General features: G+C 52.6%; 1 protein-coding gene across 1 annotated transcript; it reads right to left on the bottom strand.

The window, feature by feature from the left end:
- Positions 1-4979: 4979 nt before the first annotated feature.
- IGF2R (insulin like growth factor 2 receptor) lies at positions 4980-108055 on the bottom strand. The gene is made up of 48 exons (XM_027972632.2): positions 107702-108055; positions 88904-89043; positions 79315-79433; positions 77670-77768; positions 71870-72002; positions 71296-71425; positions 69359-69464; positions 65851-66013; positions 65525-65693; positions 64561-64664; positions 58349-58513; positions 55737-55877; positions 54032-54175; positions 52827-52964; positions 51901-52048; positions 51264-51441; positions 50507-50622; positions 49918-50086; positions 48230-48409; positions 45036-45137; positions 43799-43900; positions 41047-41242; positions 38009-38179; positions 37098-37241; positions 36839-37014; positions 36499-36586; positions 35756-35971; positions 34898-35028; positions 34562-34659; positions 31147-31283; positions 29897-30087; positions 28197-28323; positions 27260-27379; positions 26740-26996; positions 26246-26464; positions 23106-23255; positions 20492-20653; positions 19136-19343; positions 18712-18858; positions 17338-17572; positions 16330-16466; positions 13996-14110; positions 12955-13101; positions 12375-12562; positions 9029-9215; positions 8418-8573; positions 7404-7473; positions 4980-6784 (listed from the first exon to the last, which is right to left on the bottom strand). The coding sequence occupies exons 1-48, from the start codon at positions 107872-107874 to the stop codon at positions 6377-6379; spliced, it is 7500 nt and encodes a 2499-aa protein (XP_027828433.1). The 5' UTR covers positions 107875-108055; the 3' UTR covers positions 4980-6376.
- Between the last annotated feature and the right edge of the window lie 6023 nt (positions 108056-114078).

Genomic DNA, 114078 nt, shown 5'->3' with positions numbered 1-114078 from the left:
GCCTGATGTTCTGCCAATTTTTCTCGGCAGAAGTCTTCTACTTCCACTTCCTCCAGGGACTGGGATGGTCCTCCCAGTGTTCTGTGTCTGCCTCACCTGCTGTGACAGTCCTCTTTATCCCGCCTGTCCCGGGACCTGGACACAGAAGCATCACTACATCCTGACTTACCCACCCTGCCCCCAGAGCGCCAGGGCCCAGTGCCTACAGATGCCACCCCTGGGGCTGGGGGTCTCTGGGGGTTGGGGGCTGGCCCAGCAACATCGGCAGAGGCCAGGGAGGACACGGGCATCACCTGGGTCTTCAGCTCTTTTCCAGATGAGGTGAGAACATTCCAGGACCAGCCTCCAGACACTGTTCTGAAACCTTGTCCAAGAGATCCTGGCTTGGGCCTCAGCTACCCACCACCCTGTCCCACTAAGGAACCCACCCACCCACTCACTCTCTGCAAAGTAGAGCTCCTGCAATCTACCAGGCCCTGCTCTTGGCAGGGAGAACAGAGCCTTGAACAGAGGAACCAGCATCTTAGGGTAGAAATCCGAGCTCAGTGAGGGAAGTAGGGAGACGGTGTCTTCGCAGGTAGGAAGTGCTACGGAAATCTCGAGCAGGAAGGGGTGGGGGGCTGCAGCCTTAAGAACCAGCGGTCGGGGGGGGGGCCTCTGGGATGCTGAGCCTCGAGGGAGACAGGAGAATGAGCTCTGGGGGTGGGAACTGGAGGACAAACGTTCCAGAGAGAGGAAAAAGCGGGGGCTGGGCAGACTGAGCAAGGAGGCCTGTGGGGCAGCCACAGAGGCAAGCCAAGGGAGCAGGACTGAGGCCAGAGGGGCCTCGGGCCTGGACACAGGGCCCCGCAGGACCGGGGCTTCACCCAGGGGCGAGGGCAGCCCCTCAAGGCCGTCTGAGCCAAGCACGGGGAAGCTGCCACTGCCCAGCTGGGCCCGGGGGGCTGGACCAGCTGGCACCAGCAGGGCTGGAGAGAAACGCATTCAGGGTGTGATTGCAGGTGGAGGTAGCAGGATGTGCTGATGGGCTGGATGTGGGGTGCGAGAGCCAGCGAGAGGTCCAGAGGTGCCAGGCGTTTGGCCCGAGCCTCTGGAAGGACAGCCTTCCCTTGACCGAGGGGACGGGAGACGCCCACAGAGCGTGCGGACAGCACACAGGCAGGGAGGGGCTTTAGAGTCATTTAGATCCCACCTCCATCAGTACACCACACATCTGCTAAGCCTTAACGTTCACACCTGTAAAATGGGCCAACACTCACCCTCCCTCCTGCCCCAGGTGCAGCCGAGAGGATCAGGAAAGCCTGGGGCGGTGGGTGAGCTTATCCGCAGAGGCCCCGGTGGTCAGTGCCTGGGTGGAGAGGCCCTTCTGGACCGTCTAGTCTCTGCAGAGGGTTCCCTTCAGTCCAAACGCTAACACCGCCCTGGATGAGACCGAAATGAAGGCACGTGCCTTCTGGCTCCCCGGAGAGTTTCATTTAGGGACACAGAAATTTTTAGTTTCATCTCATTGTCCTGTGTCGTGTGATATCCTTATTTTTGTCAACCATTTTTTCAGTACCATGCTATTTACTGAAAAAAAAATCTGCGTCTAGGTGGATCTGTGCAGTTCAAACCTGTGCTGCTCAAGGGTCAACTGCGCTTCAGCATCAGGGCTGAGGGTCGGTTTCCTGGAGACTGACCCCAAGGAGAGTGGTGTTGGGGGGACACAAATGGTGGGGGCAGGGAGCAAAGCCTTCCTCTGAGGAAGGCAGGTGAGAGGCAGACGGGGCCCACCTGGCCATCGTCATTGTTAATCATCTGTGTGCCCTCGCAGAGTCCACCACAATCCTGCTCCATGGGACCTGCCAGGGAACCACAGAGCCCCGCCCACCGTGACAGCATCCCCGGTGGGCGGTCCACACACCCCCGGGTCCCAGGGACCACCGTGTGCCGCTCCTCTTCTAGGAGACTCGCTGGCCACGCGCCCTAGTCTGACTTCACGTGCACTCAGCCATCTCTCCTTCAAAAGACCTTCTGCCTTGTACCAAGAAAGGTCATTTCCCTTTAAATTCAGGCTTTTCCAAACATTCTTAAACCTAAGTCCTCTCCAGTGTTTGCAGAACCTCTGTCAAAAGCCACACAGAACAAGTGTTCCGTGCGGGGGTTCCTGTGGGGAGTGTGGCTGTATGAGATAACCCAGCAGTCAAAACGCGCTCAAGCATGCCTTCTTTCATCCTGAGCCCCTTCCCTGGTGCTTGCGGCAGGAGTCGGAAAGCCACAAGGTGGGCAGAGCGGGACAGCGGTGGGCTGGGCAAGGCCAGCCCTGAGGGGAGGGCGCTCGTCAGGGGTGGCAGAGGGTGATCGTGGGTGAGGAGGGCGACCTCACGTCAGGGTCACGAAAGTCAAAGGCCAACTTCCCCGATGGAGGGAAACTCAAGACAGGGCAACTGAATGGGGAAGGGTTCTGAGTGGGGTCCTCCTAGTGAAAAGTGTTCCCATGACAACCAGCAGGCCGGAGGCACCACAGCTCGAGGGTCCATGCATGTTGAGGGGGCGGCAGGGGTGGTGACATCCCAAGGCATCATGGAAGCAGCTCATGTTCATGTGACTCAGGGAATAAAGTTCTTTGCCTGGTACATTTCATCAATTTCATTTCTTTAATCTGAAGCCAAGGGTCACAGGGCCTGCCTGGGACCCGCCCCTCATGGCACCCGCTACCTCCCCTCCCCGCCCCACAGTGACTCAGCGCTGCTCTGGGGGAGTGAGGTCTGCTCTCGGGATGCTTCCCCTAAGGGGGTCCCCAGAGCTGCCACCAGGTGACCCCTGACACTCTCATCCTGTCCAGGGGTGACGGGACCATTTGTTCAGTTCTGTTTTCCTCTAACTCTGTATCAAAATAACAGTGTAAGTAAACTTCATTGAACCTGATTCACTAATTGCCCAAAATACCATAAGAAGTAAAGAGAGTGAAAGACACTCAGTCGTGTCCAACTCTTCATGACCCCATGGACTGTACAGTCCATGGAATTCTCCAGGCCAGAATACTGCAGTGGGTAGTCTTTCCCTTCCCCAGGGGATCTTCCCAACCCAGGGACCGAACCCAGGTCTCCCACATTGCAGGCAGATTCTTTACCAGCTGAGCCACCAGGGAAGCCCAAGAATACTGGAGTAGGTAGCCTTTCCCTTCTCCAGGGGATATTCCTGACCTGGGAATCAAACTGGGGTCTTCTGCATTGCAGGTAGATTCTTTACCAACTGAGCTGTCAGGGAAGCCCATAGCTCACTACCAGGAGGAAGCAAAGAAATGTGAATAATAACTCACAGCCTGACTTTGGCCTTCCCCTGCATCTTTAGGGAAAACAGTTCACTTCCCCCAGAATGGGAACGACAGTGACTGTCACGGGGCTCTTCAAGCTCCATGACAACACTCCAGCCTTACCTCCCCAGCACCTCTGGCCACTCTGTTCCCAAACACCCAGCTCCCTGCCTCGGGGTCCGTGCAGCCTGGAGAGGAGCTGCAGGACCGCTCTGCCCGGGATTCATGCAGTGACCCACCCTCCCGGGAGGCACAACACTCTCAGCCACCCTTGAGCTGCCAACTCCCCATCGGCCAAGTTCATCTGGAGAAGTAGGAAGTCATGTCCCTCTGGGTCGTGGGGATTCTCCAAAGCTGGTGAAGGGGTTTCTAATCAATCTAACCTGACCTCCACCCCAAGGCACACTACCCGCTGGTGACCTGACTCCGGAAGAAAGGTAAGACCTCCATGTCCTCCATGCCTACCTCTTGAACTGGTGCAAAGGGACGGAAGAATTCTTTCTAGATGACCCCCTGGAGTGGCCATCAACCTCCCTGAAGGTGGTCGTGGCCAGTGTGTGTCACAGGTTGGTGGAAAGCAGGCAGCTGCATCTAGAAAGCTCTTGGTGGGAGCCGGGTCTCCACTCTCGCGTGGATTTTCCTGGGCACAGGGTTTGCCTACAGTGTCCTGACCTTCTACTTATCCCAGCCCCTTGCCATTCAATACACAGTCTCTACAAAGGTGGGGCTTAAAATCTTGGTTAAAAGGAAACTAAATTAGACTCATGAAAGATTTACTTGCTGTTGGGGAGCGTTTTCCTAAGCTTCCTACGACCACAATTGGCACAGACTGTTAGTCTATTTGCAGGGGCTCAGGGGAAGAGATTACTGAGGTGCTGGAGAAAAGAGCGTGAGCAAACACCTCACACATGTGTTCACTTCCCTGTTGCCCTGTGCCCTGCACATCTGGCCACCAGGGTAGACGGCCGAGGTGCCAATGAAGAGTCATCAAGTTCACCCACAGGGCCCGCGAGTACCCCTCTGGACAGAGAGGACTCCTGTGTCTTAGTGAAAAGGGAGTGGCTTGGACAACAGTTTCGTGGACACAGCATCTGAGAACCAGCAACCGTGGGCTCACAACATAAACCTTTATATAAAACCCCAGAGTGTCCGTCTTGAGAGAGATGCTTTAAAGTCCTCAAGAGGAAAACAGTCTCTCAGGTTGGAAATAATCAGAATATGAGCAGAAAGGATGGACGCTGACTCCAATAAGTCTATAGTCAGACACCATACTCCCTGCTCGGTCTGTCTTCATAGTAACATCCGGAAAGCTCTAGTTACTAGTCGGTCATTTCAGATGGAAACCAGATTCATGCAAGAGAAGCCCCTTCCCAGCTCCATGTAAGCCTGGGCTGTATACCAGGATTGTGGGATCTGCACTCATGGTGGCTGTTTTGGTAAAAAACAAATAAATATCCTGAGATCTGCTTTCTCAGAAGGAGGAAAAACCAGGTGTGGGTGAAGCTGACAGAGGCCCCCCGTGGGCCTCGAGTGAGCATCTACACTCGGGGAGACTTGGGGACACTTGTGAAGGGTCGGCCGACACCCGGACAAGACCGTTTCTGGAATGCAACGGGAGATGCAGAGAGGGTATCGGGCAAACTCAGGGGCTTTTCACTACAGGGCAGAAAGCAGGACCACCCAGTTAATAATTTATCTTTTATTCAAATCGTTGAATACTTTATATTACAGTAAATTTGATTGAAAAAAAATGAGGAAAGAAATCAATTTTTAAAAATACACTCATGTTGAAATCAAATAAGCTAGCCAAACGAGAGTACAAACCCAGGAACCCTGCGGGTTGGTTGGCTTTCCAGGATATGAATACCACTGAGTCTATATACAGCTCTATAAATGCCAGAAAAGTCATTCGTTAAACACTTCAGAGAAAGGCGCCAACAGCCGGGGAAGGACGCGGTCCCCGCTCCCGTCCTGCGGACCGGGCGGCCGTTCTCGGCCGTGCCGGGGCGGGAATCCAAGTGCAAGGCTAGGGGCGAGAGCCTGGCCCACTGGCTTTCATGCAACTTCCATGAGTCACGCACTGTGCAAATTAAGGCTTCTTATAGGTCGAATGGTCGATAGACACTTTTTTTTTCTTAAAAAAATAAGCACAGTAAAGGTGGTATCATGAGAACCTGAAGAGGTGAGACCTACACCCCAAGTCTGGAAAAAAGTCTGACATCTCAACTCCATTCTCTCGGACACACGTGAGCACATAGGCACACGCGTGCACACACACGCGCGCGCGCACACACACACACACACATCAATCTTTGGGTGGGTTGTTTGACTTCACCAGCTGGCGAGAGAAATACTGATAAGTGTGCTCTGTGCACCTGGGATCGAAGACATCATGCAAAAAAAAAAGAAAGGCTACAGCTGTTACTGACTCGAGAGGCAGAGAGCAGGCGGCCCCCCCTCAGCCCAGGCAACTGCGACCCACGCGTGTGCGCACGCACACACCCGTGTGCCCTGACGCCACAGAAGCAAAAGGGAAAAGAGACAGAGCGGTGGAGTCTAACTGAGAGGATACATCGTGGACCAGTTCAAAGCATCTGAGCGCGCCCACAGCCTCCCCCTGCTTAAAGGATGGACAGGAAAGATTACCCCCTGCCGGCAGGAAAAAACTGTTGGTGGTTTTTTTTTTTTTTTTTTTTTTTCTTTTTTGCAAACCTGAGTAATTGTCAAAAGTCAATAAATAGGAGGAGAGAATTAAATGCTAAAATATATGATCAAATACCCTACAGGGCCTAAAGCAGCAAGGGTCTTCCTCAAACGCAGCCCTCGGTCCCAAGACGCGTCCAGCCGCGGCGCCTTTAAGAAGCGCACGGTGGCCACGCTCAAGACGAGGGCTGGGGACAAACCCGGGGCGCGCACCGCCATCAGCGGCCGCGCCTCCCCGACCCCCGCGCCCACAGAGGGGAGCCCCCCTCCTCCCCCACCACCAACACTCTTCCCTTTTTTGGACAGTTTTCGTTAAAGGCCAAGGACAGAAGCATCACGGAGTCCGGTCGGATTTGGTCGGAGGCGGCGCGCGTAAGCCTAGACGTGCAGGAGGTCCTCGTCGCTGTCGTCGTGGAAGGCGCTGATGGGAGTGGCCGCCACGCGGGGCCGCCCCCGGCGCGCCGGCTCCCCGCGCACCAGCCCCACCCGGTCATCCGCCCGAGGTGGCAGGGGTGCCTTGCGCGGCAGTGGCCGCAGCGGGGGGCCACCTTCGGCGCCGGGTGCCCGGCCCGGTGGGCGCACCTTCACCTCGGGCAGCGTCAGGACCTCGTCCTCGCTGTCCTGCTCGTCTCCGTGCAGGGCGCTGAGCGCGTCGGCGGCTCTCACTGACTTGGCGGCCACATGCCCGTTCTCCTGGCTCTCCTTCCCGGGCCGTGGCGCCGGCGGCTGGACCTCCTCCATCAGCCACTCGGTCTCATTCTCGTCCGCCTCCTCCTCCTTGTTCACCTGCCGGGACACCACAGGGACTGTGGGCCCACCTGAGACCTCATCTAACCACCCCCAAAACCCCAGCAGGGAGAGGAAGGGGAAGGCTGGCAAGCGCCAGCTCCTGCTGAAACCCGACCAAGGCAGACAGGGTCGGGGACTCGGGGACGGCCGAAGGTGAGAGGAGCCCCGTGGACACCACCACGTGGACATGTGCAGTTGAGGGAGACCTTCTAGAAAGCAGCTGGCAGGAGAATCAAGAGCCAGGAGTGCATTTATGCCACCTGGGCACAACTGCTAGAAACTCAACCGGAGGAAACCATCCAAATGCCAGAGGCGCAACATTTCCACTGCCACGCTTTCTGCAGAAGAGCCAAAAGAGTAGAAATGACCGGAATATTAAATGCATAAGAATTTAGCTGCCATCACAGTTGGAAAACCTTGAAGAAGAACGGACAAAGAATGAGTTCAGGTTGAGAGCTACGAGAGACAGTTTCCCCTTTGGCGGTTTCCAACGGCCCGGGATGACGGTTTCCTTGCAGCCACTGGCCAACATGGCAACAACACGTGGACCGTGTGTGTGTGTATAGGGGGGTCGGGGAGGGGTCGGGGAGCCACTGGAGGCCTTGGCAGGCCTTACCTTCGAGTACTTGTACGACACGTTCGCGCTCCGGCGGCAGCAGTTGGTAAGCCTGCTCATTACCATCTCCCTGCAAAGGGGGTTCCAGTTACTCCAGCCTGGAGCCGCCCCACCCCAGAACCTCCCCTACTGTGCCCCCCGACAGGAAGCTGTGCCCACCCAAGCACACGCTCCCTCAACCCACAACAGCAGGGCTGGGAGCCAAGTCAGAGGAAGGAAGGCTATGGAATTAGGAGAAGCAGATTCAAACCCTGTATGCAAAGACACACCCCGTCTTTGCGGTGCTAACAGAGACCACAGTGAGTTACCCTGCACCTCTGCGCCTGCTTTTCCCCACACAGATGGAACGAGCCCACACCTCCCCGCCACCCCAGGGCTGTGCTGAGATTACCAGGCTGAGTGGCGAACCCAGGGCCAGCTCCAACCCAGACCTCCTGCCCGACTCCTGCATCGGGCTGATGGCCTCTGGGGTCGGGGTGATGGCAGTCAGCACTTCCTGCCTCTGGATCGGTGGGCAGGTGAGGGGGGAGACAGGAAGCCCCAGAGCTGGCCCATCCCTGCCCTTGGGACATGGCTGACCATACACAGAGCCCTGGGCCTCGTTCACGGGTGACGTGAAACCTGCTGGACAGTCACGCTGGCCTGCCTCTGAGTGACAAGACCTTTCACCCCCCAAAGAAGAGACTATGGATGGGGGTGAGGTCACAGCCTGCACCTCGTAAATGCTCCCCTCTTAAGGGCAGGGGTCAGTCGATCAGAAGGCAGTCAGCTCACGTGGGGACATGTACAGTGAGCCATGTCCTGGGAACAGGGCAGGCTCGGGCTGAGGCCCATGGGGCATCTGGCCATGTGACCTGACAGCTCAGACGCAGGGACAGTCATTGTAGGAAGCTTTACACGACACAGCATTGAGAGTCTTAAGAGCTCTAGCTGCTGCTGCTCAAGACGAGGAAGCCAGGGCTTGACTCTGGGCCTCCGGCCTGGGCCCCCGCCTGGACCCTCCTCTCTCCTTACCGGCGCTCCTTCTTGTACAGGAGCAGGGTGAGCAGGCAGCCAGTGAGCGCCACCAGCAGCAGGCTGAGCACCGCCCCGACCGCCTGGCTGCGCTCTGAGAGCCCCTTGTGCTCCTGGGTATCGTCGTCCCCCGCAATCTCCTCGTCGAAGCCCGCCCTACAGGGAGACCACAGCACTCAGCCCCACTGCCCGGCGAGGCCCGGGCCCTGACTGTGCACACCCACACCCGAGAAGACACGAGCCACCAGCTGGGAGAACCCCCGCGGGCAAACCCCTCTGATGCCAAGACTGAGGCAGAGGATCGGGAAAGACACTGCCTCGACCACTTGAGCCTCCATCACTAAGGGGACGAGGAGAGCTGCTCTGGAGAACATGCCTCGCCCCCCTGCAGCCTTGCTGACCATGCTGTCGGGCCCCAAGGGCACAGGGGTGCTTCTGGAGCAGAGACTTAGGGGGACACACCAGCTGCCTGGGTCTTCCAGGACCACGACTCTGCTCCGGGAAGACATGGGGTCACAACCCAGGTAACGATTTCTCCCTCACAACAACTCTTGGGGGCCAGCCTTGGCACTCTGGGGCTGGGGGACGCTGTGAGCCAGCGCCCCACTTACCCCAGCGGGCACACCGCAGAGGTGTGCCAGGAGAAGAGGTACTGGCAGTCGGCGGTCTCATGGCTGAACTCGGGGATCCCGTCCTTCACCAGGGGGTCACAGTGGAAGAAGATGGTGGAGGACACAGACTTTGTCTTATCTTTTCCACACTTGGAGGACGAGGCAAACACCACATCCAGGTCGCCATCTATCAAAAAGGCACAGCAGCATGAACACGGTGCTTCGACAGCGGGCTGAGTTTACTTCTCCATCATCTGCGAAAGGTCTGCAGAGGCTTAAAGTCAGACGAAAGGGTCCTTCGTCTCATGTCCCGGAGGAGCTCTTCACAGACTGCTCACACACAATATAGAGCCCCTGCCCTAAGTCAGGAAGCGGGAGAGACTTGAACCTTGCCCTAAGACAGGTCTGGCCTTTGTCCTCAGCAAACAACACGATGTGGAGTGGGGGCTGCCCACGTCTCAGTCTGCCTGGACACCCAGGTTGACCATGTAGGCAACCAATCAACCAGCAAATCAACCAACCAACCAGCCCACTAACCAACCAGTCAACTAGTCAACCAGCCAACCAACCCACTAACCAAAGAGTCAACCAACCAACTAACCAACCAGCCAGTCAACCAACCAACCAACCAGTCAGCAAACCAACTAAAAAACTGACTAATCACTCAAGCATACACAATGAAGAGCCACTAAAGCCCTGGACACGGAGGTGCGGGCGGGCTCCCCTGGTCAGCTCCCGAGCTTCCGTGCGTGCTGTACACACTCACGCTGCCACACACTTGCACGTTCGTGAGTGCTGTACACATTCACGCTGTCACACACTTGCACGTTAACACCTCCTGACTCCACAGGGAGAGGACACCAGAAGTGTCTGGCTCCCTCCTGGACTTTACCTACAGTGCTGCTCCCACTGGCTGGTTTTAATTTATATCCTTTCACTGAAATAAACTGTAAGCATGACTAAGACAGCTTTTCGTAGTACCTTTCTAATGAGCTATCACACCTAAGGAGCGCCCCCTGGACCTGCAGCTGGTGTGAGATGCAAGGGGTCCCTGTGTAGACCCTGCCTTGTGAGGACAGCTTGGCGGCCAGTTCGCAGTTGGCCCCCGCTAGAGGGCCAGGGTGTGCAGTGTGTGCGGCAGACTGAGCGGAGGCCAGCCCTGAGGGCGGCCATGTGGGCTGGGCTCAGGGGACCCCCGGGGTCCTCACTGGTATGTACCCGGCTGAGCTGTGACCTGAGAGGGCTGCCCCACAGCCTGGACTGTGGACACAAACCCATGAGGTTGGTGAGGAACCAAGGTGGCAACACCGAACCTCAGCCAGAGATGGGCCTGGCGGCCTCCCGCCCTCTGGAAGGAACGCAGACGCGTGGCAGGGTGGGGTTAAACTGCACTTCTTCCTGGTACGTGGACAAAGGTCTTAAAACCAAACCTATTTCCTACTGGTGGTGAGTGAATGGAGTGAACAGGTAAGAAAGGGATTTAACTAACCAAGAATAAATAAATGCACACACACAGATGTACGCATGTACACACACACACACACACACACACACACACGCTCTCTAAGCCTGGGGACTGCAAGAGGCCAACTAGACTAGACATAGGCCTTACAGACATAAGGTTCTCAGCCTGGTACCTGGGCCCCTGCTCAGGGCTGCAGCGTGGAGCCGGGCCACTGCTGCAGACCCACCAGCGGCAGTGCTGCTGGGAGAGAGAAGGGAGCCCCGAGCTGGGTGTGGCAGGGGGGAAGTGGGGTGGGGGTGAGCAGGCCGAGGTGCGCCAGCGGGAAGGCCCAAGGAGAAGTGGCAGGGTGCCTGCAGGTGCTCTTGATGGGGAGGCGTGGACGCGAGCCAGGCTGACCTGGCAGGACTCTGCCCAGCTCCAGTGGGCACTGCCAAGCACAGAGACTGGCTTATTTACCACCTGTGCACGGAAACCTCTCTGAGACTCCACCTACTCAGGGAGCAGCTACCCACCCCCACCTCCTCTCGGGGAGGTCAAAAGTCAGCTGGTTTTGTAAACACATTTAACTGTTTTTAAAAAAAAGCAAGTTCATTCACCTAGTTCAAAAATCAAACCATGAAATGGTTTACAGAGGAAGACTAGTTGTTGAAAACAAAAACACACAAGCTGCCTCCTGGAAATATTCTTTCCAGGTCAAGAAGGAATTAGGAAAGACAAGGGTGAGGGGGATGAGGAGGCACAAACGTCCAGCTGCATGATAAAAGAGCGCACATATGAAGTGCAGAGTATGGAAATACAGTCAATAATTATGTCACTTCTTTGCGTGGTGACAGATGACAACCAGACCTAGCGTGGTAATGATTTTGAAGTGTACGGAAATGTTTAAAACGCTATGTCATGCAACAGGAACTAATATGGCACGGCAGGTCAATTACGTCTCAGAAACAAACCAACAAACTCACAGAAAAAGAGAGAAGCTTTGCGGTTACCAGGGGTGTAATACTCAGGATGCCACACACCACATGCTAAATATAACGAACCCTGCTATATGTCAAGAGAATAAATCCTAAGAGTTCTCACTACAAGAGAAATATATATTTTTTCCTACTTCTTTAATTTTGTACCTATAGGACATGATGGACAGTCACCAAGTTTACTGTGATAATCATTTCGTGATGTATATAACTCAGATTGTTATTTGGACACCTTAAACTTATACAGTGTCCGACTCTTTAAGACCCCATGGACGGCAGCCCCCCAGGCTCCTCTGTCCATGGAATTCTCCAGGCAAGAATACTGGAGTGAGTTGCCATTTCCTTCTCCAAGGGATCTTCCCCACCCAGGGAGCGAACCCAGGTCTCCTGCATTACAGGCAGATTCTTAACCATCTGAGCTATGGCTCTATGTCAATTTTATCTCAACAAAAAGGAAGGAAAGAAAGAAACACAGGACGAAGCTGCATCCATGTAGCGGAAGGCCTTCCTCCATACCCAGTGTGGACACTTGGGCCAGGCCTCCCTCTTTTCATCCTTTTGACAAATACAAAATCTCTTACCCTCCCCTAGTAGCATCTGAAGTTTCAAAGAAGCATCATGATGAAAACCAAACCAACCAAAAGTAATTCTGGCTGTGGTCCTCCACACCCACCTCACCACCTCTGGTTTAGACCAGGCTTTGCTCATCTGTTTAGGATATAAGTCTTCCCGACAGTGAACCATTGGGACTCTGACATGTGCTGCTCAGTCCACAAGACACAAGACTGGACCTGGGCCTTTCATGTTAAAACCGATCTGACGTTTTAACCGAAGGGAGTGTATGTTCATGAAAAGGTTAATGTGCCTCCGAGGAAGCTAAACGTGGCACGCGGGTGGAGAGAATTACCTTGGACGTAGTATCTGGTTTGGTTGGAGGTTCCGACTTTGCGACTGAAGTGCTGGTCGTTGGCCTTCCTCTGACAGATGCTGGCCCCAGAGCAGGCGGGGTTGCTGGAGCCCGTGATGGATGACAGCTGGATCTCGTACACATACTTGTCCCCGTTGGTCCTCATGTCCCCAGAGGCGCTGAATCGTCTGAAGAGACAGAAAAGGGCTTGGGGACAGCCCTAGATCCCGGGACCCACCTAGTGACGCTGCTAAGAAACTTAAAAAAGAGAAACTAGTAAAGCCAGAAGGTTCCTCATCAAAAATCAGACCAGAAGGTTCCAGCTCCGACCTCTGGGCTTATCACAAATGCTAAGAGGAGGAGTGACGTTATTTTCACATTCAAGAGACCTCACCATCTTTGGGGTTCGACTCGAACAGCTAAGCAATGTCTGCCCTCTGTTTGAGCCAGACGTGACAAGGGTACCTGGAAATGGCAACTAAAACACGCAAACACAACGGACGTCTTCATCTCACAGCCTTCAGCCGGGCAAAGACGGGGGGATTATGGGGTGGCGCTGCCACAAAATGGCCCCACTTACTTGAAGTAAATATCCCCGAGGCTGAAGCTCCGGCCGTTGGCGGGATTGATGATGGTCCCATTCACCATCTGCACTTCCTGAGGCTTCACGGCACAGGCCGCTCGCGAGTCCCAGCTGAAGTGGTAGGTGCAGCTGTCGATGTCGAACCTGCAGAGGCACATGGACCGCGGTCACGGCCGCCCTTCCACCCGCCTGCCAGGGCCCCAGGAGCCCCCCACTGCCCAGCTGCCCTTCCGCCTGGGGAGCCCCCCACCGCCCAGCTGCCCTTCCGACCCGGGAGCCGCCCACCGCCTAGCCCTCCCCGCCCCCAGCCAGGGACCAGCCGCTCTAGGCTGGGAGAGCGACTTCATCTCCCTTCCCCAACACCATCCAGCTCAACCAGTACGTGAAAAAAAAAAAAGCAGGCAAGCACTTCAACATGTAACTTTTTTACATTTAGACACTGGGCAACATCTAACAGCTGGGAAAATCTGCTCCCATATTTTTTAAAGCCTGCTTTACAAGCATTGATTTCGACCCTTTGACATTTCCTGGATCTCCCCTTTCCCAAGCCCCACTTCTATAATGAAATTGTGTCTGTTCACCAAGCACAGCTCACACGCTCCCTCTGCTGGCCAAATGCCCTCCTAGCACCGGAGGCGGAGATTTCCAGCAAAATAAAAGGGCATTCCAGGTGGTGCCGCCCCACCTGCCAGGGGTCCCAGACTGGCCGCCTGAACAGCTGGCTATGAGCAGCACCGATCAGTGAAGCCTTAGTTACACTGCGACCTTGAAGATGAGCCCGGTGAAATCCCACTTTATCAGTCTCGTGCACGGGTGCCAGCCTCCATCCAGGACTCCTCCCTTGCGGAGTGGCCCTGGCCTCATCAGGCTAGGGGTCTCAGGGGCCGGTCCCCCCCTCGCTACTGTGACAGCCCCAGTATCCTCTCTGCAGCACGCACACTAAGCTGCCAAGCAGAAACCGTGGGGAGGAGCTCTGACGGGGGCCCAGCCCGCCCAGCACCCAGCTCCCCCCTGGGCGGGGGGACCCCGCACCCTCACCTCGTGAACGAAGGCCGCCCCACTGTCTTGGCACAGGTCAGCTCAATGACAGCAGACGCCGTCTTATTGTCCCCACAATGGTGGCCTTTAGAGTAAGTTACGATGACTTTGTCATCTGAAACACAGACCATTGAACTGACGTTATCTCTAGGGCATCCTAGGAGCCTCAGGTCACAAGTGGCTCTGGAGACTCATCGCCCTGGCGGTCAGCACTGCCAGCCTGGTGACTCGCACCTGGCCCGTGTCACTACCTGCGTGGCCAGAGGAGACCGCGGGTCACACCTCAGCCCCTACCTGTGAGCACACACCTGTGTGACAGGGAGACCCCAGGGCGTGCAGCTCAGGGCCGAGCGGGGAGCCCCTGCACGGCGTGCGTGCAGGGCTAGACCGCAGGTCACGGCGGCAGCCTGAGGTCCCCAGCGACCTCTGTGCCAGCCCGGCGCTTCCCCCACGTGCCCCGGGATGAACAGGGCAGGGGCGAGACCTCCACCCCGCAGAGAGACGGCCCACACAGGACCGCCCTGGTCTGCTCGGTCTCCCGGCTCCACACAGGGCTCTTCCTGCTTCTGAAGAGAGCGTGGCTGAGGAACCAGCAGAGGCCTAGTCCGCAGGGACCAAGGGAAGCGGGGACACGCTTTCAGCGGCCGGCTCCCAGGGGCCAGAGGTTCTGAGAGCTGCCCTGGGGACACCCGAGCCCAGCCCTGCTCAGCAGATGGACGGTGGCTCCAGGGGCCGGGACACAGCGGTCTCAGGCCTGGCTCTTGGCACAGGGCGGTCCTCGGACCTGGCACTCACACCCAACCCACATCCTTAGGGGCAGTGGGCCCAGAATGGGCAGTGCCAGCTGCCAGGGGTCCTCCAGGCACGGCCGAGGCACAGGGGCCACTCAAGGGGAGCTGAGGGGTGAGACCCAGGCTCCCGGCCCCCGTCACGGTCAAAGCTACCCTGGGTGAATTTGTTATAAATAATTGGGCTTCTCTGTAAAATTCTGGAAGTTTCACAGCTTTGAAGAGAAATGCTTAAACTTCTAGAATATGGGAACAACAGGTGGAGGTCTTATTCAAGTGCTCCCCCCACCGCAGACGAGATGGGCAGCACTCTTGACCTTCCAGGCCTCGGCACTCAGCCTGAGAAGTGGACTAAGACGCTGACCTGGAAAAGTGCTGAAGGTTACACGTGCACACACACATATATGACACGCACACATATATGACACGCACACATATATGACACACACACATATGAAGCACAGTTTCTGAGGACTGTTGGTTTCTGTGATAAGAGTCCATCTCTTCACCCCATAAGGTGATGTCCCCTAAGTGAACGTGGGGTCAGTGACAGGCCTTAGACGGTTGTCCTATTGGGGCCTGAGAGGCAAGATCCCACCTGGCATGTCAGAGAACAGGAGGTCTCACTATGCTTTTCAGGAGGCTTCAACCTCCTAGTCTTTGCACTTGGCTGTGGGAAGACCCGGGTCACACGTCCACACGATGACGAGGCACAGGAAGAGAACCACCCTCAGCCCCCGGTGCCCTTCACGGCAGCCAACAACCAAGGTCTCCAAGGTCACGGGCTGGGAGGTCTGGACACTTCTGCTGGGGCCCAGGCGGAGGGTGACTTCACCCCCACTTCCAACCTGCAGAGTCGGGGGTTTCTCTCCAGGGTGACAGCTGTCCTCCAGAATTTCCTTTCTCCATTTCAACAGCTCGAGTGGACTGTTTCCCTGTGCTTTCATCAGGACAGCTTGGGGACCGCCCCCCCCCCCCCCCCCCCACCCCGCAGCTGAACAGGCACAGTGATGGTTTTCTTTCTTGTCCCTTCCACCAGCCCTGACTGTCCCTAAAAGAAAGCCCAACCTTCTCCCTTCGCGTGACGAAAGAGTCTTTCACTCAACAACCAACTGCAAAAGAAATTCTCCATCAGAACTATTAACAAAGAGCTTCATTTTCTGATGTCAAATTATTAAGACATTTACGAGGATGCATCTGGATGGTCCTGACCACGTTTTCGTGTTTGTCGTCCAGCTTCTCCCGAATAAACCCATGCCAGTGTACGGGGAGACTCAGGCACTCGGCCCACAGTTGGAGCAGGGACTCGGAGGAACCCTGGACATCCCAAGACCACCCAGCCCTCTAGACACAGACCGGGACCTGCCGTTTCAGAACAGGAGCGTGCTTATCTAACGCTTCAGGAGGCCCCAGGCTGCCTGAGAAACGGTTACTGAGAATAACACTCCTGCAGGTTCCGACGGAAGCCAGCGCTGACCCTCCAGTCCCAGGACGACACCCTCATCTTCCCAACTCAGAGGCGACACGTGTGACCGCAGGGCCTTACCTACAACATCCAGCTTCTGCGTGTGAACGAGCCCGAGGACCTGCACCTCGCCAGAGGCACTCCTTTTGCACACGCTGGCTCTCTCCGAGCAGTCCTGGGGTCCCTTGTATATTTTCTGACACAGGTTGATGTAGTACCTGCAGAACGACACGCGGGAGGCGAGCAAGGTCGGCGTCTGTCCCGACACGCTTGGGGGCAGCTCTTGCCACCCTTTCAGAAGAGGCTACCGTCCTAGCGTCTCCCAGCTCCTCTGGACACAGCCCTGACACAGGTCTCTGGGTAAACAAAGGCCAGAGAGTGGGTGGACGCTGAAAACACGCGCAGGGGACACACGGGGTGAGTCCCGAGACTCAGGCGGCTCCGAGTCAGGACAGGCAGCAGCTGAAACCTTAGCAAGGCGTCCCCCGTCTTCAGGTTCCCAAGGCTTCCGGGTCCACACTCCCCACTGCTCTAAGCATGGAGCGGTCGGGCCAGCATGGCCGAGGTAGTCGGGGAAGCAAACCGGGGCAAGTTAACACCCCCATCAACTCAACACACACGGGTGGTTTAGTCAAAGTCTTGTCCGACTGTTGCGACCCCATGGACTGTAGCCCGCCAGGCTCCTCCGTCCATGGGATTCTCCAGGCCAGGATACTGGAGTGGGTTGCCATCTCCTTCTCCAGGGGATCTTCCTGACCCAGGGATGGAGCCTGGGTCACCCACACTGCAGGCAGATTCTTTACCAACTGAGCTACCAGGAAAGCCCAACACGGACAGCGTCCCAGACAAGAAGCAAACCACGCCTGATTCCATCGGGCCTGCAGCTGCTCACCAGCTACTTTGGGATCTCAAGGCTGGCTTTAGCTGCCTCTGCTTCCAAACCCCCCGGAATACACCAGGCCTGCCCAAGCAGAGGCCCAAGGCCATCCCACCTTCAGAATCGGAGCTTGAAGCTCTGCGCACTCGCCCCATCGGGATGCTGGGCCTGCGACGGACGCGGCCGGCGGGCTGGTGGGGGGAGGTACTCACGAGGCTCCGTCATGGACGAAGGACCAGGAGCCGGTGAGGGACGAGAGCAGCCGCAGGTCGTAGGTCCGGTGCTTATGGACGAACTTGCACTCCATCTTCTTTGGGGGGCAGACCACCTTCGTCTTCCACTCGAAGGTCACCTCGCACCCGCGCACCTCGCTGAAGACCTGGGGCCGCCCCACGTCGGCGTCCTCGTCGCACTTGAAGATGATGGTGGACGTCCGGTGGCTGGTGGCTGGGGCGGCATGCGAGGCGAGTGTCAGGCCCCCCGCCCAGCCGGGGTGCCCGCCTTCGCGGCGCTGGCGCTGAGGTGTGCTGTCCGTCCCCAGCCACCCCCACTTCCTTCTGTGTTTCATTCCCATTTCAACTCTAAAATTAGGACCAAGTTCCCCTTCCACACTTAACCACCCCACAGCAACAGTACAACTCCTTGCGAACAGGTATTACTTGATTAAAGTGCGAATGATAATGGTAACAATAAGAATCCTGCGATAAGCTAAAAATATGTCATCTAACCTACCAGGAAAAAGATCCTGTCGTAATAAGCCTCCAAAGGCGGCTTCGGTAGTCCCTTGTAGACTTAATGTTTCTAATTCCTTATGTGTGTGTGTGTATGTGAGTCACTCAGTCGTGTCCAATTCTTTGTGACCCCACGGACTGTAGACCGCCAGGCTCCTCTGTCCATGGGATTCTCCAGGCAAGAATACTGGAGTGAGTTGCCGCTCCCTTCTCCAGGGGCTCTTTCTGAGCCAGGGATTGAACCCAGGTCTCCTGCATTGCAGGTAGCTTCTTTCCTGTCTGAGCCCACAGGGAAGCCCTAATTCCTCAACATGGCCACTTACAAGAACTAAACAACTTGTCATGCACCCGTCCCATCACTCTCCTTGAGAACTCACATCTATCTGTGCCCTGCATGTTACTAAGACTCTCGTGGGTCCATTCTCTCCACGGCAGCAAGGGCACTGAGAGCCTCCCCGACCCCTGCCTGGCACAGTGCACTGCAGAGCCGATGGTCAACAGATGAGGCCCTGCAGACCTGAGGACCCCTCACCACCCTGCAGACCTGGGACAGCAGCAATTCTAACGAGTGTGGACGTGAGCCACTGGTGCTGAAAAGGCTGGCATGCGGACACGAGCCCCTGGAGCTGGGGAGGGGGAGAGCTGACCGCCCCACACCTATCTGTCACCTGGACCCCCAGAGCAATTAAGGATGACTTTTCTTTACAGAAAATAGCCCCGGCGAGAAAACACCATACGCAAGAGAAGCGCTGCCGCTAATGCGGACAGTCCAGAAAGATCTGAGCATGAAGCCAGGCCTCCAGCGGGTGCAGGGCTACCGCGCCGGCCAGCGGGGGCCCCAGCGCATCCACTTACAGTGCTTGCAGAAGCCCCACTCGTGGTCTCTGTCGTAGTTGGCAGTGGTCGCGCACCAGAGCCTGGCCCTGCTCTCCACAACACACTCCTCGTAGCTCTTCCCATTGAACAAGAAGGGGAACACACACGGCTCGCCGTCCTCAGTTTCTGGGAAGGGGAATTCAGAGTGACCCTGATTATCTGCACCGCGTCAGCTGCGCCCGGCAGGGGTGGTCGCCTTGACCGACGATTCCCCGAGGGAAGCCCCCCTAAATTGACTGACTGTTCGTGGGCCCGAGCGCTCACACTCAGGGCTGGTAGGATGGACCATTCCGTGTGCTGGGGCTCACGGCATCTGGGGCATCATTCCTGAGTTCCCTTCTGCTGCCATGTCTAATTCCGTGTCTACTGGGAACAGACACTCCGCCCGCCCGCAAAGACTTACCCGGAGGACAAGTGTCTCCGTTGGCATAACTCAGAATGACGGCTTCGTCCTGATGCCTGTAGTCCAGCTTCATGGACGCCAACCGCCCGAAAGATGCCCCCTTGCTCCCGGACAGCAGGCAGACAGCGCCATCCTTGCAGCCTCCTTCATCCAGGCCTGCGGCTGCGGTGCACACCCCCACACTGTAGGTGTGCGGGCCTCGGGTCACCTGCAGAGACACCGCCCCGTGCTGTGACTGGGTCTCCAGGAGGGGCAAGGCCAGTGCTGGGGCTGGTGGGGGGGGGCGGCGGGGGCACGAGCAGGAAGGTGGAGCTCTGTCCATGGGTCGTGCAAGTGCCTGAGAGCTCACCCTCCTTGGCCCTCCTGCAGAGCACGAAGCCCTGGCCACTCCCGGGCACATCCCTCCTCACCAAGGCCGTGCCTCTTGGTGCAGCACTATAGACCACGCTTCCACGAGGCTCCAGCTGCCTGCCCCCTACCCTAAGCCGCGTCTCCTGCCAGTAACCCCAGAGTGCTGATGACTTGGGACTGAGCACAGAGTGGCCACGACCTAACTGAACATGGTTCTCGCTGGCCACCCTGCCTCTGCAAGCTCTAAGCTACCGCACACCCGTCCTGGGGGCCTGCGCCGAGGCAAGGTCTCTTGTTCTGGGAGCCAGATGGCTGGCACCTGGGCGTACGACTCAGAGCTCACCGCTCCCCGGCTGCCACACGCCAGAAGGCGCCGGGATCTTGTGGGCTTGGCCCACAGCCGTGTGACTCAGTAACATCTACAACACAGGGACAGCTTGGTCCACAGCTGTGTGACTCTGTAACGTCTATGCCACAGGAATGTGGGCCCCAGCCTCTGAAGCACAGCCCCCCGACATTCAGGCTGGGGTGAGAGCAGCCCCTGACACCCAAATGTGTCTCAGGTCAGGGCTGGAGGGCGGTCTCTGGGCAGCAGGCAGAGGCGGAGCCACGTGGGCTCCGCTGGTCCCACCCCCTCGGGCACATGGTCACTCACACAGCCCTGAGCAGCCTCCTGCTCTCCATCCGCAACCTGGAACAGGCCCCGTGACCCTCCTCACTGAATGACTCGCCAAGCCCACGAGAAAGACTCACTCTGAACCGCGGGGCACAGCTAGGGTATAAGCCGTGACTGGTTGGCACACTGTCCAGCGCCCCTGGCAGGCCGAGCCCGCACTGGGGACAGAGTGAGGACCACTCCTGTCCGTCCCCCAGACCCCCACAGTGCCTGAGGGACCGCAGGTTCTCCAGCGCTCATGGAGGCCGCATTGTAACACACAGAGGAGCCTGAGAGCGACGCCAGGCAGCAGGGGCCCCGAGGTCACAGGCTCTGGGGCACAGTGTTACCTTGAAGGTGTTCTTGGAGAGGCTGGACAGGTTGAAGCTGTAGTACAGCTGCTCGTCCGTGAGGGAGCAGCCCTCCGTCTTCACTTCGTCGGGACAGACCAGCGGGGTCTCCCACTCGAACACGAAGTCACAGACGCTGGTCCTCAGCAGTTTTGGCGTCCCCTGTTTTGGGGGGTGGGGGCAGGTGTGAAATCCACGTGGATTAACAAGCACAGTAACCTTCCCGCTTCCCCCACAGGGCTGGGGACCCCTGCCCCAGGCGCTGTGGGCTCAGAGATGCTCCCAGACCAGCAGGGGTCCCAGGTGACCCACAGTGGGCTCTCTCCAAGAGCAGGGAGCCACCGTCTTCGCCAGGGGCGAGCAAGCAGCAGCCCCACAAGGCAGGCCTGCCTGCACCTAACTCCCCTCCGCCCCCCAGGCCCCTGTGTCCCTGCACGTAGCATGCCAGCACTCCAGATCACCAGCTCAGAGAAAAGGTGGGGGGGGTCTTTAAACTTTCCAACAAGGAAGCCTGAGACACCAAAGAGTCTCCGGCGGCAAAGGAGGGAGCAAGCATTTCCTGTACATTCGAGGGGCTGTCCCCACCCACGTCTCTGGAGACTGAGGGGATGTTTATACTGAGGGCGAGACACGATCCAGCCGGACATTCCACAGGCTGAGTATCTAAATAAATATCCATCAACGTCCTCACTGCCTCCCCTCCCTCGTTCCGCGGCAGCCGTAAAAATAGATGAGGAATTTCATTAATTGTTGCTGAGAATGCGTTTTCCTATTAATGTACGTGGAGGAAATATTTCCACTAAAGATAAAAAAATGTAGGGGAAGGAGAGTTCATTAAATGTCTCTCTGAACTGGACCGCACATGCAGCGTGAGATGCCCTGCTTCTGAGCCCCGCCAAACACTCATTGCTCTCAGCACTCCACCACTCTGAGACCCAGCAGAAGTCTGGGGGGCACCTGCGGACACGCGTCCAGACCCCCCCAGACACGCAGACGCACGCACAGAGACAAGAGAGGCTAGCGGGTCACGGCTGCCCGCACCTCGGTCATTCGGGACTCCCCTCCCACTCGGCAACATGTGAACGGGGGCGACATGTTGGTCCAGGAGCTGTGAGGTTTCCATGCAGACGCCCAGGATGGCAGCCCTTCCTGGGAAGGTGGCCGCGAGCCCCTTCCTGCCACCGTCCACTCACCCACATCGCCCATTCCCATCAAAGGACTTGTAAGCTTTCCAGAGTTTAGGAATTTCAGAAGCACAAGTATGGCAGAGGAGAGAGTTTAGAGAATTTCCAATGGACACGTATGCAATGCTATATTTAAAATGGATAACCAAAAAAAGACCTGCTACAGAACACAGAGAACTCTGCTCAATGTTAACTGGCAGCCTGGATGGGAGGGGAGTCTGGGGGGAGAATGGATGCATGTATGTGTCTGGCTGAGTCCCTTCGCTGTTCACCGGAACTATCACAACACTGTTAGTGGCTATACCACTGTGCTGTTCGTCACAAAGTCGTGGCCGGCTCTTTGCGACTCGATGGATCGCAGCGCGTCAGCCCTCCCTGGCCCTCACTGTCTCCCAGAGTTGGCCCAAATTCATGCCCATTGAGTCGGTGATGCCACCTGACCATCTCCTCCTCTTTCCTTAAACAACTACACTCTAATACAAAATAAACGGGCAGCACAGGGGGCTGAGACCCAGGCCGCCAGCACAGAACATTCCGGTGGAGCAGCGGTGGGGACCCCGTGCCCCTGCAGGGCCACGTGACGTCAGGCAGCCCTCCCAGGTCATCACGAAACAGGAGCCGCAAACCACTGGTTTATCTCCTGTTCCCAGATGGAAGGCAAGAGAAAATTTACACGAAACTCCTTACAACAAAACAGCGCTCTTTTTTTACAGGAAGCTGTTTTTTAACTGCACAGAAGAGAAAAATCAATGGCCTCCTTAAAAGTAGATGGTACACTATCGTAGCTACTGAAACTTTTATCCCAAAGGTCTTTCATTTGCTAATTTGTGAAATATGAATTACATCCTGAACGATTACAGCTGCCAAAATGTCTGACTTCCCAACAAGAATAAAGTCAGTAATGTTAAAATTCAAAAAAAGAAAACCAAAGTTGACATTTTAGTATGATGGTAGGCAGATAGCTCAGACAGTAAAGAATCTGCCTGCAATGCAGGAAACTCGGGTTCAACCCCTGGGTCAAGAAGATTCCCTGGAGAAGAGAACGGCAACCCAATCCAGTATTCTTGTCTGGAGAATCCCACGGACGGAGGAGCCTGGCGGGCTACAGTCCATGGGGTCGCAGAGTCAGACATGACTGAGTGACTAACACCTTCTTTCACTTCCAGGCAAAGGTGAAGGCTACTTCTTTGCTCGAGCATTTATTACAACAAGCCTCCTTGTACAAAATCTGCCCTGGTAACTCAGGGAGGGCCTACTTATTGCTAAACTTAGGACCTGAAATGGTTCCACACACGACTGACACAGCACCCGGTGCGCGGCAGGTGCTGTGAACACGGGCAGCCCTCGTCCGAAACAGGCTTCGTGGGCCTCCGGCTCTGGCTGGCCGACCCGCACACCAGCTCCTACCTTGTACGCCAGTGCTCACTTACCATGCTCACGCCCCGCTTACAGTGAAACGTGATCAGTGAGGTGTAGTTGAAATGCCGGTCTGCCAAGCAAGGGGTGCTGCTTTCAAAGTTCAAGTAAACTTCGTTGGCTATGGGGTTGAGGATCGGAGGTCCTGCCACTCGGCCAATATCCTGAACAAAGAGAAAGCAGACGACGTTTCGAGAAGGTAATCGTTCCCCAGGTTAGAGGAGTAAGGGCTGACAGAGAAGTTACAAAAACTGCACGTCCTCAGTTTTGAGGACAAGTAGCACCTAAAGAAACCCCATTACCAGCGGCTCACCCGCAAAGGCCTGACAGTGAGGCACAAAAAAAGAGCCTCACTTGGCCAGACGGCGTCGGCTACAGGAGCAGCAGCGGTGCGCTTCTGCTCAGGGCTGGGCTTCCCTGGGGCTCACATGGTAATGACCTGCCTGCCATGCAGGAGACCCGGGTTCAACCCCTGGGTGGGGAAGATCCCCTGGAGGAGGGCATGGCAACTCACATCCAGTATCCTTGCCTGGAGAACCCCATGGACAGAGGAGCCTGGAGGCTACAGTCCGTGAGGTCGCAGAGTCGGACACCACTGAGTGACTAACGCTTGACTAAGGGACAAATTTATCACCCAGGCATCTACTCAGGGTCCCCTTTCAAAGATTCCAGGCAACAGGAGTCAGGTCACAGTGGGAAAGCTGCTCCGTTCCTGGACCTGCCGGCTGGAGGCAGGACACACACGGCTGCCCCATCTCCTCAGCAGCGCTGAGGCGTGTCCGCGGGGGGCACACAGCACACACTCACACCCCCACCACCTTCTGTGGCTTCGCTCAGCCCCTGGCACACACTGGCTGCTCAGCCAGGGTTTTTGAGCAAATAGGCACAAAAATGAAAGAAATGTGATTGGCCAGGAATGGTGTGTATGTATGTGTGTTTGAGAGATGAGTGTGCATGTGAGATAAACGCATATGTGAGATGAGTGTGTGTGTGTAGGTGAGATGAGTACAATGTGTGTGAGATGAGTGTGATAAGTGTGTGTATGTGGCAAGCGTGTGTGAAATGAGCAAATATGTGAGATGAGTGCATATGTGAGATGAATGTGTGTGTGTGATACGCGTGTGTGAGTGACAGAGATGTGTATATGGTAAGTGTGTGAGAGATGAGTGTGTATGTCAGATGTGTGTGTATCCGATGCGTAAGAGATCAGGGTGTGTGGTGTGTGAGAGATGAGTGTGTGTGAGAAGAGTGTGTATGTGGTGTGTGAGAGATGAGTGTGCGGTGTGTGTGACATGAGTGTGTGTGTCCGGTGTGTGAGATGAGTGTGTGTGCGCGGTGTGAGATGTGTGTATGTGTGGTGTGAGAGATGAGTGTGTGTGTGAGATGTGTGTGTGTGTGAGATGAGTGTGTGTTTGAGATGAGTGTGTGTGGTGTGTGAGAGATGAGTGAGGTGTGAGATGAGTGTGTGTGTGCAGTGAGATGTGTGTGTGAGATGTGTGTGCGATGTGTGAGAGCTGTGTGTGTGAGATGAGTGTTTGTGTGAGGTGTGTGTGTGTGAGATGAGTGTGGTATGTGTGTATGAGATGAGTGTGTGTGTGCGGTGTGTGAGAGATGTGTGTGTGTGTGTGAGATGAGTGTGTGTGAGAGATGAGTATGTGGTGTGTAAGATGAGTGTGAGGTGTGTATGAGATGAGTGTGTGTGTGCGGTGTGTGAGAGATGTGTGTGTGTGTGAGAGATGAGTGTGTGTGAGAGATGAGTGTGTGGTATGTGAGAGGCTGTGTGTGTGAGAGATGAGTGTGTGGTGTGTGAGAGATAAGTGTGCATATGTGGTGTGTGAGAGATGAGTGTATGTGGTGAGAGATGAGTGTATGTGGTGTGTGAGATGAGTGTGAGGTGTGAGATGAGTGTGTATGTGGTGTGAGATGAGTGTGTGCGGTGTGAGATGAGTGTGTGTGATGTGTGAGCTGAGTGTGAGGTGTGTGTGAGATGAGTGTGTGTGTGCGGTAAGAGATGAGTGTCTGTGAGAGATGAGTGTGTGGTTTGTGAGATGAGTGTGCAGTGTGTGAGAGATGTGTGTGTGTGTGGTGTGTGAGAGATATGTGTGTGTGTGGTGTGTGAGATGAGTGTGTGTATGTGGTGTGTGAGAGATGAGTGTATGTGGTGTGTGAGAGATGAGTGTGAGGTGTGTGTGAGATGAGTGTGTGTATGTGGTGAGAGATGAATGTGTGTGGTGTGTGAGATGAGTGTGTGAGTGTGTAAATGAAGCCACACAACATGTTCTATCCACCACGCTGGGGCCACGATGACACACCACCCTCTCTGGTTAGAGAACTGCCTCTATTATTTTTAAACCTGGAAGAAGGTAGCCACACAGGAGAAGACGGCTCCCCGGCTACTGCCAGGAAGGCTGACCACAAGCACTTCCTGCCAACACCAATTGTCCAGGCCCTGCGCTTGTCACACAGCCACGCTCTGGTCAAGCTCACATCACGGCCAACGTTCCCAACCACTGCCCATGTCTCTCCCCACCCGCACCACTGGTAACGTCCATCCATTACAAGGACATCTAGGTCCCTGGGGACCGGACCCACAGTTAAAGCAAGTGAGAAACAGACCACTCCTGGGGCGCATCTCATTTCAAATAACAACGCTGAGAACTGGACAAAACGTGACCATAACTCATGAAGGCAATGCCTGGAGGCCCAAACCTACGCTGGGAAATGCTGGCGTACACCGAAGCTTTCAGGGCAGAATGCTCAGTTATTAGCCAACTGGCTCACGCCCTTAACTATAAACTCATTTACCAAAGAACATGCTTGTATTTCACAAGCTTTTAATGACCCAAGACCCGCACTCAAGCAGACACCAAGCTCCATCAACATCCTTGGGGACTTGTGACCTGATAACAAAAATGCCACAGCTCTGCACACGTGTTCACATTTTCTTCCGTAACTTCTATCACAACAAGTGATAGCTCAATGCACAAACCCTCACATTCCTCTTCCCCTAGCGGACCCAGAATCACAGAGTCCCAACTCACTTCCCCGTTCGTTCTGCCTGAAGACTCTCCACCAACAGCAAGACACACGACATGCCGGGGGGGCTGCTGAAACACCCTGTGGGACGGCCTCTGCCCTCGGGCCCCATACTCACTATCGGGGAGCCGTCCACAGGAACCTTGCACACAGCGGTGCCGGCAGGGCAGGCCACCCCGTGCATGGGGTTGAGAGGCTGGCAGATGTTGATGTAGAAGTCGGGGCTGGTGTCTGAGCGCTCGTCCTCACTCTCATCGTACGCTTCGTAACCCGCGGTGCGGTGGATGAGTGGGGACAGGTCGATGAGGGAGCTGCCGTTCCTCACGGAGCACTCGGTCTATCAGACAGGAAACACGCCTCTATGTTGGCATCTACGACAACTGAGCTCCTGACCACTGACCAGCGGTCACCGCGAGGATTTAGGCTGAACGGGAAATGCGCTAAAGGAGGATCAACCCCACCCCCACCCCCGCCATGTGCTTTACTTTATTTAGCGTCGGGCACTCTGAATCAAGCATTATCGGGGCCACAGGAGTGGATAAGAAGCAGGCAGGGGTGAGCTGGGACCCGAGAGAAGCAGAGGGCCCCTGGGCTGGGCCGCCCCGGACTCACCGTCTGCTCACAGGCCAGGGGCGTGTGCCAGGAGAAGAAAAGCGTGCACGTGCGTTTGTCCAGGGAGATCAGCATGGGCCTGTTGGTGGGCCTGGCCTCGGGCCTGCACACGAAGCTGATGACGCTCTTGTAGCTCTGGCCGGTCTTGGAGGGGCAGGGGGAGCCGTTCTCATACACCAGCTGCAAGACCTGGTCCACGTAGGTCAGCCTCTTGCTCGCCTTGCCCACGCTGATCCTGGTCTGCCCGAAGCAGGCCCCTATGCCCAGCACAGAGCCGGTGGGAAGGACACACAGTCAGGGACCCAAAGCACTTGCTTCCTGCAGACCCAGATGCTGCGAGCCACAGCTGGCACTCCTGGGGGTGCTACCCGATTTCAACAGATGCTACACGTCTAATACTTCACCCCATGGTTATAAATCACCCCCTCACGGCCCCCGCCCCAACCCCAAGAGGGTTGCTGCCGATGAAGGCGTGTGATCTCTTCACCAGAGAGGGGCGTGGAGGGCAGGCTGCACTCACCCACTCCGGAGGCGCAGTTCTCATTCTCCCCACACACACTGAGGAAGACTAGCCCCTTCTCGCTGTAGGCGGCGGTGAAGCCGATCCGGCCGCTCAGAGAGGTCAGGTCAAACAGGTGTCCTGCACGGGGTGGGCAGGGGGACACAGTGACCCCCTCAACCGCCTGCTCAGACACAGATCCCACGGGCCATCTGGCCCTGGATTCCTCGTGATAAATCTTCCCCCTTCACCGGCCGGGCCCTGAGAAGCTTCCTGACCCGCTAGAGAGTATTAGGGGGGAGGTGGAGCATCCTCCTGGGGCTGGCCCTCAGCAGCCCCTGTGATTCGGGGTGGGGGGAAGTTGGGGAGGCCACGACAGCACTTCCGGCTGCCAGAGAAGCACCCTGCGGCCTCCCAGGTCCCCAGCGCTGAGACTGAGCAGTTTCCTGGGTGTCCCCCCGCCCTGCCCCCTGCCCAGATTAACGCTGAAAAGGAACAGGAGATCGACTCCACCTCCACAAGCCAAGAGCCAGGGATCGACAGCCCCAGAAACAAGGGCAGTGGGAACACAGGTCTCAGGGGGACAGGCGGTCTCCTCCACTGAAGGGGACTCCCCATTCGACAGCAGCCCGCAGAGCCGGCACAAAAGGCCAGCGTCCACCTCCAGACAGGACACTGTCTGCTCCTCAACTTCATCCGGAGCCTCTCATCACGCTGGGGTCCGGGGCGGGAGGTGCGGATCCCTCACGGCAGCGGTGGGGTGGGGCGCGAGAGGCCGGTGGGGGGTCCCTCACTGCGGGGGCAGGGTCCCTCACTGTGGGGGCGGGGCAGGGGAGGCCAGCGGGTCCCTCACCGCGGAGGCAGGGTTCCCCACCACGGGGGCGGGTCCCTCACCGCGGGGGCGGGGTCCCTCACCGGGGGGACAGGGCTGGGGAGGCCGGCGGGGTCCCTCACTCACCCGTGGCGGGGTTGGTGACCTGGCAGTCGTCGTGCACGTTGCTCTTCACCGGGCAGGCGGCGGCCGTGGGCCAGGAGAAGGTGTACTCGCAGTCCTCCACCGCACTGATGAACATGGGCCTGGAGTTCTAAAAACGAGCAAAAACAAAGATGGCTGCCGACGGGCCACAGGGAACAGCGCCGACCCAGTCAACAGAAGCTCCGCTGCGCCGCCTGTGACTCGTCCGTCCCGGGGTCTTCGTGGGACAGGGGCAGGTTCAGAAAAGGCAAGGGGTCAGCGTCTGCTCCTGAGATGCCCCTGAGGGCCCTGACACACACAGGACGAGACGAGGCCTGAGATCCACGCGGGGGCCAGGGGCATGTCCTGCAGCCAAGCGGTGAGATGGCGCGCGGGGGACCAGGAGGGCAAATGAATGAGGAAACCAGAGGTCATGTCCTGAAAACCGGAACTGAAGTTTGTTACCGGGGACAAAAGGGGAAGTGCCGCCAGGAGGACTAGTGAGAGCTGTGAACTCACCGACCCCTGCACCGCTCGGGCGCGGAGACTCCCCGCCTTTCAGACGTGCCTCATCCACATGGCTCAGGCCAGACTGGTGCAGCAGGACCCTTCTCCCCAGACAACCCAGACCCAGGCACCCACGTACAGAGTCCTCAGGAGCCCCTCAACTGTCCTGCTAAGCCATACGCCTCTCTGCTCAGTCACACAGGGAGTCTATGGGGACCCAGGGTGTCTGCACCCCAGCAGCTTGGGGGTCCAGGCTCAGCCTCGCATGGTCTCCCAAGGAGAACCTCAGCATCCACCCCGTCCAGAGGGGCAGGCCTCAGGCCCCCAGGCGCCTCTCCCTGGGGCTCCCTCACACGCAGTTGGACGGTGACACTGAGTGGGCTAGTTCAGCCTGTCCTCATGGCCCGTAGCCACAACCCTCATCTCCCACAAAAGCACCTTCATCTCCCAGATGGAAATGTCCCCATGGTAAAAAAAACAGTCCAAGAAGACAATTAATTCTGTACCCACCTCCACACTGCACAGACTAACCCTCTGGGGAAGGGACTGCCCAGAGATGAGACAGGACGTCGGCTCTCATGCGCCAACCACAAGCCAGCAACAGGGCCCGGAGCCTCAGGTCTCTCCTCTCTAACCTCGTGGGAGCTCGTGTTGGTAACAAGTGACCAGCTCAGAGGGATGAAGGGACTGGGGTGCACGGTCAGGAAACGCGAGAGCTGGCTTGGAACCTGCTGTTTTTACCCCCGAAAATGAAAGGCAGGTTGGCAAATGGCAGTTCTCTCTCCAGCCTCCAGGGGGCTGAGTAAGACTTTCACGATGAGTCACAGTCGTGTCGGACTCTCTGCAACCCCTCAGACTGTAGCCCACCAGTCTCCTCTGTCCATGGGATTCTCCAGGCGAGAATACTGGAGTGGGTAAGCCATTCCCTTCTCCAGGGGATCTTCCCAGTCCCGGGACTGAACCTGCAGCTCCCACACTGCAGGCAGATACTCGCCCACTAAGCCACCAGGGGAGCCCCTAACTCAGGACATTGAATTGCCAGGGTGGGCACCCGGGATCATAGGCCCAAGGCCGCACTGCCTGAGCCCCGTTAGGCTGGGTCACCCTGTGGGCTTCACCGCGCACCGGAAGGAAGTGAGACGTCAGTCCTTCTGACTCAGGACCCACGCCGGGGTGGACACAGCTGGGTCACTCACCACGTGGCTCTCACTGCAAGTGAAGCGGATGGTGGTTGACTTCTTCCGAATCTGGTCTGGACACAAGTCGCCGTCGACGTACTTCAGGAGGATCAAGCCCTGGCTCCACTGAGGACTGTCCCGCACCCTGCCCAGGTTCACAGGCTTGGGGCCGCCCAGCAGACACACAGCTGCCTCCGGAGGACATGGATCTGCAGCACAAGCAAAGACGATTAAGAGCAACCACCGGCCGCTTTCCAGACTAGGACTCACAAGGCACCTAACGTCCGTCACGTGACACATTTGACTCTAACGATCACTCCAAAATACCAGTGATTCCCATCATTTAAGTCAGATGCTGATGACACCACGAGCTCTCATAGCATGAAACTATTTTACCACAGATGGACTGGGGGAGTGGGGGGGTTAGATGTGGAGAGTCAGGAGAATTCAAGACAGGATGGCCTCAATTTTTCTGACCCCCAAACAGGATGAAGCTGAGAATACCCAGACTGAGCCCACAGGACGTTGCAAATGACCTATGTTCACGTGCTATCTTTATTTCAGAAGTCACCAAGAACTGCGCCAACTTCCCAGTCTTGGAAATGTCCGAGTCACCTGCCCTGGGGAAAGAACGGGTGGGCCCCACTTCATGGACTGAGAGTGTTGGTCACCAGGCTGGCCAGCACACAAAGCAAAGGGAAGTGGGCCATGCCCACACAGCATGCAGCAGAGAAAAATCACTCAAGATGTGAGTGGGGCTGCATAGACCTGCCAGGGAGACAGAACAAGCTCCGTCTTCAGGATCCTAGCAGGCTGAGGCGGGCATCGGGGTCTCTCTGGGTTGCTGCTCCTAATACCCTGGGTCCAACCAGCTCTCACCTCATCACTGGCCCCAAGGGTCTGGGTGCATCGTATCAGGACCCCCACCCGCTTTACTATCAGTAAATACAGAGGGTTGTGCCCGCACAGCCATTCCCTGCCTTCTGATCTCCTGGCCTGACCTCAGCCACCACCATGATTACCTCCCGCGACCTCCATCTCTTGGCACTTCAAACAGGTCCTCACGCTCCCAGCACGCCTTCAGCACTGACTTACCCTGGACCACACCAGGGCCTGGTCATCAAGACCCGCAAGTCCTCCTTCCACTTTCAGGCTAATGTGTCCCTACTCCCATGTCGGAGTGATGTGACTTCAAAGAATCCGTCCTGACTCCCTCTCTCCCCCGCCAAACTCCCTACGAGCCACGAGCCGCCGTGCCCCCCACTCACCCGAGCCAGCCTGCGGGGACAGAGACTTGCACACGTTGATGAGATAGTGCTCGGTGGACCCCGTGCCCGTGACAGCCTCCCAGTTGTCGCTGTACCGCGACAGGGACGAGAGGTCATAAGTGTTCCCATCCTCGTTTCTGCAGGGAAAGAAAAAGTGCCACGGTGAGGTGCAGCCAGATTCTGACTCGGTCTTGAGCACCCCGGCTGGAAAGGCTCAGTGCACAAGAGTGTACTCCTGACACCCCAGGGCAACAGACCCTACCAGAGGCTGGACTTGACCCCTGGGGTCTCCCAGCTCCAGGCGGAATCAGCAACAACACAGCCTGAGCTCAGGAAACGCCAAACCTTGGCGCAACGAAATTATGTACTCAACAACAATAGAAAAAAGCAAAGCATAAGTGTGCGCCCTGCTCAGGGCGGTGAGGAGACAGGTGAACAGACGGCTGAGACACGCAGCTCCCCGGGCATCCCGGCCAAGCCACCTGCTGTCCAAGCCGGAGGCCCCCAGCGGTCCCCGAAGTAAATTGGGCTGGCGTTGACCTCCTCGGGGGAAGGTTTACTTCCTGCACAAACCCCAGGCAGGGACAGGTACCGAGAGCCAGGCCTCTGTCAGGTGCAGAGTCAAGGCTGAGAAAGACACACAGTCTGCCCACGGGGTCCAAGTCAGGTGGAGACGCAGGACAGCTAGAGACACCACTTAACCTGAGGAGACTAGAGTCAGCCATTTGTTCACAAACTACACACCAGAGGGGGTGGTGCTGTGTTGATGGAAACGGATAAAAATCGCCCATCCTATGAAGTCTGAAGAGGCCACGGGTAATTTTTTTTTTTTTAATGTACAGAATAACAGATGGTAATCAGAGTGAAGAGAAAAAATAAGGCAGGGAAGGGAATATGAAGTTTGAGAGGGGAAAGACGAAGTGAAATTTTTAGACAGTGGCCAGAGAAGGCCTTTCTGAGAAGGCCATCTCTGAATAAGCTCAGGATGATGCGGAAGAGCCCGCCCCACAGGCAACCGGGCAGGGGGAGCAGAGGGAATCAGGGGCCTGGGGCACAGAACGCCAGGGTGTCCACAGGAAAACACGGGGCCCCATGTGGCTGGGGCAGAGCAGACAGGAGCCGTGGCACAGTGGGGGCTGAGGCTGGCAGCAGGGCAGGGGGTGTTCCAGCCCCAACCAGCCGACTTCAGCTGGTAGCTCCAAGCAACACGGGGGCTTCATCGCATCACGGGGTCGTGACAAGATAGGCCTGGGCTAACTTACAATCTCCCAGGACCACTCTGGTCTACAGCCATACCACTCTGAACACACACTTGGTCTCGTCTAATACGACCTCTAACCCCTGTGCAGGGCCAGTCCACCATGGCCAGGGGATCACTGAGGGACCGCTGCACCCATGCAGGGGCAGACGGGGATGGTCTAAACCGGGGTGGGGGGAGGGCAGTGCTGCTTCTGGAAGACAGAACTCTAGGTACTTTGAAAGTTGAGGGACCATTAATGGGATGAGAGAGAAAGAATGGGGCAGGCATTAATATCTGCATCTGTGGGAGACACAGACATTTGCAGAAGCTGATCCTCGAGAACTTCATATAACGGGTATTTACTGTAAATGGTTAAAGACCTAAAAGAAGAAACTGCAACTATAATAAAAGAAGGGGGGCGGAGTGGAGAGAAGAAATGATGAAATGGAGGAAGAAATGAGAAAGAGTACCAAACAGAACTCAGTCATGAAAATTAAAAAGACAACGAACAGGCAGAAGAGCAAATCGAATCAGCTGATGAGAGAATCAGTTAATGGGAAACAGATCTAAGGAAACAGAAAACGGTACAAAAACAGATTAAAAAAACATTCAAAATATACGGTGCATACAACAGGCAAAGTTTAAGATATGATTAATAAAAGGCCCAGAACAAAAGGCACAGACTAGGTTAGAGGCAACCTTCAAAAACACAGTCACTGAAAATATCCCTAACTGAATAACAGGCATACATCTTCAGTTTTAGAAAGTACCACCTTCCAAGCAACATAAATAACAAAGCCACGCGTAAGCAAAACAGACTGAGGCCACAGAACAAAGCCAAGAGAACATATACAGAAAAGGCAGGTTATCTACCCAGGAATGGAACTAGGACTGAAAGGCCAGATTCCCTAACAGCGGCCCTAGACGGATTACCTCCTAAGGGCTGGTGCACACACACGTAAGTGTTCACCTGGACTTCTGTACCAAGCGAGTGGTGATAAAACTCAGCCTTTTCACATGAGGACCAAGATTAACTCCACACACTCCCTACTGGTATAGGACCGCCAGTGTTACGGTATGGCTTGGACCCCAGGACCAGCTGCAACAGCCTGAGGAGCCAGGGTCGGAAGACACACTAGTTCCTTCCTAGTCCCATGTGGGACATCCTGGCACAAACTCCCTACCCCAACAGAGACCAGAGGCAAGCAATCTGCAAACAAGCGTGCTGCGTAGCATCATACTAAACTTAGAGAATGAAAATCAGGTCAAAAGGAAAGGGTACAATGCAAAAAGGAAGAGTAAGCCAAAGAAACAGAGATATTTCTGTTCATTTTCAAAGGAAGAAATCTATATAGTCAAACAACCAATGAGTATTTTTTAAAACCACAACTTACAACTTATGTGAGAAGGAAAAAAAAAGTCAGAATTAAAACACTAGCCCACAGTCCTGTGGAGTTTGGGAGAGTGTGTTTGGTGCTAAAACATTCTCTGTTATTTCATGGTTGGAGGGGTGGGTAGAGCTATGGGTCAACTTTAGCTTCCTGTTAAATCAAAAATACATGTGTAAGGCAACCGTTAAAAGAAAATGGATTATAATTCAGGGAAAGCATGATGAGATTTTTTTAAAAAGAAAACAAAAATTAGAATTCATATCCTCAGAGATAATTAGAAGGACTTATGTGAAATTTAAAATAAAACTTTTCAAAGGATAGTTTTTTTTAAGTTCAGAAAATACTCCAGAATGGAGTAAAAACTCACAGAAGATGAGCAACAAACTTTTTCACCAAACGTGCATGATTCTTGTCGGAAATGGGACAAGGCCTTCAAAACTGAAGGAAAACTAATTTGACTCTGTCATAATCCCAGTCCCAGTTAATCGGATCTGAGAGCAAGTCAGTGGCATTTTCAGACAATGCCTGGGTTCTCTGCTACCCAACCTCTCCACAATACAGGAGGATACACTCCAACAAAACAAAAGAATACAAAACAGAGGACCTAAAACCCAAGAAGCAATGGACCTAAGCCAAGAGCAATCCAAGAGTGTAATATGCAGGAACTAAAGCCTAGGGACTCACCTAATCTAATTCTCCATCCCCGCCAGCCACCAGCTATTAAAGCAAAATACTACCGTGTAAACCTGACTGCCCTCCGAGAGTCAACGCCCCATCGACTTACTTGAATGAACACTCGATCAGGTCGAAGGGCGGGCAGGCGTACTGCGTGCGCCACTCGAACAAGTAGGAGCAATCGGAAGTCTCCTGGAGAAACATGGGCTGCAAGGGCAGAGACGAGCGCATGAAACTGGAAACCCTGGGTGGCCGGTGCTTTGAGGACGCACATAGGAAGGGACGGACCTGCTCGTTAAGCTCGAGACAAAACTGATTGAGGGTCTGTGAATCACACACTTGAACTAGGTTTAGCCAGGAGGTTGCACAAGGCGGTAAGGGCGGGCTTATTTTCTGAAAGAAGGCAGCAAAGCCAGGGGGAAGTTCCCACCCTGAGTACACTCACCGTCTGCGTGCTGCGGTCACAGTAGAAAAAGATGGTGGTGGAGCGCTGGTACACCTTGTGGCAGGTGTCGCCCCCGGTGTAGTTCATCTTCAGCACCCCGTTCTCGTAGGTCAGCTTCTGAGTAAACAGACCTGCCAAAGAAGCAGCCAGGAATATGAGGACGGGCTCAGGACGCCCCCGGGCGGCCAGCACACGCGGCCCATCGCACACCCTGCACAAACCCCGACAAGGCCAAGCACGCCTGGACCACTGGCTCCTTGAACCAGGCCTCCTCTCGCCCCAGGCCGTGACCTCCGCACCAACAGACACCAGAACACAGACCAACAGAGGGATGCCACGCAGACACTCCTCGACCCGATGAGCTCAGAGGATGCTGGCTCCTCAGTGAGGCCCACAGACTCACCCTGTCAGCTACTCCATGATTTGCAAAAAATTCATAAGTGCATCACCACCTGCCCAGCTGCTGAGAGAGCGTGAGGACCGACAGTCTGCTCTAGCAGTTTCACGGCCCAGCCCCGTACCAGACATGTGCCCTCCTCTGTTCTACAAAGTACCACCCCAGAGCACCCACCAGTACTCCAGTGGGTCCCAAAGCTGGGATAAAAAAGAAGAAATATGAGTTGAGAACTAATTAGTGTTGCTAAGTAAGAATGAAATAAGCTCTTAACAACACGTGTCAGTGTGTGTCCTGGGTATGAAACCAGAAACATCGCTAACAGGCTGTTTTACCAGGACACAGCAGATGTACTTCTTTTTCAAGAAAAATACTGTCTTTAGACCTTAAAACACAAGATATAATCGATCATCTTACATATGGAATTCCATTCTTTTACAAGAAAAGAAAGAAAACCACAGTACCTGCCACTTTTTGAAATCCCTGAGGTCCCCGCTTTTCCTGGCATGATGAGATGACCTTGGACTTGTCACTGGTTGGGCAGATGCCAGAGGAAAGCTCTCCGCAGACCCGGAAGTAATAGATGTATTCACCGGTCCGCACGACGGTGTCGTTCAGACCAAGAGGGAGCAGGTTATACAGGTTGCCGTGCCTCGGGTCTCTCACCTCGCAGTAGTCTCCTTTAAGAACATGAGAGGGGAAGGGCAGTCACACACACAGACACACACACACACACACACACACACACACACACACGGACACACACAGACACAGACACAGACACACACACACACACACCTTCAGGCAAAACTTCTGCAACCTCTAATCAGCTAAGTATCGCCTTAAAACAGGCCTTAAATACCATTTCCACCTTCTTTCCTTCTGGCTTGTATGCCTAAGACAAACTGCCCAGTCTTCTAGAAAAGCTTAGGTCACCGGACGAATGAAGATCCACTTAAAACCAAACCTCATGTTCATGCTCTCAAGTGTGAGACGCCAACAGCCCATCAACCCAGCAGAGGAGGAAAATGTCGCTGGTGAAAGGAACAATGGAGTGGAGCAGAAAATTCAAGGACAAGAAGCTATCCATCTGCTAATAAATACACAGGCGTCTCGTGATCACGCGCAAGGCTTCACATCTAAAATGCTATCAGAGCAAGCCCTACATCACACTTCCACAACCTGGGTGAGCAGGGCCAGGTCTTACCTTCCGCGCGCACGACGGGACAGGCTTCCACGGTTCTCCAGAGAAACACATACTCACAGTCGTTCTGGAGCTGAAAGGTCGGGGAGCCCTGCAATGGAAACCAGTGCTCAGCACATGCTCGTCCACTTAAGAAGGGAGTCAGACCGTAGCAGGATGGACACCCAGCTCTTCAACTCCACGAGAGAAGTACAAGGACAGCCCTCAGGAAACACACCAGGCCAGGACATTCTGGTCCAATCCCATCAACAGCCTAAAACCCCCGAACACTCTGGCAAGCTCAACATCAGACGCAAGACCTGGAGTCTGGGGGAGGCAGAAAGGAGGTTGCACGGACACGCACCGACGTGTGGGCACATTCGAGGTTTATCCTGGTGGAGAAACGCTGGTCCTTGCACTTGTCCCCGTTGACGTAGACGAGGCTCAGGGACCCATTGGCGCCCACCTGAGGGCTGATCTGCACAACGCCCAGGTTCCAGTTGTTTTCTTCCGTCACCAGGCAGGACCCCACGGCAGTGCCTGCAAGGGCCGGGAGACAGCGTTGAAGGTGGTGGGGAGGGGAGGAAGGCAGGGCGAACGTGAGTCCAGGGCACGGCACGCACCATGGCAGCCGGGAATGTACGGGAGAGGCGTGCACACGCTCAGGTAGAAGGTCCTCTTCTTCCCCTCATCGAACGTGTCAACCGCGGTCCACGGCTTCCTGGCTTTGCTCAGGCCACTCAGATCGTACTCGTTCCCGGCGGAGTCTGAAACACACGGGGGCGCTGCAGAGCTGCCCTCCTGGTAGCTCTGGACACCTTTCAACCCCAAAGGCTAAGGATGCAGGAACTTAGCACTCGTAACAGAAATGAGCAGACCCCACAGGAGGCCGACAGGCATCTCCTGCAGAAACACGCACCAAACCTGGCGCTCAAAACTACCTGGCGCTCAAAACTGCCTTGACAGGACTTCCCCGGCGGCCCTGCGGCTGAGACTTGGAGCTCCCAGTGCAGAGTTCGACCCCTGGGCAGGGAACTAAGATTCCCACATGCTATGTGGCACAGGCAAACTTTCTTTTAAAGTCAAAAAAATTTAATTAAAAAAAAGTCTAGCGATTCCCAATTTTAAAAATTTCTTTTAATTCAAACACAGAAACAAACAACCAAAGAAAACCAGCCGTTACAGCAGAGCCCCATGGCCGAGGAGGTGGAGGCCGCCACAAAGAGGGAGGACCCAGCTCAGCGTCGGGGACCCCTTTCCGAGCTTTATCCTCTTATCCTCTTCTCCCTCCAGTAAGGAGCTCCAACAGTGAGCTTGACTTTTTCCCCCTAGTTTTCTTCTCTGTCCTTAAGCAGCTTCTGATCCCAAATGATAGCTCAAAACCGTGAACCCAGATTCACTTCAAGAGACATTTTACAACTCTACGCATCAGTCAAGGGAAACATGTAACACAAATGTCATGCTGCCTGAAAATAAAAACACACACACATACATATGCTCACAGGCACGAACACACACTTCTGACCGGTCTCACCTGTGACTTGGCAATCTACTGGAGAAGGTACACAGGCCAGCGCGGTTTCAAACTCGAAGAAAGTGTCCCGGATCCCCAGGCTAGAGTCGATGTCCTGGTGCAGGAACTTGGGCATCCCTGGGTAAACGTCGTCATTGCAAATGAAGCGGATGATGAAAGCATCAGCCCTCCCTGGGAACAGAAGGCCAGACTGTTGAGAAACAGCAGTGACCAGAGCGTCGCCGGACACACGTGGGTCACTGGGACAGCGTGCCCAGACATGAGCCTCCAGGCTCATCTGCTAAGACAGTGTCACAGCACCCAGTCTGTTCCAGGGACCTGAGCTAAGGAGAGGTCACACACATTGGGACAGTGACCCTTGTAAGGAAGGTTCACACCATGAGCGCAGTGTCCTGGCATTCTTCTGTTCCAAGAAGGATGAGAGTGCTACATCCATTTATCCACCCAAACACTAGAAAACCATCACGCTTATTCAACAATGTTTACGACGTTCATACTACACACAGGAGTGAGAGAAACAGAAGAAAACCCGCTCTCCTGGGAGCTGACCCTCAAGGCTGCTCAGCACCCCGACAGTGAGCAGACTTCATACAGCCTCGGCAGGACAGATGGAAATGCAGGAAGACACCGCAGGATGGGGCTGAGAAACCCCAGGGCTTGCGGGGGGGTGGTGGCGGGGGGACAAGGCGCGATGGCTGGGCTCACTGGAAGGTGCCATTGGAGCCCAACCCTGCAGAAGGGAAGCAAAGAACCACCTGGCTGCCTAGAGCACCGACTGCCGTGAGCAGCGGGAAACACTGAGGACGAAGGTTCAGTGGGGAGGGTGGGCCTTCCTGGTCGAGGAGCAGGAGGTCGGACGGGCCCAAGCAAGGAGCAGCAGGGCGCCCGTGGCCACTGGACAGGCCTGGCTGCTGCTCTGGGCACACGGAGAACCCCGGGTCGGGAGGGGGTGGTCTAAGCCAGGGGCGATACAACCCAACACTTCGAACATCACTCGACTTGCGGAGCAGAGCACAGACCACTGGGGTGGCGGGCAGGGAGGAAGTGGAGGTGGCACAGCCAAGACGGAGGCTCCTGCAGGGAGGGGACCATGTGGGCGGAGGCTCCACGGAGGGAAGAGCCCCGGCGCCATTACCGTGTTACTGAGTCCCACGGGGCCCCCAGAGACGCCTGGTTTTCACAGGAGGACACTGAGGCAGAGGGAGAGGGAGGGACAAGCCTGGAGCAACACAGCTCTAAGGTCAGACGCGCACTGCACCCTGGGGGCTGCTGGCGCCTGGATCCCAACCCAGCAGAGTTATGTCAGCGGCTGTCAGCCACACGACCACACTGATAACCCCGCAAGAGACAGAGAGTCATTTTCCAAATTAGGGTAAAAAATATATATGTATATATATACACACATACACATAAATGTCTAATCTAGTTCATTATTAAACAGTGGGGTCATTTTCCAAATTAGGACAAAAAAAAGGATACGTAGATGCCTAATCTATTCCATTTTTAAACAATACTCTGGAACTGGAAATGAAGAGAATTATAAACATGACTGAAGGGTGGTCTCTGATGGTCCAGTGGTTAAGATTCTTGGCTTCTACCATAGGGGGCATGCGTTCAATCCCTGATTGGGAAACTAAGACCCCACGTACCACACAGGGTGGCCAAAACAAATATTTTTAATAACATATCAATAAAAAGACTGAAGCACATTTCTTTTTGGATATTGAGGCGAGTGAACAGCTGACTCTTTGGACCCAGCGGTGAAGAAGTTTACATCTGCAAAGCAAAGGATTCCCGTCCCCCTGGGCTCTATGAACAGACTAAAATCATCCGTCTGTGTCTGTCCTCCCCAACAAATGAGGCATAATGAGAGCAATTCCCTTTCTAGGCCAGCCCTTTGCAGACCTGACAGCAGCCCCCAGACCCACGTCTTCTGTCCTCGAAGTTAAGAAGACCCCCAATTTTTAACCCCCTTCCCAGGAATCCCAAAATCAGCCTTTCAACACCCTACAAGTCCTCTTCCCGGCGTGTTACTGGATCTGTCAGCTTGAGGCAAGGTGCACAGCACGAGCTGATGCCAGCAGACGGGCAGAGCCATCCCCACTGCCTTCCGGCTCCCGGCTCCCTCTGACGTGGACTCAGACTGCCCCTGTTATTTTGGGCACCAGGCATCACATGAATGCCCCTTCCTGCGCCCACCCCAGTATGGCGAGAAGTGCGCAGGTCCAGAAGTCAGACCACGTGGGTTCCGACCTCAGCTGTGCTCATCACCAGCTGCGTGGCCCTGGGCTATGTGTAGGGGGGCACCTCTGGGGGCCTCTGATCCGCAACACTGAGTAAATGTGTCCATCGGCAGAACCAGGATGAGAAGCAGGAGACCTGGCTCCCAGTACTGGCTCTCTGTCCAGGGCGTGAGGCCTTCTGGGCCTTCATCACCAGGGATGCAAAGAGGTGGTTAAGAAGGGCATAAGCCAAGAATGAGGTGCCTGGGGTTGGTGGAGAACCAAGCAGCTGAGCACACAGCACCTCCACATGGGCCCAGCACGCGGCGGCCAGCAGGCCTGCACGGTAGTTGCTACTCCACCACCATCATCCCCCGGGGGCGCTTACACTCAGCATCACACCTGATGACACCACAACGGCAACTGTTTACAATCACAGCTGCAGAAAGGAACAGAAATGAGAACCCAATACAGATGGCAAAACTGTCACTATCTTCACCCATCACTTCAATATCTGAAAAACGGGACAAGAGGCCAGGTGAACACTTTCCTATCAGAGGAGCCGCTGGAGGTGCTGGGGGAAGATGCTGGGGGTTGCGGGTGTGAACAGAACCCAGCAGTCTGGTCTCCAGCTGCAGAATGCACTCAGGGGCTGGGAGAACACCCTGGAGGCCAGGCACGCATGGTGCATGTGAGGCCAGAGGGCAGCCAGACCCGGAGCGTCTACGGACCCACACATTACTCTCGGAAAGGTCGACAGTCACAAAACCACCAGGATGCTGGTGAGTCACTAAACCAACAGGGATCTGAGCTCACCATTGGGGTGGGAAGGAAGCCCCGTGTAGTTCAGGGTTATAAAGCCCTCGGTGGACAGCTGCAGGCTCTTCTCCAGGCCCACCAGCCTGCCCGGCTTCAGGGTCTTCAGGTCGTCCGTCTGGGCTTCTGCCTCGCAGCCGGAAGCTGGATTCTCATCCAGGGTGCCGCAGGCGGGCATCGCTCCGCACACGTTGAACTGCAGGCCAGAGGGCAAGAACCACACACCAGCTCAGGCTGCAAGACCCGCCGCAGACACAACCCCCCAACGCAAACCCTGCCACAACCCCGCAACACAAACCCTGCCCTGCCAAACAGCTGCTGCTCTTCAATATCACCCAAATGACCAACCTGCCACATCTGGGCAGTTAAATCCTAAAGCTAGTACAGAAGGCAAAAATCAAAGCCCAAACAGCAATGTCCATAAACTGCCTCAAATGGTTTATTTAGATAGCCCTCTATCTTTAAATGTATGAGACAGTCTGCATGCAACAATATATGTCAACATATATACCCAGAATGCTGCAGTATTTTTGATTATAATAGGAAAAGCACATATGGCTGAAGTCACATTAAAAAGTAAATAAAATGGGATACCCCTGTTGTTTTTTTTTAAATGAAAGGCTTTTATTGTGTAAAAACCTGTTTTATGTTCTGAAAAACTGTTTGAAATATTCTGAAATTCTGGAAAAACCTTTCTACGGCTTTATGAAGCCACATATGAATATGACATACGTGAATATACATGCGTGTATTTTACATATATATGTGAATACACACGTGTGCATTATATAGTACACACAACTCATTCTGTAGAAAAAGTACAGGTAGGATTTGCCAACATGATCGATGCCCACACATTCCTAACCTGCTTAATACTAATCTAACAATGTTCCTGAAAAGTCTTGCTCTAAGTTTATATCCATAAGATATGATACAGAAAACTGTTCCCTTTTATGTAATGATTTATCCATTTACACTAGATAAAGACCATTATTCAGTTCTACACTAGTAGACATTTTAGAAATGATTCATTGTTGTCAAAAAATTAATTAAAATTTGATTTTTCTCCCCAAACCTGAATTGTTAATCAAATCTAAACGTAGTTAGATGCATCCAAATTTGGAAAAAGTGGATACCCCTGTATTTTTTTTTTTTTTTAATTGGAGAATAATGGCTTTACAGTACTGTGTTGGTCCTGTAACTCTCGAAGCTACTGACACCGTTCCACTTAAATCCAGCAGTTGACAGAGTGAAGCAGAACTCGCTCTTGGGTGTGAGACACAGACAGACTTCTCTATCACCGGTCAGTGTTTATGGACAATGTACACAAAGTTAAGATCTCTGTACACAAAGTGTCTTTCCTTAAGATCACAGTTTCCTATCTAAGAAACGGCCACGTGAGAACACACCCAGGCTGATGGCCTGCAGCCACGTGGGCCGCGCAGTCACAGAAGCACGCAGCCCACAGGAGAACACGTGGCGGCCCAGCCCTGCAGGGCCAGGTGCCAAGATGCAACGCCAAGTAGTCAGCTGGTGGGCGGTGCTGTCTGAGGCCCTTCTGGCAGCACAAAGCCCAGCGCCCTGACTCCCGGGAGCCTGGTCACCCCACCACTACCATCATCCGGAGCCTGTCCCTGTTGTCTGCGACCCTGCACCCGTCACCTCCTCCTGCCCCCCGGCCAACGCACAGAAGGAACCTTTCTGGCCGATTCTCCATGGGATCACCTCTTCCAGCATTGCCCTACAGACATCGTCATCTCTTCTGGCACGTTCTTCCGGGCTTACCTCCTCGGCCAAGTCCCCCAGGGGACTTACCTCTTCTGACAAATCCCCTAAGGGGCTCGATCTTGAAGTTCCTGTCTGCCTCTCGCACTCACACAGGCAGCCAAATACACTGCAGTCACCTATTACAACCTGTTACGAGCCAAACTCTAGGGCAGCAACTTCTGAGAGTGGGTGGGGAAGGGAGGGACCACGAGTACCGTGCTGCTGGCTGACATGTGTCGGTGACAAGCCCCATCGGGAGTTTCAAGGCTCCGAAGGAACCTGCACGCCCTCCCACATGTGCTGTGCCTACAATGCCCCTCTGTATTGGTTTTATGACATTCTCATCCCAGCTTCCTTTGGGATGAGATCCCTGCTTCAAAGGTTACTCTCTTCTTCCAACGTGGAAGTTAAACCTAAATAACAGATTTTTAAAAACCCTCTCTCTGTCCAGCAGTGCTTAATTTATAATGGAACACACTACGTGGAGTTTCTCCTTTTCGCAGCTCCAGACACACTGCCAGGGCCGCCCACGAAGGAGGGGCTGTCGGAAGATTCTGGAGCGTGCCATCAGCTCGTCTCCCTTTTATAGGCAAGTATGATCACCATTTCCTTTTGACCAGGGACTCAAAACCCCAGTGGGCATGAGAACCATGCTGCTGGGCCCCACCCCCGAGACACTGCCCTGGCCACAAGTCTGCAGGCCATGTGCATGCTGCCGGCCTGGGCACCACACCAGATGCAGGGCCAGGACCAGGAGCAGCCCTTCTTCTGTTCCTAGTTCCCATCTGCAGAGCGGGAGGGGGCAAGGGTTTCACCTTATCACCCCCTTACACTTGGACTTCTTGCCTCCTCCTGGGTGAGGGCTGCCACCCGTGCCCTGGGTGGCTCTTAAGGACACCTGCCTCCCCAGTCACGAAATGAGGGTGAGCTCCACGCCTCCTCCCATCCTTCCAAGGCAAATCAGAGTGCACCCCGCAAGTCTTACCAGAAACATCTTCCCAATGCCTGAGACCACGTATCCTTGGGACCTGTTCAGTGGGTTCAGATCAAACACGTACCCGCTGTTGGGGTCCCTGATGGAGCAGGCCTGCGGGAATGAAAGGGGCGAAGAGGCACATTCAAACCCAGTTCTGGAGGGCACGGCAGGACAGAGCATTGCCCACGTCTGCCTGACACCAATCCCTTCGGAGAAGTGGCCCCGGACGAGCTCATGGCCCCTTTTGGTGCCACATCTGAGGCGCCCCAGGGGGACAGCAGCTCAGCAGTGCCATCCTCCCCTGAAACCCCGAGACTGCTGTATTCACCCGAACAAGGCCCCAGCTGAGCCCCTAGAAAAAGTAAGGAGCCATAAGTGAAGTGAGAGTCGCTCAGTCGTGTCCAACTCTTTGCAACCCCATGGACTATACAGTCCATGGAATTCTCCAGGCCAGAATACTGGAGTGGGTAGCCCATCCCTTCTCCAGGGGATCTTCCCAACCCAGAAATCGAACCGGGGGTCTCCTGCATTGCAGATAGATTCTTTACCAACTGAGCTATCAGGGGAGCCCAAATCGGAGACAGATCCATGAGAGATCCACAAATAACTCCCAGTCTCTCCTCAATTCTAGGAGGCGCAGTGAGCCCCCTCCCCATGTCTTCCTTCCACCCCGCCCACCCTACACAGAGAACCGCACAGCAGCTTCAGAAAGCCCTGCCGGTGGGCGGGGGCCCATGGGCTCCCACCCGCATCCTCCCTGAGCCGGGTACATTCTCTGGGGGAGCTCTGCCACTCGGAGGGAACCTGAAAAGAGAGGTGAGAACATCAGGCAGGGCAGAGGCAGGGGCGTGGCTGGGGTCAGGGCGTGAAAACCTCGAGCATCACATGAGCCACACGGGCCGAATCCTACAGCCGAGGGGGCACCGACACGTCCCGGGTGTGGCCGTGATGTGAAATTAAGACTCTGTCCCCACGATGGCAGAGCGCCCCAGGGCCCCCGTGAGGCCGGAGGGACAGCGGGAGGGAGGGAGAGGGCGGGGTCTGGGAAACCGGGGAGCAGAAGGGAAGTCCTGGTTCTCATCCCAGGCCGGGAGGTGGGCCAGGGCAGAGGGTGGGGAACACAGGACGCCTTCCAAACGCCTGCTATCCAGGCAGGGATTAAGGGGCCAGAGGGAGCGGTGGGGCTGGGACGCGGGGCGGACGGGGCTGGGGCAGCTCGGTCAGGGGCCCGGGACCCTATCCGTACCTGGTCTATGTCCGTGGTGACTCGGATAGGACAGGCTGCTGCCGTGTTCCACAGGAAGCTGACCACGCACTCCCAGTTGAGAGAAAATATGGGATGGGTATGCTGAAAGGCCAAATCAAGGGATACAAGTCAACTCAAGGCCGTGAAACGCTCGCTAACCACCAGAACACTAGTCGGACAACAAGAAGAGTTCAAGTCGGTGGATTAACACATGGTGGAGCAGGTGAGGAGCTTAACCTGCCTCATCTGATGACGATGTCATCCTTCCTATGACGGAGACTGTTCTCTCTTACATGTGAATGCCAGTGAATCTACCTGGGGGGTCACACCAAGAGTAAATGGTAGAACTGGGATCCAAATCTGGGTCAGAGTTCAAGACTGCGCTTTTGAACACCATTCTACACCCAGAGTTGAACTATAAAGAAAGCTGAGCACCAAAGAATTGATGCTTTTGAACTGTGGTGTTGGAGAAGACTCCTGAGAGTCCCTTGGACAGCAAGGAAATCCAACCAGTCCATCCTAAAGGAAATCAGTCCTGAATGTTCACTGTAAGGACAGATGCTGAAGCTGAAACTCCAATACTTTGGCCACCTGATGCAAAGAGCTGGCTCATTTGAAAAGACCCTGATGCTGGCAAAGATTGAGGGCAGGAGGAGGAGGGGACGACAGAGGATGTGATGGTCAAATGGCATCACTGACTCAATGGACATGAGTTTGAGTAAACTCCGGGAGTTGGTGATGGACAGAGAAACCTGGCGTGCTGCGGTTCATGGGGTCACAAAGAGTCAGACACGACTGAATGACTGAACTGCACTCAACTGCACCCAGACGCAGAAAAGCTGGGCCCACGGGCCAGACGCATACGAGCATGGCCACACCACTGTGGACCCAGGCGAGGCTGGCCGATGGGGTGAGGTGTGCTCAACCGTGAGCCGCACCAGCGCCCACACGGGCACAGTCTCCACGGCCGGCCGGACACCCGGGGTGCGATCAGCCTTGCGGGGGGGACCTCCACCGCCCTCCCTGACAGGTGAGGACATGGCCAGGGCGGAGAGGGGAGTCACGAAGGAGCTGAGCCGCCCACCCAGACACACGGGGAAAGGGGACACAGCCGCTGGTCCCCACGCCTCCCCACCCTCTCTGCCGCGGCATCACCCACAGTGAACTGCAAACACGGCCGTCCCTGCGGCCCTACCATGTGGCCGTGAAGAGCCCGGGGGGACTGCAGCACAGCACCCCCGGGGACGTGGCTCTCCGTTCACTCCATGTTGCCTGGGCCCACGAAATGCACCAGGCAGCGGACCAGTGCTGAGGGATACAGTAACAACGTCAAATCACTGTGAAAACTGAAAAACACCATCCAAATAGGATGACACAGGGAAGCTGAAAAAGTAAGGGTCTGAGAGGGCTTCCTAGAACTGTCCAGTATCTCCACCACAAAGAGATTCCAGAGAGGGGAGTGGAGGGGGGACGAGGCCCAGCAGAGGGGAGAAAGGGGCCCAGGGTGGGGTTCAGAGGGGCCCTGGAGGCGGCCAGCGAGGTCCCAGCTGCTCAGCCAGCATTCCTTCCTGGCGCTGAAAGCAGAACTCGGGAAGCCCAGCTCAGGCTTATCAGTGTGTGTTTATGGCTCAGCTATGCAAAGCTTTGCTTGTACAAGCCGAGCTCGGCCCACAAGGCTTTTCCTCCCCTTATCAGGGCAACTTTCTTAAGCTCTTAAGACGTGATCTCCTGGGGAAAAAATCGTGTGCTGGCAAAGGACAGAGAGAACTTGACGTCTGTAAGCCGACTAGGATGGAAGTGACTGAGCCCCCGCCTGCTAGGTGGAGCGGACGCACTGGGCCAGTAACACGTCCGCCAAAGTGCAGGACGCTGCAACTGACCCTTACGAAGCGCCACCAACCCTTGGAAATGATCTGTTTGACGACAGACGTGAACTCTATCATCCCCACTGCACGTCCATCGAAGGGCTTGGGGACTGCTCACAAAACACGTGATGCGATTACGAATGTGAAACTCTAGGTTAAAAAACAAGCAACTGGGTTTAGAATAACAATGGACACAGTGGAAATGGACCCCGTGATGGGTGCACAGCACTGCAACGGCATTAATGCCGCTAAACTCTACACCCAGAAATGGCTGAGACGGTAACTCTTGTGTTATACTGATGTATCTTCTACCACATTGCTTTTTAAGAACCACCAGGGAGTCACCAGGGTGTGTATATAACGCGTGAAGTTAAGTGAGACAGAGAAAGAGGAATATTGTGAGACAGCCCTTACATGCGGACTCTAAAAAGAAATCACACAGTAAATGAACTTATTTACAAAAGAGAAATGGACTCACAGACTTAAGAGAATGAACTTAGGCTTCCCAGGCGGGAAGGATGGTGGGAAGGGACAGTTAGGGAGTTTGGAAGGGACATGCACACACTGCTGCGTTTAAGATGGAACAAGGACCCGCTGCGTGGCACAGGGTCCACAGGGTCTGCTCAACCGTAAGTGGCTGTATGGGTGGGAGGGGAGTTCAGAGGAGAATGGCGACTCAGACCTGTATGGCTGAATCGCTCTGCTGTCCACCTGAAACCATCACAACACTGTGAATCGGCTAAACCACAACACACAATAAAAGGTTAAAAAAAAAGAAAAGTGCAGACTGTATATAATGACCCCGAAGCATTTTCATGTCGCATTTTCTCTTCTGCTCGGGCTAAGGAGCTCGGGCCCTCCTGCAGTCTCCGTCACCTCCTCCATTTCCCAGCCTGGAGATCTCATTCCTGCTTTCCCAATAGACCGCTTGTTATTATTCCCTCGGTGTCCACCCACGGGGCCCAGCTTCCATCTCCTCATCTGTGAGCCATGGTGTTTGGACCGAGCCATCTCTAAGACCTCATCACCCTCAGATCACAGAACTCTGGGACCCTCCAGAACTCACAGAAACTCACATGCAGGATGGCATCTGTGTGGCTCAGAGAGAAAGCTCACGCCTACGGGAACACCTTGCGGTACGGGTCCCAAGCCAGCACGTTACGGCCTGGGGGTAAACTAGAGGAGGGCAGGTGCAGAAGCACCACTGCTATAGCCCTGGCCTCCCCGGGTCTGCAGCACACACAGAAGCAGAACCAAGCAGAACCCGCGTCCCGTGCAGATAGAGGAGCCCGACCAAGCGAGGTCACGGCGCTGCCCTGCCCCCCTCACCAGGCTGCCAATGGAGCAGACGAGGTGGATCCTGGTGGTGTAGGTGGTGCGCCTCTGGTCGCTGGTGGTGCAGGCAGAGCCGTTGACGTACTCCAGGAGCAGGCTGCCGCTGTCCTCCACCACGGGGCCCGTCTTCGCCACCCCCAGGTTGCTGATGGAGACGGTCTCAGAGAACGAGCCCTGTGAACACACGTGGCTATTAGCTTTCCCTCTGGAGAGAGACCAACTGCGTTCTTCGTTACTGACACGGTGCGTGTTTCGTTGTGCACGGCAGGTATGTCCTACAGACTTGCCACAGATGCTGGATTAGCAAATGCAAACCACCACTCCTCTGAAGAGGGGAAACTCAGTCCGCCCTCGAAACCCACAGGTTCTGCATCTGCAAATTCAACCGACTTCAGATGGAAAACACTTAGGGGGAAGAAATCCCAGAAAGCTCCAAAAAGCAAAGCTTACATTAGCCACCCACGTCTACTAACACAGTGCTGCCACTGAGTCATCTGTAGAGGAGCCGCGGGCCGGATGTGCACCAGGGCGTGTGCAAGCCCTGCAACACTGCTCACCATGGACTTGCACGCCCTCGGGCTCTGGGCACCAGCCAGGAGCCTAGAACCGACCCGCTCCCCGCACACCGAGGGAGAGGGCACGTTGACCTCTGCGGACATTTATCTCCCATAGACTGCGATCCTGAAGCCTCAAAACCCTGGTAGATCCTTTTCATTTCACAAAAGTGAAAACGAGGTTCGGACGTGTTAAGCGAGCCATCCAAGGCCAGTCCTCTCCCAGGCATTCGAGGAAGGACCCAGCCCGGTCCATGTGTGGCCAGGAACCAGGAGCGTCTGGCACCGCACTGCCCACCTCCTCTCGCCTCCGGCGTTTGGACGTCTGGGTAGCAGAACCGGGACAGAACTGCAGAGCCACACCAGGCTTCTCTGCACATGTCCACAACAGACCGTGAGAGTGCCCGGGCACTGATCTGGGGTCACGAATGAACGATAGCAAGTAGACAGCTTGCAAATACAGAATCCATGAATAAGGAGAGCAGACTGTCCTTGGAGGCCATTGCTCCAACACAGAGCACACCAACACACCACCACGTTCCACTCAACCAGCAGGGGGCGCTCACCAGCTTCCCCAAAAACACCTCTGAGCTGCCGTGTAACGGACCCCAGGAAAAGTACATCCTCGACGTGCTATTTTTAAAGAAGCACACAGACATCTTTATTTTAAGAGGCGCTGTGTACAACAAGGCACCCAGGGGAGCGTTACCGCGGTTCTGGCAGTGACTGCATCCCATCGAATGACAGAGTGCAGCCTGCACCCAGGCAAGAAGGGCTGGCGCTTGGATCTGCCAAGCAGGCGTCCCCTCTAATCAGTCCAGAAGCAAGAGCTTTTGGAAGCTTAAACTCTCCTTGACAGACGGCTGCTGTTCAGAGTCACTTCCTCTGCCGAGAACCGTGAGCAGAGGCAGTTCCCCACACCCAGGGGTTTTTGTTTTTTCATTTTAAATCTGAGCAACGACTCAAGTGTGATCGAATCTCTGGGGTGGGTGGGGAAGGTGAGTTTGCAGCAAGAACCCCCTATCTGTCTCAAGGGGCTTCTCGGCGCAAGCCGGACCCACTCAGACCACCCCCTCCACCCTCCAGCACGAAGCCCAGGGCTTGGGAGGGAGGGCAGGGCCGCCTCACCTGCTCGCCCTGGTACTTCATCTGACAGGCGGACGCGTAGCGGTCACAGCCTGGCACTGGGCTCAGAGGGCGACACACGTTGATGTAGTACTTCCGCCACGTGCTGCGTGCCCCGCCGTGGTCCATCGAGTACCAGTTTCCCTCGGGACCGCCCTCGGATTTCACTAGCCTGAAAGGTCAAGGGGGAAACGCACGCTTTTTCCAGCCGACGGCTTTCAGCCCGGTAATTCATTTCTAAGTCCTAACGACTTAGGTGCGCTGCCTATCTAACCAGCAGAGGCCGGCCTACCACGCCTCCTCTCCAGCCTCAGGAGACACAGGCCTCTCTGCAGCCCTGGGACTGCCCCTACTCCTCTGCACCGACAGGCATCGCTCTGAAGAATGCAGCTGAAGACAGAGGTGCGTGCTGGGCAAACACTGGCTGATCCTGTGAAGGCTCCCAGATCATTAGAATTCATGCAGCTTGGGGCTCCCCACCCTTGTCCTGCACGCTCTCTCACCAGCTCAGGGACATGCCCACCGGCAGGGCCTAAGCAACCTCGGCCCTAACTGGACAGGGCCAGGCTGAGGGCAGGTGGGCCCACCTCACCTGGAGAGGTCGTACTGGTCCAGTGTGATGGGGTCGGTCACGATGCACTCCAGCGGCTCCTCCGGGCAGGCGTAACTGGTGTACCACCGGAAGTTGTATGTAGAGTTATCCTCCTCCTAATCTCAGGACACACACAGGAGGGACGGCAGAGAAGGGGACTCGTTACACAAAGCCAGCATTTCGAAAAAGGTGGGACACTTGTTCCTCAGTAAGAATCGGAGGCAAGTTCATCTCCTTTGTCCATCCCCTCTCGTTCTATTAAAAGGAACATAGCCCATCAATGAGTTAAGATGGAACTCTAGCTTCTGTTAGTGGGAATAAGGCAGGGCCGCTGCTTTTGTGCGGTTTGTACCCCGAACCAGCAGTATCGAGGACTGTGACTGAGGGTGGTACAGCCCACTGTTGGTCAGAAAATACACACTGCCCATGTCCCCTGGCAAATCTAAAGGGATTAATTAAAATCAAAGGAGCTGAGGATGTGCCCAGGAAACCAGACTAATAACGGCTCTGCTTCTAAATAAAGGGCCCACGACAGGCTCCTGGATAAGGCCCGGGAAGCCAGACAGCGTGACAGCTTCTCCCCGGGGACCATTCCAGCTCACGTGTCAGCTCCATCAGAACCTCCTTCGCTCCAGAAGAATCACGAGCCCCGCCTCCACCCGCTCTCTTCTCTTCCCCCGCCTTTACGAGACTGACGACCTCTCCCTCCTTCGCCCCCGTCGCTGCGCAGACGCACACGAGCACCTGCGGCTCCCACCTGATATTCAGGGTAACCCACTCCGGCGTCTCGGTCACAGAGGAAGGTGATGAGCGTGGCTCTCGGCGTGCGCTTCTCATCATTGTAGGGTGTGCCGTCCCTGTAGGTCAGCTGGATCATCCCGTCGTAGTACGAAAGCTTAGCGTTGCTGCGTCCCAAGTTCCAAGACTTCCTATCACTAAAACAAGCCAAGCGTTTCTCAGAAAAGACAGTGGGACCAGCGCTGGGCAACACTGGCAGCGTGGGGGTTGCCAGGACCTGGGCAGGAGGATCTCTGCACAGTGGGCGCGGGAAGGCGACCCCACCCAGACGCCAGACCTGTCAGCACTGCTTCAAGGCCCAGCTCCCTTCATCTGAGCTAACGCTGCACTGAACTTGGAGAAGCGTGGGCATAGATCCCCCCAGGTGGCCAAGAAGTGCTGACTGCACAGAAGCAAGGGCTGCCCCCCCACCCCACGCACCCACTTCCTGTCCTGCCCCTTCTCTGGAAACTAAACGCCCTTAGTCCAGGCCCTCCTGGGGTTTAAAGGATCGTCGGGGAAGGACATCGGCAAGCGGCAGAGCTATCCTGGAGGACGACATCCGCGCGCACACAGGACACCCGAGGGCGCACCCGGATCGCAGAGCGGCCACTTGCCTTCTGGACACCTGACAGGCCCCCGAGTCCGGTGGGCAGGCACCCACGGACAGCGGGCCGCACACGTTGATGTGGAACTCGTACTTGTCCGTCTCGACCCTGTAGGAGTCCTTCTTCTTCGTGAGAGGCGTCAAGTCAAAAGAAAACCCTAAGGAAGAGCCGAAAGCACCCCAGGCGGGTCAGACCGTGGGGTGCAGCAGAGGCTGGGCCGGCCCGACGGCATGGAGACATCACAACCGCCCCCCGGGGACGGGCCTCCTCCACCGCCTCACTCACCCCTTCCTGCCGCGTTCACCCAACGCCTGAGTCAGAGCCCACAATTCCTGGCTGAATGAACCACCGGTGTGTCAGAAACGGGACCACAACCACAATACAATGACCTTGAAAAGGCTATGGTGGGTTTCACGGCCAGAAAGGCACTCGGGATGTCTTTCCAGACACGATTTATTTCCCGTGTGCCTTGGGCTAATGATTAGCAAACCCACTGCAACTGTAACTATCAGAGAGGTTTTTTCATTATCTCAAGTAAGCCTCAAACACCAGATTTTCAGAGTTCTGGTCAAACAGGATTACTATAAATTCTGAAGCAGGTTATCAACTCTCAAACACTCAGAGAGAAAACGTTAGAAAACAAGCAGGCTTTCTCTGGTGACTTGGTGGTTAAGGATCTGCCTTCTAATGTAGGAGACAGGGCTCGATCCCTGATCTGGGAAGATCCCACGTGCTGCGTGACAGCTAAGCCCGTGCTCCACAACCACTGAAGCCCACACTTCACAAGAGAAGCCACTGCAATGAGTAGCCCCCCGGTCCCCGAAACCAGAGCAAAGCCTAAGTAGCAATAAAGATCCAGCGCGGCCAGAAAACAAATAAAAGCCAGCTGAAGTGGCTGCAGGAGAGGCTGCCCCACAGGGCGCTCGGACACGCACCTGCCTGGGAGTCAAAGACCGTGCAGTTGTCCCCCTCGGTCCTGGAGAGCACACAGGCCGCGGCCGTGTGCCACACAAACTCGTAGAAGCAGCCGTCATCCCTGGAGGTTGTCAGCACCGGGGCACTTTCTAAGTCACCTGTTGATGGGCATACCCAGATTGGTCACTGATCCAGTCTCGAGAAGCTTCCATGGTTCTCAAACCAGCTCTATAAATACTGATCTGAGGTCGCTAGAGTGGTCACACCGACCGGGTCAGGACAAGGGTGGGGGTGAACTAGTGTTTAACGGGGACACAGCTTCAGCTTGGGAGGACGAGAAAGTTCTGCAGAGGGACGGTGGTGTACACGTACGTAACATACAATGTGAACATAAGGTGCTTGACGCCACTGAACTGTGGTTAAAGGGGTGAATTTCAGATTGTGTGTATTTTACAAATCCTTTACAATGGTCAACTTTATGTTATGTATATTTTACAATCTTTAAAAAAAAAAAAAAAAAATACTGTCCCGGTCCTTGAACTTATCTCACAGCCGGGAATTTATCCAAAGGAAATCTTCCAACAGGAGGCAGCGGGGACATGTCACAGCACAATTAATGCTGGAAACGTTATAAATCCAACAATAGAGAAAAATGAGTAAAAATAGTAAAACCAAGCCAGCAGCAACAAGGAAGTCCCGACAGATGATAAATAACAACCGTGGGACACAGAAGAGCATTCACAGAATGCCACGTTTTGAGAAACATAAAAAAATGTGCAGATATATATATATAGATCCTGACCCCTGGAAAACAATGCAGACCTATAAATAAAGGCAGATTAAGAGGAGTGTTTATTGTGTGCCCACTAAGGTCATGGATGACGTTTGGAGCCGTTCGTGATGGTCCCCCTCTGGAGGAAGTCAGGGGGCCCCACGATCGGCCGGCACCAGGCCTAAGGAAGTGGAAGCCGTGCCGAGAGCATAACTCATCTGGAAAATTGCAACACGACCCCCTCGGACACCATATGGTTTCTCCATTTCTGGGCCGGTTTGGGGCGGGGGCGACAGAATCCAGCGGGGCCACCGCGACGCTTCTGGACCTCAGCGCTCTACCGCGTCGTCCCAGTGGTGGCCGGGGAGGAACACGGGAAACAGAGACTGCGAGGGTGCCCCTGGCAGGAGCCTGGGAGACCCCACATTTTCTGTTTGTGCTTCTCATTTGTACCTGGTTTGCACATGAGCGTTATATTTGTCATTATCTTCTGGCCACCACCGCACTCATCACCATCTGAGTAAAAGAGCTGAATATTTCCTTTCTCTCTGGTGGGAGGCGAAATAAATCTGCCCAGATTTTTACTTCCGTTCTTATCTAGAAAAGAGAAAGCAAAGGGGGAACAAAACAGAAGACAGGATCAAAAGGGGTTAACAACACAGATGCAGAGGTACCGAGAGGGAGCTGAGGCCCACAGGTGTGTGTTGGCCCTTTTCCCGGCCCGCCAAGCCTGCTCGGGACGGTCAGTGGGTCTCTAGATGCAAGTGACACGTCTGACCGAGCAGGGGCGGCCTCGCTGAGGACCCCATGGGCACCTCCAGGCGGAGAAGGAGGAAAGTGTGAGAGTGACTCACAGCATCTTTCAAGGGCAGGGGAGGCAGACAGAGGCAGAAGTGCCTGTCACGAGATCTCAGAAAACAATAACGCTCCCCCATTTAGGGGGGCCCCAGCTGCCCTGAGGCACAAGGTCATTTGAAACCAAGGGGGAAGCATTTGTCCCGTGACCAAAGTAGAAACTAAATCTGTTCAGGGGGCCAAGCAGGTGACCACTCAATTCCTGGTTCAGTGACTTTTACGATAAAGCAATGAAACTCTGTCTCAAGTCCTTCTCAAATAAAGGCAGGGACACGCCTGCTTAAAAAGACACACCACCAATTCTGGAGCCTGGAGTAATTCCTAAAATCCAACCTGGATTTTAAATTCACAATCCCTTATAACTCTACCCACTGCTCTGTGGTGACCTAAATGGGAAGAAAATCCAAAAAAGAGAGGATACATGTATACATATAGCTGATTCCCTTTGCTGTTCAGCACAAACTAACCCAACACTGTAAAGCAACTGTGTGTTAGTCGCTCAGTCGTGTCTGCCTCTCTCTGACCCCATGGACTGTAGCCCACCAGGCTCCTCTGTCCATGGGATTCTCCAGGCCAGAATACTGGAGCGGGCAGCCTTTCCCTTCTGCAGGGGATCTTCCCAACCCAGGGATTGAACCCAAGTCTCCTGCATTGCAGGCAGATTCTTTACCACCTAAGCTACCAAGGAACAAAAAGCATCTGGACTCCAATAAAAATTAATTAAAAAGTTAACAATTCACAATCGCTTATCTAATGCTTGCAAAACAGATTCCAATTATTCTGCCTGTCGCTTTCCAGGTGACTCTTAAGTAACATGTTTAAACACTTAACATTCAATTGAGAAGTTGCGGCCAACACAGTTAAAAGCCAAAGGAACTCAAAGGGTCCATCCACTTCTCTCATACAAGATTCTGAGAGTCCCCTTCCCCGGAAGCCATAATTCTTGAACAATTCCAGGCAGTACAGCCGTTAACAAATCAAAATCAGTTTTTTTTATACAAGCACTGGCAGTTCTCTTCCTCGGGTTACAAGGTGAAAAGATAACCAAGGATTTTCCCACGTTTCTTTCTGTCTCTAGGGAGCCCACATCAGAAGACTTCCGCCTTCTTCAAGACGCCCGAGTGCCCCAGTTCCCTACATCTGAGTCATTAAACTCTCCTTTCCCTCCCATCCTTTATGTGCTGAACCCAGAGAGAGGAGGCTGTAATGAACCACAGGAAGCTCATCTTCTTTCCCTCCAGCCTGGATGCAGCCCAGCTCCGCCTGCACACACAGGCACGGCTCACCACAGGGTACCACTCACCCACGGCACACACGGCCGCGTCTTCGGGGCAGCCCCGTGCCTGGCCCGTCTGCAGGACCCTGTGGCAGATGTTAATGAAGAAATGCTTCTTTTCCGCTTCCCTCTGACTGCCATCCACAGCTTCCCAATTTTGTTCCAGTTCTGTAACCGAGAGAAAAAAAAAAAAGCTTTTTCTAGCCCTAGGCAGTGATTGCTTTTCTGTGTGAGTCACACCATAGACGGTGATGAAGCGGACGGCAAAGGCCCGTGGTCACTAAACAGGCTCTCACATCTCTGGACCTGGGCAGGCTGAAGGCACAGACTCACAGGGGGAATCTTAGGCTTGTTCTGAACGTGACAGTAACAAACCAGCCCCAAAGAGCTCCTCAGAAGAGGGAGCTTACCCGGACGACCTGAGGATTAAACAGCAAAAGTTCTCCCAAGCCTCAGAGTCTGAAATCAAAAACCTGAAAAGCAGAGCCAGGCGCCAGCGCTGGGACCTGGCAGGCGCAGGCCACGGGCGACGCATCTGCCTCCAGACCACAGATAAGGCAGACCCGGCCCGGAGCTTAGCACTAGGGGCCCCCAGAAAATAAACAAGACATGGGTGGTCCCTGAACTCAAAACCGTTCACGACCCAGTCGTGTTTGAACAGAAAACATCCACAGAGGTAGAAGCAGCAGGGGCTGAGAGCAGAGAGCAAGTCAAAGGCGGACCGTCCCCAAACAGCCCCCGCAGACATCACTGAGGACCGGGAAGGAAGGCGGACGTACACACGGAGAGGATGCTCCTGCACAGACTGGAGTCCGGGGTTTACAGCGAAAACCCCTCATCAGCGGGAGCACAACCCGCTCACTACACAGGGCTGTCAGCAACCTGGAAGGACCACTTGCTAAACAAGGACAAACGGTTCTGAAAGCTGCGGTGGGAGGGCTGAGGGGCCTTCACGCAGAAGGACATCTAACCATCAGGGAAGGATTTTAGCTCTCACTTCACAGCATCTCAATTACCTGGGCGCAAACGCTACACAAAAACACCCTGCTCCCAAAGAGCCACTTCAGTTCAGTCGCTCAGTCGTGTCCAACTCTTTGCGACCCCGTGGACTGCAGCACGCCAGGCCTCCCTGTCCATCACCAACTCCCAGAGCCTATTCAAACTCATGTCCATTGAGTCAGTGATCCCATCCAACCATCTCAATCTCTGCCGTCCCCTTCTCCTCCCGCCTTCTATCTTTCCCAGCATCAGGGTCTTTTCCAATGAGTCAGTTCTTTGCACAGGTGGCCAAAGGATTGGAGTTTCAGTTTCAACGTCAGTCCTTCCAAAGAATATTCAGGACTGATTATTCACGGAACCAGAGAGGGGGGCCAAAGTCAGCTGAGCTGGAACACATCTCTGCATCCTTCACAGACCTCAGGCTGGGCCTTGGACAGAGGGATGGTTACAAAAGGAAAAAAAAAAAAAGGAAAGTGAAGAGAGGGATTAGAAAGCAGCACTCAGTTTACAGCAAGGAAAAACTGGGGGAGGAGGAGGAGGGCAAGCTGCTTGAGTCAACACAGCTGGACGTGGCAGTAGAGGCCTCGCACCCCGGTCTGAGCAGAGCGGAGAGCCCTACCCGCCCAGCAGACAGAAGGCCAACCTCTCCACCAGCCTACAGAAGGGAACCACAGCCCCAGGCCCTCGGCTCAGAGGTGCTGAACCACAAGAGCACTGGGATGGTAACTCCCGGGGCAATCCACTACCTGAGGGCATCTGCGATGGGGCTCGTGTTCCCTGACTAGCACCCACAACAGAGGGATCCTCCTTCCAACGTAAAGCGGCCCTCAGCAGCGGGGGCTCAGAACACGTGAGTCATCGTTCCCATAGCAGCTGGTGATTATGCAGCTTCAGGCCACCCTGCCTGTCACGTGCTATTCCCTGTGACAGAGGCAACTCGTCGGTGCTGTGCCATGCTGAGCTGAGTCTCTCAGTCCTGTCTGACTCTTTGCCACCCCCATGGACTGCAGCCCGCCAGGCTCCTCTGTCCACGGGGATTCTCCAGGCAAGAACACTGGAATGCGTTGTCACGCCCTCCTCCAGGGGGACCTTCCCGACCCAGGGAACGAACCCACGTCTCTTAGGTCTCCTGCATGGGCAGGTGGATTCTTTACCACTAGCACCACCTGGGAAGCCACATGCTGGCTGTAGATATACAACACAGCTCGATATATGTAGACACTGTGAAATGAACACCTCAGTAGTGTGGATAAACATTCACCACAAGAAACTAGCAATTTCTGTATGTGCGGTGAGAGTTTTTAAGATCTACCTTCTCAGCAACAAGAGTTAAAAAAATAAAAAAAGTTTCTAATCACAAAATACAGGGCCTGGCACACAGAAGGCACTTGGTCGTTTTTTCACTAAACTAAGATAAGAGGAGCCCAAGGCACTCCAACTGGGAACAATAACGCTGACCTCAAATTGAGATATCTCACCTCCTGAGTCAGTGTCATCTCTGATAATTCATGTTGCTCCGTGAGAAGGGAGGAAGGGCTGGGATATGATCAGTTGACAAAGAGAACAGTAACAGCATTTCCAACCATGCTGGTGGGGCAGGAGGCGAGAGGGAAGGTTCTTGTGCACCTACGGCCGCCTACCTGAGTGCCGGGCCAGCGCCGACAGGTCGAAGCGCTGTTTCCCGTCGGAGACGCTGCACAGCAGGGCCTCCTTCTCGTGCACACAGGCGTACTTCGTGTCCCACGTGAAGAAATAGGTGCAGTCCACCTCCCCGGTGAACACAGGAGCCCCTCTGCCGTTGTTACCTGCGTCAGGCCGAAAGGGAGACAGTGCCCGCGATGTGAGAGACGCCAGGACCGCCCGATGGCACACAGGACGGGACCCCCCGGGGCAGGCAAGCAGGCAAACAAGCTCAGGGCTCCAGCCCCAGAGATAAGAGGGCGCCCAGGCCAGAGTGTCTCAGGCAGAACCCCTGCGGTCAGCCTTGTGCCCCTTTCATCTCAGGAGGATGGCCTCAACAGGACAGCAGGGTGTTTTCAATGGGTGTGAGCCCCCGGGCAGTGCTAGGCAGCTCACGGCCTGCGGTCAGCTTCCCAGAGGCTCATAAACACCCTTTTAAGTCAGACCAGGGCGTCACTCCGGTTCCAGGACCATCACAGTCTTAACGATGTGCTTGTGAGCAGGACAAGTCCCCAGGGACTCGTCCCTGATATGAGCAGAGAAGAGAGATAAGGTCTGATGAGGTCTGGGCCTCCCCCCACCCCCAGCTGAAGGGCACTCAGGTCTAGTAACCTCACTCCCAGAGGGGCCAGCATCCCAAATCCTGGGGACTCGGGCACGTGTGGGCCTCTAAAATTGTCCTCCAATCCATCAGCCCTCCCTGCAAGCCAGATTCCCTGGTCCACGTAGCCTGGGATTCTGCAAACCCTGTTGACTTTTCCCCAACGAGAAATTCTATCCCCTTGCCTTTCCGAGCTAGTGCGCTGCTGGCACAACGGCCGGTTTTCCACCCTTGATGGTTTAATAATCCTCCTCTGGACCTCCTGCACGACTTGCCTTTCTTAAGGTTCAGTGCCCTGAAGAGAACAATGTTCTAACGAAAAGGGAGATAATATTTTGCACCAAGAGTGAACGCTGCTTCAATTGCAACTTCTATTAAATCTTTAATAATATAATTGTCGCAGCTGTAACACCAGCAACAGCGGCTAGTTGCACACGGAGCTCAAGCCAAGGTGGGCAGGGCTAAACCCAGCGTTCTCCGCGGGGCTGGATGGCAAACAACATGGTCTGCGTTAAGGGCTCCACATCCATCCGAGGATTTCATCCTTCACACCCTGTAGCACGAGGACAGTTTCAGCCCCGTTCTGGAGATTTAGGAGGGCTAAGTAGTTTGCCTATGGCTCCAGAGCTAGAAAGCCAGAAATCAAACCCAGACGGTCTGGCCCCAGAGCCAGACTCCGAGCCGCAAAGCAGCAGTACTTCCCTGCGCTACCGCGGGTTTTTTCTTTCTTCTGTTTTTCGAACTTTTTTTTTTAAGTACCCTAAGCTGTTCTCCCTAAGAACCCAGTGCTCCCAACCTCCTTACCAACAACACAGAGCCCAGTGCTCCCAACCTCCTTACCAACAACACAGAGCCCACCCTCTCTAGCTGCGACAACGATGCCCCCCATGTGAAGCCCCCCAGTGAAGCTCCTCCAGCTTTTTTCAACGCTCCTGAGCCCCCAATCCACCCACAAGGTTTACGCTGCTCCCCGCTGGATCAGTATTTCACGAATCAGAAAAGATTTGTGTTTCCTGAAAACCTGAGGCATTCAGAGAGTTTTTCTTTTACCAGGTAACTTCACAGACGATTAAATACCAATAGTACTGTGAATGGTTCTAGGGTCATCCTCCCTTAGGAGCTAGGTTTGCATCTGAAACGCCCTAATGATCCCCAGGGAGAGTCCATTTTAAGTAAAATTTAAATAACCACTGGCCGGCCTGCCCCTGACCTGCATTCTTATTTAACTCCTCGGAGAACTTTCAGAGAATCGAAAACTAAGACTCCTCACTACCAATCTACGTTTCTTTTGTTTGGCTGGGTTTAGGTTCAAACACATAAAACTAGGTTCATTCTTACAATTCTTATACAACTATTACAAACAAGTCGGATAATTTAAAATATTAAAATAAATGACTCGTTCACTCAGACCATGTGGCTTTTTAAACACACAATGGCCTTGCCTCCAGGACCGCTATTTTCCTATGGGTTTCCACCCACCAGCGGGATCAGGGTGACTTTCTGTAATCTCTCCATCAGTGCTCTCCATGCAATTCCGAAAGCTTCCTGGGTACCCCACCTGCACGGGTTCATTCCCAGCACACCCTTTACTCGGCCTCAGGGTATGTGGCTTCCAAGACCAGCGGGAGGCGAAGGGGACTCTTCCCTCCAAAGCCGGGGACCCGCCCCATTCCTCCTCTGCCCCGACAGAGATGGGGCTGCCCACTCGCCAGACCGGTTCAACCTTCCCTCAGGGCACACAGCTCAACCACATTTCCTGCCTCCCAGCCTTTGAAGTTGGGTCAGGTCTCTTAGTTCTGGCCCATTAAATTTAAAAAAAAAAAAAAAAAACTGCAGTTCCCATCCTTTGTGGAATCCTGAGGCCACATCCACAGACAGCAGCCATACAAGGTAGAAAATGCACTGTCTCCAAGCAACCGCACAGAGCAGAGGCCCCCGAGACCTGCACGGAGACTAGAGAAACGACATCTTAAATGTGATCACCTGCCCCTTGGATTTGTGGACGGTGTTTTACTAGCCCAGGCTAACGTAACTCCTCCCCGCAAAATAGTCTAATGTCCTAGTTCGACAGGATCACCAACAATAAGATCTATTACATCAAACGAGATGTTAAGTTATTGAAACAAATGGTAAAGAAAATACATCATGGATGGAAGGAAGAAACTTATGCACCTCTGTGTCTTGAAAAGCAGGAAACCCTAAACTCATGCTGCTGCTGCTGCTCCTGCTGCTAAGTCGCTTCAGTCGTGTCCGACTCTGTGCGACCCCACAGACAGCAGCCCACCAGGCTCCCCCGTCCCTGGGATTCTCCAGGCAAGAACACTGGAGTCGGTTGCCATTTCCTTCTCCAATGCATGAAAGTGAAAAGTGAAAGTGAAGTCGCTCAGTCGTGTCCGACTCTTAGCGACCCCATGGACTGCAGCCCACCAGGCTCCTCCGTCCATGGGATTTTCCAGGCAAGAGTACTGGAGTGGGGTGCCATTGCCTTCTCCGCCCTCTACTCATAAGCCTAAATAATTCCTGGAAATCCAAGCTGAACTATAAACCACCCTTCACAAGATTCCGTGGCCAATTAACACCCATTCAAACATGCAAAAAATACATTATTACATTTATCCAATAAACATGAGACTCCACTAAGGGCTTCTCTAAGTTTTCTAAACTTAAACTCATATAAAGCAACAGTGGAATAATTTTAGACGACACACAGTTTCATGCATTGGAGAAGGAAATGGCAACCCACTCCAGTGCTCTTGCTTGGAGAATCCCAGGGACAGGGGAGCCTGGTGGGCTGCCATCTATGGGGTCGTACAGAGTTGGACACGACTGAAGCAACTTAGCAGCAGCAGCAGCAGCAGTATAGTACATATAGTTAGCTCCAAATTACAGAGTTGAAAGGAGCTTTAAATATTTCATAATCCAACTCCAGCCTGAAAGGGGCTCAAAGTCTCCCACAAAAACATCTAAAAGTCTCCGGGTCGGGTCTCTGTGTCACCAGTCGCAACAAAATGAACCTAGGAAGACAAGTGTCTTCAGGATTAGAGCATCACCGTTCACCTTGCCACCAAGGTTACGTGAAGGAATGTCCTCTCTCGGAGTCGGGGTGCAGCGTTACGATCCATCGCTGATGTGATGGAGCATATAAACGTGGAGCAAATTTGGTAAAACATTAACGACTGTTTAGCCTGAGGGGTAGGCATGTAAGTTTTCATCGTAATGTTCCTTCTACTTATAGATTCGAAAACTTTCCTAACAAAAAGGGGGGAAAAAAAAAAAAAGAATGACCTCTAATCATTTTTCCAGTCTCCAGCCCACTTGGGCTCTCTAGCTTCCTGGCACAACTCCCGGGTCTTTCCTGGGAGTCCCTGACCAGGGGCCCTCCTCAACATCCTCCTGCGGTCTTCGGGGGTGATCATTCGATCCTCCCAACGTGCCCAGATGAGATCAGCGCATTCCCGACCACCTCAGCCAAGTCATTAATAAAAAGCTCAGACGCACGGCCGGAGGCGGCAGCGACCGGGCGGAGGGGGCCCTGGCCCACACAGGGCGCCCGCAGCAGAGCCGCCCACCCAGCCAGGGTGGGGGCAGGCCGCCCGAGGGTCTGGGCGGGGGACTTGGGGGCAGGGAGGAGGCTGCCTTTCCTGGGGGGCCCAGGAGGAGAGGAAGGGGTGGACTTCGAAGAGGGCCTCCTGAGGGCCCGGAGGAGCTGGGGATGACGGCAGAGGGATGGAGAATCTGGGGAGGGCCTCGGGGCCTTCCAGCAGGAGGGAGACAGATCCAGAGGCCGCACCCAAGCCAGATGTGTGTCCCGCTTCCCCCCTCCACCACCACCAACCAGCCCCTGTACACTGGTTTCTAGACAGAGTCCAGACCCTCCGCAGGATATGAGATCCCCACAGAGCCCCCCACACTCTCTTTAGCCAGGGTTGGGGCCTTCAGCTCTGACCTGCTCACGGCCACCCCTATGCCCACCCCTGCACGAGCTGCTCCTCCTGCTACGAGCGTCAGCCCCTTGGCCCCCATCTTTGGCGCCTGGCTCAGCCCCGCACTGTCCCATACGCCTCATCCACACAGCACCTCCTAGTCCTCAGGGGGGACCCAGACACCAGCCCACTGACCTGGGCACCTTCCTCCTGACACAGGCCCCCAGCGACAGACCTTGCCAGGCGCCCTGACCCTGCCCGCACCACCCTGCACTGTGGTCCCCCAGCACCATTCTCCCCCTGCCTCTGCTCTGCACACACCCATAGAGCTCTCAGCCATCAAGGCGTCCCCAGGCCTCGCAGACAGGAATCAATAAGACGTGTTCAATGAACCAACTGAGAACACGACACCAACGTGAAGACCAGGACGCTCGTGGGGGGTAAGGGGGGCTGACAGACCACAAGCAGGGCCGTGAACCATGGGGACGGCGGCAGGGGCCAATGGGAACTGAGGGGCGCCCTGATGCCCTCCCACCTGCTTCATGCCAGGTGAGTCTCTGCTTGGGCCCCGGGGGCGAGTCACCCCCTCTCCTGCCCGCGTTCACCTTCAGACATCTGCCTCTAAAGCTCGGCTCCCGCCACGCACGGCTGCCTCTCCCAGACCCCCGGTAAATCACGTAGGAACCTGCCCCAGGACCAGAAGGTTAAAGCTCTTCCATGGGAACGTACAAAACAAACAGAGGGAGGAACCAGGGGCCCCTCGGGGTGGAGGGATGGGGTGAGCTGGCCGGCTATGCGGATAGGGCCGGACTCGGGTGGTTCCCAGGCTGCAGCTCTGGGCTGAGGCCCAGCCAGCACACAGAGAAGCAGGGGAGGTCACCATTTGGGGGGCCTGGGAAAGGATGGCGCTCTGATGAGGGTGAGACCCCCATCACCTCTCAACAGACCCCAACCGCGTGGAGGAAATGGCAGCGCCATGGTGGCCTCGAGGAAGCTTCTCAGTCACTTAGAAAGACTCAGGGTGTTAGCTGCTCAGTCGTGGACCCCATGGACTGTAGCCCAGCAGGCTCCTCTGTCCACGGGATTCTCCAGGCAAGAATACTGGAGTGGGCTGCCATTCCCTCCTCCAGGGGATCTTCCCAACCCAGGGATCAAACCCAAGTCTCCTATATCACAGGCTGACTCTTTACCATCTGAGCCCCCAGGGAAGCCCTCCACTCCACTTAAAGCTGCCCTGTGGCCTCTTACAATCCCCGGAATCCAACCTCTATAGCAGGGCAACCAACTGCAGAAAAGGTTCACCTAGAAACTTGTTTCCTGGAAGCAGAGTTATTGGGTGACAACCCACCAGAAGGTGGTGAGCAGCCCAGCCCACAGGCTCCATCCACACTCCAGCGAGAGCTGAATGCGGGACAGAAAGGCTTTCCCAGCGAGCCCAATGCCGGGCCCACTCCCAGAACAAACAGGACATGGAAACAGGACGTGTGTGTCCACCGCTGGCAGGGGGGTGGGGGTCCTCCTGCCCGCTACCACAGAGGGGGCCTTGTGGGGCCCCGTCTGCAGGAGAAGGTCTGACCACCCCCCACCCCTCTGCCTCCACGCACCCGGCCCACTGACGCACGGCTGCCACTGTCTCAAGCGCACTCACCTGCTGTCTGATTGCACTCGAAGTTGATGACACTCATCCGCTGGAAGCCGGAGCTGCACTCCTCACCCCCGAAATAGATCAAGGTGAGGTCTCCATCCGAGTACCTAGGTTTTTGTAACATACGCACACACACGTTTGGTAGAAACAAGAAAGAAACTTGAACGTCTAAGCATTTCTACATTAAGACTTTTGCACACCATCCACAGACCAGCACAGACACAAACAGCTGGGGACACACTCCCACCGTCTGGGGCAGGATCGTCCAGAGGAAAAGAGTTCCAAATGGATGCGCTTGTCATCCTCTCACTTCAAAGTGATAACTGGCTGGATGAAAGCACGAAAGTTTCTACCGGGAACATGGGGACTCTTTTGCTCTCATTTTGGGGTTCTGTACAAAATAATTTATGCCCAAGAAGACACAGCTCTACCAGCAACTGCCTCAGAAAGTCTGACAGAGGGACCCCGGATGACAATTTCAGAGAACTAACGCTTTGATAAAAGCTTTTGTGAAGGTAACTCCTGACTTCAGGGGTCAGGAGAATTGTCCTGAATGCATTCGCCTGGTTGTTCAACTCTTGGGTGTGATGCCAGTGGTGTTTCAGATTTCTCAAACCACAAGAGAAAACTCAAAACTTCTAAGAAACATAAGCTGTAAAACGCAAAAGCCATATCAACTAATCAAGTAACTTTGCTACAGTACAGTTCCCTACAGACAACAGATTATAAAACAAACCGTACTAACAGAAGCACTTGTACTGTAAAGCTAGGAAAAACATCCACCTGGGTCAGCAACAAACGGCACTTGCCTGACTCAAGCAAGAAAAAAAATGCCAGCTTAGCTGACTTCCCTGTGCTTAGCTGACTTCCCTGTGGAAAATGGAAGCAGGCGGCTGGCAAGGGAGCGTGTCAGGCTTCACAGGGACATGCAGGATGCCCTTGAGAGTCACACGGGGGCTGTACGCACCGGAGGGTCAGGTTCTGGGGTCTCCCGGCCACTTTGACTTGAGTGGAATCTGCCTTTTTCACTTGGCACACCGCAGCATCTTTCTTATTACAGACGGGCACTTGGCTTCCTCCGCAGACGCTCAAATAATATGTATACTCGTCCGCCTCCGAAGTGTAGAACAAGGAGTCTGAGGTTGAGGAAAGGGGGACACACGAGAAGGGGCTTCGCGACGCGCACAAGCCTGGGAGAGCACAGCCTCCTCCCGTCTGACCTGCAGCGCCCGCCCCGGGGCAGGGAGTGCTCAGCCCGGGGCCCCTCCCGGCCCTCAGGGGCCCCCCACTCACCTCCCACCCGGCTCAGCGGCTGGAGGTCGACAGCCACGTCATGCTGCGCGCTGCTCAGGGAGCAGCTCTGGCTTTCCAGGTAATCCCTGTGGCAGGCGTACTCGGTGACCCACTCGATCTCAAAGCGGCAGTTGGATTTCGCCGTGAGCTTGGGAATGGTGCCCTGCCACAAACCCAGAGAAAAAGGGAGAAAGATTCATTGTATTCACACGGCTCAAATGCAGGCAGAGTCTCTCTGCTTGCGGAAAAGCTCAAGGGTGTGCTACTGGGGTTTTAACATTGCTCTCATTCTAGTACCGCCACGGCCCCTAACAGATTGTGATGGTTTGACTGGTGACAACCCCGCTTCTCTGCGGCTCTTCCGGTCCCTTTCAGAGTCACATGCAAACTTCAGCCTGGGAACCCGCCCTGAATGCAGTCTCCCCTGACCCACCACGCCCGTGGCTGGCAGTCACCATGTGTGAAGGGCCTGTGGTCTGTCCACTCCTTTCTGTCACAGGCGCCAGATGGACGGCCCCTCCAGGGGGGTGGAAATCACTGCATCTGCGCGCACCTGGGGAGACAGGCCCTAGCCCCTCCTAGGCATGTCCACGGGGGAGATGGCCCCTAGACCCCTCTTATGAACGTCCATGGGGTAGACGGTCCCTAGACCCTCCAAGCAATGTCCACAGGGGAGATGGTCCCTAGCCTCCTCTTATGAATGTCCATGGAGGAGATGGTCCCTAGCCCCTCTTATGAATGTCCATAGAGGAGACGGTCTCTAGCCCCCTCTTATGAAAGTCCATGGGGAGATGGTCCCTAGCCCTCTCTTATGAATGTCCACAGAGAGATGGTCCCTAGCCCTCTCTTATGAATGTCCATGGAGGAGATGGTCCCTAGCCCCCTCTTATGAATGTCCACAGGGAGATGGTCCCTGGCCCTCTCTTATGAATGTCCATGGGGGAGATGGTCCCCAGCCCTCTCTTATGAATATCCACAGGGAGATGGTCCCTAGCCCCCCTCTTATGAAAGTCCACGGGGAGATGGTCCCTAGCCCTCTCTTATGAATGTCCACAGAGAGATGGTCCCTAGCCCTCTCTTATGAATATCCACAGGGAGATGGTCCCTAGCCCCCTCTTATGAAAGTCCACGGGGAGATGGTCCCTAGCCCTCTCTTATCAATGTCCACAGAGAGATGGTCCCTAGCCCCCTCTTATGAATGTCCATGGAGGAGATGGTCCTTAGCCCCCTCTTATGAATGTCCACAGGGAGATGGTCCCTGGCCCTCTCTTATGAATGTCCACAGGGAGATGGTCCCTGGCCCTCTCTTATGAATGTCCATGGGGGAGATGGTCCCTAGCCCTCTCTTATGATTATCCACAGGGAGATGGTCCCTAGCCCCTTCCTAGGAATGTCCACAGGGTCTTGGGCAGGCTTCACTTGTACTCAGATCAGTTTTGTTCGCGGGTGAGACCAGGCTGTCACCCCACCCACAAGCCCACCCTCTGGCATGAGTGCTGAGCAGGAAGTCACTGTGAACAGGGATGCAGTGCCACCCTCTGACGTCCCTGGAGGAGTGGTCCTCTCCCCGGCCCTGGCATCAGGTGCAGCCGTGCCGCCTCTGGGCACCTCACGCTGCCAACGCTTACTGAACACCTGCTGAGTGCCAGACATGGGGCCCAGTGCCAGTTTTACCATCACATGGCCAACAAGCTGCAGAGGTCCAAGTCCAGCCCCGACCGCTTACTCAGGAAATCGATGCCCCAACTAACCCCTTGGCTAAGGGCGGCCTGACAAACAAACAGAGATGTGGACCGAGCGCTGAGCGAGAGCAGCCGGACGCCCAAGGCCGTGTGACTCCACGTACGTGGGAGGTCGGGGAAGGCAGAGGCCAAGGGGCAGAGGCGGGGCTCTCGGTGGCGGCCAAGGCTGGGTGAGCAGGGGGTGATGGTGGCTGGGCACGAGGCTTCTCTGGGTGATGGAAAAGTTCTGAGGCGATAATTGTGCAATTCGGTTAGCGCACTAATAACCATTAAACTGCACTTAGGCTGGGCGAATTTTTACAGTATGTAAATTCAAGTAAAGCTTTCTAAAAGAGATTTATGTGACAAGGTGAACGTTTTACTAAAGTTCCAGCTTCTAAAAGCATTTAATGAGCCGGTGAAAATGCTTCAATAAACCTTCAAAGTATTAAGGGCCCCGGGCCTAAGTCACCCAAGCTCTGCCCAGGCGACAGTCAGGCTGGACACAGAACCTCGTAAGCTCCATGGAAGACGCACCAGCCTCGACCGCCTCGTGTCCCATGGAGAAGGGAGGGGCACTCTCCACTGTCTCCCCCGTGAGAATGTGGAATGAGGCTCGCTGGATGCAGCACAGATCAGAGGGGGAAACACCGAGACCATGGCCACCTTAGAGCATCTCCCTAATTCTGATTCCCACTTGTATGATGGAAAGAAGAAATACACGCAAAAAAAAAGTATTAATGACACTTCTCACGATCACATTCGGGACCGGCGTCGTTTACTGGCCCGCCTGGTCTTGGCTGAGTTGATACCACGCAGCCCCGGAAGTCTGGCTGGACCCGCACTGTAATCTCATTCTCCACACCCACCCCAACCCGCAACACACACACACATACAAAACGGCCAGCTGCCAGCCAGAAAGCAGAGCAAATTCCACGTTTGTTTGGGGGAGGACATTCTTTGGCAAAAGAATTCCGTTCCTCCTACTTCATTCTGTGGGGAGGACAGGCAGAAATAAATTGGAGGAAAGCCCTACCCTTCCTCCCTGGGGACGCCTCCCTTCAGCAGCACTGCCATCTGCAAAGACACTTAAGCAGCAAAGGACCTGAGGGACTGCACTGGCCCGGGGCCCAAGGACACAGCAGATGCAAGGCCCTACCCTCAAGGAGTTTACAGCTGGCACTGGAATTTGAGTAAACAGCGAGTCATCAATCTGCCCGTGGGCAGGGGGCGGGCACGCAGGTGAGGGGGCGAACACGCTTCTTGAGGCTGCAGGAATCTCCCTTCGGGCCCTCGTTTCCCCTACACTGGTACCCACCCCCGGAACCCCAGAGCGCTGTCTGCCAGGCCTACACGCCATCTGCACGACTCGTTTCTTACTATGCTCCTACAAACCACTTAGCCGTTTTTACCTTGCCTCACCCGAAGCAGTCAACAGACACGTGAAATCCACAGGTTCAGGATCATATGTACATTTTTTTTTCAAATATTTACTGACAGCCGCCTTGCTGTGAAGTTTTTTTTTAAAAAAAAATCTGTCCCTGAACTACCGGATGTCATCCCACACGACCCTTGAACGAAAACACCATCCTACGGGTGTAGACGGAGGCCCCTTGGGCTGGTTGCGAAATAGTACACAGCCAACCAGGCACGTTCAGCACATGGCATGGTCTAGCCCGGGCCCACTTGGCTTCCCCGTCCACTGTGGCTCGTCTCCCCCACGGGGACCCCCGGACGAGGGACCGCTGAACGCCGCTGGGGTGCAGAGCTCAGGTCAAGCCACTCACCTCTCTGCGCTCCGACGGGCACACAAACGTGATGGTCACCGCCGGGCTGTGGCCGTCACAGAAGTCTGGCTGGCCGGCCCCTTCCTTCACGTAACTCAGGACGAGCCTGGAGATGCACACGTCGGGGAGAGAGTGAGCATGACCAACACGGACATCACAGCCCACTTCGTGCTGCCCTCGGCACCCTCATTCAGGCGAGAGGAGAACAGATGTAGGTCACAGACATAAAAGACACCACAGGACAGACTCCCTCGTGTTTATTTTCATTTGGGGGACATAAAATTTAAGTGAACGTCAATGAGTGCTGTACTTTCTCAAAAAACAAACAAAACCCAAAAAAAGAGCCAAATAATCACCATGTAAACTTAAGTTCTTAGAAAAGCTGTCGGGAGGACAAGGAACAAAATCATAAACCATCTAACAAAACAAAACAAACACAGCCCAGCTGGCCAAGCGCCTTTCAGCCCACGAGGCTGCAAGACCACTTCCTCTCTAAATGGCAACTTTTCAGTGCAAACCGAGGACTTTCTTTTTTAAACCTGATAACCGCCCAGAGCACTGGCCACATGGCCTCCCACTGGCAGGCAGACAGACCCTGGAAAGGTCCATGGGGTACTGGCCTCGCTGCGGGCCGTGGCCGCAGAGGCACCAAAAACAGACGACCTTCCTGGTCTCTGAAGGTGACCTTGGGCTTTCACTCCATGCCCACGCTCTCCGGAGAGTCCTCTCCAGCCCCTGCCAGCAGGAAGAAGCGCCCGTTTATCACTTGAAGACAGGGTGAGAGGCTGAACTCTGTCCCCGCAAATTTCACAAGCGGAAGCCCCCGATGCCCAGCATCCCCGACATGACTGTATTTGGACACGGGGGGCCTTGGAGGAGGGGATGAAGATGAGGTCGCTGGAGTGGGCCCCTGAGACAAGAGAGCTGTCCTTATAAGGAGAGGGGCTCGGGACACAGACACACAGAGGGAAGATCACAAGGGGACATGGGGAGGAGACAGCCGTCCACAAGCTGAGACCAAGGGTCTCAGGAGGAGCCCCCCACCATGCCCCCCGCAGACACCTCGGCCTCCAGAGCTGAGAGGGAGCTAGAGGAGCTGCCTGGGCATCCTGCAGCACTCGGTTTGGGCGGCTCTGGCAGGCGGACACACTTGCACATGCGGGAATCTCCCAGCATGCTTCAATTTAGGTCACGCGCCAGTGTTTTCTGGGGACAGAGTGCAGTCTATAATTGCACACGCTGATACACCACGAGTTCCAGACGGGAGCAGGTGCAGTGAGACGTCTACCAAAGGGCTCCGGGAACAGAGAGTGGATAAAAATCCTCACTCCAAGTTCAGGACGTGGTCACGTGGGACCCACCGGAGACAGCAAGCTCTCTGCCAAGCCAGGGGCAAACACAAGTCAGAAGGAGAGCGTGTGTCAACAGCAGGGCTCCTTAAGAGAAAGTGAACCACCCCTGCCAGAAGCTAGGGGGCCCACGGCGGGCTAGGGGGCCCACCGGACCCCAGTCGGGAAGCAAACTGTACCCAGAAGGACAATGGCAAAGTGGCCCTCCTGCCGCTTGCCCTCCAGGACTGTTTTTTTTTTTTTTTTAAAGAAGAGATAAAACTATGGACATAAAACCGATGTCAGGGGCGATGAAGCAGGGAAGACACTCAAACACACCATAAGGTGGTGGCAAATTCATGAAATGGAACCCATATGGATGGATGTTGGCTGCATCACGATAAACGTGTTCCTGCTCTAAGAAACAAATGATTAGAAAGTCACCAAGAATATGCAATTCAAGCAATGACCAGTAAGTTTATAAGCATGTGTGAAGTAGCAGTCACTTGGCAAGGCCTTTCTCAAGCCCTGGTGAAAAGGGGTATTCTTGCAGCTCCCCTGAAAAGCCAGGCTCTTGCTGAGAACTGCCCCTGCCAACCGCAGACTGACCTGTCATTGCTCACAAGCTTCAGCCCCTCCTGGGGCCGGCCCACGTCGAACGCGCGGTCCCCTCTCACCAGGCAGGCGGCCGCGCCGGGGGGACACACACGCACTCGCGGACTCGAGGCCCGGAGCGCATCTGGAAGAGGTAACACGTGGCACCGCATCAGACCACACACCGGGCACAGCAATCACACTCAAACCTTGGGTCCAGGGGCTCTTCGAAAAACTGCAAATTTTCTTAAAGTCTCCAATATAAGGTAAAAGAAATTTGGAAACAAGGACGAGCAGGATCCCATCCCGAGACCCTGGGCAAGCCAAGGCCCGCTCTGAAACTGGACAAGGGGATGAGCTCTCTGCCCAGCCGGGCAGCTGGAAAGCAAGGACGAAGCATTGGAATGCTGGTTCTGCCCCTGGTCCGCAGGAGGGGCTGGGAAGCCGGGACATGGGACGTGGCTGGTGGCTAAGGGATGTACCCCTTAATCTCGGAGCCACGGGAATCCTACGGTGCTGGGGCAAAGGCACTGAAGCCTCTGAAGCAATCTTTCCCCCACTCCCACCCCTGATGCCCTCAGACACAGACCTATGTCCCTGCAGACATTGATGAACAGAGATGTATCCGGGTCAGAGTCGTCCACCAAGTAAGCACCGCTGGTCTTGATCAGTGGGTTTAAATCATGCTTCTTGAGCCCTCTGTCGAAAGCGTAACATGGCACCTGGGAGAGAGAAGGGAGAAGGAGGGGCTTCCACACACGCCTTCGGGTTGCGGGGGGTGGGGGGGGCGGCAGGGGCACGGCAAAGCCTGTGACCTCTGCCACATGACACTGGGCTCCATGCCTCAGGGTTTCCAGTGAGGCCCCCGAGGACCACATAATCAAGGCCTGCAGGGCTCCAGCTGCTCCCGTGAGCATCTCCTGCCTGCCCCTTCCCTCCCCGCCACCCGGTCCATTTCCACCAGGGTGCTCACTCATGGCTCCCTGTCCCTACCCTCCCTTAGCAACCACCTCACATCACCCTGGCAGCAAGTCCTCTCCTGCCTGCAATAATCTCTTTTAAGGGGGCCTCTAGGTTCCAGCTTCCATGTACCCAACTCTGAGCCAATATTTCTACAACCACCAGATCAACCCTTTAACAATTCCACCGAGTCACAAGAGATTGTCACATACCGAGTGAAGTCAAGTCAGAGAGAGGAGAAATATTCTATGACATGCCTGATGTGCGTAATCTAAAAAGACACGATGCAGCTGAGTTGACTTAGAAAACAGACTCACAGACTTAAGACGATGAACTTAGGGGTTGCCGGGAAGAAGGACAGAGGGAGGGAGGGTTAGGGAGTTTGAGATCGACACGTACTCCCTGCTGAATTTAAAATGGACCAACAAGGACCTGCTGTACAGCACAGCGAACTCAGCTCAATGTCCTGTGGCCACCTGGATGGGAGGGGAGTTTGGGGGACAATGGGTACCCGTGTATATATGGCTGAGTCCCTTCCCTATTCAACCTGAAACCATCACAGTGATGTTGATCAGCTATTCCTCAATATAAAATAAAAAGCTTATAAAGGAAAAACTAAAAAAAAAAAAAGTTTTAAAAAATTAAAATTCCCTCGAGTCACATCACTCTGCTCAAAATCCACCAGGGGCCGCTTCCCATCGCAATGAGGGTGCAATCCCAGCTTCTCTATTGTCTCCAACCCTGGGGACCACTCCACGTAGTCACATTGGCCTCGAGGGGCACTTCACCCCAGGAAAGTGACACTGCCTCTGCCTGGAATAGTTCCTGGCATCCCCTCTCACCTTGCTCAGGCCCCGGGGGAAGCGTCACCCGCTTGGCGTGGCCTTTTCAACATCTTCCACTCTCTCTGCGCCTCCCCTACCCTTTTCCTTCATTGCACTGGTGTCTGTCACCAGACACCCCCACCTGCTAACGTGCGAGTGAGCTCCTGAGGACGGGGGCTATGTCACTGCTGCGGCCCCAAGCAAGGCTTAGGACATGGCTCGGAGCCTGAAGTTCCTCCTCTGGGCATCCGGCCCACGCTTTGAGTGTGTGTGAGTTGTTCAGTCACCTCTGACTCTTTGCCACCCCAGGGACTGTAGCTCACCAGGCTCCTCTGCCACAGGGTTCTCCAGGAAAAGAATCCTGGAGTGGGCTGCCATGCCCTTCTCTAAGGGATCTTCCTGACCCAGGGATTGAACCCAGGCCTTCTGCTTTGGCAGGTAGATTCTTTCCCATCTGAGTCAGCAGGGACGCCCCACTGGGTTCCAGCTCACACGTATTCTCTCATCTCTATAAATGAATGGCCTTCTGTTTTTAAAAAATCAAGGACTAAACCAAACCACTGCATTGTACACTTCAAATATATGCAATTTTACTTGTGAATTACACCTCAATAAAACTGGCGGAGGGGAGGAAAAAGGGGTCCAGGGGAAGGTTACACATGAAACCCATTACAGCGGGCAAGACCCTGTGCTTTCCAAGCTCCACCAAAGTCTGAAGGCAAAGCAGCCAAGCCCACAGGTGTGCCCCTGAGTAAATGCCTGGTCACCAAGTTTATGTGAAACAGCCCCCAAATCTCAGCTGCAAAGTAATATACCACATCGTTTTAATTGCCTTAGCCAAGAAATATTCTAAAAACTCATGTTCTCTGCAAATCATTTCAAAGGATCGATAGTCTGTTTCATCATTTCCAGTGGGTAATTTTCCTTAAACTGTTCGTTTGGAAAAGTTAAGCTATTCACAGGCAGGTTCATTTACAAAGGTTAACTGCTTCATGTTAATGTTTAGCTTTTAAATGTTTCTCGGAAAGATGCTATCAACCCTGCAGGAATGCTCTGACCCACTAACCCTCTTCCCCTGTTCTGTTTGCACAGACTTCAGAGAGAGCTACTGGATTAAACCCAAGGACTCGCACCCCCTCGGCGGAGGTGGGGGAGGGGGACCCAAACTCATGTCAACCAGACCCTTAGAGCAAAGCTACCACTACCTGTGACACTGACCCGACAGCTAGATGCCAGCAAGGAGGGCAGGCACAGGCACAGAGCGGGCCGAGGGCAGGAGGCAGAACCCACACACGGCACCACGTCCTGCCAAAAGGCCATCGAAGTGCGAGAGCAGGATGACTGTAGACCGTGACAAAGCTCCAGTGGAAGTAACCCACGCCCTTGATCCTGCAAATTCAAAGCTTGCAGCCCCTAGCAGAGTAATACAGTCAACAGAAATGTGTTAACTCAGAGGAGGGGGATGGAATTGGGCTGACTGATGAGACAGGAGACAAGAAGCAACTTTTCAGCTACGAGATGGAGAGTGAGCAGGACAGCACCCAGCAGGCGGGGAGGGGGGCCATCTGCCTTAAACTAGCTCTGTGTCACCCCAAGGCTAGATGGATCTCCGTGAGCCAGGCCTGCAGACCCCCCCAACCCCCCTCGCCCCGGCTCAAGGCCACAAGCAACTGCTGGCTGTGTCTCGACTCCAGGAAGGAACAGGAGACACGCCCAACGCAGCGCCCCCCAGAATTGGAGCAAGCGTCGGAAAAACAAGCAAGGCTCCTGGGGAGAGTCCTCCCACTTCCTGCTCCGCTGAGCCGAGCAATGGAGACATTCATCAGCCCCGGGAATGCGGCGGCCGGCAAAGGGGGTCTCTGCCAGCTCCACACACAGCACACTGAGTCACCCTTGTTAACAGTGTGTGTCTGTACATTAACCATATTTATGCAACGCCGCTAGGACCACGCACTTGCCAGGAGTGCATTTTCTGTGTTCCCTAGGGGTGGAATGGTAGGGGGTGCGTGTCCACAATCTTGTAAAGAAATTACGATCTAAGAGGACTCCACCGGGATCCACTAAGCAGAGCATGACGCGGGTGGGTTTAGATGGCACTTTCTGGAGCCCACCCCCGCCCCATGCTCTCTGCCCATCACTCCATTCTAAATCCGATGAAGCCAAACCAACAGAAGCAATGAGGAGACACTAATAACGGGTGGAGATCAAGACCACACGGCCACTAAACCAAGCCTAGGTTTGTTTTTTCTTAAAGAGGAATGATGAGTGTTTCTACATTTAACATAATCCTTGAAGTTATACTATAGCCTATACGACGCAATCGAATCCTACTGAAGACAGAGAAGAGGGAAAACGCTTTCCTATGACTTGCAGGGGGTGAGAGCAACGCTCCTGCTGCAGCCATCAGGCTCTTGTGTGTGTCAGGCGCTCGGTCGTATCCGACTCTCTGCAACTCCATGGACTGCATGAGCTGAACCTCCCAGGCTCCTCTGCCCATGGGATTCTCCAGGCAAGGATACTGGAGTGGGTTGTCATTCCCTTCTCCAGAGGATCTTCCCTACCCAGGGATCAAACCTGGGTCTCCCACGTTGCAAGAAGACTCTTTACCAACTGAGCCGCCAGGAAAGCATCAGGCTCTTGTGTTCTTATCTACTTGTCCATACCTAAGGCAGAGCAGATGCCCTCCACACCTTCAGTCTATGGGCCCCCTGAACGCAACAGTGTTTTCAAAATGTAATGACATTCCTGACGCTGAGCCCCTCCAGAGAGGAAAACTCAACAGATAAAAGCCCTGCCGCCAACCAGGCCCAAAGAAAAGGTCACTGGGAGCAAATCAACATTCCCCCTGCATCTTTCGATCAGCTTCTAAGAGAAGTTAAACATCACTTTTGAGAAAAACATAGGCTCTAATCTCCCCATTTCCACCCCGCAAAATGACTCAGGTCCAGGGTCAGCACCCTCGTCCTGTAAACATGTTCGGCTTTGTGAGTGACGTAGGTCTCTGCTGTGTATTCTTCTCGGCTTTTTTTTAACAATCCTATAAAAATGTAAAAAAACAATCCTAGGTTTGAGGCTGCACAAACAGAGGATGTAGTCTATGACTTCTTGACCTAAAAACACAAAGGAAACCAAAAACAAGCCACCGTTTCTTTCTTTGGGGAAGTAATTACTCTTTAGGTGGTGGGAGACAACTGTCAGTTCAGCAAAGCAAGGTAAAAGACAGACTCGGTTAAAACAGGAAAAATGGGGGTGATAACTATCACTTGGAGAGTCAGAGTCCGCAAGAACCTCCATGGGGCCTGGGGTCTCTCGGGAAAGCAGAAGGCACTTCACACTGGTTCAAGGATGCTTTACCTGCCGCTAACGAAATACTGGCAAAGAGTCTAACCTAAGTTTTTAAGCGCAAAGTTTAAATCTGACACCATCTCCTCCTAGTGTTATTTCATTCTATCTTCTTCCTTCCCATTGAACGCTCCTTACACACAAGGCAGCATCCCGACTAGCTCTTCTTTTAGAGACGGCCGCATCTGAAGAATCGGTGATAGCTCAGTATTTGTAACTTAACATGGCTTTTTAAAAAAAGATATAAACGTCTCTTTTTGCCCTTCTTAAATGACAACGTATTAGGCCATCAGGTAAATGACCAATTACTCCCATCACTGATCACTCCCAGTTCCTAGCTCCTAAGAGGGTCTCTGAACTCAACTCTACGGAACAGAAAACGAATATAGGAAAAAGAGAATTCTCAACCCAGGAAGACTATTGCCTGGGTGAACAAAGGAAAGCCACCTTGAAATCCCGGGGTGGTGGGATGGGAGAACTGCAGAGGAAAGGGCCCTCTGCCCCCTCCACTGCCAGGGAAAGTCAGAAGCTGTAGGTTAGAGAGGATGGTGCTTCATCGGTCACCAGGAACACGTGCCAGATAGCAGAGAAACGGGAAGTAGTGACAGTCATCTGGCCTCTGAGGTGAGCTGGCAACAAATGTAAGGGCCAGGCACACCTGACCTGGATCCAAGATGCATTTAGAAGCCACTCCCAGGCCAAGGAGATGGTCTCTGCAGGCAGCATGGTGATCTAAACCCCAAAGTCAGCTTGAAACTTAGTTCTTGAGATGCATGGCATCAGAAACCAGGAAATCACTTGCTCTACATGAGTGAGCCATTCCATTTCCAGTCTGTCCTGTATGTTTAAAACACCCTGTCCTAAAAGTAAGAACCATCCAGGACAAGTTATCAAGGAAATCACGCAGTGTGTGTGTGCGTCAGCTGCTCAGTTACATCTGACTCTTTGTGACCCCATGGACTGTAGCCTGCCAGGCTCCTCTGTCCATGGGATTCTTCAGGCAAGAATAATTAGAGTGGGTTGCCGTTTCCTTCTCCAGAAGTTCTTCCCAACCCAGGGATCGAACCCGGATCTCCTGCACTGTAGGCAGATTCTTTACCATCTGAGCTATCAGGAAAGCCCAAGTCATATGGTTTCTCTGCTCAAACGGAGTTTGAAAACCAAAAACAGATTTCTACCTCAAAAGGTATGTGTCTGTACTTCAAACACTGAAGGTCCCAGAATGTACTTCACAAACATGTAACCCTGAAGGGCCCTTGTTACCTCTTTATTTGCTTTAAATATATCCTTCTTGCAGGCTGCAGTAGTCCTCCACTCGAAGTAATGCACACAATCTGTTGCAGTTACAAACTCGGGAGTTCCCTATTTTTAAAAGAAGTAAAAATAAGTTAGCACACCACGTATTGTAAAAGTGCTCCTTTTCTAAAGTTAGAAACCGTGAAGGCTAACGAAAAATTTTAAACTAGCAGCAGTGGGTGTGTGTGGGGGGGGAGAGTAGTAACACACAACTGTTTTAGTTAACAAGGTCAGCCGAGTGAGAAGTTCCCAAACTCAAAACTTCTGAGACAAAAGCTTCATAAAATCATGATGGAATTTGGCTCTAACTGATCCAAAACTGTTCTCCGGCCCCAGCTATGCAAGTACAGTAAGCTCATGGGAAGTAATCCCTGCAGACCTTCCACTCTCAAACTCCAAATGTTCTCCGAACCAAACGCCAACAAAACCAAAGCCAGAAAATGTGACCTCATGCTTCCTGGAAGCCGACGGAGGAGGCCCATCTGGACCTGACCAAGCTCATACACCGGCCTTCCTTAAACGCCCCCACACTGGAGCGGGGGGCCCCTTCTAACAGACGGGGACCAGCGATGACCACGGTGTGGCTGGTTGTTAAGACCCAGCGGAAACTTACCCCTACACTCCCTGAGCAAGTCTAAGGAGCTCTGCAAATTCTGGCTCTTGTAGCATGAACACAGAATTCCTCAAGAAAAGTTAGTTAAAATTCAAACGACAGCTTACTCTGTAACTCAGACCTCCAGATTTCATACCACTGCAAACAGATTATTTCCCAAAGTTTCAACATGGACAAGAGTGCAACGGACAATCTGGTCCAAAATTAACAATACTGAGTGACAGGATGGGTTTTAAAATGCAACAGTCACAGCACCAAATTCTAAAAATGATATTTTAAAGCAATCTGGTAGCCACATGAGCGTCACTCTATCTGATTTTTCTAAACACTTGGATTCTTACTCTGATTATAGGACACTCACAGAACATGTACACAAGCCGTTTTTCCTAAAAGCTAACAATCGTTTGCTGAGAGTCCCTTTCTAAAGAGTAAGGATTAAAACTAAAATATCACATACAATATACAGAGAGTGAAGACAAATGTCATGCTTTAAACAATTATGTTCCATTTCAACACTAGTAATACCCCGAAAGTTGGGCACCCCATTACCCACTGGCCAAGGTTTCTTCTTGATAGGTGTCAGTTTGTCCAATTTAATGTAAATTAGAAAAAAACAAAACAAACAAACAAAAAACACACTTTAAGAAGCAAACACGCTGCCCTGAAAACTATCAAAAGAAAATGCAGAAAGAAAAAAAAAATTATGCCAGCAACATAAACATTAAACAGAGCTTTGAGTTTAAACACACTAATCTTTACATTGCGTTGTACACAGGATGTGGGTCAAGTTTCACTTAAACATTGTAACTATAGGCTTAGGATTTGTTTACTTATTGGTTTTTAATGATGATGGTCATTTGGTTGGGGTTTCTGTTTATCTGTTCGCTTGAGTTTTTCATTTTACTCACTTACTTGTCTTAGAATACCAGGACAGCAAGAACACCCCAGGGACAAATGTTTTTAAAAGAAAGATTATGAAGTGACTCTCCATGGACTCACCAAGGTTTTCCCACATAAGAAGGTGATGCTACTCTGAATTTTGTGATTCTGCTGCTTACAGTTCACTGTTGTGTTGAATTCCAGAAGAGATCTGCTTGCGGTTTTCAAAAGAGAGTCACCTATTCGGAGAGAAAAGAGCATGAACAAGCTAGAAGACATTCATAACCAAAAGCTATTTCCAAGTACGAGCAAACTAAAAACGGCACTATAATTCATCTGAAAAGCTTATAAGCTTACAAAGTGCCCTTTCCCAAGAATTCTCTGTCTCAGGAATGCCATCCTCGCCCCACCTCCTGTTGTTCAAGCCCCAAACAAAATGGCACTAAGTCCTATCTTTCTCTCATCTGTCAACATGGGCAAGTTCCAGCACTTTGACCTTCTTCTCAAATCCGTCCATGTCTCTCCATCTCTACGACGACTGTAACCACTGGCTCCCGTGCTCTGGCTACAGCCTCTTAATGGGGCCCCTTGCCTCCAACTCCTGTCTCGTCCCTCACCATCCTCCCTTTCCCACCCATCTTGCACCAGTCTGATCTTCAAAAACATAAATCAGAATATATAGTTCGGCTGATGAAATCCTTTTTATAACTTCATACATACACACTGTAAAAACAAAAAATTTTTAGAACAGTCCACAAATAGGGTGATCACTTCTCAGTTTGCCTGAGACATTATTATAATAAAAAAATCTATATAGTATCAGTGATGATAGTTGGCACAAGAACAGACAGACTGGAACAGAGATCAAGACACCAGAACAGAGAGCACAGACACCTGGATTCTTGTAGTGAGCAGAGAAACTGTTCAGTAGATAAAACTGGAAACAAAATAGCAATCGGTACTGGCAAAAGATAACTGAATCCCCACTTAAACCACTGTATACAAAAATAAACTCTAAAGGGATTAAAAGATATAAACATGAGAAACCAAATTCTCTTAATAAAATATATACATAGTTATCTTTTAAATCCTAATGCAGCAAAATATTGAAGTCTCAAAAGCAATAACTACCCAAAAAAAATTTAAACTTGACTTTTTATTAAGTTTAAAAGTTTACACTCATCAAAAAGTACCTTGAGGAAAACAGAAACAAATTATAAATTTGGTGATACATTGAGCTGGCAAAGAACTAGCATCAAGAATATATATACTCACACAAAAACAAAATCATTTTTTATAATTTTAGGAAAGAAAAGGAAACGAATGACCTCTGAGAGAAAACGCTGAGAGGAAAAAGGGGAAAACCCACACCAAGTCATAGTATGGCAATTTCAATTTCAAAGGCAAAGAGAAAATTCTAAAGCTTCTAGAGGGAAAGAACTGATCACATGCGATAGATAATATGAAGTGGGCAAGATATGATCAGACAGAAGAAAAACATCTTCATAATACAAAGAGATGTTCAACATCACTGGTGATCAAGACCACACGGCATACCAAGCCCAGCCATTAGATGGACAAAAATTAAGCACCAAATGTCGGAGGAGAGACAGCCCAAAGCTCTCCTGTGTTGCAGGAGAAGTATGAACTGGTTTAACCAGTACATAATTTGGCATGGCACTGAGTCCTACCACTGAACATTCACATACCCTATTCCTTAGCTCGTCAACTCTTAGGTAAATACATAAACGAAAGCCGCAAATAAATATATATGTAACAAGACATGTGAAAGAATATCTCGTGTTCTTCACACTAGTGAAAACCTGGAAACAACTCAAATGCCCATCAAAAGAAGAGTGGATAAATTAACCCTGCTAGACCTACACAATACTACAACATAGGAATCAGAGGAATAAATCAGGGAAAGACAACAATACAGCTGTTTTTTAGCAATATGCTGTTAACCACTTAAGCTCCCCCAAAACTACACATTGTATGATATACACTTTTTATTAAGTTAAAAACACCACACACAGCCGGACAGACTCTGACTAGAGTGAGAGAGGAAAGAAAGGAAATGTTGGTATACAGGATGTGGGCAAATGATCACCTCCAGTGAAGAGAGACAGGAGCATGGAGAGAGAGTGGTTATTGTCAAGGTCCTAGATTTTGTGAGAGAAGGGTTTCATTGCATTATCCAAAACAACTAATTTAAAAAACAAAATGGAAAAAAAAGATTAGTTCACAGACTAATGATGAGTGAGTGTCATGACCTCGGGATTACAACTGGTCTACTTTGATACCTACACCGGAGATCTTTAAGCAGGGGGAAAAGGAAAAAAAAAGAGGGGAAGGGGTAAAAATTTTAAGACGCCAATGGAGAGGAGATAATAATGGCTTTCAGGCCCCAGAGCACCAGACTTAACAGTACAGCGGTTCTCTGCCTTGCCTGTCTAAACCGCGGCAAAGGTTTGCCAGGATCGTTCTTCCGCGCCTAAAACTCCAGGAGATCGCTCTGAAAAATCTTTTTTTTCTTCTCCAGACCCAACAGCCTCAGAGGCCTGCGGAGGCGGCTCCGGGACCACGGACAGCGCCCCGCGGCTCCGCCCACTGTGGGCGTGGCCAGGGAAGCTGGTGACGGGGCGGGGCCTCCCGAGCCCCCGCAGCGCCGCGCTCCAGGAGACTCGGGGCGCAGGAGGTGGCGGGGCGGGCTCGGCCGGCAGGAGGCGGCGTGTGCAGCCGCCAGAAGGGGGCGCTTCCGGGCCGTGGCAGGGGGCGGGGGAGCCCCCCCACCTTAAAGACCCTCCCCCCGCGCCTCTGTCCCCCCCCGACGCGGCGGCCCCATCCGGCCCTGTGCCCAGAGCTCCCGGGGGCGCCTCATAACTGCTGGGCTCGCCCTGCGCGCAGACCAGACGGGCCCTGGCCTCGAGCCGAGACGGACCGGCCGAGCTCTGCGGCCGCGGCGCTGGGGACAGCGGCGTCCCTCAGCGTCAGGCCCCATCGGCACCGCGCCCGCCCGCCAGTCCAGCCTGCCTGCCGCCCGCTCCTCCGCCTACTGGCCAGGACCGACTGCCCACCCCGGCACTCGGCGAGAGGCCGCGGTATACCGCGGCAGCGCCCCCGCGGCGGACTCCCGCGGCACCCCGGCCAGCCTGGCCGTCCTCCCCGGACGAAGGCCGGGCGAGGACTGCGGGGCGGCGGCCAGCACGCCAGGCCCACGGCCAGCTCCCGAGGACGGCGCCAAATGGGCTGGGCCACGCTCGCCGGGCCCGCCAGATCGCGCCGAGTCCTCCAGACCGCGCGCCGGGCCCGCCAGACCACGCTCTCCAGGCCGGGCGCGCCAGACCAGACCACACTGGCGGGGCCCCAGCAGACCAGACCGCGCCGGGTCCTCCAGGCCGCGCTCTCCAGGCCGGGTCCTCCAGACCGGGCTGCGCGCGCCGTGCCGGCCAGACCGCGGTCTCCCGGCAGGGCCCGCCAGACCAGGCCGCGTCCGCCCAGGCCCGCCAGGCCGCGCCGGGTCCTCCAGACCGCGCTCTCCAGGCCGGGTCCGCCAGACCGCTCTGGGTCCTCCAGACCGCGCGCTCGGCCAGCCGGACCGCGCCAGGCCCGCCAGACCGCGCGCGCCGGGTCCTCCAGACCACGCTCTCCAGGCCAGGTCCACCAGACCAGGCCGCGCGCACTGGGCCCGCCAGACCAGCTCGCGCTCACCGGGCCCGCCAGATCGCGCCGGGTCCTCCGGACCGCGCCAGGCCGTGCGCGCCAGGCCCTCCAGACCACAGTCTCCAGGCCGGGTCCTCCAAACGAGGCCACGCGCGCCAGGCCCACCAGACGGCGCTCTCCAGGCCGGGTCCGCCAGACCAGGCCGAGCTCTCCAGGCCAGGCCGCGCCGGGTCCTTCAGACCCTGCGCCCCGGGCCCGCCAGGCCGCGCTCGCCAGGGCCCGCCAGGCCGCGCCAGGTCCTCCAGGCCGCGCTCTCCAGGCCGGGTCCGCCAGACCAGGCCGAGCTCGCCCGGGCCCACCAGACCAGACAGCACTGGCGAGACCCCACCAGACTAGACCACGCCGGGTCCTCCAGGCCGCGCTCTCCAGGCCGGGTCCTCCAGACCAGGCCGCGCGTCCCGGGCCTGCCAGACCTGTCCGACCGCAGCCTCCAGGCCGAACCCCCCAGACCGAGCCGCGCTCGCCTGGGCCCGCCAGACCAAACCGCACTTGCCGAGCCCGCCAGGCATTGGCGGGTCCACCCGACCGCGGTCTCCAGGCCAGGGCCGCCAGACCACGCCGGGTCCGCCAGACCACGCGCTGGGCCCTCCAGACAGCGCTCTCCAGGCCGAGCCCTCCAGGCCGCGCTCGCCCGGGCCCGCCAGACCAGGCCACGCTCACCCGGACCCGCCAGACCCGGCCACGCACTACCGGCCAGGCCCCGCGAGGTCCTCCCGACCCTGCACGCCAGGGCACCCGCCAGGCCACGCTCGCCCGAGCCCGTCAGACTCAGCCACGCTCTGCAGCCCGGGCCGCGCCGGGTCCTCCCGACCCTGCGCGCCAGGGCACCCGTCCGGCAGCGCTCGCCCGCGCCCGCCAGCCCCGGCCACGCGCCGTCGGCCAGGCCGCGCCGGGTCCTGCAGACCCTGCGCGCCCGGCCGCGCTCACCAGAGTCCGCCCGATCAGGCCGCGCACCGGGCCTGCCGGGCCTCGCCTGCCGCCCTCGGCGCCCGCGGCCGAGCCCGGCCGAGCTCGCAACCCGACCTCGCTGAGGCTGCCCGGCCTAGCGACCGTGCCTCCGCCGGCGGCCGTGCCTCCGCCGGCGGCCGTGCCTCCGCCGGCGGCCGTGCCTCTGCCGGCGGCCATGGGGCCCAGCACGCGGCCGCCGGGCCTTCTCAGCACCTTGCTCAGGGCCTGCCAGCCGGGCCGCTAGCCCTCTCCGACGTGCTCCGGCCAGGCCGCCCCCTCGCGGAACACGCCCCGTTCTGTTGTATCGTGTCTTTCGACGTGTACTGTTTCGCGTGTTCCTTCACCAAAAAGAGAACCCCCTGCGCAGCTCTCGCCTCTGCCTCCTGCCTCACCTTTCTGCTCCTCTTTCTATGAACACTCCAAAAGAGATTTCTACTCTGGCTCCTGCCCCCTCAGACCCTCCCTCCCTCTAGCCTTGACAGCACCCCCCCCCCCCAGCACTGGCCGCCCACCAACCCCGGAGCCATGTGATTCGCTGCTTTGTTTCAAGTCTTTGCTCAAATGTCACTTTCTCAGCAACACCCACCCTGCTGAATATTCCTGAACACATACTCCCAAGGCCCCCCGGCACTCCCGCCTTTCCCCCGTCTTTTCTACAGCATCCATCACAGTCTTAATATCCCACTTAGCCACTGTCTCTCTTTCTTGTGTGCCTCCTGCTCCACTAGAATGTAAGCTCCGTGAGAAAAGGGGTTTTTGTCTGTTTTGGTGACTGATTCATTCAAATATTTGTTACAAATCAATAAATGAGTATTAAGTGTTAGCTGTTTTTAAAAAAAAATTTATATATATATATGTTATGATTTAGCCAAGTAAATCAGAATATACTACAATGTACTGAACTATCCCATGGTTAGGCTGTTTCGGCATATTCACTACAATTTTCAATGCTACGAGGAATTTTTTTTTGTACAAAAGTCTATGTACAAAAGACGTTACAGGAATCTAAGTTTTTAAATGCAACAGATAATTCTAGACTATCAGGAGAGACTCTGAGATAAAAATATGAGTTACACCTAGAAGGCAACCAGGTATCACCAGGTATCATCTTATGTATCTAACAGAATTGTATCATTTTTGAAAATGAAAGATACAAGGCACAAGAAGAAATGGTATTTTCACATGTTAAGAGACATGAAAGTCAATCTAGTGATCAGCTGGATTGCTGTTGTAGATTTCTGTGAATGCACACAGGAATCAGTAAGTGCAACCTTAAGTTAGGAGTCAGTCTGCTTAGAGCAAACGAAGTCACATGACCAGCAACTGCAAATGAATTTCACACGCTGTCCTACCCCCAGGTCACCTATAAGAAGCCAGTCAGAACCAGGTTTTGGTGGTGAGTAACCTCACTTAACAGTGGGTCTGCTACCTTGATGAAAGGGGCTATAACAGCCTTCATGAAGTGGATACATAATTTTCAACCTCCAGAAAGATTAATTAAATGAAAATCATGGTATTAATATTAAAGCTGTTAGGAGGAATGTGAACATATTCATATTTTATATACTTGTGATGTTCAATGTTACAACTAATTCAGAGGTTATAAACTAAGCAACTGATTCAGAACTGTGACAATATGAGAACAGCTAATTTCAGGCTTATCATATTTCTACATTTAAACTATTAAATTTATAAGAATTATTGTTAATCCTTAAACTTTCATCGTCAGATCAGATTATCTGATGTACTTTAAACAGAAATCAAATGTATAAAATGCATAAATCATTGTAAAATGTGATGAAAATGATTCAACTAGGTTGTAAATGGAACAAAATGGTTGTTCACTGACCCCATAAAAATGATTGCTAAACTCTGCTAGATTTATATATGTAACAATATCACTGGCCTAAGGAAGAACTAATATGGGATTTTTTTAATCAAAAATAATGTAATATTATTTAGACCAAAGTTGAGGTTTTAATATTTGTTTGTAAGTACAAAAACTGCCCTATGGGCACTATAAAACTCACATCAACAATTATCTTCCCATAAGGGTTAGAGACAACCATCTTCCTATAGTCATATACGAATGTGCCCGTTTCTAGGCTCCCTGCCAGCATTCCGTGATTCAACCATTTAAATTTCTGCCAATGTGACTGAAGGAAAACTAGATTTCATTATTGCTTTGATTTGCATTTATGCCTGGCTTACTAATGAAGCTGAATTGACCATCTGGATTTCTTCTTTTGTGAATTGCCTGTTCTTAGAGACTTTGCCATTTTGCTGCTGCATTGGTTTTCTTATCATTTATTAAGAGAAATTCCTACCTCCTTCAGATTATATTTCTATTTCACTAGGTTCCCCCCGCCAATGTTCTATTGTCTTTTTACTTTTAATTAATCCATAATCTCTGTAACACAATACAAAGGAGATGTCTAATATTGTTTCCTAGGAGATACATAGCTTAATTATATCCAAATTTCAGGTTATACATTCAGTTCTCCTATGTGTTTGGATCTGTTGCTAAACTAGCTCTTCTTGTCTCTGATCTATTGGGAGCTCCAGTTTTTGCGGCCATTTTCCAAAATTCATGTTTGTCTCCCCTTTCTAGCAAACTGATGTTAGTTTCCAGCTGTCCTCTAAGAGCCAGGAGTTCAGGTTACCCACCAGAGTTCCCATATTAGCGCTATAACTGTCTGATGGGACGCTGTGATCGGAGAGTAAGAAGCCAAATAAGTCCACAGGCTCTGCAGGCCTGTCAGCATTCAAATCCACAACCACACAACCTCTGGCGAGCTGCTTATCCATGTAGTGCTTCAGCTTTCTCCCTTCTAAAACGAGGGAAATGAGACCATCTACTTCAGAAGTTGATGCATGAGTTAAATGAGGTACTTTTTACTTAGAAACAGAACACCTGGCATGTAAGTGCACACCAAGTTTAGTGATTAGCTATAAAACTAAATTTATAAGAACAAATTTAGTTATTCCAACTGTATAACACACATGAGCAAAATGAGATCAGATTCAAGACGACCTGTGCTAATGTTCGCGTCGCTCTCACTCGCTCACACACGTGTGCTTTTGTGAGTTGAAGGGCAGGGCAATAACCGCCAGTGCTGAAAGCACACTCCATCTAGCATGCCATTCTCTCCCCCGGGGCGGGGGGGGGGGGGCGCGGGGGGCGGGGGGGGCGCGGGGGGCGGGGGGCGGAGGCGCTGAGGCCCCAGGAAAAGTATGTCATGTGTGTCTGGGAGTAAAATGAGATTAGAAACAGCTGTTTTATATCAGTGTCAACCGGTAACAACTCATCTTTTTTAACTCTCCCTTTCAACCAACCTCACCAGGCCCAGCTTTCTAAAAAACATTTTATCAGATCACCTCCCCCAATTACCATCACAAAGAATTTATAACGGATCCACTATCTGCCCCAGAAAATACCAACTCTCCTGCCTGAGCTTTCGAAGCCTATCTAACTTGGTCATTCTCAAATTTTGTGCCAAGTTCACAAATCCTCCTAGTGTCTGGTACCCATCTACGTTACACTCTACTGTGCTGCCGCAAACTAGAAGCACACTTTCACTAGCCAAAAATACTATAGCCCGTATTATAATAAAATCAAGAGGAAAACTACTTTTCTTCTTCCTAAAAACCTAAGTAACACCAGCCAACAGGCCCACTTGGGGCCTCTCTCCCTGAGTTGTTCAAACTAAGAAACTGATGATCTCATTTGCACTTTTTTTTTAATTTGGCTGCCCTGGGTCTTAATTGTAGCATGCAAACTTGCCTCTTTGCCGAGGCATGCAGGCTCTAGTTCCCTGGCCAGGGGATCGAACCCAGGCCCCCTGCATTGGGAGTGAGGACTCTTAACCACGGGACCACCAGGAAAGCCCCACACATTTTTTTAAGTATTTCACAAAATAGTAAAATTTGGCCCCGGAGTTCAGAACGAGCTAGTGCTTTCTCAGATCTCTGTCCTGGGCCCCAAGTCCCTCCGACCACCGTTCCCAGTCTAGACTGTCTCCGTGTCGGGGGAGAGGGAAGCCAGGCAGACTCTGGAGCTCGACCAGCAGACCTCCCAGACCTCGCTCTTCTTTTTCTAAACATTACTTTCTAAAAAGCCCTTTCAAGTGTGCTTAGGAATTTGCGTTCAAGATGACAGATGGCGCTACCAAAGGAACCCGCCCCTCCCAACTCCAAAGCCGAGTCTCCTCTTCCTGGCGCCACACAGTCACCAGTCACGTGCCATGTCCACTTCGCCCCGACCCGCACCGTCAGACCTCACCCCCGAAAAGGCCCGGGTTGCAGGTCACCACGGACACCCACGCCACCACCCCCAAGGATGACACCTCCTGCTCTCACATCCGCCCGTCTCTTAACACATCTGCCCCTTTCACGCTCCATCTTTCATGCTCCATATAATGTGGCGGGGCCATCAACCACGTGGACCCATTATCCTCCCAAAGGAAAGGGATCCCGACCAAAAAAATAACACCAACCAGGGCTGCTGGGCAAATGAAATGAGCCCTAGGAAAGAGGTCTGTGCTTTTTCCTCTGGGAGGAAGCCCTTAGGACCATTTAATTTTTAGGGGGAGCCCAAAGCCAGGGACCATCTACGACCCCACGTGAATACAGACTGCCTGAGACTCAAACCACCACAGCACAAAGCAGAAAGATACAATTGGGAAGGGAGTTGGGCACCAGAGGAAATGGGGGTGAAAGAGGAAGAAAAGGAAAGACAGGGTTTAAGAAAAAACAGGAGAAGGCAGAGCCATATAGGAAACATCCTTCTGTAGCAATAAACACAGAGGCGCATCAATCTTCGTAACGACTGACTGCACCGCATCCGCTGGACGGGAGGAGCCTAACCCTGTCTCAGAGCAGACATTTACATTGCTACCACTTTGAACGCCTGTAAAACGTAAAATATATATTATGGATCATAAGCTTATATAATTAAAGAGACAGCTTACATACATAGAGCCATTTTTGCAAAATCAGGATCCCGCACGTGTAGCAAGCTAACGGCAGTTTTACTTACCCACAGAATGAAAGCTGTCTGTCTTCAAGTCATGCATACAAACAGCACTTGATGGTCCACACTGGGCAATACCCATATTTCCACAGATGTTGATTTTATAAAGCATGTTATTTTTGGTATCCACTGCTTCCCATGTATAACTAGAAAGGAAGAAAAGCAATTTGTCACTGTCACTGATCTGCCAATAATTAAACTTCTCTCTAGTTTCATATTCAAGCCACATTCAAGCTTAAGACTACCATAACCTAGAAGATACACTTTCATTAGCCAAAAATACTAAAGTCAAACTATGTTAAGTTGAATAGAAGCCAGGGCAGAAACCACTAAATACCACCTCGATCTAGTTCAATCCGCCCTGAAGCAGCCTCAAGACTCCCTAAGCATTAAAATACTTAAAATTTTACCATTAATTTAAGAATACCAACTCAGATATTTAAGTAATTGCTCAAGAATTATGTTGAGTTTTAAGGCAGTGACCTTTCCAATCACCGTGGAATGCTGCAAAGCCAAATGTTTGTTTTTAATTTTGTTTATCTTATTTAAAAACTAGTTATAGCACGTGAGATAGTTCTGGTTCTGGTTTTACCTTTAATAGTTCAAACCCAAAGTGACAAGATGAAGCTGTGCCATCAGGCGACAGATCCAAAAATCAGACAAAATTAACTTTCGGTTGATTCACTACATGAAGTTATTTTATATGCAATGAAACTCGCTGTCTGTTCAAACCTCTGGCAAAGTAGACACTGAGTAACTGTCCATGAACCGATCTGCATACTCGAGACAAAATAACAGCTGACCCTCGAACAACATGGATTTGAACTGCATGGGTCCACTTATACAGGAATTTTTTTCATTAAGTACTGTGCTGCCATATACCAAACGATACAAGGTATAGTTGCTGAATGCACAGATGCAGACTGTGGATGCAGGGGATGAACCGTAAAGCTGGATGGGAACTTTCAACAGGGGTGGGGAGGGCGGGGTGGGGTGTCACACTCCTAATACCCGCACTGTTCAAGGGTCAACTATAACGTTTGTCAGTTTTCTCTGACAAACAAATAAGGCTTCTCAATTCTCCACTCTTCCCAGGGAGAATGCTGTGTCAATTTTGTAAAAATTTCCTCAATAAGGGTAGATAGGAAATGAGAGTAAATTAAAAGTTCCTCACAAAATGCAAAAGGTACATTAATGCAACGGTATTGTTGAAAGGACAGAAGGTAAATCAGAATTCCTACCCTGGAATTGTGGAGGAACCGGGTGTGAGACCTTGAGGTTGCTAAGCCTGGAAACCACAAGTATGTGTCAGGAGCTTACCGTGGGCAGCACCAGCTTGACGGGAGAATACAGCCCCCATAGGACCAGTCCACTTACGGGCTCCCCTTCCACTGGGTGTCAGAGCACTAACTTGGCACAAACCCCAGGCAACACACCCTTCCTTGCCCACGGGCAGTCTCCCCAAGAACCCCGTCCAGCAATGAGGAACCCCAACAGGAAGGTTACTGGCAGACAAGGAGCCAGGTGTGCTCCTGAACCCAGATCTGGGGACCGATCAACGCCACCTGCCAGGAAACCAAGGACCTGGGCACACGTCAGCACTCGGGCAGGGCTGTGAATGCTCCTCTGGGAGTTCTGACAGCCACTGAACTGCAAGGACCTGAAAAACAGGCTGGAGCGCTTTGGCAAGCACCGGCCTTGGGATGACACTGGACTCGGATGCAATTACCGCTAAACTCAGCCCTCCTACCAGTAAGCAGCACCTTTTACCCCCCAAGTCCAGAGTTCCATGGCCCAAGAAAATGACCCAAGTAACACCAGGCACCAGCAAGTCATCTATCCAGGCCTGTTGCTTTTGACCTTCATAACCTTTCTTCATTCGCTTCACAAGTAAGTCTGAAATACTTAGTGAGGAGTACAGAAATGATCAAGCAATGATTATTCCAAAAACGCCCTGCCCTCTTGGAGTGTATATTCCAGGCGAGGACAGAAAATAAACAGGTAAGCAAATACACAGGAGAATTCCACCTTCTAGCACAAAACAGTAACAAAGTAACAGAAATGTGATTGGAATCCAGAAGAGTAACTGATCTCAAACTCAGGCTGACCTGAATGACAAAATGAGCAACCGAGGGGAAGATGTGGTGGGAAGGATATTCCAGCAGACTGACCAGTCATTCCGAGGTCCTATGGCAGGAATAAACTTAGCACACGGATGGAAAGGAAGGAAGGGCCCTGTGGCTGGAGCGAGGTGGACAGAGAGAGCAGCAGATGAGATCCAGGAGATGGGAACACCTGGTCACACAGATTAAAGGAACCAGTTTTGATTCTGAACTTGAAGCAAAAACAGGCTGCTCAAAGATCCAGACTATGGATGTTTCCTTAAAATTTTCAGCTAGTGTTGTTACGTGCAGAGTATTAGTAGACTTTTCTATTAAATACAGTTAATTAAGGCAAATTGTGAATCTCTTACTCAGGGCCCCTAAGTTTTTCCAGAATAGCAGACACCAAGTGTAAAGCACTGGCATCATTAAAGTGTTCCACAACATTAGAGCTGTGTGAAGGTATTTTAGAATGAGTGAATTGGTGGCAATCAACTCTAAAGAAATGCACGTGGTGACTGAGAACACTACGCTTTTCTTAAAACAGAAACCCACTGCCATTTTTACAGAGGTGATAGTTAAATAAGGCAGATGTAAACAGCATGTGTGAGCGGAGCAGAAGAGAGAGGAGAGAGGGAAGTGGGGGGTGCTGTCCTGACGATCTGGCAATCTGAGTTCCTAGAAAGACGCTGCCCGAGTCAATCGTGTTTCTCTTCTCTACTTGTATTTCATATTTGCGTTCTCTCAAGATTAATCAAAATGATAAGTGGTTATGTGAGTAAGGAGGGGAGGATGCTGTGAAAGTACTCGAGTGCTGGGTGTCTTCAAGGGTTTGACTGAACCACCAACACAAGACAGCGACTCACAAACCTAAACTGCAGCTCTTGGGTGAAGAGTCCTCAGTCAGCACTTGAGAGGGTCCGATTCCAACAGACATGTCTGCTTTAAAACAGACACACACGCCCAACGCCTTGTATCGTTAGGAGCTCAGGAATGATTGTTCAGTTGAAATCATCGATCTGAAAACTCATGAAGCATATTCCAAAACCTATAGTGTCAACTGCTGTGCCCCTTAGTTAAATTATCATCCTTAATAAACACGTTTTAAAGATGATTTCCCTAAATGTGAAAGTCAAATAAATATCCGTTAGCACTTGAGAGAACTACGCGTTTGGCACTAGATAATTCTAGCCTCCTTGCCAAGATTGAAAGGCAAACTACCAGAATGGCCGAGGCCGAAATCATTCTTTAAACTTACGCTGAAGTTTTAAAGCACTGTGATCGTATTTGAGAACGAGAGAATGGCTTCAGAAACAATAAAAGCACATAGACTAAATAAAATTTAATGAAATGTTAGAGGAATAATAATATTTTGTCCAAAAGTTTTCCACTAGAAAATTCTCTACATGAGGTGAACACATACAGCCAAAATGAGGAAACACAACAGTAAGATTTATTTAAGAGCCAAGCAACTGAAACCATTCAGCTGAGATTCCCAGAAAAGTCTATATTCTACACTAAGCTTTTTGGGCTTACATAAATAAAGGCGGGGAGGGGGGGGAACTAACAGGAAAAAATGAGTCTAACGTGTCAGACCAAAGAGAAAAATGAGCTGTAATATTAAAATTTTAAACTTTTAGCAGGGAACAAACCATGGAAGAAAACATCTCCAAGTTGGGTGGAAATGTAGTCTTTATTCAGACAGATACACACACAAATGTTTGAAATATATTTGCTTTACAAGCATCGACTAGCATGCAGATAGTATAAAAGCCCAGTGGGCATCTTCACGAAACTCTTGACTCTCCTATCAGGCCAAGACTTCTATGAGACACCATGGTTCTAAGCTGTCCCCCATCTCATCTGTGAGAAACAGGATGCCAGAAGACGGAGCAGGAGAACCCCAGGAAGTGTGTGGTCTTTGGAAAACAGCACTCAGAGGCCTCGCCCACTTTGGGGTCTTACAATCAGTTCCAATCCTGCGAGGAGACAGCCTAACCTCAGTTAGCAGCGCTCTTCTGGACACAAAACCACCTGGACAAGAACCCTGGCTTCGAAAAGTAGCACACGCAAGCAAAATCCTTGCCATGCTACCTCTTTCTCCAGAGTATGAAACATCAGTAGCCAATGTCCCCCTCCCACTCTTGAAAACTCCCATGTTCACTTCAAAGCAAACCTGGCAATTAAACACACGGGTTTGCACGCAATGCCCTCCGGACCGCATGGGCTGGCCCCTGCTGTTATCCTCAGCTCTGACACTAACCCTCCTGGCATTTCCCACCACCCACTGCTAGATCTTATGTGCCTGGTATCCCCCACAGCCCCGTGACTCAGGACAGGCGTGTCCTCCGTCCCAGAATGACAGAGTGACATATACGTGGACAGGATCAGCATATGCTGGCAGGCTGGGAAGGAAACCGGCCAGGGGAGCCCAGGTCCTGACGTCTGGACAGCAGGCTGCCCATGCACTGTACACGGTTACTCAACTCTCTCAAATTCCTCCACTTTAGAGCCAGACTCCACGGCTCAGAGACATGAAACCCCCTGTTCAACGTCACACAGCTATGAAATGACAACGCCAGGCACTAGCCCAGGCCCATCCCAGCCCCAAGGGCAAACGCTCACACTAAGATCAACTGCCTCATTTACCTGCAATTTTTTTTTAAGCTTTTTTTAACACTTTTCAGAAGATATTTACTTTTAAATACAACAGTGAAGCTAGCAAAGCATTCCAGGAGACTTTAGGAGCTTCAGTCTTGTCTCAATAGATGCCCCTGAAATGGCAGACCCCGAGTGCCGATTTCCAGAGTGAGTGAATGCACCTGAGCATGGCCCCTGAGGAGAAGCTGTTGGTGAAGACTTCTGTGAAGATCCAGGCCACCCCACACCATACTGATCAAAAAAAGACACTTTTCTGAGCTCACTGTGAGTTGCTCAGTCGTGTCCAGCTCTTTGCAACCCCATGGACTGTAGCCCCATGGACTGCAGCCCGTCAGGGACCTCTGTCCATGGGATTCTCCAAGCAGGAATACTAGAGAAGGTGGCTTTTCCCTTCTCCAGGGGATCTCAAACCTGGGTCTCAAACTGAATTCTGTAGCTGAGATAGGCCCTGGGGGTGGACGATTCATCTCATCAGATAAACTGAGGACACAGGCTGTGGTCCCTCGGTTCAAGAAAGCTTGAGACCATCTGCCCTTGACCATGATCCCACGGCCTCTGCCAAAACCACCCTGGACGACAGCAGTCAGTCTGCATCTGTTCCGAGGCCCAGAGGTTCCATTTTAATCTCATTTGGTTTACATTTCATAATATCCTGAAAACTGCTGGCACGCAACCAATTAGAAGATCACCAATTAGAAGGAAGCACACAACGAGCAGACCATCAACCAACCCGGAGACGGCAAGGTGTCCCTACCTTCCCAATACTGGTCCCCGGCAAATGCCACACTGAGAGCCCAACCCGGTCAAAACGGGACCAATTCGGGGGCAGCAAGGAAGAAGCCGATCTAACTGGCCATCACAACTGCCTGGAGATCATAAAGGTTCATGAAGAGAAACAGAGCCATTTCTACCAAACGTGATGCCAATGTCCGTGCAAAAGAGAGAAAACAAAAGAAAAAGCCAGATGGCTATAACTGGATGACTCCTCTCAGCTATTTGACACTGGTGTCTTAGGACTCCTCTCCGGTGTTCTTGCCTGGAGAATCCCAGGGACGGGGGAGCCTGGTGGGCTGCTGTCTATGGGGTCGCACAGAGTCGGACACGACTGAAGCGACTTAGCAGCAGCAGCAGCAGCAGCAAGCTTTCGTATACATCATCACTGAATATCTGCAAAACTTAACACTCTGCAAATACAATGTGGGGTTCTTTCTAATTCTTAAAACAGCTAACATCTAAACTGAAGTCTAGGACTTCCCTGATAATGCTGTGGATAAGAATTCGCCTGCCAAGGCAGGAGATGTGAGTTCGATCCCTAGTCCGGGAAGACTCCACATGCTGAGGAGCTGCAACTACGCCCGTGAGCTGCAACTACTGAAGCCCCCGCCTCTAGAGCCCGTGCTCGGCCACAAGAGAAGGCCCCGCAATGAGAAGCCCTGCAAGAAGAGCAGCCCCAGCTCACTGCAACTGGAGAAAAACCCACACAAAGCAACCAGGACCCAGCAGAGCCAAAAACAGGTAAAATTTTTAAAAATAGATAAAACAAAGTACAGACAGTTTAATTATAAAATGGAATGCCCAACACCTTAAAGAAAAAAAAAAAATCTCAGAAAATTGAGTCCCTTCCCCTCCAACACAAAGCAGCTCCATGAACCTTCATTCTGTCCATATTCTTTAGAGATCTTGGTTCCCTCACTCCCACAAGTCCTGGGGTTATGGTAATAATGGTCAAGTGGCCAAGAAACATTTGATGACTGGCCTACACTCATCAGTATATAAAGCAGATGAGAGGTACAATGGAACCAGCAGTAAAATTAACAAGTACGTGTGAATCTGTGATCTGGTTTCCTTAAAAAAAAGAAAGTTGGTGGTATACAAGTAAATTCATATAACATGGTCACTGGCTAGAGGACTGTTTTTCTAAATCTGGAGTGAGCAGCCAATACCAAATCTGGGGGACAAGGGGAATGCAAAGTCTTTCCAACCTGAACAGGAAAAAAAAAAAAAGATTTCTCTGCTTCTGGCCTACATCCAAGGGCTCTAACGAAACACTCAGGGAACATTTGGCTCACCACTGCCTCTTATCATTATCAGAGAGTTTCTCAGCTCATCCCTCCAGACCACCGACCCTCGAAAATCTGGAACAGTCTCCTAAAATAGCAAAGGGGGAGGATGGTGGGGAGAGGGGAGGGGTGGCAGGGGGAAAGGAAGGCAGGGTTTCCAAAATGCACATTTGCAGCAGAAATGTCAAGAGCATAATGTAACCCCTGTTGTCTATAACTCTCTGCTTCTGACACGATGAGAGAAGAATCTGATTTGGCACGAGGAATACGCACCCTGATCTGCAGGCGCTGGGGGGACACAAAAGTTTGATAGAGCATCGTGGCCAAAGCTTATATAGGAAGTACTTCACTTCCTATTCTAACAAACCCACAAAGCTGTGGATAAAGATACGAGGCCAGAAAAAAAAAAAAAAAAAAAAGGCAAGGAAATGCCAGACATTAATCTCTGGTTTTCCCTGTAGTGACACAGGGTCTGGGAGCAGGAAGCCAGTGGTCTGGAGAGCAATCACGCTGGAGGAGAGACTCCGGTGGCATGAGCATGGAGGCGCCAGGGGGTCGGCAGGCACGGCTCTAACGCCAGCACCCTGAGTGTCCGGGAGAGGTCCCGAGAAGCTGAGGCAAGCCACAAAGTGCCGAGGGATGGGGAAGGAGCCCACACTCGTGGGCCTGAATCCCACCCCCACCCAGCTTTGGGGGACACACTTAAGCACTCAGAGCCTCACCTGCCAGTCTCCAAAAGTCATCCACCCCACAGCCACCACCAGGAAAACGAGACTGGAAACGTGGAGCTGTTGAGGGACTGTCACCTAAGCTCTCATCTGGATCAACAGCAGGACTCAAAGACGGGTTAAAAACTGAGTTGGCCTGGTTAAGTCCTTTCAAAAGGACTGTGACCTCACAACACTGCCAGGATGAGGGTGGGAGCCTGGTTTGGGGGCCAGCTCCACGGAGCTGATGAAGCTCAAGACAGAGAGTGGGGGGAGCTCAGAACACACACCTAGACACACGCATGCCAGCCGCCTCCTGGGATCTCTCAGAACAAGACAGGCACTCAGGCCCACCCAAGCCCGCACCACGCAGCCACCAGCTGCCACCAGAACAAAGGCCTGATGGATCGGAAACCTGTGGAAAAGGACAGACACGCTCTTCCTCAAGGGGCTTCCAGGAACCTGGAGGCCAACGCCCTCTGCACCCGAGGTCTGCCTCCAAGGGCCGGCCGGTGCGCCCACTGCTGCACTTGCTGCGTTTTTGCTCCCAGCGACTCTACAGCCCCAGGACGCAGGCCAGGGTTTCAACCCTGCTCCATGAGGCCCCTTTTACAATCTAGGTACTTTCTTTGTTCCTCAAATGCAAAACGAAGGCTTGAATTACAGGCTGAACCTCCTCCTTAATCATCACATGGATGTCAGAATTCAACTGCCTTTAACATCGGCTCACGGCATAGAGATCAAACTTTAAGGCTCAAGTCCCCTCAGAGACCATCACCAACGTCCCCCAAACCCTCAGGGACCCAGCACCCTGCCTTCAAAGCCTCTAGGACAAGAGAAAGGCTACCTTCCTTTGTTTGGGGCAGGGGTAGGGGGGGCTGTGCCAGGTTCATTGCTGTGCAGACTCTTCTCTAGTTGCGGCGAGCAGGGCTTCCTCTTTGCTGTCCTGCAGAAGCTCTCTGCTTGCAGAGCACAGGTTTTAGGGCACTCACGCTTCAGGAGTTGCAGCTCCCGGGCTCCAGAGCACAGACTCAGTAGTGATGGGGGCATGGGCTTAGCTCCTCCTCGGCACATGGGATCAGCCTGGATCGGGGCTCGAACCCGTGTCTCCTGCCTTGGGAGGTGGATTCTTCACCACAGAGCCACCAGGGGAGCCCCCCGCCTTCCTACTTTCTGGGCAGTCAGCTCAGCTGGTTAGTTCGGACGGTGATGGGGCCACTACCCAGACTGAGTTCTTCACAAAGGCCAGCGAGGCTGCCGCAGGAGAACAATCTCTGCTTTGAAGATGCTGGGGTCACAGGACTCAGAAACCCTACCACCCGCTGCTGGCAACAGGAAGCACAGGGCCACATCAGTGTCACCTTCATGCCGCCTGAAAGAACCTTGGCTCCACTGGCTCCCCACCCCTACCATGCACTTCCACGGAATGACCCCCAACACTGTCACAACCTCCACCCACTCTCCAGGCGGCCCCTACTTCCCCACCGCCACTCCCTCTGAAAACGGCAGCTCCATCCTTTCAGCTCAGTCCCTATTCCCCCACCTCACCCCCCCCCCCCCCACCCCACCTCCAGTCCTAGGCAGAGTCCACCAGCTTCATCTTCAAAGTCCCCAAAATCAGACCACTCTGCACCATGACCCTGGTCCAATCTGTTATAACCACTTACCTGGTCCGGCAAAAATCCCCCTCAGGCCGTCCCTACCCGAGGTCACTCCTGGGCTCAAAATCCTCCCAGGATCCCACCTCCCTCAGAATAAAATCCAGAGTCATTCTTCTTTTTTTTAATATTTTTTATTGAAATAGAGTTGATTTACAACATTGTGCCCATTTCTGCCACACGGCAAAGGGATTCAGTTAAACACACCTACACACTCTCTTCCAGAGTCACTCTTGATGGCCTACAGGACGTGGCCCCAGCCAACCCTCTCCGGAAATTCCCGTCTCCCACCCTCTTTCTTGCTCTTGCTGCACGTCGGCCCCGCCACTTTCCAGCCGTGTCAGCCAGCATCCCAGCTGGAACACTTGATAACGTGATCCCTCTGCCTAGCACACCCTTCCCTGGGTCAGATGCGCAGTTGACCCCCTCGCTTCCTAAAAAAAAGCAAAAGCTCCCCCCCTATAGACAGGCCTGCGGACCCAGCACCCTCCATACAACAGCCCCGCCCCATACGCCTCTCCCCAGGCTCGCTCACTCACCCAAGCAGCTAACTCACCCGGCCTCTGCCAAAGGATGGACGCTCAAAAGGGGGGAGAGTGAGCCACGCGGGTTTCTCACTTTGTTTGTGGTGAGTGACACTCCTCCGGCAGATGGCAGGCGGAGGGGTCTCAGAGGACGCGAAGGGGTGACTCAGCGGGGACACATTCTTGTCACTTCTAAGAAGCCACCCTTCAGCACGTCCATGCTCATGGTTTGGGGTTTCTGTTTACAGGCCAGGGTGCTGGGGAGCGGCTTTCAGTACCAAACAAGTGTTTTGAAGATGTCTAACTGGCTTTTGACTAGAGCGAGTCACCCAGATGGCGACAAACTAACGTTACAAGTCAACATCCGGTGGCCGGTCGGCTCCTGGACAAGCTCTCCACGTGCCCGCCGCGTGTCTATTCCCGCACACACGTACGTGGGAAGAACTGCACGCGACCCCATGGACTGTAGCCCGCCAGGCTCCTTTGTCCATGGGATTCTGCACACAGGAATGCTGGAGTGGGCTCCCATTCCCTTAAAGCACACAGGCTCTGATTTAAAAAGACCTCCCTGGCTGCTGGCTGGCAAAGGCCAAGCTTCACTGTCTCCATTTTCCTTCATCTTTCCCTGCTCCCTCTGTACCCCAAAACAAAACTCGAACTGCTAACTTTCACGACCTCAGATTTCTTACATCTCTGAGCCCCAAAGTGAAGAGTGACACCTGCAAAATTGTACCCACCCCCTAGCCCTGAAGGAGGAAGCCACCCTCCAGAGATTCATGGAAGGATCTTAAAGCAACAACATAAAAATCCCACCCAAGGTCTCTGGCCCATCTGAAGGGCAAGCTTCATGCTCGCAGAACCCAGAGGGGCTAGGATCTTCCCCTCCACCCACCCCAGCCGTGGAGGATGCACACAGGCTGGCCCCTCGCGCTGGTTACCACGAGGACAGAAATAGGCGTGACGCACCACTCCAGGCACCTCAAAACCCCGCCTGTGGCAGCTGCTTCTTAAGTCATGCGGCACCGTGAAACTGGTGAAGGGCTCTCACAACGCTTCCCACTGGCCTGCATTCTTGCACCCAATCCCCACCTACAGCAGACTCCCTGGAATCTAAGACCCACCCCTCCTCCAGGGAGACGGGGCTGAGCCCCTCCACAGCACTGACACCCGTGCAGAAGTCCTCAGGGGCTTCAGGACCTTCTACCAAAAAACGAAATCAGGAGGCCCTCCCCCGCCCCCTGGGGTGGTAGGCCACCGCAGGAAGGAGGACAATGCCAAGAAAAAGGCAGGAAAGGGCCTGGGGCCACCCGACATATGGCACCTGGCACCCGCCCCAACCCCACACCTCCTATCAGCAAGCTCCTCCTTGTGTAAGCAAACTTAGCTGGGCTTTCTGCTACTCGGGAGCTGGAAGAATCTTGAAGGATGGAGCCTCAGAACCACAGAAGCCTGGATGCAAACTAGACCCTGAGAATCACACAGCCCCGTGGTTTTAAAACTTTAAATGATGGAAACACTTCTTACTCAAAAGAACTTTCCCATGGAGTGCCAATGTATAGGATGGATGAAGAAGAAATGCCCTCGTGTTGAGGCAAAAAGCCCCTGGACACTGAGAGAACCAGGGGGGTGCAGGGGAACCAGCTAAAAATATCACTGATCTGACGCACAGAGCCCTAACTTGCAGAAAGAAAGCAATCACCGCCACCACCGTTTATGACCACTAAGGATGGCTGGGCACCTAGACACACTCTGGTTCTCACACTACCCTAAAAACGTGATTAGCACCCTGATTTGACACTGAAGAAAATCAAAACCTCAGCAGGTCAGTTAACTGGCCCACGAGGCTTTCCAACTAGTAAAGAGGAGAAAGAGTTCCCCATTCAAAAGCAGGACAGTGACCTCCAAAACTCCACTCCCAGCCTTCCTGAGAAGGAAACTGAGACGCAGAGGAAAGAGGTGACTGGCCACCGCCAACTCAGAAATCCAGCTCTGCGGACTCCAGCTACAGGCAGAACACACTGTCCTCTGCCAGCGGCCGTCAATGAGGGCCCAGCAGCTGTCTCCAAGCAGGAACAGGGCTGGGAGTGATGTTGAGGAGGACGGAAAAGCACCTAAGACCAGCCACAGGGACACACCAGCCAGAGGAACGCCCTGCCCATCCCCCGGCCTCCCCCCAGCAACTTGCAGCCAAGCTTCAACAACTGCTCCCAGCTCCATCCTGCACAGCTGCGCAAAAAGAGGCCACAAACGTCCCAGCGGAGGCTCAACGCAAAGAGCACAATCAAGAGGCACCAGCCGTCGCAAGGGCACCCACACCATGAAAATGAGATGGCAAATGCCCACAGACACTGGGCCCAACGAAAGAGCAATTCACAGAGCAAGCCGAGGAGAGCTTTACGTCTTCCAAGGGATGAGGGAAATCGTGGCAACCATGAAGAGGCAGCTGTGAGTATGCATCAACTCCAGACCCTGCTGGAATGTTTCTAAGAAACTGAAAAAAGTTGAAGAGCTCACAAACAACAGGAGAACTGCTAGGCTGGGAAAGAGGACAGAAGCCATTCTTCTGGAACCCTGCCCACAGTGGTAGTCAGATACAAAGTATAAACGACAGACCAAGCAGGTCAAGTATATGTTACGATAAAGAAAGGCTGAACAGCACAATAAGGAAACTTTGACACAAAGAGAGAACCTTTTTTTCCCAAACACACAGAACACCCAACTCAAGGAGGTTTTAGGCCACAATTTCACACTTTTACTGCCCACATGAGGGGGAAATTCCATTTACCTAGAGAACAAAAGATTTTTAAAAACTGGTGGATCCAAGAAATTCAAATAGTTAGCATTTTGGGGTATAAGAAGAAAATATTTAGAACTGAAGGATGAAAAATCTATGTATCAAAACCCATAAGTAGCATAATACTCAGGACAAAGAAACACACAGCTTTAAATTCATAGTTTAGTCATGCAAGCTGATTTAAAAGATCTAAGCTTTCAATTTAAATTAGGGGAAAAAAGAAGATAAACAACAAAATCCTAGTGTATAGCATAGGAAACTATAGTCAATATCCTGTGATAAACCAAATGGAAAAGACGACAAAAAAGAACATGCAGGCATAACTGAATCACTTTGTTGTGAAGCAGAAATTAACATAATATTGTAAGTCAACTCTACTGCACTGAAAGAAATTTGTTTAAGAAAAAAAAAATTTTTTTTTAATCAGAAAAAAATTTTAAGGAAATTTTTTAAACAGAGGGCATAAATAAAATAAAAATTAATGGTGACAAAGATGGTAAAATAAATACTAGTTCTTTTGAAAAGGCTAAAAAGACTAGAAAAATCTTTAGTAAACCTAATTGAGGGGGAAAATACATAAATTAACATCAGGAATTTTTTAAATTTATCTACAGATTCAAAAGGCATTTCCAATAGCATAAGAGTAAATGCTACATATTTATATGTGAATACATAATTTAAATGACAATTTCCTAGAAAAATACAGATTATCAAAACTTGCTCAAGAAAAAGTACAGAATCTGAGTAAACAGACAAAACTGAAACTCCTTTTCCACTACATTCTATCTCCACAAAGGCACAAGGCCCAGACAGTTTTACTACTGAGTTCTACCAAAATTTAAGGAATAGAAATTGTCCATCCTATACAAAAACTATTCCGTATCATACAATATACTAAAAACTAACTGGCTCTTCCCACAAAGCAAAACATTCTTGATACTGAACTCATCCAAGAATAATACAGCAAGAAAGCTGCAGCCTGAACTCACTTAAAAACTCAGTTGCAAGCTTCCTATATAAAACATCAGAAAATGGCAGGGGGGGGGGGGGCGGTGCTCAGTCATGTCGGACTCCTTGTTGCCCCACAGACTGTAGCCCACCAGGTTCCACTGTCCATGGAATTTTCCAGGCAAGAATACCAAAGTGGGTTGCCATTTCCTTCTCCAGGGGAGCTTCCCAACCCAGGGATTGAACCTGCATCTCCTGCATTGGCAGACAAATTCTTTACCACTGAGCTACCTGGGAAGACAGGGTGCTCTTAACACCCCACAATGCAAAGGACAGACCCCACAACAAATATTTATTCAGGCCAAATGTCAAATGTCCTAAGGCTAAGAAACCTTGGTACAAAGATTTCATAGGCTACAAAAAGCCTGATTTAAAAGAAAAAAAAAAAAAAAGGATAAATTGAAGTTCATCAAAATTAAGAAATACCTAGTTTTCAAAGGACATATTAAGGGGAAGAAAAAAAAAGCAATCCAAAGACTGGGGGGAAAATACACACTATACAGACCTGAGGAAGGACCTGACTCCAAAAACGTAAAGAACTCTTGAAACACAAGCGTGTTCAGGGAAGAGGGGCAAGAGATTTTCTTGAGAATCACAACAAAAGATATTCAAGTGGTCAATAAGCACATGAAAGACGTTCAACCTCATGAGGCATCCAAATAAATACAAGAAAAGATGTTCAACGTCATGAGTCAGCAGGGATATGAAAATTAAAACCATACTGAGATACCACTACAAACCCACCAGGATGGCTAAAATTAAAAAGACTGATAAGACCAAGTGCTGACAAGGATGTAGAAACACCGGAACTCTGACACCGATGATGGAGATGCAATGTGGACAACCACTTCAGAAGTCAGTTTGCAGCTCCCATAAATCAACCCTCACTCCCCAGCCACTGAACAATCTCACTCCTAGGTATCTATCCAAAAATAGAACGTGTGTCCACACAAAATCTTGTACATGAATATTTACTACAGCTTTATTTGTAACAGCCCAAAAAACTAGTAACATCTAGATTAGTCTTGGGTCAAAAAAAAAAAATCAAAACTTAGATTACACATTACTTAAAATTAACAAAAGAAATTCAAACGTTTAATAAAATAAAATTAGCAAAAGGGGAGCAGTGGTGGCCACCAGTTCTCTGGATCCAGAGCTTCCAGATGGTGGTGTCTCCACTCTGACCCCTCCCAGTTTTCCCCTCTACTTAAGAAATGTCGATGGATCACTTGGAGAATAAATGAGTCCTTTGTCACCTTGCCAGGACTAAAGGTGAGGAGACACCATTAACAAGAATTCAGGCCTCTGTCCCTCACTGGTCATGATTCAGCTATGCGGAAAATAAAAAGGACTCACAGGTATATCCGATCTCAGCTACCTCCACCTCCATGACCAGTGGGGTCACTGCCGAGAGGGCTCCTGGCTGGGACAATTAAAAAAAGGCGGGGGGGGGGGAGCAGAAAAAGAACAGTATCTGCAAAATAATGAGTTACTTTCTTCCATCAGCCCCAGTTCTGCGACTGTCGTGAATTCTCTCTTCCCGGCACAGCACAGTTACACATGCCAAGATCAAAATAAAGATGAGACATCTAAACGATTTCACTCGACCCCATCTTTTAAAACTCCCTCTGTGAAACATTGATAAAAGATATGAAGCCCAATCAGGAGTTCATTCCCTGGGACTATTGTCAGGATGATGGTCTAAGAATTAAAGCATGTGTCTACCCACAGTTAATAATCTTGGGCTACACACACACTTATTGTTGCAAGAAACATATACACACAAGTGGATGTGATCCAGGTTCAACATGTGGCCCAAATTAAGCATATAAGCACTGTTCCTTCGGAAAAATCGCAGGGAAAAAAATGTCTCCTTAGAGACATCAACTAAACCAACCTCAGCTCCCAGCTGGCTTCATTACTCTCTTGTCCTCAATAAAAAAAAAAAAAAAAAAAAAAGTTGCAGCGTTTATACAGAAACAATTGGGGGAAAGCTTGTTCTAAATACACTTTAAGGTACTTAACTACTTAAAACAGCCCAAAGCATTATTTTATAACTCGTATAAACTGTTAAGCCTTTACTCATTAAGAATGTTGTTAACACCAAAATAAAGGGTAGAAAGTCACCCATTACCACGCACGTGTAGAACGGCCTTTTACAAAGTATATCTCGTACGGAAGAGGGTGAAGCTGTAGACAAGCGGAGGGCCTTCTGGTCTCTTCGGGTGACTCTTCACGGCCTCTGGCCTCTGCCCCCTGACCTCCTGTCCCCACAGACCCTGCCCCCCGACCTCTGCACATCCCACACAGCTCAGCACTCCGCGCCCCAGTCCTGCCGTGCCTGCCAGACCCAGTGGCAGCCACGGTGGCCTCTGGATTCCAGTGCTTTCTCTCCACCACACACCACCTCCCAAGAAACAGCCGAGGGATTAAAAACCTCCGACTTCTTCCACAGCGCAGGACTCGCCGAGTGCATCCATCCTCATGAAGCTTCTAGAATGCACAACTGAGGCTCTCCGAAGGACACACGCTCAAAGTGCTGGGAGAGCAGATACACTCTGGGCGGCTGGCCGTCGTCATCCCTGCTTTGCAGCGCCCGGCTAAAGATGCTAAAGCCGCTGCAGGCACAGTCTCTCCTCGGCTGCCTTCATCCCTTCTGCTAACGAGCCACTTGGGGACGACCCCTGCCCACCACACTCACCCCAGGAGGGGTCTGAGCCACATGGGTGCCCTGCAGGCCTCCCTGAAGTGGGCCCCAACTTCCCTCCTCTTGGTTCTAAGGGGCCATAGCCAAAAGGTACCCTCCCGGGGTCTAGAGAGCTGGACTTGGGAGGAGAGGCCGCTGCCCCACAATCAACCCCCCTTTCCAGTGACCGTGAGACCTACCTGCCAGGGTTCCTGCGGCCGCCAGAAGGTGTCTAGGCACCCCAAACCTGCGAGAGGGGAGCTAGGGACTACACCGGGCACCAAACCATCAGGAACCAGGAGAGTCTTCCATGGAATAACATGTTCCTCGTTACCAGCAACCAATTTGCGGACATTTGGAATGTGACCCTGTGTCCGTGGGGACCACTGCCACCGAAAAGCGGCGCAAACTTCTGCAAGAGCAGAAGTCTGCTCTTCACACTCACGGCAAGGCCTGGGCAGCTATTTACGGATGGACGCCCAGGGCTGGAAGAAAAGGCTGCCAAGAACAGCCTGCTTCAGGGCTACTCGGTAGAATTTTTCAAAGTGGACTTAAAGACATGATCAGCCCACATTCCCATTCAAATATGTGCTACAGTGAAGGAACTTTTAGGCAGTCTGATTTCACTCAAGAAAAGATCTTTTTTTTTTAACCCCTTTCCCTAAAGGGGGAAAAAAAATGTTTTCAGTATTTAAGCCAAGGTATGCATTTGAAACAGGAAAAAAAAAAAAATTTTCAAATTTCAGGGAGTGGGTCTGAAGTAGAGACTGTTAAATGCGGCTCTAGACAAGTCTGAATGTGAAACCACAGAGCAGTAACGGGAAAGAAATGTGCCGAAGCCCACCCAGCTGCAACCTGGCTGGGGCTGCAGTCCTCAGAAGCCTGGCAGAAAGGACCTGTCCTAAGACCTCAGAAGGTACATGCTAAAAACATGCAAGTCCCCTCAGGACACTGTCAAGCACTTGCTAAGTCAGGCCCACGTGTGACCATGAGGAGACGCATTTCAAGATACAACGGCCATTTTCTACTGGACCAAGAGGCCAAGTTCCATTTGGAGATGAGTTTGTGAACCACGGTCCAGGTGCTAGGATGACTACCCTAAAGCAAAAGCAAGAATCCCCTGCAGCAGCTCCAGAGTAGGGGTCTGCCCTTGAGGCCAACTTTATTAAGAAATCAATTCCAATCTGCCAGCAACCAAGACTTTAACACCGCTAGGCCAAGCTGAGCTAATTTCTCATGGATGCCTATGGTTACAGCAGCCATTACCCCAAAAAAGTCCTCCTTTAAAGATCAGTCACAGCCTGACCTTGGGTCAGTGACTGTGGCTTTTCACTGTAACAGGGGGCTTCTATGAGTAACTTACGTATCTTAGGGCAGTTAACTGGCCTATAAACTAATGTGCAGTTAACTCTCCCTGGGCCCCCAATACCTTTCCAAAAAAGGACAAAGAATATGGGCCTTTCCGCTTCCACTGTGCGTTCAGCCTCACTCTCCTCAGAGTAATAATTTCTGCAACTTCTCAATTCAGGGGTAATAAGACCATCTGCAACGCAAAGGAAGACTAAGAACCCCATACACCTCACCGTAAGCTCAAAATTTCAGCTCCAAGTGGGCTACACTTCGCTTCATTCTGAGAGGTAAATTGCTAGCGCCAGGGATAATTGCTGACTTCTTTGTCCACGACTCTTTCAGAACTTCACCCCTTTTTCACCAAGGTTTAAAAAATTAAATAAAAGCTGAATTTTCCATCATCCTAAACAGTCCAGAGCAGGTTAGTTAGAAAAATACATGGAATTGGCAGTTCCCCAACCCCGGGACTCCCAGCCTCGGCAGGACACTTAACAGTCCTCACTGGGACCAACGATTATACAGTCATGGTTCCCAAAGCAAAAGACTCCACTAGAATAATCCACCCGGAGACAATGACATCATGCGAACAACGAGACAGGAAGTTCAGCTCGCAGAAGTGAAGGGTGAAGTCTCGAAAGCCAATATTGAATGACCACTCTCCATTCCCCCGATTTAAAAAAAAAAAAAAGTCAACTTCTGCAGAAAAAGCTACTTTACAAATGGAAAACCCACATGGAGGAATCAATCAGCAAATGAAACCAAACCCCTCCCCCCCCAACCCCACGGCCGTTCCTACGGGTGAGTCTGTCCACCTTAAGGGGCGCATCTGAAGCCCCGCTGGTGGAACTTTGGGGGAAAGGCGGAGTGGGAACAAAGCGAAGCCGGGGATTCCTGCGTCCTCCCAACTTTTTCGCAGGCGCACCGCTGGGCGTGAGGGCGCCCGCAGGGTGTCACCCGGCCGCTCGCACGCACTCAAAGCCGCCCCGGACTTGGTGACAGCCACAAGTGGCCGGACGGCGGACCCCGGGCCAGCGCGGGCCAAACGCCCCCCACCCCCTGCCCGTGGACACCGATGACCCCCGGGTCTCTTATCCTTCGCCGGCACGGCGGCAACTTTCCGTCGGGGACGGGCAGACCCAAGGAGAAGACTCGGGGACCCCGGCCCCTCCCCCGGGGGCGCTCCCTGAACCCCCATCCCGCCCGCCGCGCGCTGGGGCACCGCGACCGAAGCCCGTGCCCCGGCGAGCCACCCACCTGCACAGCTCTGGGAACTCGGCGCCCTGGGTGCCCGCGGCCCCGGGAAGCCAGCCCGGCGGCAGCAGCAGCAGCAGCAGCAGCAGCTGCAGCTGCAGTAGGAGCGGGCACCGCAGCGGGCGCCCGGCGGGCGCGGGCCCCAGGTGCGAGCTCCGGCCGGCGGCCGCCTCCATCGCGCCGGGCCCGGGCTGCGCGTCCGGAGCCGGGCGAGCGGCGCGCGGCGGCCGGGGGCGGCGGCCGGGACACGGGTGTGCAGCCAGGGCGGCAGGCGGAGACGGACGGGAGCGCGAGGAGCTAGCGACGAGCCGGGGGAGCTCGAGGGGCGCGCGGCTCTTCTGGGCTCGGCGGCGGCCCGGGGGGGCTGTCACGTGACCGCCGGTCGGCCCCGGCCCCGCCCCCGCCCCGCCCCGCTCACGTGACAGCCTTGTTCAGGTGATCCCCGCCCGCCCGGCTCCGCCCAGGCCCGGTCACGTGAGCGCGTCCCCGCGCGCGGCCGGAAGCCGCGCGGCGCGCGCGCGCGCGCAGGTGCGGGAACCCCAGGCCTGCAGTGCCCGCCGCTACCTCGCGGGACCCCCCGCCTCCGTGTCTCCCCCGGGGGCGCTCTCGGGGGATGGAGGTGCTGCCCAACCTGGACTCCCAGGTTCCCACCGTCGACCGACAGGGAGGGGAAAATGAGGTTTAGAACCTAAGTGATGTAAAGGCTGCCGCGCAGCCCTGTTACCGTACATTCGATCCCTTAATGAATGGGAACCCACTTTTCTTGCCCTACGGGGGGCCGATCGCTGAGCCCTGCACCGCGTGTTCCCACCGTTACAACCCAGCAGAGCCTCTCACAAACCTGTGGCAATGTGATTTCCCAAGCGTGGGCTTCCTACAATAAGGAAGGCAGCCCAGATATAGGAACTTGAAACATAAAGGAGGTAAAAGGGTGGCTGACGAGCGAGTGCCGCTCAGCAAAGCTTTTTAATCGCTCTATTCATGTATTTTGTTAAGCTCATGACTGTGTGAATGGCTGAGCTAGGCACAGTGAGAATAAAAAGGTGAATCTGAAAAGACATGAACTTAAGAAGTTTACCTGACACAGAATAATCTGATTATTGTATAGAATAACCACGATGGTAACGGTTCTTTTTTTTTTTAATATTTATTAATTTTGCTGGGCCACGTCTTTGTTGCCTCATGGAGGAGCTAGTTACCTTATCTGGGCTGGAACCCAGGTACCCTGCATTGGATGTATGCAGTCTTAGACACTGGACCACTGGGGAGGTCCCCTGTTAATTTTTTTTTAATGCTTACTCCACATAAGACACTGTACTAGCAACTAACATGCATGAATCCAGGAACCATATTCTAAATGAGGAACAGAGGCACAGAGATGTTAAGTAACTTAGGCAAAGCCACTTTGATGCAACAAAGGAGAAATTCAAACACATACAGTAATAGCTAACGTTTATTGAGCAAGTTAATTATGTGCCAAGTGTAGTTTCGCTGTTTTGATTTAGCTCATTTAATATTAACACAATCCTATAAGACAGATACCTTCATAGCACCCATTTTATAGATAAGGAAGCTGAGGCACAGACAGATTAAAAAGCTTGCAGGTCATATGGCTACCAAGTGGAGAAGCCAGAGTTTAAGCACAGGCTAGACAGTCCCAGAGCCTGCAGCTTAGCCATGGTGGTATATTGCCAAAGAGGAATATGGCCCAAGAAAGGAAAGTTGTGGTCCTAAGAGGGTGCTCAGATGTCCCACTGAGGGCATCCTAAAAGGGTTCATATTTTGCACAACAACAATGTTATAATTGCTACGGCCAAAGATCTTCAGTGGAAACTGAAACCATCAGGTGAAAAATAATTGCAAGCTAGAAAATTCACTTTGTCTAAAAGAATGTTTTTCTACTAAAGAAAAATATATCTTTGCAATGGAAAGATCTAGTGGAACCATCTTGATCAAGTGATTAAAATTCGTGGCACCAATATTTGGAAAAAAATAATATTTTCTGCTTTCTAAAATGACACAATTTCTTCCTAAATTGAAGAAAGTGGGAAAACCACTAGACCATTCAGGTATGACCTAAATCAAATCACTTAGGATTATACAGTGGAAGTGACAAATAGATTCAAGGGATTAGATCTGATAGAGTACCTGAAGAACTATGGACTGAGATTTGTGACATTGTACAGGAGACAGGGATCAAGACCATCCCCAAGAAAAAGAAATGCAAAAAGGCAAAATGGTTGTCTGAGGAGACCTTACAAATAGCTGTGAAAAGAAGAGAAGCAAAAGGCAAAGGAGAAAAGAAAAGATATACTTATTTGAATGCAGAGTTCCAAAGAATACCAAGGAGAGATAAGAAAGCCTTCCTCAGTGATCAATGCAAAGAAATAGAGGAAAACAATAGAATGGGAAACACTAGAGATCTCTTCAAGAAAATTAGAGATACCAAGGGAACATTTCATGCAAAGTTGAGCACAATAAAGGACAGAAATGATATGGACCTAACAGAAGCAAAAGATATTTAGAAGAGGTGGCAAGAATACACAGAAGAAGTATACAAAAAAGATCTTCATGACACAGATAATCATGATGGTGTGATCACTCACCTAGAGCCAGACATCCTGGAATACAAAGTCAAGTGGGCCTTAGGAAGCATCACTAAGAACAAAGCTAGTGGATGTGATGGAATCCAGGTGAGCTATTTCAAGTTCTAAAAGATGATGCTGTGAAAGTATTGCACTCAAAATGCCAGCAAATTTGAAAAACTCAGCAGTGGCCACAGGACTGGAAAAGATCAGTTTTCACTCCAATCCCAAAAAAAAAAGCAATGCCAAAAAATGCTGAAACTACTGCACAATTGCACTCATCTCACATGCTAGTAAAGTAATGCTCAAAATTCTCCAACCCAGGCTTCAACAGTACATGAACTGTGAACATCCAGATGTTCAAGCTGGATTTAGAAAAGCCAGAGGAACTAGAGATCAAATTGTCAACATCTGTTGTATCATTGAAAAAGCAAGAGAGTTCCAGAAAAACATTTATGTCTGCTTTATTGACTATGCCAAAGCCTTTGACTGTGTTGATCACAACAAACTGTGGGTGGAAAATTCTTAAAGAGATGAGACTACCAGACCACCTGACCTGCCTCTTGAGAAATCTGTATACAAGTCAGGAAGCAACAGTTAAAACTGCACATGGAACAACAGACTGGTTCCATATTGGGAAAGGAGTACGTAAGGCTGTATATTGTCACCCTGCTTATTTAACTTCTATGCAGAATACCTCATGAGAAACACTGGGCTGGATGAAGCACAAGCTGGAATCAAGATTGCCAGGAGAAATATCAATAACCTCAGATATGCAGATGACACCACCCGTATGGCAGAAATCAAAGAACTAAAGAGCCTCTTGATGAAAGTGAAAGAAGAGAGTGAAAAAGTTGGCTTAACATTCAACATTCAGAAAACTAAGATCATGGCATCTGGTCCCATCGCTTCATGGCAAATAGAGGAGGAAACAGTGGAAACAGCGAGAGACTTTATTTTGGGGGGGGGGGGCTCCAAAATCACTGTACATGGTGACTGCAGCCATGAAATTAAAAGATGCTTACTCCTTGGAAGAAAAGTTATGACCAACCTAGACAGCATATTAAAAAGTAGAGATATTACTATGCCAACAAAGGTCTGTCTGGTCAAAGCTATGGTTTTTCCAGTAGTCATGTGTGCATGTGAGAGCTGTACTATAAAGAAAGTTGAGCACCAAAGAATTGATGCTTTTGAACTGTGGTGTTGGAGAAGACTCTTAAGAGTCCCTTGGACTGAAAGGAGATCCTATCAGTCAATCCTAAAGGAAATCAGTCCTGAATATTCATTGGAAGGACTGATGCTAAAGCTGAAGTTCCAATACTTTGGCCACCTGATGTGAAGGAACTGACTCACTGGAAAAGACCCTGATGCTGGGAAAGATTGAAGGCAGGAGGCGAAGGGGACGATAGAGGATGAGATGGTTGGATGGCATCAGCGACTCAATGGACATGAGTTTGAGTAGACTCTGGTAGTTGGTGATGAACTGGGAGGCCTGGAGTGCTGCAGTCCATGGGGTCGCAAAGAGTCAGACACGACAGCAACTGAACTGAACTGAAAATGATGCAGACCATTCAACATCACAGTAATCCAAGTTTATACTCCAACCACTAATGCCAAAGAAGCTGTAGTTGAACAGTTTTATGAAGACCTACAAACTAGAACTAACACCAAAAAAAAAGATGTCCTTTTCATCATAGGGGATTAGAATGCAAAAGTTGGAAGTCAAGAGGTACCTGAAGTAACAGGCAAGTTTGGCTTTGGAGTACAAAATGCAGCAGAGCCGACTCATTGGAAAAGACCCTGATGCTGGGAAAGATTGAGGGCAGGAGGAGAAGAGGGCCACAGAGGATGAGATGGTTGGATGGCACCATCGACTCAATGAACCTGACTTTGAGCAAACTACAGGAGATAGTGGAGGTCAGGGAAGCCTGACGTGCTGCAATTCATGAGGCTGCAGAGTCAGACACAACTTAGCAACTGGACAACAACAACAAAACGATGCAGTGAAAAATATTGCTGATGGGTGATATTTAAAAGATAATGTCATGGTGGCTCAGATGCAGATGTAAAATGAACATGTTTCAAAGTTAATACTGAACTCTTTAATGTGAGAACCAGTAACCTGTTCTAACGGGTTCAAAAGAGAATCCAAAGACAACCCACCACGTACACATACAGTCAGGAATGCTGAAGTTATGTTGCCTGGTGGATGGAAGATTAGTCAAGACCCATAGGTCAAATGGATGTCAAAGGAACAATATTTGCAGTTCTAAAGATAAGAACCCTAGACATTACCTTCAGTATTCCACCATTTAGAGAGCTGTAAAAGAGCTCAAAGATAAAGAAAGCTGTAAAACCCTGTAGAATCAGATAACCCACAAAGTTGCGTGAGACAGCATGTAGCTTTCCACTCAAGTTACCCAATAATTTTTTAGTCCATTTCAAAGTCTTTCACAATTTCCCCCTATAGTGTACAATATCACTTATGTGGTATTCTTGCCAAGATGTTTAACCTAAATCAAAAATAAAAAGATCAAATCCAGACTGTGAAACTTTCTACAGAAAAACTGAGCAGGACAATTCAAAAATGCCAGTGCTCTGAAAGACCTCCTCTGCTTCCCCCTCCCCCTCCACAAAGACAAGAGTAAACAGCAGACTGAGATACCAGGCAGCTGCTTTGTACATAAAGTTTTACTGGAATGTAGCAGCATGCAGTTATGTATTGTCGACGGCTACTTTTGCCTACAGTGGCAGAACTGAGTGGTTGCCATAGAGCCTGAAGTATTCTACCATCTATCCCCTACAGCCAAAGTTTGCCAACCCTGGATGTAGATCAGCAGTTCTCCAAATTGTATGTTTGGACCAGCAACTTTGGCATCACTTGGCAGCTTGTTAGAAATGCCAATTCATGGGCCTCCCTCTGACCCACTGAGTCAAAATCTTTGGAGATGGGCTCCAGAAAATTTGATCACTCACTTTCCAGGAGATTCTCATACACGTGATGGTCTGATAACTACTGTTGCAGAAGGATGAGCAAGAGAATATTCCTGTCCCCAGTGTCCGGTGCGTTCCTGGGTTGGGCCGACAAGTGAAGGTCCTTGGCTCTGTGCGGGAAGGAGCTCAAGAGGAGGTTGTAGTAAGGGGTGCAGGCGTGCCTGCTAAGTCACTGCAGTCCTGTCTGACTGTTTGCAACCCCATGGACTGTAGCCCACCAGGCACTTCTGTCCATGGGGATTCTCCAGGCAAGAATATTGGAGTGGGTTGCCATGTCCTCCTCCAGGGGATCTTCCCGACCCAGGGATCGAACCTGCAACTCTTATGTCTCCTGCATTAGCAGGCAGGTTCTTACCACTAGCACCACCTAGGAAGCCCGTAGTAAGGTGAAATCTAGTTTATTTAGAGAGAGACAGATTCTATAGACAGAATGCAGTCCATCTCAGTAGGCAAGAGAGGCCTGAGATGTGGAAGTAGTTAGTTTTTATGGGCTGGAGAATTTCATAGGCTAATGAGTGGGAGGATTATTCCAATTATTTGGTGGAAGGGGTGGGGATTTCCAGGAATTAGGCCACTTCCTACGTTTTTGGCCTATTATGTTCAAGCATCCAAAACTGAGGTGGAACCTGTGGGTGTGTCCTTTAACTAATGTATTACAGTGAGCGCATAATGAGGCCCAAGGTCTACTAGAAGGCAGATCTTCGGCCATCTTGGACAGAATTGATTCTAACCAGTTTTTGTTGTATCCTCAAGGGCTGTGTCACTCTTTTAATGGTTGTGCCCTGCCCTTCCCACTTGTCT

Source organism: Ovis aries, chromosome 8 (assembly GCF_016772045.2).
Source record: "Ovis aries strain OAR_USU_Benz2616 breed Rambouillet chromosome 8, ARS-UI_Ramb_v3.0, whole genome shotgun sequence".
NCBI classification, from domain to species: domain Eukaryota; kingdom Metazoa; phylum Chordata; class Mammalia; order Artiodactyla; family Bovidae; genus Ovis; species Ovis aries.
Note: the sequence above shows the minus strand (reverse complement) of the source record. Positions and strands in the feature narration are given on the sequence as shown.

What these genes read in the sequence shown, in the direction of transcription:
- IGF2R (XM_027972632.2), bottom strand. Translation starts at nt 107,874, where the DNA reads ATGGAGGCGGCCGCCGGCCGGAGCTCGCACCTGGGGCCCGCGCCCGCC. An exon ending in GCCCGTCGGAGCGCAGAGAG is followed by an intron (nt 66,014 to 69,358) that starts GTGAGTGGCTTG and finishes GGTTTGTGGCAG; the next exon opens with GGCACCATTCCCAAGCTCAC. An exon ending in TGTCGTACAAGTACTCGAAG is followed by an intron (nt 6,785 to 7,403) that starts GTAAGGCCTGCC and finishes GTGTCCCGGCAG; the next exon opens with GTGAACAAGGAGGAGGAGGC.